This window comes from Barbus barbus, assembly GCF_936440315.1.
Source record: "Barbus barbus genome assembly, chromosome: 15".
In the NCBI taxonomy this organism is placed as follows: domain Eukaryota; kingdom Metazoa; phylum Chordata; class Actinopteri; order Cypriniformes; family Cyprinidae; genus Barbus; species Barbus barbus.
Window position 1 is genome coordinate 9,957,008 of NC_136743.1, and position 132,171 is coordinate 10,089,178.

The window sequence follows — 132,171 nt, forward strand, 5'->3', positions numbered from 1 at the left end:
ACTTTTTAGCGAGATGCGAAATACGCTCCAACAAGTACATATCACTGCAGTTTCCAAAAGAAATGAACACTAGAGGCAGTAAAACTCCGACGCCTTTTATTCCTTTTCACACAAATTTACAGAGTTTCGATTAATAAAGCGTAATTTTCGCACAATTACTTGAAGAATATCATGTTATGACTTCAAAACAATATTAATATGCTGGGAGATTTGAAAACTGATGCTTTGCTTTTGAACATTAGCATCACACATATCCAGCTTCATATGTGTGGGTTTTCATAGACGGTAGGTTTGTTCGGTAGCTCATGGAGTACGGAGACGTATGAGAGTATGGTTCAAATAGTGAAGTGTGAAGTGAAGTGACATTCAGCCAAGTATGGTGACCCGTACTCGGAATTCGTGCTCTGCACTTAACCCATCCAACGTGCACACACACAGCAGTGAATACACACACACCGTGAACATACACCCGGAGCAGTGGGCAGCCATTTTATGCTGCAGCGCCCAGGGAGCAGTTGGGGGTTCGGTGCCTTGCTCAAGGGCACCTCAGTCGTGGTATTGAGGGTGGAGAGAGCGCTGGACATTCACTCCCCCCACCTACAATTCCTGCCGGCCGGAGACTTGAACCCGCAACCTTTGGATCACGAGTCCAACTCTCTAACCATTAGGCCACGACTTCCCCACAAATAGCATGGTTGCATCAACAAATGTGTTTTTATATCGGTTTTGCATGTGTTAACACTAGCGGGAAGGTTTAGGGTTGGGTTTGGTGTAGGGCATATTTCCAACACAATAGAGCATTAATTTTTAGCAACGGTCCCAGGATATTTGAATTCTGAACTGCTGCAATTCGTACCTGAAGCAACATAATAAAAACACAGCAATACGTACCTATATCAACATAATAAAAATGTGCCAGGGTTTACGGAATGAACCGTGTTTTAGCGCCACTCAGTGGACATTTCTCTTTGAAACTGTGGCGAAACGTGCAGTAAGGTACGTAAAAACGGTCTTGCTAAAAAGTGCCCCCAGGTATATTTATGCCATGAGACCAGGTTGAAAAAAAGTACTATAGATGCCAAAATATTAAATTGCGGCCAAACACAAAGTTCACATTTTTTAAATGCCAAATATCAGCCAAGAGATATAAAATAATATATAGACTTATCTTAAGGCTGGAATACACAACACAACTTATAAAATCTGAATAGGTTTAATTGAGGCAAAAATCTGGGTAAAAGTCATGTGCATCCCAGCCTTTAGACACTTTAGATATTAAAATAAAAAATTAAAATAAAATTCAATGTTATGTCAGAGATCTGTAAACTGTGGAAAAGAAATGCAAAATTTGCCGTTCAAAGGAAGCCATACATTCTGATGAAATAAAGAACTGTCATATTATTAACCTATGAAGAAGGAAGAAGACCTGGAAAAATAGAATATAATGCACTATTCATCAAAAGAGCAAAACAATTTATAAAGACCCACTGAGGGGATGTGATTATGCAGGGTTTTTTTTTTTTTTTTTTTACATGATATAGGCATCCAGGTCCTGCTGTGAGGCTTAATGCATTGTAGAAGTGCTTTAGCTCACATCATGTGATTGTGCGCATAGCATCATGGGATTGAAAGAGGGTTAACACCACTCACTCGTGCCAAAAGGATAGATTCAGCACAGCAAGGATTCAGCACAGGGGGAGTTAGCTAACTGTATATGAATACATCAAAAGACTAACTGAAGGAACACCGAAAGTAAGAAGGAGAGGCAGAGATTAAGAAATTGGTATGGCGGCAGTGAGTGAGGACTCAAAGAGAGAGATGCGTGGGAGATGGGCAGTTATCCCGCTCCTCAGAATGAAAGGACTGAAAACGCAGGGGTGCAAAAGCTAACGGGAAGGAAAGAGAAGTCAGACGAGGTGAATTAAAGAACGAGAAAAGGTGAAGACACACACGAGAGAGATAATGTGAGGCCAAACGCTTGTGTGTGGACGTGCATCTGTCTTTCATGCGTATGTGCTGTTGCACGAGATGGAGAAAGTTGAGGTACAAAGGGGGGCGGGAGACGTGTCTGTGGGCAACGATTATGCTGTCAACTGAAGCAGAAAGCGTTGAACTAGATGAAATATTAATAAACAGCAAAAATATGTAGGCAAAGAAAATGAAAAGGATTAAAAGGAGGCTAATATTAACTACGACTATTTTAATTATGCTCTTTGAGGATGTGGAGCTTAATTAGAGAAGGCAATTAATGGAATTATTTCTATTATCGAACTCGTTCAATATTATTTGCATCACTATTTTCTGCCATTTTCTACCAGGGAATTTAATCTGCACTAAATTAGGATGACTTGGCTTGAAACCTCCATTTACACAGCATGCACCAGACTGGTCTAGATCAACTTAATTAACACTGGATGACTCTACAATCACAGGGTAACAGAGAGGCTTTGTCTAAACTTTGCCTGCTATAACCCTGAAACACATTCTAGTTCTCATTCACACTACAGCTAAATATGGTTGTCAAGGAAGGCAAACTGATTAAAAACAACATCTTACTCAGCAAAAACTAACAGGGTAGCACTATTAATTGGTAGGTGATAATATCTTGCCAATATTACACTGAACAAAATATCTACAGTAACAACAGGTTGAACTTAAATGTTTCTACACTACTGTTCAAAAGTTTGGAGTCAGTTTTTTTTAAGAAAAAGAAAAATAAATTCATACTTTTATTCAGCAAGGATTCATTAAATTGATCAAAAGTCACAGTGATAACATTTACAGTGTCACAAAAGATTTATTTTTCAAATGAATCCTATGTGTTTGAACATCCTATTCATCAAAGAATCTTGAAAATAAAATGTAGCATGGTTTCCACAAAAACATTCATTGGCACAACTGTTTTGTGCCAACAAGTATCTTAGGAGAAGAGAAAAAGGACAGAAAATGAGAAAACAGGCTGGGAATGGTGACCGATATTGCTTGAGAAAGAGAATGGCAGGAAAAAGTGGACAGAAAATGAGAAGGAGAAGGGACAGAGATTGTGTTTATGTCGAGACTGAGGAGAAATACAGGTGGTGAAATCAGTGTTGTGTGCTTGCTTCAGGGTGTTAATACCTCCAGAGGACTCTCACTCTATTTCTCTCACAAAGACCACTGGGGCTGTGGGGTAATCAAAACACATCCACACCCTCAGCTCAAAATGACTTTAATATCAACTCCCTCCCTCCGTAATTCCACTTTAATAACAGCGACGATTGTGTCCATGCCTTCTGGTGTATATTGTCAGGCTGCATCTGGCTCTCCCAAGACACCTCGGGTCATCTGACGTGGCCAAGGCAGCATTTAAATCACCCAGGTTTGACTAACGCTCACTCCTTGCTGCAATGCTTCCATACTAACTGCTGGAATTAGATCACCGTATGCTGACCTCCATCAACAATGCCCTCAAAGAGCCCTGGCACACTGTGCCGTGTAACTAAATCCATCCTGTGATTCAACGTGCCCGTAATCTAAAATAGACCTTGCCCAGAGCACCATTTCTTCAAATACTTCACTCTCCAATTACTCACCAACATGTATAGATGGCATGTTAAATAGTGTTAAACAGTGTCCAGAACGCGAATGGCAAAACTTCGAAGAAATAAGCCATGAATTCACTAGTTTATGCAGCCGGAGCTTAGAGTCCGTCTTTCAGTTCTATGCGAGTGCCCACTTCACCTTCTTTTCCTCGTCAAGTGCATGAGAGAGGAAGTTGCAAGTTCGCGGTTTGGTGCGAGACCCCCGTCGCGCTGGCAGTCCGACGGCTGCATTCATCATAGAGACATAGGCGCAGACAGAAAGCCCTGCCGGGTACATTCTCATTAGCATGGAAATCACTTCCCTCTTACCTACCCCCTCCACATCGCTCGTTCTCTGCCTCCATACAAGAAGAATGGCTCTAACTCCTATTATTCTGCGTGATGGCACACTGCCAGGGTAGATGACAAGAAAAGTGAAATCGTTGACCATTTTTCCCACACTCCACTCTCACTGTCGCCAATAGAACAACGGCCAACCTCTTGATTGATTCCATCGCTGACGTTTGGCTCTGGGTTATTCCTCAAAAACTCACACACAATGGACCAACACTCACCTAAAAAGTTTCCCTACAGCTCGTATCGCTGTCCACCTGCTTCGAAGTCAGAGAATAACAGAGTTTTGTCACCCTTGTGTCAGATTCAAAAGTTGGAATTTCTACAATGATGGATTTTCCAAGCAAAAGAACAATGTGTAACATGTCTGGTTTTCTGTTTTCCCCTGTGACCTAGTTTTCCCCATTCAGTTTAATTAGTCATTCATTTCACCTGTGTTTGCAATTATCTCATTAGTCTCCTATGTTTGGTCCATCCTTTATAAGTCTTCAGTTCTCCCTGTGTATTTGTCCGTTCTCGTCTATGTAAGCTTGATTTATTGTCTACCTTTTGATATTCTGATTAAAATACCTTTTGTTTGCATCACCGTCGTCTGCCTGCAGTTGTGCCTCATCAGCCCGTGACAGAAGAACGGACCAATGCATTTTTTTTTTTGCGGCATTTTTTGTTCCCCTATTTTTTCCTCCCCCTTTCCCATGGATAATCCCAACATTGCCCTGCTATGCCTGGAGCAGAGGGACCGCTCCCTAGAAGATTACACCAGGGATTTTGTGGAATTGGCGTGCCTAACGCACTATCCTGACCGCTCGCTTTGTGTATTTTACATCGCCAGCCTTAGCGAGCGGTCTAAGGCACGCCTCCACGGGAGCGGTCCTCGGAACAACTTTGCCGCATGTGTGGAGTGGGTGCTGGAGAACAATGGACTATTCTTCTCCGTCTGCCCCGCTGATGAGGACTTCTCCAGCCTCACTCCCAAACCAGTGACCAGCCAGCCTTTCTCCTACTGCACGGAGATTTCGCCGGAGCCCACTCCAGATGGAGAGCCTGTGCCTGCCGTGACACGTGAGCCAGATCCGAGACCCGTGATCGAGCCTATCGTCACCCCGGAGCCTGAGCCCCAGGAGTGGTCTGACCAAGTGCGTGAGCCGGCAACATCGTCCGTCCCCGAGGGAATCCTAGTGGAGATCGAGGGCTTGGAGGGAAGCCCCGCCCAAGCTGAGGGTGAGCTGCAACTGGCCACTGGCAATTATTCCGAAGAACTTAAGGACATCTTCATGTGGGATCTTATTGACTGGTTTGGGGAGGCATTACCCAGCCCTGTATCTCTTGTGTCTCCGCTGGTTCCGTCCAGCCCTGAATCTCCTGTGCCTCCGCTGGTTCCGTCCAGCCCTGAATCTCCTGTGCCTCCGCTGGTTCCGTCCAGCTCGAATCCTCTTGTGTTCCCTCCCAGCCTCCCTCTCCCGCCTCCTCTCAAGCCAGTCAGTTCCTCTACCCTAGTCCCGCTGGTGCCTGTCAGCCCCTCAGCTCACCCTCAGTCTGCGCCAGCTGGGCGCCCTGAGCCATCGCCTCGGGACTTTCACCTGCCAGCTCTGCCAAGGTGTGAGGATTCCCTGTCTCCACCTTCAGCCTCCGAACCCCGGACTCCATCTCGGCCCTCCGAACCATCGGCTCCACCTTGGCTCATAGCTCCATCACCTCCACCGGGGTCCGTCCTCCCACCTGCTCCACCGGGCTCCCTCGTCCCTCTGGCTCCGCCTTGGTCAGTCGTCGACCATCCGCCGCCTTGGGGCTCCATTCCTGCGGCTACACCTAGTCACTCCTCCCCTTCGGCGCTGTCAGGCTCCTCCTTCCCGTCAGCGTCACCTTCATCCTCCGTCACTCCGGCTCCGCCGCGGCATTCCGGTTGCCCGCCTCCACCTCAGTCGCCTGAGCCTCGGACTCCGCCTTGGCCCTCCGGATCCTTAATGTCACCCTGGCTCTCCATCTGCTCGGTTCCATGCTGGGCTCCCCTTCCATCGGCTCCATCTCCGTCAGTCGTCCCCAGGGTGTCGTCAAGGCCTTCTCCACCCTGGCTCCTCCCTCCCTCGACTCCGCCCTGGGGCCTCTTCCTGGCTGGTCTCTGGATTTTCATCGGACTCCTCCTGCTCCTGGCTTCCCCTTGGCTCCTCCCACCCTCCACTCCCCCATGGACTTCTTTTTTGGACTCTCTTGTTTTTTTTGTTTTTTTTCTGCCACCCTCCTGCTCCACATCCTCCTCCAGAGCCCCCACCCTCCCTCCTCAGTTATTATATGACGGCGTGGGGTCACGCCTTGCCGGGAGGGGGCGAACTGTAACATGTCTGGTTTTCTGTTTTCCCCTGTGACCTAGTTTTCCCCATTCAGTTTAATTAGTCATTCAGTTCACCTGTGTTTGCAATTATCTCATTAGTCTCCTATGTTTGGTCCATCCTTTATAAGTCTTCAGTTCTCCCTGTGTATTCGTCCGTTCTCGTCTATGTAAGCTTGATTTATTGTCTACCTTTTGATATTCTGATTAAAATACCTTTTGTTTGTATCACCGTCGTCTGCCTGCAGTTGTGCCTCATCAGCCCGTGACACAATGCTTAATGCAAATAATAATATGCAAATCACCACATAAACATGCATAATCAAGACAGCAAAATGAATAGGCTTATCAGCTTTAAAAAATGCTTCTCATATCTATGGAAGCCCGTTTCCGCCAATGAATAAAAAATAAAACAAGGTAATTGCAACTTTTTATCTCACAATTCGGACTTTTTTTCTTGCAATTCTGACTTTTTTTCTCAGAATTCTGACTTTTTTTCTCTCAATTGCGAGTTTATATCTCACAACTCTGACTTTCTCGCACCATTAAACCACTCTCCGTGTAAGGCTTTGCAGTGCTTTGTTCGATTTGCTATAGATGAACTATATATTGAACTAGATGAATGTTGCGTCTGAATATGATTTTTGAACAACCATAAAAATGACACATTATTCTTTATTTCTGTGTTTTGCGCTCGCGGTTGGACAGTACCATTACCGCCGGGCTTTCAGACACTACATTCTTCATTTCTTTATAGTTCTGAGTTTGAGGCAGCTTCTATCGCGTTATTTTAATAACAGCTGTCAAGTAAAGAGCGTATTATTATAACACTATTATTGATAGCTCATCGGCAGCTTTATTTCCAGAAATCCCTTTATGTGCTGGTACAGCAGAATCCGGCTGTCCTTCAAGAGCATAATATTTCATTCATACTTCATTTATACTGCAAAGTATAGCATCAACCCAAATACACATGGTTCAGCTATAAATCTGAATAAAAAAAAACACAACAGTGTTTTTGAGCAGGGTTGGAACTAAATTCTGCAGGGCTGTGGTCCTCAAGCAACTGAATTTTGCACCCCTGAATTAGATGGCATTTATCTGGAATATAGGCTTCCTGTGTTTGGACATTTTCATAAACGTTTTTCTGAATATGCTTCTAAGTTTTTACACTAGTTTACAGCCAGAACTGCAACCAGAACGAGACCAACTTATATTATTATTGTCTATAGCAATGATAATTTAAAATAAAGAATAATGTGTCATTTTTATGGTTGTTCAAAAATCATATTCGGACGCAACATTCATCTAGTTCAATATATAGTTCATCTATAGCAAATCGAACAAAGCACTGCAAAGCCTTACACGGAGAGTGGTTTAATGGTGCGAGAAAGTCAGAGTTGTGAGATATAAACTCGCAATTGAGAGAAAAAAGTCAGAATTGCGAGAAAAAAAGTCAGAATTGCAAGAAAAAAAGTCAGAATTGCGAGAAAAAAGTCCGAATTCTGAGAAAAAAAAGTCAGAATTGCGAGAAAAAAGTCAGAATTCTGAGAAAAAAAGTCTGAATTGCGAGTTTATATCTCAGAATTGCGAGTTTATATCTCAGAAATGTGAGTTTATATCTCAGAATTGCGAGTTTATATCTCAGAATTGCGAGTTTATATCTCAGAATTGCGAGAAAAAAAAGTCCAAATTGTGAGATCGCAATTGAAAGTCGCAATTACCTTGTTTTATTTTTTATTCATTGGCGGAAACAGGCTTCCATACATATCCTTTTGTTAAGACATAAAATATTTTTGACATGAGATGTTGCAGACGATGCTATTCCTCAAAAAACCAAACAAAACAAAACTAAACTAAACTTAACTGGCTTTAAAATGCCATGGAACGCAATTATGATTCACTTGGAAGTAAAATATAAAGGGAGTTACTGTATATATTTTCATTTATAAAGACGCACTATACTGTAAAAATACTTAATTAGTATAAACATGAAATGATTCTAAATATTAAATGAAAAATAAAACTACACAAACACACACAAAATAATTTTTCATAACAACGAAAAAAATAAATACAACTAAAATAAAAATGTCCTTAGAAAACAATGTAATTATGTCCTTAGAAAACAATGTAATAATGTCAAATTAAGTTTGTATTTATATTTATTTATCTTTTCTTTTTAAACTGTCTTTCTCTAAACTTTTTTAGCAGGCCTCCTAGCAGCCTAACCCAAACTAAACTTTAAAATCAGTGTCCTGTTGCAAAACCAGCTGAGAACTACTGATGTTGAAAGCTTAGTATTGCACAAGAAAAAAAAGCAAAGATTTTTTCACAAATAATTTGGCCTCTTGAGAAAAGACTGGATAGTCAGCAGGTCTTTTTGATCTGTCGTGTTGCTAGTGATTGAAACCTCAAAAAGGATTTGCAGTGCTACTCTACAATATTTTTCTCTCATTAATGACATTCAAATAGCGTACAGTGACTCGCGGATGTCTTTGACGTTTCACCTCGAATACCCTCTACTTGGACCTACACGTAAAGTGTAAGCGGGAGCCGCAAAGATGCAGTCATCACCACAAATGACCGTAGTGCTACCAGTGCCTCATGTGGAACCGGGGACCATCCAATCCCAGCTCTAATTGGGCATTGTGATATGACGGAGCGATTTACATGCCCCACTGCTATCTATAGCCCCCCTAGGAGACCCAACAGGCAGCCAGCGAGTCAGAAGCGCTTTGCCTGCTTGCCTTATTCATACCAAACCCAATCAGCCGAATCAGTCAACAAATTATCCGATCAGAACACATGGCTGAGCACCTCTCCGGCAAACTGACTGGAGGAAATGGACAAAGACCAGGCCACGAGTCACAGATAAGAAGCCACAAGCTCACCGGTGTACCAAGAAAGCACATCTTCTGTGTTTCTGAGCACAGCGTGAGATGAAAACGAGTCTGTGTAATTACAGCGGACTGATACGGCCAAGATGAGGCTGTTAGTGCTCCTCTCATCCCTTGCTTCCTTCATCCCTCCTTCACGCTCGGAGAAGTCACCCCAGGGACGCATCTTTACGGATTCAGACACGCATTCCGCGTCTTTATCGCTTCATGTGCGGCGAAAACACAGATATATAACCTTGCGGGATTGGATGAGGATTGTGAATACAAATAGCTGGAGACTCTCGCTGCTGGTGGGAGGCCACACTGAATAGAATTAATTGTGAAGGTACTTTCACTTTTAATTGAGTGTTCAGGACCCCGAAAACCCATATCTGACTACCAAGAGAGAAAACGCTTAAAGCACTCCAACACATGTGAATTGATTGGGAAAAGTCACAAGGGATGTGCAAATAACGTCTTGCTTTCAACATCAGACACATTGCTGAGACGCCAAGCAACTAATTCTTTACATTTTACGCATCCTTTACTTTTAAAATGGGTTCCAGCAGAGGCTGAGATGAGTTTACAGGGTGCATCTTAGTTACATCCAAACTGTGGCGTTTTATTGCCATTATACTCAAGAGAATATATGCATCAGTTCTAATCGCCTGTTGAACTTGACACTGCATGATTCCATAATGCATAGCTAGAAGGCTAAATGAGCTTTATGCTTTATGCTAAATGAGCTTTATGCTTTGATTATGCTTGAGAGAGTAAATAAATGGGCTTTATGATCCGCTGAGAGCACACAGTTAGTGTTTTGATGAACAGTATTTTATCATGTGCCGCTGACCACTGCAGAGCCTTTAAAAGCAACCCCAGCTGAGGGCAGAAGGGTGAGGAGGGCTGGAGAGGGTAGAGAAATTCAAATTTCAAGAAATTCACATATCAAGGAGACGCTTTGAAAAGCAAAGAGCAAGAGGGAAGGATGCTGAATGAAAATTAGCGCTTAGGGGTTGATGACAAAGCCTGTCACCTCCGAGTTTCTCCATCTCCAGCCGTCCTCTCGCTTCCCTCAGCCTGATGAACTGTCAAACGCGGCGGGTATGTGACATGAATGTGTATGTGCGTGCGACACAGAAGCTGATGTGTTTTCCTGTGAGCGCGCACGTGAGTTTCCTCTCATGAGCCAGTCGGTGAGTGTGTAAATGGCATGTGTGAGAGATGGAGAGACAGCGGGAGGGAAGACATATGAGAACAGACAGTTGGAATAACACAGTGTCTACACACTGGACACGAGCGGCAAAGCATAATCGCTCTCATTATAATCATTGACAGCGTCGGTTACATCGCCCTGCAAGTTGAAGAACGCCCTTTTCTATTTTTGACTCACTGCAGAGCTACTCTAATCCCATTATTCCTGCTCTGATCTAAAAATATATATATATATATATATATATATATATATATATATTATTGAACTCACAAGTTTAATGTGTGTGAACAGACTACACATTTTTATGGAAAAGTTTTAACAAAACAACAACACTATAACTTCTATCATTTTAATGACTCATTAAATCAGTTATGGTTCCTTTGATTGGTTCACCCCATAACTGGACAAATTTCAGAGCCAATGCATGCAAAAGATTTATCAGGATAAACTGTACATCTTAAGTTTAAGTTGTCATTAAATAAACATGAATTTAATTATTTATATAATAAATATGATTAATGTATTAATTATTTAAAAAATTAATGTAATTTAATTTAAATCTGTGCATTCAAAAATTAAATAGAAATACAAATAAAATCTATTATTTGAAAATATTAATTAAAATATTATACTTCTGTTATGTTGATTCTGCATTAAATCACTGTCAGTGTTAACAGCCTCTTAGTGAACATTCATTCATGTCATGCAGCGCCTACTGTGACGCATCAAAATGAAATAATTCCCATTATAACAAATGAAGTTGACTATACTGCACAGATGCTCCAGTCACTTTATTTTCCCTGTCTGCCTGAAATAAAAAATAAAAAAGTTATTCTATAAATATAATTTAAACATTTAAATAACTTCAGATCATTACTTGTGATCAATGACTTGTGATTTTTGAATTTAAAAAAGGGCCAGATTTAAATCATCTTTAGTTTTTAACCTTATACACTACCATTAAAATGTTTAAGGTAGATTGCTTTAAATGTGTTTCATGAAGTCTCTAATGCTCACCAAGGCTGCATTTATTTGATCAAAAATACAGTAAAACAGTAATATTCTGAAATATAATTACAATAATTATACAGTTATAATATAAATATCTTTACTATCAATTTAATGCATCACATTTGAATAAAAAATCATAATAATGTTAATTATTTCTTTAACAACAACAAAAAATCTTACTAACCCCAAACTTTTAAAAAGTGGTGTAGCTTTTCATTCTTTAGCAACACTACCGTTTAAAAGTTTAGGGTCAGTTAGATTCTCGTTCTTTGTTTTCTTTTTTTTATTGATTTTGCCAAATACAAACAAAACAAATGAATAATGTAATACAATAATTTATTCAACTTTACTGTTGCTTAAGTTAAGCTCACAGCTGATTAGTACTGAACATTATTGACATGCAGCTTCAAAGCTTCCAGTGTAGACAGGATGTAACAGTTGATTTAAAGCTGTGAGTGGGCACACAGACACACACACACACACACTCCCATAAATAAAATTGATTCCATTCTTGGGTCTCAAGAGCAGAGTTAAGCTGTCCCTTTTCTTGTGCCACCATCACCTCTCCTCTCCTTCCCATCTCCATTTCCCTGTCAGCCTTTTTTTTCTTTCTTTGCTTTCTTGCTCTGTCTGTGGACAAATTACGGTGATTATCGTTTAGTTCCTCTATTCTCCCTCGCTTCTTTTGCTATCTTAGCTTTTTTTCGTCTTTCCTCAATCTTCTCGTTTCCCTTCTCCTTTTCGTTTGTACTTTCACTCTTCATCTGTAACCAGCAGACACTCCAGGGAAATAAATTAGTAATATTTATGATGGAATCTTCTCAGTTTCGTTGCTTCTTATCGCGTCGCCTCATAAAAAAGACACTGATCTTAACAGGCGTACCTATGTAGTCATCCGTCAAACAATCTACCCAGCCATCCATCACGTGCATAGTGCACTGCTCTCGGATGCCCAACACGGCAGCCAAGGCTGTTAAAACTACATAAACCAGCTCAACTCCCCCTGCACCTGAGTCTGCATCTATTATACCGAGGGATACATCAGCCTCGGCGCTCCCCGTAACATTCTTCAAGCGTAATTGCAATGGTCAAAACAGCTCCCAAAACGCCTGTAATTTGTTTGCTTTTATCTGAAGCGAACTCTCTGAGAGATTTCTAAATCGGCCTCCAAATACTAGGAGATTTACCCAACCTTGCTCAGTGAACCTGAATGTCTACCTGGGTGAGACTTTGATATATTTTCCCCACACGTCTTCAGATAATCTCACCCCAGCTCACCTCTGTAAAAAAACATGAGAATGTGAAGGGCAGAGCTGATGCTGGGAGAGAAAGGGCCCTGTTTTGACCATACTAATAAAGGGCTGGTATGTAATTGAGCAGAATTGGAGGGAGGCTGCATTTGATAGTGTTACGGCCCCTATGCAGGGACAGTTAAACAGCTGACGGTGAGCACTAGATGAGGCTCTTTTCTATAACCAACCTCTAACTCTAGCTCTCCTGTCTCCCATTTTTGGAAATAGCTGGTTTATATGCCCAAACCAGGTTGTACACACAATTCTCAAACTCATTTAGGAAAACAAAATAATATAAATCAAATGCTCTGGTATTTTGCCCCTCTTATTGATGGAAACAGTAGGGAGGGGACGGGAAAATGGAACAGTGATAAGATTCAAAAGCTACACAAACTCTAGACCAGGGGTCAGAAAACTTTTGGGCATGAAGTGCCTTTTAAATTTTTCTGGTTAACCACTTTGACATTATGTCTAGAGCAAGTTCATTCTTGCATTTTAATAGTATTTATAGCTCCTAACAGGCTGTGTGATGATGAGGAATGATTACCTGAAAATGTACGTCGGTATGCAGATTTCCCTATATTTCTGTTGGCACAAGTGCCATAGATTGCCGACCCCATAGACCATTCTGTGATGCATTTAAATTTACCATGGTAGCCACAGTATCCCTAAAAATACTGAAGTATTAAAAAATCATAATATGGGTTGCACTTGAAAATAGTAATATGTCATTTGGTTCACTAATGGCAAGCTTTTAAGTCATGATAAGTTGAAGGCCAACCAAGAATATTAACCTGCCAATACAGTCTCATGACAAGCTGTGGGAATTCACACAAGGTTTGGAAGAATTCACAGACTCATACATACACAAATAATGGTAACCTAAACCTAACTATAAAACCAAACCTCTACACCTAAAAAAAAATAAACCCAATTTAAAAATCTAAAGAAGATCCATGTTGTAAGATTTCACCATCTCTTATGAATTATTAAAAGCTGTCATGAAAGTGTGATATGATTTGTCATCAGTTTCGACTGAAATTTCTAATGTGTTTATAGAATAGAACTTTTTCAGCAGCATTTTTAACAGTCATTACTCAGTCTTCGTGTCACATGATCCTTCAGAAATCATTCTAAAATGTGGATTTGGTGCTCAAGAAACTTTTTTTTTTAATTGTGCATGCCTTTGTGTAATTTAGGTTGTAGCACAAAATGTGAAAGTTACTTTAGACCTTATTTCACTCCTAAAACAAAATCTATGATTTCAATTTCAATGAAACTCCTCATAATTCCTGTGGGAACACATGGATTAAAAAAAGAAAAACAATTATCTTGTGGCTTTTATGAGATGTACTTCAAAGAGTGCCTTTTTATGAAAGAGGTGGCTTTTATTGTACAAACTATAGGAATTTAACCATGCAGGGTTTGAAATCAAGTTTTTCACTCACCAGCCATTCATGACTTCCTACTAGCCAAAAAAAATAAAAAAATACCTTGAGGCTGTCCACACTGGACACGACAATTAACCACTGCAAATAATTTTGTACTTTGTGTCAGTACGTCATAAATAGAACGAGGCATCAGTTTGCAATCAGGATTTGTCCCGCAGCGCTGCATCCAGTGTAGACAGCATCACTGATTATAATGTTTATAATGATTATGTTGTATTTTGTGTAGACACAGTGTGAGACTTCAGTCGTTTTTCAACTCTTTGCTTTTGCTTAAATGCAAAGAAAACCAGCATCAATAGGATGGGTATGTTCAAGTAAGCTAGATATGTTTGGATGCTGCACAATTAGGATTTATTTAAATATATCATGACTCACTAGTTCAGTATTTGCGCTAAATCTGCGCAGATTTGGCTTACATGAACTTCCCCAAGAAATGAATGATTGAACATAATGTAGGAAAAGTAACATACCAAATCGGCTAGTGTTTGAAAGTGTTATCCACCACAGCTGACTTTTACCTGCATCAAACCCTAAATTTAACTGGTAACCTTCTGCAAGGGATATGCATAGACATGATGTGGAAAGTTACTCACTTTGTATGAAGTGTGGAGGGTTGTCATTGACATCCATCAATCGTACAGTAACCGTTGTCGTTCCTGACAGTCCGCCAAGATGACCGCCCATGTCTTTAGCTTGCAGTACCACTAGATACTGATCCTGTGCTTCTCTATCTAGATCTGGAACTGCAGTACGCAGGATGCCTGAGGGAGAAAGAGCGACAAAGAGAGAAGTACACCACAAATTCAATCATCTCCTTGAATCAAATCATTTCCATGTGTTCTCTGACCGTAAACTTGTAGAAACGCATCCCAGCGGACAAGGTCACCTGCGCGAAACTCTTACCATAGGAGAACAGTCTATGATGGAGGTTTATTGAAAGGTCACAAGGAAGTTTAACTGTGGATACACGCTGTAGATTGAAAGAGACCTTTCAGAGTGCTACGGCTCAGAATGCTAATTCCTGCTAATGAGTAAAAAAAGAATGCCATGCAATGCATATAGGACAGAATTAGGTTAATATCATTGATTGGCATTCACAAACCTCTATGAGAAAAAGCCCTCTCATTCATATCAGCGTGGGGTCCACAAATGTCAACAAACTTAATTAGGTTTCATTAGACGGCCAAATGGAATCAAAACATGAAGAAAGTCCATTATCCGCATAGACAGAGACACAATGCACAGACTTCTACACAAACATTCGCACAATGGATCCGTGAGAGCAATAAAATTCATCTTTCACTCTCTCACTCCTTCTCTCTGCCTCATTCTTTCTGGCCTGTCATACACACAAATACCCATCATTCTCCTCGAAACCCTTACGCTCACACATAGAGATTGGCCACACAGTCCCACTGTGTGTAGAATCGCACTGTGCTCACTTCACTTCTGCCAATTCCACTCTACAGCACAAAGAAGCAGGAGTGATTTTTCAAATGACTACAGCCCCCCTGTAACCCTGAATAAAAGCCTCTCGCAAGCCTCCGGGTCACAAACCAGACCCACCGACAGGCACAGAGGCCGGGCCGTTGTGTCATTTAAGCTTGCCATTTAAAGGAAAAGTTCACCCAGAAATTCTGTCATCATTTACTCAACCTCCCGTCATTCCGAACCCATATGCTGTTATTTTATTCTGTGGAGATATTTTAAGACTCTTTATACAGCTACACTATACCGCTCAAAAGTTTGGGGTCGGTAAGATTTTTTATGTTTTTGAAAGAAGTACTCTTGTGCTCAGCAAGGCTGCATTTATTTTATTAAAACTACATTAAATAATATGAAATATTATTGCAATTTAAAATGACTTTTCTATTTTAAAATACTTTAAAATGTAATACATTCCTGTGATGACAAACTCTAATTTTTCAGCAGCCATTACTCTAGTCTAGTGTCACATGGAATCATTCTACTAGGCTGATTTCCCACTTAAGAAACATTTATCATTATCAAATATAGAAAAAGCATCAGCGCTGCTTAATATTTTTGAGATATAGGATTCTTTGATTTTCATTTTTGTAGCACTGCAATATAAATGTCTTTTTACTGTCACTTGTAAATCAATTTAATGCCACCTTGCTGAATAAAAGTATTAATTACTTGTCACTAACTCTAAACATTTGAATGGTAGTGGATATAATGGCTCCAAAAAGAGCCCTAAAAGTTTCATAAAACTAGCCCATATAACATGAAGCATTATACAATATCTTTGTGTGAAACAGACATTTAAATCAACACATTGCAAGAATGTAGCTTCATACAATCAAATGAAAAACATAATTTGTTCCTAAAGAAGAAAGCCAAATGCTGTACTATTGACAGTACTATTTATCAACAATTAAAAATGTTAAAATCATCATTGAATTTGGAAGCAGATGCAGGCTAGATAGTTTTAGTGGCATAAATACATAATGACTTACAAATCTCTGGCAAAGCTATCGTAGTACTTCAGAAGACTCGGAATAAGATGCACAAGTCATGAACTACTTTTTTTTATGCTGCTCTTATGGTGTTCTTTTTAGAGTTTGCTCACTGAATTGTTATTGTATTGCAAGAACAGACCAGAGATTCTTTAACACATTCGATTGTGTTTTCCACTGGAAATATAACAGCATACAGGTTTGGAATGACAAGATGATGACAGAATTTAACTATTTCTTGAACAGTTCACAAACCTGCGGTGGCGCTCCACTTTGAAGCATTTTTCTGTTTTTCACAGCCTTCAGAAGTGTGATTTGAGTTAGTGTTTGCAGCATTTGTTAGAAGTGCAGCAGCACAAGCGGTATGAATACATTTCTGCCAAGTCAGTCTGGATTAACGAGTGTTGAAGAGAGGGAGGGAAGAACCAGGAAAATAGGAAACAGGAAAGAACCAGAGGGATGACGGGATTACAGAGTAAGGGGGAACTAATAGAAATGATCAGGGCTTTGACGAGAGAGAATGTGGCTCTAATGGCTGACCAGGGACTGAGACTGGCCTAAAGACAGTATAACATGAAACTGAAGGCTCTCTATTTCACAAAAGCATTGTGATGTATTTTTCACTGACTGCACTTAATTCTCACCCAGTCCTTCAGACTTCAGTCAAGAACTTCAAGTGATGTTCTCCATGTTGTCACTGAAACAAACACCTGAAGTGGTTCTTCAAACAGTTTCTCATAAATGTTTTAGATATCATCACGTTAGTGGTATCTCTACTGTTACTGTGTTGCTGTTATTGCAGACTTTGCAGTCAGAGGCCTTTTTGACACTTTTATTGACAGTACAGTAGAGACGAAATGATGGTGAAAAGATGAGGGAATGAGATCGAACTCACACTGGCCACATGAGCACCATGGCATCTGTCAAAAACCTATACAGTTCTGAAAGGATTGTTAGTTTATGGTGGTTTGTGCTGGTTTGAAGTGTTCTATGCTTTGCTAAATAGAGTTAAATAACATTAACACTGTTTTTGCATAACTTGGCAAATTTACTGGCTGTAACTGAAATGAGACATAATAAAATAATTGTGATAATTGATTTTAACAGGTGATAATTAATCTTCTCACATCGCATGTCTCAAATTTCATGTCACGCGTGTTTTTCACTTACACATTTGTCTCCTAAGTAACCAAGTAAAGTCATTTTTGAAACAACCTTAATGAGGCAAAATTGTTGGTCATGGTGGAAATGTTTCTTTCATATAATAAATAAAACATAATAAACCTTTAGTATTTTAATAATGGATTTTCATAGTTTCAAAAATAGTTAACCCAAAAGTGAAAAATGTAAGAAATAGGAAAATAAACACAAATACATGCTTTAATAATATAAAGTACATAAAATGAAATGTTTACAAACACTATAAAAATATATTTTGTTCCCCTTTTAACCAATTTAATGCTATTCCAAACACAACTGGACTGAAACATTTAAGTATAAAACAAACATAAATTATAGTGGCATTCACTATAAACAACATGCATGATAAACACCTAGCTTAAATGAAATTATTTTAAACTGAAAGCTACCAACATGTGGAAAATACCCTATAAAATTGGGCACACATGCCACTCTCAATCGGCGCGGATCCAAATAAATGTGCTTTGCGCATGTTGTGTGTGCTTGATATTAACTGCATTATATAAATCACTTTGGAATTTAATTCGCAGCACATTTCAGTTAATAAAAAAAATCTGAATTATATTCCAAAAAACTACTCAATTCATATGGACTATGATTACCATGTTTTTATGAATTTTTTAAGTGTAAAGGTTTTGGGTAAATGGACATTCAAAGGAGGGGCAGAATTCTATCACGTTTCATTAAAAATGTCTTTATTTGTGTTTTGATGATGAACGAAAGTCTTATGAGTTTGGAATGGCATGAAGGTGAGTAATTGATGACAAAATTTACATTTTTGAGTGAACTAACCCTTTAAGATAGAAAGCTTGGGTCTGAAACAAGTAAATAAAACTTAATATTCATTTAATTAAAAGTATTGAGAAAGTTGAAAAACAGTTTTAATTAATAATTCACTACATTTATATAGCATTTTTCTAGGCACTCAAAGACAGTACTTGAAGTGGAAAAAAATAAGTGCCCCCCCCCCCCATTTATTTATTTATATTAATATTAAAATAAAATATTTTTTATTAAAATATTAATATTTTTAATAATTCACAATGTATGTATAGTGCCACAATCAGTCAATAATTAAATAAAAGTTTTCAATACAAATTAGCACAAGCTGCAATACCAAACAGGACCACAGAGAGACGCCAAAGACCACTAAACCGCCTGCCTTTAATATACGGATCCATTCAGAATCGCTAAATCTCTGACCACCGCATAATCAGCGTTCATTATAAAACACTCTTGCTTTTAAGCCAAATACACACTGAAAATAATCATTTTACTGACATCTAGTTGTAAGTCACTATTCTCTCCATAATCGCTGATGAAATCGGCCGTGTTTTCTCTGCATTAGCGCTGTTTTGAGCTTAATGTTTGAATTTGTTCACTGGATCCTTGGACTTTCCAGGAGTTTACGGTTTAAAATGATGTGAATGCAAAAGCCTGCCTTTTTTCATTTTAAGATATGATTTTCCTTATAAAGTATTAATTCAAATTAATAATCAATAATTAATGATTGTTCTAGCCATAGTGTGCCAGAACACCCACCACACACCAGCTAATTGGTGAAGCCAATCAGAACATATGGGAATGATTAGGAGGCCAATGGGCGAATTTGGCCAGGATGCCGAGGTCACACCTCTACTCTTTTTGAAAGACATACTGGGATTTTTAATGACCACAGAGAGTCAGGACCTCGGTTTAACATCTCATCCGAAAGACGGTGCTTGTTGATAGTATATTGTCCCCATCACTATACTGGGGCGCTAGGACCCACACAGACCACAGGGTGAGCCCCCCCTGCTAACCTCACTTGCACCTCTACCAGCAACAACCTAGTTTTCCCAGGTCTCCCATCCAGGTACTAACCAAGCTCAACCCTGCTTAGCTTAAGTGGGCGACCAGTCCTAGGCTACAGGGTGAAACAGCTGTCGTTTTAATAATAAAACAGTTCATGGGAATAGAAAAACCCACCTGTCTGAGCGTCCACTGAGAAGTGCGGCTGCCCCTGAACAAGTGTGTACACCAGCCGCGCACTGTTTCCATAGGTGGGATCATCTGCGTCTGAAGCCGTCACCTGAATGATGGAGGTCCCTGAGGAAGAGTTTCAAGGAGCGAGAGAGAGACAGTAAGCGAGAGGGCAAAAAAGACAATGATGATCAGTATGGCACATGTGAACACAGGTCAACACAGGACAAGCGCATTACATGAAGAGGGGCGTATAAAGACTGACAGATTCTCCCCTTCTCTCCTCTCTCTCTCCCTCCTGCTGCAGTGTGACAAATACAGTATTCGCTTTCTCTTCTCCCCAGCCGCACACCGTCTTTCATTTGTGCCTCTGTCTGTCTCACTTCATTTCTCTTCATCTCCTTCTCCAATTCCCCATTTGCTCACTCTCTCAATCTCTATGCCTGATTTTGCGGCCACACTCCCCTGTTCCCTCAACTCCCTCATGTCTGGAATCTCTCTTTCGCTCCTGACAGATATGGACTTTTTTCCAACCAAATAAATCAAAGAGCTTCACGCGAAGGACCGAAGCATTTTGAAACTAACATATATATGTACAATGGAAAGAGAACTGTGTTTCCCATGGGGCAACGGCTGACAAGCTCAGAGGGACAGGGGGATTTGTGGGAGCAGCTGTTGCTGTTTTCAGACATCAAAGGCCTGACAGTGTCACCATGAGAGCTTGTGGGTTGAGGGGAGGGTGCCGTCTGATTACAGATCTTTCACAGGTAGTTAAGAAGCAGCAAATAGAAGGCAGTAGGAGAACGAGAGCGAGAGAGAGAGAGAGAGAGAGAGAGAGAGATTGTCACTGTAAACGAACGATCAGATAGGCAGATCAAAAAACAGACGTGACTGCCGGGTTGACGCAACATGCACCGGCTCAGAGAAATCTATTCATATTCAATCTGAGTGGAACTGAAGAAACACGCCACAATTTAGACTGATAACGCATTCACACTGATGTAATATTAGATCTGAATGGCGCTCTGGTTTCGTTTCCCTCAGAAAGTGCTAGATTATTCAGATGCAGCACAGAATATTTCTTGTTTGCGTTTGGGATCCTTTGATATTAATTAAAGTAATTTCAGGCAAAACAAAACAAGCACAACTGTCTAGGGGTAATATTTTGAGCCCGCCTCAAATGGACGTAAAATCGATAAACGTGAGAGGTTATTTCACCGAATGAGCGTCATTAACATTTAAACGCCGCAAATTATAGGGAGCATTTTCCTCGGCTTTTCATTCAATGATTTTTGAATAATGCAGGATTTATGCTGTCCCAAAAATCACTGAATGGAAAGCAGAGGAAAATGACATTCACCAAGAAAACGTGCTAGCGGGGATGAGCATATGTTGTCTTCCGCTACCTATGTTTGCCATCTCGGGTACTGTGGCGCTGTAGGGTCCTTCCTCGAAGACAGGTGGGTTGTCATTGATATCCTGCACTCTAATGATGAACTGGGAGGAGGGCTCCAGGGCACGCTCTGTCTGACTGTCTGTTGCTGTGGCAATCAGCCGGTATTCGTCCTTCTCCTCCCGGTCCAAGGGCTTGGTTACGTGGATGTTACCCGTCTTCTCGTCAATCACGAACACTGACCCCGCCCCCTCACCCCGCAGCACGTACCTAGTGCGTCCATCACCTCTGTCTATGTCAGTGTGAAGCTGATGAGGAGAAAAAGAGAGGGAAAGGTTGAGATTACAAGAGACAGAATGGTTCAAAAAGACTAATATATTGTATACACAGTGCTGGGTAGATTGCAGTCCATCCAAATTACATGACAGAAATTGTAGTTAGTAACGTAATCCATTACATTACACATTTTAGGTTATATAATTTACTTTTTGATTACTTTTAGATTACTTGTGAGCCAACTCGTCTACTACATTGATTTAAAGGTGACATATCTTGAAAATCAAACTTTTTCCATGTTTAAGTGCTATAATCGGGTCCCAGGAGCATCTACAAACCCAGAAAATGTGAAGAAGAACAGCCCAGTACTTTTTTTTGGTAAGCCTTTCTCTGCAAGCTTGTGAACAAACGAGCTGCTCCGATTTCCTTTCCCCTGTAACGGAGAAAGGGGATCTTAATATAATATTACCGCCCCTTAATCTACAAGTTCTCTTTCATGTCTTATTGCGCTTAAACTGTCAAATACACACAAGATTATGTTAAAAACACACGAGTTACAAAAACAGTCGGTTATGTCTGTGAAGGTAAACTACTGTGAAAGAAATTGCATGTTTATATTAGATCTGTGTGGCAGCAGCATAATATACAGTAAAAAAATCAATAAATCCACTGCTCTCGTCTCCTCTGAGGCTGGGACTCTAAATAGTGTTCTATGCTCATCAGTGCAGCCAAATATAGAACAGTTAGCATGCTTTGCCCGAATTTTCACCATGGCGTTAGAACTAGTACACCGTTGTTGCTTGCGAAAACACAATGGCGGTGCTGTGAGTGGAAACTTTAATTTAGCTTATCAGAAGTTTAAACTAATATGGTTTAAAGCGCACGATTTCATCACAATAGACATGACAAAACAAAACAACATAATCAAAACAAAATGTTTTTTAGCAGAGTATCTGAGTACGAGCTGTAAAGCCACAGCCCTATTCTGGAAAGGCGGCAGGGAGCAACAGCTCATTTGTATTTAAAGAGACATGCATAAAAACAGCTTGTTTCTGCTTTCGCTTCCACTCAAAATAGGCATTTTTAAAATTATATAATAAATGATCTGGGGGGTATTTTGAGCTAAAGCTTCACAGACGCATTCTGGGGACACCTGAGACTTATATTACATATTGTAAAAATGGGCATAACAGGTCTCCTTTAAATAGGATAATATTGTACCATACTGATATAAAAATAAAACTAGAATGAAAATATATTCCGTTTGTTGTTGTTCACAACATGAAGTCCATTAAACTTTGCATCAAGGTTTTCTTAAACTGTGGTTCGTGAAGCAACTTCACGGAGGTTGTGAGGTTAATATAAAGCTAATAATTAAATAAATCATTTTAAAATAACAACATTCAAAATAAAACACTTACTAAAAAAGATTTATTCTTTTATTTTTTTTTACCTACATGTAATTTGATCACTAACCAATGCCACAGAACAGTGAACATGCAAACTTATTCTCTTAAAATCTCAGGAGGTACAAGTAAATATATCAGATGAAAGCTGAGCAAAAAAAATTGGGAATCACTGCATTACATGTAAATAAGTATTAACATGAATTTGTGCGTTTGGGTGTATTTTAAAGACAAAAGCCTTACAAAGACTGAATAAAATGTAATCATATCATCAATAAAAAAGTAACTCTAGTCTGATTATGAACATTTTAAAATGTAACAATCAAATGACAAGTACTTATTTTTGGAATATATGCAATCCAGATTACATGTAATCAGTTACTACCAAGCACTGAGTATACAGAGGAGCCTAAAGCAAAAACAGTACAAAACAAAAATTAATCTTGAAATATAGACTCCATTTTGACAGATGAGGACTTCAGGGGCTCATTCCAGACAGTACAGATGGGCAGTGATAATCACAGCGCTTGTACTCTGGGCATTGATTGCGGGTGGAGTCAGGTTACCGGATCAGCGGCAGTCTACAGCTAAGGAGCCTTCATGCAGTGAGCAAAGCCTGGGCTGCATAGGGAGCGCGTGACGCTCAGAGGGAAGAGTGTGGAGAACGCATCAGCATTCATCCTCATTACCGCTTCTACGTGGCCAGAATACAGCTGCTTAAAAAGACCCCATAACAGCACAACTTCAACAAAAAGTGCCACACAGCAAGTTTGGAAGACAAATGGGAGCGTGTCCTATGTTTGCAAGCATTCGAGTGTGGAAAGAGCTGAGTGTGTTCCCTCAATGGAATCAAAATGGAGATTTTTGGAATCAGAATATTCATTGGCTTTTCTAGATTGAATTTTGAGACAAAACATGTGGTTGTGTAGATGTAAATCCCCAAAGAATGTCCTGACACTTGGTGGGCAGTGATGAGGAAAACTGTAAGAAGGCACATTCTGCTCAGTGATACACACATTCCTGTGTACGATAGCCAGGCCAAATGCAACAAGTTGGCAAGCGATAAAGCAGTTTTTCCATGTCAAAGGGTGCTCACATTGAGGTCTCCAGGCCGCTGTACTGTTGGTTGCTAGTAGGCGTTTCTACTCAGCTATCTGCATCACGGAGCTTTTCTCAATATGTTCATATGTAGTATAAGTTCAGCTACAGTCAGACTAAAGCAATAATTTTAAAATGTCATGTAAATGCTTTACAAGTACAATGTTATTGTACTTGGCAGATTTTTGCGGAGTTGGACTGACAGATCAAGATCCAGCATGCATTATATTAAATATTAATAAATAAAAAACTAAAGTAAAATATAATTATTATTTTGTTGTTAGCCTATTAGTTATTGAGTTATTGCATTTTATATTGTTTTATATTTCATTATTATTATTACTTAATTAGTCTTAAGGTCTTTGCACACTGAGTCTGAAAACGTTTTTGCACGTTAAAAAATAAATATGACCTCACGTTGTGTCAATCACTTTTACACACTGCCTCCAAAACTTTTGTCTGTCATAAAAATAAAAATAAAAGATTTTCTGCGTTTTCGCATCCATAACAAGCATTTTGATAGGAAAGGATGACAAATATGAAAAAAAAAAAAAACGTATTCGAAAATTTTAGAATCAGTGTGCAAGGACCTTTAGACTATTTATTTTGCATTTCTTATATGCCTGTGTTGTCTGTCTAAATGTTATTTGCATTCTGTGATCCTTTGTCGTAAGCATTTTAATGTCTTGTGTAAGTTGTGCAAATGACAAATAAACTACTTAAACTTGGACATGCACATTAATTACAATTGTTTTGTTAATTAATATTAAATAAAATATAATTCATAAAATAATTATATTTTCCTGAGGCCAATCATAATTTAAAAAAAAAACAATCTTTTACATTAATATAGCTTTTTACTTAATAATTTTGCTCAAAGCATATTGAACGAGTGGTGTGGTGGGGGTTTCCACAATCAGCCTCTACCTGTATAATGTGGCAGCAGCTTTATTGTGCCAGAACTCCTGCCACACACCAGTTATCAGTGGAGAGGCAACAGTGTGAAGTAGCCAATTATATGGATGATTAGGAGGCCATGATGGAGTGAGGCCAAATTGACCAGGGCACACTGGTTACATACCTACTCTTCAAAAAGCACCCTGTGATTTTTAATGACCAGCAACAGTCAAAACCTCAGCTTAGTCTCTGTATATACCTGGTATTAAATCCGTTCTGGGTTATCTGATGACAACTGGTCAGCTGAGACAAGCCACTGCAGGGTCTTTGATTTCAGGGCTACATATACCACCTATTAAGTCAGGATGACACTACATGTTTGCAAGTGCAAAAAGGCACAAGTCATCACATTATTGCTTACAGCACATTATATTAAATATACTCAAGTATACCAAATCTACTGCAAACATGCTGTTTTGAATGAAATGCTCATTGTTTTTATTGTTATTATTGTTATCATTTTAAGTATTTTTTGGATGAATTCACTTGATCTGCATCATTTAATACTGCATCATTCATTCATTCATTCATTCATTCATTCATTCATAACCGTTTTAACTGAATATATAGTATATATAAAATAGATATATAAAATAACTGAATATATTTTAAATTATACTTTATTCCTGTGATGTCCTGTCAGCAGCAGTAATATGCTCATTTGGTGCTTAGGAAACATGTCTTATAGTTATCCATGTTTAATGTTTTTGTGGAAACCATGATACTTTTTTTCAGGATTCTTTGATGAATAGAAATTTTCAAAGAATGGCATTTATTTAGAACAGAAATGTTTTCTAACATTATGTCTTTAACTTTTCATTGTCATCAATTTAATGCATCCTTGCTGAATAAAAGTATTAATTTCTTAAAAAAAAAATCCTTTTTTTAGTGGATGTATACATGTAAATGAGATCAAGTCACAAAACATTTTAGACCTCACACCATTTAGCGCAGACCACTTGTGATCAGACTACCCAAAACGGATGTTTATACCAGGTGTTAGTCAGTACCTTAGCTACAGTTGGTAATCAGTCGGGAAATCTACGTGACTGCCAGTCCAGGTGTCGTGTGTTGTTGCTAGTGAGAGCAGCAGCCATGAAGCCATTGCTGTGCTGTGGCTCTGGAATTCCTGATTCCATCCATTAATTCTGCCTTGAGCTCTCGGTCAGTCAAGTCTGCCAGCGGTTTGCCGTTCCAAGCCTGGGGTTCTTAACGAAGGGCCTTAATGACCCGCCTTAACGACAGGACTTAACGAGGCCCTTAATGAAGCTGCCGCTATCGTTAAGGCTGGCGATGGTGGGATGATGAAAGACGCTGAGAATCCCCTCTGTGTAGTCATGGAGAATGAGAGGAGCATGTCCTTTTGTCCCTGGCACTGACCTGATCGACGTGACCTCCGTCGATACTCCTTGTGATTTACACGTCCAATAACACCGAAGGAGTGACACGGCTCAAAGCAAACACTCAAACACACACACGGACTCAAGGACAGACACACAGCGTGATGCACAACCCCACACACAATCTGCCAACCAGATGCCTGACCACATTAGCAAAAAAAAACAAGCATGAATTTAAACAGTCGCACCATTATTGGCCCTAGCGAGATTAGAATATCAGCGCTAAATGAGGTCTAATATCTACACAGCTGAACCGGGCCGACACCTTAATAAAGGACTTATCAAAGAGGCAGTTGATTCAAAAACAAGACATTTTGAAAAGCAACTGAATTATACATGAAATCGCATCAGAAAGGTCTAATTTATGCAGTGACATCCAGCTGACCATAATATGCATTCAAATTAGCCATGTAAATTCTTGGCAGACATCCTATTTCAAGGACAGCTTCTCAGCTTCTTTTGTATACATGGGCATTATCATTAGGCCTCTAAATCAACTAAATTACTTATATTATAAAGTAATGTTCTTATACTCATATAGTCAATTTCATATTTTTGCAATAACCATAAATCATGAACTGTGGGAAAAAAAAAAAATCAGTGTCAACCTCTAAATCACTTAAATAACTTATTCGGGTATACTCAATTTCACATTCCTGCAGCACAATAAATCATAAAACATTGGGAGAGGGGAAAAAATGTATTTCGCATCTGTGCATTAACCTAATGAATGTGTTTTCCTGGGCAGATTTATTTAGCGCCCCGCGAGTTGGGAGAAACAGTGTTTGAGAAAATGGCACTTCAGCCATCATGTGAAATGGGTTTTGACTGCTCTAAACAGCAATGTGGTGGCCTGGATACCGAGAGGCCATCTACACACATAACCATTACAGAAACACACACTCCGATACACACAGATCTCAGCGTGTTATGAGTTTCAATCCCCCTTTGCCACCGGGGAATCTTATCAAAGGCTTTAAGGCTGATGGGAGAGAATCCTCGCTCCTTCACGTCTGAGTGAGGAAAATGAAGCTCGTGAGCTTCTCCTCAGAGGAGCTCAGCAACACATGACTCACAAGCGGTATTGAGATGGTACTTTTGCTTTGGCTCCCTCAACTATATGACAAACCTTTATAGATATCACACTAAACATCTTGTGAATTAAAACAGGGTTATGTCCCAGTAATTTTCCTGTCACCTCTCCACTATCTTGTCAAAAAAAGCCAATAAATTAATAGTAGAAATAAATAAATAGTAGTATAATATAATAGTAAGTATAATATAATATAATAGTAAGAGAAATATAATATAATATAATATATAATATTCTAATTTAATTTAATGAAATGTATTAAAAATGATTTAAAAATATTATTATTTTAATCTAAAAAAAGTAAGTAAATATATAGACCAACAAATAAAAACAATAAATTATTTTTCGAATTTGTTAATAACAGATTATATGAGTATGTTTTACAAGAAAATACTATTTCAGTTTTCTAATGAAAAATTGTATGCTTAATAGAAATTTATTAATTGCCGTTTCTTTGTAATTGTTCATACAATTTACTAGCAATTTCTGAGTGAAAACTGTTTATACACAAAACTGTGTGCCCATGAAAAGGAAGGCTGCCAGAAAGCATATCAGTATTGAAAGATTCACTAAAGCAGCTTCATAACAACCATCACTTACAGGCTTCAGGGCATATCTTGCAAAACAAGTCAAATGACAAAACCAGACAATCTATTACACATCTATGTTATTTCTGTTCTGGCACAGTGACAGGTCTCTTTCGCAGGTGCAGTGTGGGAGAATTCCAAATCGGGGTGACCTTGCTTGGCTAACTCTCCACTCTTGGCCCTGCTGGATGACTAAGAGCAGGCGTGACTCTGTCTTCACACCCAGACTGACCTTCCATCTGTCTGGCCCCCAGCTAGAACCAACCTCGCATCCCTCACTGGATCTCCTCTGCTAGGCAGCTCCGCACCTGCAGCCCCAAGGCCCAGCTGAGAGTCCACGACTGTGGGGCCGACACAGAGCTTTAGAGGCGCCCTTATCTATCCACTGACACATAATTAACATCAGCCCTGCCAGCCCAGAAGCACTGACTGCATTATTAAAGCTGTTTACCCTGGCGTAGCCTGACACCGTTACACCCAAGCACCAGACTTGGGGCTCTAAGAATAATGCAAATCAGTCAGAAAAATGGAATTTACAGTATAACAAGGCACATTTTGGACTAATAAATCAAAAGTATCGCTCTAAATCAAATCATGAAAAGGACTACTGTCTCTGAATATTAAAGTGCAAAAAGACTATTTTAAATAAAGTATATTCTGTGTGAATTAACAGCACAGTTTTGTCCACCACATATATCTCAAGCAAACATGACTCTTGTGGTGTTTTCAGTGTCTGTTGTCTCATCATATAAACACATGAACTTCATCTCCAGAGCTGCTCTCAGCTCATATATAAGCATTTCACCATTTCATTATTTGATAAAAACTATCGTCATATCATAGAAACACAGAAACTTAAAGGTCAAGACAACTCATCAAAATAAATATATTTTGTATATTTGAGTATACTTGAGTTTTTTGTGTCAAGAAATTGTGTCAAAAATATATTACTATTGTACAGTAGAATGTACTTCTTAAAGTAATAATAATAATACAAAATTTTTATTATTTATTCTTTAATGAATATTACACAGTTTCCACTTCCATGTTTGAATTCTATTATTAAACCTAAAAGATAAGGTTTGCCAATTAATAATAAAGGAATTGTAAAATTTGATTTCAGTTTACTAGAATAATAAAAATTTTTATGTTTTATGTTTTAATTTGATTACCACCATTTTGGATGATAGATTTGTATTAAATTATAAATAAAACAGATCACAGAATTTCAGATAAAAAACTAAACAAAAAAAAAAAAACATTTCATAGGGCCCAATTATAAAAATTAATAAATGTTTAAATTGTTACATTTCAAATTTTTTAAATCTTATTACAAGCATTAAAAAAGGAAAATCTGGCAAAAACATAAAATAAATAAATAAATAAGGATTTAAAAGGGCGCTAAAAATGCAATTTTTGCTAAACTTTTAATAAACTGATGTTTAATTGTATGTTAAAAGCTTCCTGATTTCAATTTATTTAGACATGCTTTTTAATTTATATATTGCAAATACACTTTTAAAATGGAATGCTGAAAAATGTAACCGAAAAAAAGAAAATAATAATTTGGGGGAAAAAAATTCAAGGGTCATACAGATCCCTCTAAAGTGCAGTGCTCAGAACTAAAGAACAGGAAGATTCAATTTATCCATGCTCAAATCTGTGGGAGGACCGATTTGATTCAAAATGTAAGCACTATGAGAACTAGGTGAGAATGGTATCTTACAGTTGATTTCACAAGTGGGGTTGAGCTGCGGTTGCAGGTCAGTGGAGTCACAGCGCAGCCTGGTTTCACCTACACTCTTACACTAAAGTCTCTTTTAGAAGAAAACAAACACAACCCCAAGTATTTATTTAATACAGTGGCTAAATTAACAAAAAATATAACATCAGCAGGTGCAGACATTACCCAGCAGCACAGTAGTAATGACTTTATGAACTACTTTACGTACTTCCAAGATCAAAACTATTAGAGATAAAATTGTAACCATGCAGCTGTCAGCCACAGTATTGCATCAGATCCCCTGAGGAACAATTCCACTCATTCTCTTCTTTTGGAAATGAAGAATTGTATAAACTTGTTAAATCATCTAAAGCAACAACCAGTATTTTAGACCCTGTTCCGTCTAAGCTCCTAAAAGAGGTGCTTCCAGAAGCAATAGATCCTCTTCTGAACATTATTAACTCATCATTGTCATTAGGATATGTCCCAAAACCCTTCAAACTGGCTGTTATTAAACCGCTCATTAAAAAACCACAACTTGACCCCAAAGAATTTATTAATTACAGACCGATCTCGAATCTCCCTTTTCTGTCAAAGATATTAGAAAAGGTAGTATCATCACAACTATGTTTCTTCTTAGAGAAAAATGATATATGTGAGGATTTTCAGTCAGGTTTTAGACAATATCATAGTACTGAGACTGCTCTCATCAGAGTTACAAACGACCTGCTTTTATCATCTGATCATGGTTGTATCGCTCTATTAGTGCTACTGGATCTTAGCGCCACGTTTGACACTATCGACCACAACATTCTTTTAAATAGACTAGAAAATTATGTTGGCATTAAAGGAAGTGCACTGGCATGGTTCAAATCGTACTTATCTGACCGCCATCAATTTGTGGCAGTAAATGAAGAGGTGTCATACCAATCACAAGTGCAGTATGGAGTACCTCAAGGCTCAGTACTTGGCCCCTTACTTTTCATGCTTTACATGTTACTCTTGGGAGATATCATTAGGAAACATGGTGTTAGCTTTCACTGTTATGTTGATGATACCCAGCTCTATATTTCTTTGTGGCCTGATGAAACTTACCAATTTGCAAAACTAACAGAATGTATAGTTGATATCAAAAACTGGATGACTAGCAATTTCTTACTGCTAAATTCTGAAAAAAACAGAGGTGTTAATTATTGGACCAAAAACTTTTGCATGTAATAACCTAGATCACTGTCTAATACGTCATGGCTGCTCTGTAAATTCTTCGTCATCAGTTAGGAACCAAGGCGTACTTTTTGATTTTCCATCTTAAAAATATATCTAAATTATGACCTATGCTCTCAATGTTAAATGCAGAAACATTAATTCATGCATTCATGACCTCGAGGCTAGATTATTTTAATGCTTTATTGGGTGATTGCTCTGCACGTTTAATAAACAAACTCCAGCTGGTTCAAAATGCAGCAGCTAGAGTTCTTACTAGAACCAGGAAGTATGACCACATTAGCCCGGTTCTGTCAACACTGCACTGGCTCCCTATTAAACATTGTATACATTTTAAGATCTTGGTAATGACCTATAAAGCCCTGAATGGTTTGGCAACTCAGTATTTGAGTGAGCTCTTATCGCATTATAGTCCTTCGCGTCCACTGCGATTTCAAAACTCTGGCCATTTGATAATACCTAGAATATCACAATCAACTTCGGGTGGGAGATCGTTTTCCTACTTAGCACCCAAACTCTGGAACAATCTACCTAACACTGTTCGGGAAGCAGACACACTCTGTCAGTTTAAATCTAGAATAAAGACCGATCTCTTTAACCTGGCTTACACATAATACACTATCGCATTTCTATAATTCAAATCCGTTAAAGGATTGTTAGGCTGCATTAATTAGATCAACCGGAACCGGGAACACTTCCCAAAACACCTGATGATGTACTTGTTACATTGTTAGAAGAATGGCATCTAAGCTAATATTAGCTAATATTAGATGAGCCCCAGAGACTGATCCCCAGTGAAGACCCTGTCTCCAAGACGGCCATCGGGACAAGACCACAGGAACCAGATGAGTCCTTTGCACAATCTGATTCTGCTTTAGTCTAGATTTAAACGGCTGATTTTGTCTGGCCAGAGGAGAATGACACTATTTCGACAATCTATTTCCCCGTCCAAATACTGTAAAGCTGATATAAAGCCACCCAGCTATATATCAAGCCGATGTAAAGCTGCTTTGACACAATTTGCATTGTTAAAAGTGCTATACAAATAATATTGACTTGACTTGACTTAACTAATGCTCCTAGCAAGCTAGTAGGATTGCTGTGGTTAGTTACTGGTGCTGAGTCTGATAAACTGATGTAATGCCATCTGACTCAGCTTGGCCCAACACCCAACAACGTCCATCACCTGCGTGTCACTTATGCCCACGTTTGCCAGTCACATGAGTAGTTGTTTCACATCATCAGCAAGTATTTTTCCAATTTGCTGCTGTTGTTCAGCCTCCTTCATGCATCATTTATGATCAAAACCATCTTTATTTGGCACAAGTTTATGCAAATACCAGCGCTTATTATCATAATCAGCTGAAATATGAAGAAAAAGCATGCGGTTGTTTTATGAATGTGTTTAACTTTAATGGGTTGGCTTTGAAGCCGATGCTATATACTTCAGCTTTATTTACTTTAATAATTTTAACAGGGGAGCATGTAGGGAGGGAAAGGGCACCAATTCTGATGCAAATCTTTTCTGGGCATTTAAAGGGCAGTTTGCTCACTTCTATGCCATTGTCTGACAGTGCCAAGACGAGTGACCCTGTGCCAAATACTATACATCATTTTACTGCAAAAGACGGAGCTTCTTATTTTAATTGTTCAGAGCATGACTTTGAGTAGGCTGTATGAATAAATGTACAAACAATAGTAACTTGGTGCTTTTCCAAACACTTTGCATATAAGTGCTATGCAGTTCAAAAATAGCAAACGCCAATGTCCCTGGAGAAGCGTTAAGCATGTTTATTAACCATTACGGTGCAACCCCTTTGAAAGTGGTCATCTCTATGCCTTATTCCCTGCAAAGAAGAAAACCCTTTGAAGAGGTAACTCTTTAAGGGGTTTGCCGAGAACAGGGATCACAAATCGCAGTGGTCTGGAATTTACATCTAACGTCTCTAGAGCTCAGCGGAAGAAGGGAGGCATTGTACTGTCATGTTGTTCATTCACCCTAAACATGAAAAAATTCAATCATTACATAGCTTAACACACACAAACATATTGTGTGTATATTAGTTCTATCAAACGTATGCATCCAAAATAAAAGTTTTTGTTTACATAATATATATATATATATACAATCAGGTCCATAAATATTGGGACATCGACACAATTCTAATATTTTTGGCTCTATACACCACCACAATGGATTTCAAATGAAACGAACAAGATGTGCTTTAACTGCAGACTGTCAGCTTTAATTTGAGGGTATTTACATCCAAATCAGGTGAACGGTGTAGGAATTACAACAGTTTGCATATGTGCCTCCCACTTGTTAAGGGACCAAAAGTAATGGGACAATTGGCTTCTCAGCTGTTCCATGGCCAGGTGTGTGTTACTCCCTCACTATCCCAATTACAATGAGCAGATAAAAGGTCCAGAGTTCATTTCAAGTGTTATTTGCATTTGGAATCTGTTGCTGTCAACTGTCAAGATGAGATCCAAAGAGCTGTCACTATCAGTGAAGCAAGCCATCATTAGGCTGAAAAAACAAAACAAACCCATCAGAGAGATAGCAAAAACATTAGGCGTGGCCAAAACAACTGTTTGGAACATTCTTAAAAAGAAGGAACGCACCGGTGAGCTCAGCAACACCAAAAGACCCGGAAGACCACGGAGAACAACTGTGGTGGATGACCGAAGAATTCTTTCCCTGGTGAAGAAAACACCCTTCACAACAGTTGGCCAGATCAAGAACACTCTCCAGGAGGTAGGTGTATGTGTGTCAAAGTCAACAATCAAGAGAAGACTTCACCAGAGTGAATACAGAGGGTTCACCACAAGATGTAAACCATTGGTGAGCCTCAAAAACAGGAAGGCCAGATTAGAGTTTGCCAAACGACATCTAAAAAGCCTTCACAGTTCTGGAACAACAGAGACCAAGATCAACTTGTACCAGAGTGATGGGAAGAGAAGAGTATGGAGAAGGAAAGGAACTGCTCATGATCCTAAGCATACCACCTCATCAGTGAAGCATGGTGGTGGTAGTGTCATGGCGTGGGCATGTATGGCTGCCAGTGGAACTGGTTCTCTTGTATTTATTGATGATGTGACTGCTGACAAAAGCAGCTGGATGAATTCTGAAGTGTTTCGGGCAATATTATCTGCTCATATTCAGCCAAATGCTTCAGAACTCATTGGACGGCGCTTCACAGTGCAGATGGACAAAGACCCAAAACATACTGCAAAAGCAACCAAAGAGTTTTTGAAGGGAAAGAAGTGGACTGTTATGCAATGGCCAAGTCAATCACCTGACCTGAATCCGATTGAGCATGCATTTCACTTGCTGAAGACAAAACTGAAGGGAAAATGCCCCAAGAACAAGCAGGAACTGAAGACGGTTGCAGTAGAGGCCTGGCAGAGCATCACCAGGGATGAAACCCAGCGTCTGGTGATGTCTATGCGTTCCAGACTTCAGGTTGTAATTGACTGCAAAGGATTTGCAACCAAGTATTAAAAAGTGAAAGTTTGATTTATGATTATTATTCTGTCCCATTACTTTTGGTTCCTTAACAAGTGGGAGGCACATATGCAAACTGTTGTAATTCCTACACCGTTCACCTGATTTGGATGTATATATATATATATATATATATATATATATACACACTGAACAAAATTATAAACGCAACACTTTTATTTTTGCCCCCATTTTTCATGAGCTGAACTCAAAGATCTAAGACTTTTTCTATGTACATAAAAGGCCTATTTCTCTAAAATATTGTTCACAAATCTGTCTAAATCTGTGTTAGTGAGCACTTCTCCTTTGCCGAGACAATCCATCCACCTCACAGGTGTGGCATATCAAGATGCTGATTAGGCAGAGTGATTATTGCAATAATCTCTTTTAATTATCTTAATTTTCTCAGAAAATACTGATGCAATAAATTAAGTTTATCATGTAATTGATTCATTGATTGACAGCCTTAATATATATATTTTGAAGCTTAGCTCATGCAGTTCAAAGACCTGTTCTGACTGTAGCCTCCGGCTTCACACTATAATATTGATGATGTGCCTTCTGCAGCTCGCAGGCTGTTAGATACACATCTGAAAAATACACATGTAGTCATTCATACCTGAAAAATCTGCATCTGCCTATTCGTGTTTTAACAGTAGAGGCCACAGGTCAATTTCCCTCCCTCAAAGCATCACCCTATTCAGTAATCTCTCTTCACCTCTCTCTCTCTTTCTCTGTGGCATTGCCCTCATTCAGGGGCAGTGGGCATGGTTAAGAAGAGCGGATGGCCAGCCTCAGCTGAGAGGATTCAGAATAAATATTAGCTCAAGGTCATGCACTGTATTCACACTGGACTATACATAATCATGAGTTAACCCTCCACATGAGCATCCCCTGTCTGAGCATGAGCAAAGTCTTACAGTCCTCCAGCTGCAAATCACTGACAGTGAAGTACCTCTAAAGCCTTTATTCTAGAGAACCTGTGTGAGTTACATAATTTCTTCGATGCTGAAACTTGGCTTTACCAGGGTTTCCCAACCTGGGGGTCACCATGTCTATTTGATTTTAGTGGAAATGATTATGATTTTACTCAGAGCCATAATCAAGCAATTTGCTGTTCACACAGAATGTTCTTGAATTCCCTCAGCAGTCTGCGCCAGTATTAGTGACATAAAGCTAAAAATAAAATAAAATAAAATATTAGTTTGACTTAAACTTAAAAACTTAAAGGAATAGTTCACCCAAAATGAAAATTCTGTCACCATTTACTAACCCTCAAGGTGTTCCAAACCTTTCTTCTGTTGAAGATAAAAGAAGATATTTTGAAAAATGTTGGCAATCAAGCACTTGCCGGTAGCCATTGACTTCCATAGTGTGGAGAAAAATACTATGGAAGTCAGTGACTACCGGCAACTGTTTGGTTGGCAACATTCTTCAAAATATTATTTTTGTATTCAGATTCAGATTTAGAACAACATGAGTAAATGATGACAGAATTTTAATTTTTTCTTTAAATACTGAAATAAAAGTTTAGTTGAAGTATTAAAATGACTAAACTGGGAAAAATGCAATTTTTCAAAAATGTTTTAGAAAACTGAGTCGGGGCCGAGTACCAAAACAAACTTGTAGCCAATCAGCAGTAAGGGGAGTGTCTACTCATGATATGGAGGAGAGAGCATTCAGTGAACAGCCGAGCCGAGTGACAGAAAGATAGAGATGGCGGATAAAAAACAAAAGCGGAAAACGTCTGAGGAACGATAAGGCAAGAAGTAGGACCCGTGTAAATATCGGATCAGCTTTCCAGCGCTGGAGAGAACTCAAGGAGCGGAAGGCCTGCGATCGGACGCCGAGGTTGCTTTGGTTCTTCTCGATAGGTTGGTAACACCGTGTCTACACCGGACGCAGCGTGCCGCAACAGCTAAAGTCTGCCTACACTGGACGCGATAAAGGGACCATTGAAAATAATTTGAAATTTGTGTCAGTATGTCATAAATAGAACATGGCAGCAGTTCTCTGTCAGGGATTTGTCGCACCGCGCAGCATCCAGTGTAGACAGCATCACTGATTATCATGACTTCTATAGTATTTTGTCACGCAGCTCGTGTCCAGTGTAGACACGGTGTAACATTGGTTTTGCTTTGTTTCACAGAACTAACCGTTGCCTGGGCTGCGTAGGCTAGGTATGTGTGGGGCGGAGCTATCAAAACAGGGGGCATGTTTGTTTTGGTGATTTCAAATATCAACATTGGCTTCCAGAAATTGCTTACCCCACCTTTAAAGCTAAACTGAAATATAAAAAAATATAAAAATGTATATTACAAAATTACTACTAAAATCAAAAAGATAACTGAACAAAAAAATTAAATAACTTATAATATGAATAAAGAGTGGAATAATACGAAAATAAAGCAGCAGCACTATTTTTATAAAACCCTGCATTCTTTTCCGTCTAGCTCTTTTGTACTGTAGATGCAAGAGCATGTCCTGCGTGAACTGTCTGTTAATTAAAAAGCCATGGGTAAATACCAGACGGAATACAGCTTGGGCCAAAAAAAAAAAAAAAACTTGTTTCTTGTGACGTTCTCAGCATTCAGTGAACAACTTGGCAAGGCATGCAACAGACTGAAAGTGTACAGTGATATTCATAAGGCAAATCACTAAAATCACTCGTGATGTATCTGAAGAAATGTATACGAAAGATGAAATGACAGGTAATTCGGACAGTTTATATTAACTGTTCACAGATGCATGGGGAAAGAGGCTTGTGAAGCATTTCATTTGTAAAAAATAAGAGTGAAAACCAAACTGCTACCCGATGTGACAATCACTATGGAGCGCCAAGTGTGACCTGACTAATTTCATGCACCGTATGAAATGAGTGACACAAAATGCAGTATTTCATAACAAAATGCAGTTACACTTAAATGTGTTTCATATACAGATCGGCAAAAGCTAGCTGCATTTTGTCACCAAAACCTTTCCATTTTGACTGCAAAAGGTGTTATCGACAAATTGAAAAGTTAAGTCAAGTCAATATTATTTGTATAGCGCTTTTAACAATACAAATTGTGTCAAAGCAGGTTTACATCGGCTTGATATAAAGCTGGGTGGCTTTACATCAGGTTTACAGTATTTAGACGGGGAAATAGTTTGTCGAAATAGTGTCATTCTCCTCTGGCCAGACAAAATCAGAAGTTTAAATTTAGGCTAAAGCAGAATCAGATTGTGCAAAGGACTCATCTGGTTCCTGTGGTCTTGTCCCGATGGCCGTCTTGGAGACAGGGTCTTCACTGGGGATCAGTCTCTGGGGCTCATCTAGGTGTCCTAGCTGTAGAGGTCATCTCTAGGTGCTGATCCACCATCTGATCTGGATACAGTCTGGATCTGGGTGGCTACAGTGACCTCGGAATAAGAAAGAAACAGACTAATATTAGCGTAGATGCCATTCTTCTAATAATGTAACAAGTACATCAGGTGTTTTGGGAAGTGTTCCCGGTTCCGGTTGACCTAATTAATGCAGCCTAAAAACCCTTTAACAGATTTGAATTATAGAAATGTGATAGTGTATTATGCGTAAGCCAGGTTAAAGAGATGGTCTTTATTCTAGATTTAAACTGACAGAGTGTGTCTGCTTCCCGAACAGTGTTAGGTAGATTGTTCCAGAGTTTGGGCGCTAAATAGGAAAATGATCTCCCGCCCGAAGTTGATTGTGATATTCTAGGTATTATCAAATGGCCAGAGTTTTGAGATCGCAGTGGACGTGAAAGACTATAATGCGATAAGAGCTCACTCAAATACTGAGGTGCCAAACCATTCAGGGCTTTATAGGTAATTAGCAAGATCTTAAAATGTATACTATGTTTAATAGGGAGCCAGTGCAGTGTTCACAGAAATGGGCTAATGTGGTCATACTACCTGGTTCAAGTAAGAACTCTAGCTGTTGCATTTTGAACCAGCTGGAGTTTGCTTATTAAACGTGCAGAGCAACTACCCAATAAAGCATTACAATAGTCTAGCCTCGAGGTCATGAACGCATGAATGTTTCTGCATTTGACATTGAGAGCATAGGTCGTAATTTAGATATATTTTTAAGACGGAAAAATGCAGTTTTACAAATGCTAGAAACATGTTTTTCGAAGGAAAGATTGCTATCAAAAAGTACGCCTAGGTTCCTAACTGATGATGAAGAATTTACAGAGCAGCCATGACGTATTAGACAGTGATCTAGGTTATTACATGCAAAAGTTTTTGGTCCAATAATTAACACCTCTGTTTTTTCAGAATTTAGCAGTAAGAAATTGCTAGTCATTAAATTTTTGATATCAACTATACATTCCGTTAGTTTTGCAAATTGCAAATTTGTAAGTTTCATCAGGTCGCAAAGAAATATAGAGCTAGGTATCATCAGCATAACAGTGAAAGCTAACACCATGTTTCCTAATGATATCTCCCAAGGGTAACATGTAAAGCGTGAAAAGTAAGGGGCCGAGAGTACTGAGCCTTGAGGTACTCCATACTGAACTTGTGATTGGTATGATACCTCTTCATTTACTGCCACAAATTTATGGCGGTCAGATAAGTACGATTTGAACCATGCCAGTGCACTTCCTCTAATGAAAGGTTATTATAGTTTTGAATTTTTTAATTTGTTTTATTTTAATATCGTTTTCAAATTTGCTAAGAAATTCAGTTTAGTTTTTATTAGTTTCATTAATATTTTTGTTAGTTTAGTTTGTATTTTGTGAACACATTTTTGTTTAGTTTTTATATAGTTTAGTTTCTGTTTTAGTTTCAGTTTTAATTAAAGTTTAGCAGAATCAACATATCACTTCCAGAGCGAAGGCCAAAGAAAGACAGCATAATTTAACCTTGAGTGAGGCAAACGTTTAGTGACAAAATTAACCCATGCTGAGATTGAGAGACGGTAAAAGTATACAAATATACACCAAAGGGAGTAAGCCTTTTTACTACATAAATCTACACAAGTTGCGCTTAATGTCATATCTAATTGTGTGTTGAGATATTTAATATGAAAATAAACGTAGCCTAATTTGGTTATATGTCTTTTTTTTCTTATTTAACCATAATCATGATATTGTAACTGTCTTGTTTTGCGCAGTTTTCCGTGAACATCCGCGCATAAATCATAACTGGGACTAAAGAAATTCAATAATAACGGCAATCGTAGGCCTAATTAAAGGCTCATATTTGAATGTGTTATTTTCTTTATTTATGAAGAACTATAAGCGTGTGTATGATGTGATTTAGCCTATGCATATTTATTTGTTCTAAAGTTTGGTAGTGATCACAAGATGCTTGTTTACAGAAAGGTGTGTTCTCATATTTTTTTTTTTTTCCTTCTGTTAATTATCATGTTGCGTGTCTGTTTTTCTTCAAAGCACCAACTTGCCTAATGTTGGTTTGGTTTGATTGCTTGTGTTACATGAGAAAATAAATAAGTTTGCCTTCCTGATGTTGTAGATTAATGCGGGTCCGGTTCGGGTCGCGACTCTTGGTCTTTCTGTCAAACGGTTCTGGTCTGGTAGGCTACAGAAATAAATATATAGTTCTGCTGTCGGATAGCGGGTCGGTGTTCTGTTAAGTACTGCTGGTGCACGTTTATAAAACAGGACCCGTGCAGGACTCATTTACAGGTATTTCCCTAAACCACCACACAGCTCATATATTTTTCAGCCAAGGGGTGAGAACTTAATGATTATTATTTATTTATTTTCATTATTTATTATTTTAATTTTGTTAATTATTATTTTATTTCAGTTAGTTATTTCAACTGTTGTTAGTTTCGTTTCGTTTTAGTTTTTCAAATATTTTGATATTTTTATTTTATTTCAGTTTACGAAATTGCTTTTTCATCAATTGTTTTCGTCTTAGTTTTAGTTTTTGTTTACGAAAATAACCTTGCTCTAATGCCAACATAATTTTATAGTCTATGTAAAAGAATGTTGTGGTCGATTGTGTCAAACCCGGCGCTTAGATCCAGTCGCACTAATAGAGAGATACAACCACGATCAGATGATAAAAGCAGGTCGTTTGTAGGTTTTTGGGACATATCCTAGTGACAATGATGAGTTAATAATATTCAGAAGAGGATCTATTGCTTCTGGAAGCACCTCTTTTAGGAGCTTAGATGGAATAGGGTCTAAAATACTGGTTGTTGGTTTAGATGATTTAACAAGTTTATACAATTCTTCATTTCCAATAGAAGAGAATGAGTGGAATTGTTCCTTAGGGGATCTATAGTGCAATCTGATGCGATACTGTGGCTGACAGCTGCATGGTTACAATTTTATCTCTAATAGTTTCGATCTTGGAAGTAAAGTTAATCAAGTCAAGTCACCTTTATTTATATAGCGCTTTTAACAATACAGATTGTGTCAAAGCACTTAACAGTATCAAATTGGAGGATAGAGATTAGAAAAAAAGATTAAACACTCAATTTCAACAAGGCATTTCATTATTGAGTTCAGTGATGTCATTGTCTAGATCAGTTTAGTTTTAATAATATCTGCTAAATCAAATTGACGATAATCACTAGAAATTAAGTTTATAGTCTATGTAGTTCATAAAGTCATGACTACTGTGCTGCTGGGTAATGTCTGCACCTGCTAATGTTATTTTTTTTGTTAATTTAGCCACTGTATTAAATAAATACTTGGGGTTGTGTTTGTTTTCTTCTAAAAGAGACGTAAAGTAAGCAGATCTAGCAGTTTTTAATGCTTTTCTGTAGGATAGGGTACTTTCCCGCCAAGCAATACAAAATACCTTTAATTTTGTTTTTCTCCAGCTGCGCTCCATTTTCCGGGCTGCTCTCTTTAGGGCCTGAGTGTGCTCATTATACCACGGTGTTGGACTCTCTTCCTTAATCTTCCTTAAGCGTAAAGAAGCAACCGTATCTAAAGTGCTAGAAAAGTGAGAGTCAATAGTTTCTGTTACATCATCAAGTTGTTCTGAGCTATTGCATATGCTGAGGAATTGAGCATCAGGAAGATTATTAGTAGTCTTTTGTGGTAGAAGTGATGGTTCTACACATTAAGTCATTCATGTGTGTGCAAATTGAAGGAATTTGTGTGAATGTTTTGCATGAAATGAGTGTCTGCTTAGGATTGTGTGTCTGAAAGGATTTGTGAATTTCACATTTAATGGAAAGCCGACTTTCGTCTTTCTGTGCTTTTGTCATGTAATATTGCATTTTCATGTCACATAAATAATCTGGTTTACACTTGGTTCTCCATATATCAGCCTTTCAAAACACATTTGATGTTTAATATACAGTTACACTGCCATTTAAAAGTTTGGGATCTGTAAGATTTTTTAAATGTTTTTGAAAGACGTCTCTTATGCTCACCAAGACTGCATTTATTTGATCAAATATACAGTAAAGACAGCAATATTGTAAAATATTATTACAATTTTAAAAAAAGGACTGATTTCTATTTTAATATATTTTAAAATGCAATTTATTCCTGTGATGTCAAAGCTGAATTTTTAGCAGCCATTACTTCAGTCTTGAGTGTGACATGATCGTTTATAAATCATTCTAATATGCTGGTTTGGTGATCAAGAAATATTTCTTCTTATTATCAATGTTGAAAACAGTTATACTGCTTAATATTTTTGAGCAATTTTGAGTTTTTATTTCAGAATTCTAGATGATAGATGATAACATTATAGATGTATTTACAGTCACTTTTGATGGTTTTAATGCATCCTTTCAAAAAAAGAAGCATTCATTTAAAAAAAAATTAAAATTCTTACTGACCTTAAACTTTTGAACAGTAGTGTACAAGATAGGGATTTTGAACCAATGAGATTTCACAGTGTGCATTGCTAACCAGAGCAACACCACAGAAATAGAAATAAGAGAGATTATCAAAATATCCTGTTGCAAATTGCAGTCGTGACTGGTAGAGGAAAAACTCCACAAAGATTTATATGCAAGAGATGGTTTTATCGCTTGTCACTTTATTGCATCACGTTACGCAGGCATTTTCTCTGTTGTGTGAGAGAAAATAACAGTCAAAGTTAGGAATCAAACAATATCAGAATGCCATGTGATATAGCACCACTTGTTAGAGAAATGAAAATAAATTCACGTTTACATGTGATGAAAGTGTGGGTAAAGGAAGAAAAAAGCACTTGCGTGTGTGGCATTATCTTGATTTGAAAGATACACGGGGAGAGGCAGGGAATAGAATAAAGAGAGAGGAGAGAAGAGCATGGCTTAGACATGTTCTCTTTGAATTTCACTTATAATAGACTCTCCAGATCCTCCCCCTTCCCCCTCTCCTCTACTTCTCTCTTTCAGCTCCCACTCTCAGTCTCTCAGAACAGAAAAACGTTTGAATTTCTTCTTCACAGGGGTTCATAATAAAATGGTATTTAACCACGCTCTCTCTCTTTTAGCCCTGCCTCTCTCCTGCATCCTACTCTCTCCTTGTTTGCTGTGCTTCCTCGCTGTGCTTTTTCTCCTTTTTAAAAAAATAATTTATTTTGGAAGAATCCCTCTCACCGAATTCCAAGGTCACGAGTTTGCATATACAGTGGAAGCCAAAAGTCTGAAGTTACACTGAAAATCTGGGGTTCAAACTCTAATTTAAAGGAGCAGTTCACCCAAAATAAATAAATCATGTACCCTTTCTCACCTTCGTGTCGTTTCAAATCTGAATGAATTTCTCTCTTCTGCAGAACACAAAAGATGTTCTGATATCTTATATATATTTAAACTGTTTTGTCTATACTAACACCATTGGATGCAAATAACTTTCACTGTATGACAAAAAATGAACTTCTTTTGTGTTCTACAGAGGAAAGTCAGGTTATTTTCCATTGTAAATTGTTAGACAGTGGTCACTGACCATTGCACTTGTGTTTTGACACTTTATTCTAAAATGCAATGCTCAAGTTAAAGAGTTCAACTCTTCTGTGTTTTTTCCCACTTTTTGAATGTTTTTCAATGCCAAAACACATTCTTTGTGAATGACCAACATCTGAAAAATATTATGGTCTAAAATTAATGGTAAATATTTAAGATTCTCCACTATTTATTGGACACTAATCAAATACATTTGTGACACTGACCATGGTAGGACACAAACTTGTGGCGTCCATGCAGTTTGCTGTCATTAAAAAAAAAAGCAGACAAACCGAATACTTATCACTCAAATTACTATGCTACTAATATAATTTATAACAAATAATGTTAGAAGCATTCTCACTAATGGTCTCAGACTTCTGGACCCCACTGTTTGTGTTTTCCACATTGACCCTCTCCTCCCCTCTCGTGTGCATTTCCAGCTCATTTGCTCCACGGCATTAACCTTCTGACATTTTCTCATTCCTAGCCCATCTCTCTGTCCATCCGTCATCTCCGCCGCCCACCCCGTCGCTCATCTCGACATCTCAGCATCATTCCCGCAACTTCCTTTATCATTTACCTGTGCGCCCCTCCTTTTCTTCTCTCCCTCTTTCTCCTTGTCAGTCTCTTTCCCTCTCTAATTGCTCTCTCTCTCCTGCTGAGCTCCAGCCCGGAGGCTAAATGATTTTCACTGCAAGAGACAGAGTGAAAGAAAACACAAAGCCGTTCCGAAAGAGACATTCTGCAATTATTACTGATGATCTCTCTCGCAGCATGTGTGTGCTGTAACTGTTGCCCCTGCATGCACTCTTTCTGTCGCTCACCCTCTGTGTCTGATTCTCACTTTATTCTCATTTTTACTCCTCCCCCCCCACCCCCCTCCCTTGCTTTGTAGTGATATTTAATTCTATTTGGATGTGCAGTGTTTTATAACAGCTTGTTGGCAATGCTTTTAGGAACGAAATTAAACAAGCCATGTGTGTGTGTGTGTGTGTGTGTGTGCGGCCAGATCGTGCATGCTATGCCATATTGGCCCCCCAAGAGACACACCCCATTAAAATGCCAGTGACAGCCACCATCTACCCCTGCCAACACCTAACATATTCAAAACGCTCCCCGAGTGCTCGAGAAATGAGAAATATAATAACCCAGCTTGCCAGCACTGCAAATGCGTACACAGCACGAAATTTGCACATGCTCCAAGGTTACTCAATTTCACCAGTTTGGAGCTCCACGGTGGCATCCTAACCTCGTCTTTCCCAAAAATACGCTCCGTGCCTACAAACGTGCTCTTGTTGAATTTGGTTTTAGTTTATATCAACAGATTGTCTCAGATCTTGGTGTGTTTTGTGAGAACCGGCACAGGTGGTCTCACTGATCATCGGTGAGGATCCCTTGTGACAGCCGGGGACCCTGGAGCTTGCGGAAAGAGTGCAGGGGTTCAGGCAGCTGGTTGCTGCTTCAGTGTGTCGTTCCTCCAAGGAACAGCTTGATAGGTGGGCCCATCACATTACAGGTTGCCCGTAGTGTCCACCAGCACCCAAGCATACGGTAGGAGCACAAGGGCATTAACATGCTCATACCCTCACACAACATACTTAACATTAATTCTTGACATGACACACAGGGTGCTTCAGTTCAGGGATGGATTTGAAAGCCAACATTGGACCATCACAACCCATCATGGATAATTTTTCACTATAGTAGCCCATTTCCACTTCAAGGAAAAAGTAAAATGGTAATTGAGATAAAGTTTGAAAAGCATAAAAGACAAGTGTGAGATATAAAGTCACAATTCAAAAAGTCATATTAAGAGATCGCAACAGTGCGAAATTCAGTGCGAAATTCAGATTTAAAGTCACATTCTGTGATATAAAGTCATACTGTGAGTTAATTCACAATATTGGGAAATAAAGTTGCAACAGAGATATAAAGTCACATTGTGAGTCATATTATGAGATATAAATTCAGATATAATGGCACATTTTCAGATATGGTCACATTTATGCTATATAAAGTCATTTTGTTAGATATGAACTGAATTTTATTAAAGACACAATTGGGATATATAAAGTCTATCTATCTATAAACTAATTTTATGTAGTTTACCAAGATTCACATTTTGAGATTGTGTGATATAACTCAAAATTTAATAGGAAATAAAGTTACAATTGTGGGATATACTGTAACACAAACTTGTCTGATGTATTACTAAACTACCTTTCTAGATATTCAATGTGGACATTTAAACCCAATTTATAAAATGAGTTCTAGAGTATATTTAATGACTTATGTTGCCTTTTACATTGCAAAAGCAGCACTAACAAGATACACAATGAATGAAGCATCACTGGTAATGTTGAAAATATGTTCAAACTTGGGGTGTACCTGACTACGGATTAATATAGTCGTGTGTCGGACAACTTGCAGATGCGAACTGGGTAAAAAATGTTTTGTTTTCATTAATAAGTAGTTAACATTGGCCGGCCGCATATCTTGTTGTTTATCAGAACTGATTAAACTGAAGATTTGCTGAAGAAATAAAACCAAATAATCCACACATAAGATGAAATCAACAGATGCAAAAAGTATTCGATGAAGCCCGTGTGCATTAATGCTTACTCTAATTATATAGAGATTTTCACGAAGGAAATTAACAAATATCCTGCTAATTTTTCCAGCTTTGAATAATAGCCTACTGGCCCATAAAACTCCATGTGATCCCCTGAATATGAGCTGCTGTGAAAACACAGCTAGTTTTATCCAGGGCCGGTTCCAGAATTAAATACTGAGGATGCTTTAGAAAGTGTGCTCTAGGCTCAATGCACATAATAATGCATGTATATTTTTGTCCCGTCCATCGTTCTTTCGAATTTAAATCCCGCATAAATATACAGATGTCATTCCCGAAACTTTGCAGCATTGTATATGGCCGAAAAATAAAAGTTTTATAAAAATTCAGAATGGATTATATACGAATAGCCTAGAAAGCACACAAAGAGCACTGCCTTTATAATCACTAAAAAGCTGTCCCCATCGCGCGTTCTCATGAAGTTTTGTTATAATGAGAGGATTCGCAAGCTTGCACTGGACAAAAATGAACCGTTTCATTTTCTCCAGAGCGCAAACACATTGGATAGTTTGCCAGATCTGTTTCACCAAAATTATAGTGAATAGATAATATCTCAAGTTTTTGGGCATCTATGTTCACAGCATTCAAAAATCAAATTAGAACTGGTTGAAATGTTTTGAAATTTTGTACCCTATCTGATAAAAAAAGTCCAGTCTTTCACTGCCTGTGTCAGTTTGAGTCTTGTTAAAGATTTAAATCCCTGCCACTCCTCTGTCCGTCACAGATTATGGAAAATGAAACTTAAATCTGTCACAGGAATGGTTGGTTGGTTGGATTTATTTATTTTATTTTATTTAAAATAAAATTATTTATTTTATTGAGCACCCCCTTATGGCCAAAATGGCTCGATCCTCGTTCGTAACACCTCTGAGAATATTTGACTGTGAGATTGGTAGTCAAATCAGGCTCATCCTATCAAAGCATCGAATCTTTGACTATTCGGGGTCACCACTATTTCAAACATATATTTTTTTCATAAACTAGTAATGGGTGCATCCGATTTGCTTTCATTTTGTGCTTTTACGGACTTTATTAGACTGACCTGTACTGTACAGTGCTATTAATATAACACCATCCCCCACGTTTGGCCTCTAGCAGGTGAGGAGACTCACGGGCAGACAAATAGCAGCAGAAGAGCGATGGAGCAGCCAGCGGCAGGAAAGGAAGTATAGCACCCTGCGGTCAGTCAATGAACGACGCCTGGTGGCATCACCACAGCCTGCTACAAGGTCACTTTCAAAAACCTAACCTACACTCGCAGTCCCTCGATGGTGAAACAAACTCCTAACCCTTATCCAAGATCCATGGCAATCCTCAAAATACATCGGAAAACAAACTGCTCTTAACTGAGTGAATGCATGAAAGAGTAGTAGTGGACAACACCAGTCTAAACTAAGGTCTCACTCAGTGAGACCCGAATCAGAAATATCAAATTGCTATTGGTGGAAGAGGTTTCAAAAGCCACCCAACTGGAGACAACTGAGCTCCCATGAAATTACAGAAATCAAGTGTTTGTAAGTGTTTTAAAATGGATTTCATAAAGAATTTGCAACACATTTAATGGTGTTTTGATTACCTTGCCATGAGAGGATTTGAAAATATGTAGAGAAAAAGAAAGTGAAAAATCAAAGCTCAGAATGTTGTTTAGAGATTATCCTGGACAGAACTGTTTCATAAGTCTGTGAGGAGAGTTCTGAAGACATAACTGAATTTTTTGCTATTTAACAAATCATTTATTAGGACTAATAGCTGTGCTACCTCTCATTTTAGTTAATTCAGTGGGATGAACTACATAACGTCACAGCAGCTTGTGTATTTAACTTACACTGACTGTTTCCAGTCCTCCTCACTTAATATTTCCAGTCAGTACTCAAATGGGAAAATCTAATTTAAAATTGCTTTAAAAAAATGGCACTGCCCCCTAAATATATATCTATCAACCCATCTATCCAATTCAGTATTGAATTGAAAATGAATGAAAGAACAACAGACAGAGACAGAGAACGAAATAATAAAGGACAGACAGACAAAACAAAAGACCAATTGACAGAACAAAAGAACAACAGACAGAATTAAAGAAATACATAAGGAAAGAAAGAATGACAGACAGAACAAAAGAACAACAGACAGAATTAAAGAATGACGGAAAAAATGAAAGAACGACAGACAGAAGGACAGAGACAGACAGAATGAAAGAATGAATGAAAGACAGACAGACAAAATGAAAGAGACTAAATGAAAGAACGACAGACAGAATGAAAGAAAGACAGAATGAAAGAAAGACAGGTAGAACGAAAGTATGAAAAGCAGAATGAAAGAACGACAGACAGAATGAAAGAATGAAGGACAGACGGACAAATGAAAGAATGATGGACAAAATGAAAGAACAACAGACAGAACAAAAGAGAAAATCAGAACGAAAGAATAACAGACCAAACAACAGAGACAGACAGAAAGAAAGAATGAAGGACAGACAGACAAATCGACAAAACGAAAGAACTACAGAAATAATGAAAGAAATACAGACAGAATAAAAGAACAACAGAATGAAATAATGACAGACAAAATGAAAGCAATACGGACAGAATGAAAGAATGAAAGGCAGATGGACAAAACGAAAGAACGATGGACAAAATGAAAGAACAACAGACAGAACAAAATAACAACGGACATACCAAAAGAAGGACAGACAGAACAAAAGAACTACAGACAGAGGAAAAGAACGACAGAAAAACGGCGGACAGAAAGAAAAAATGAAGGACAGACAGGCAAAACTAAAGAAATATGGACAAAACGAAAGAACAACAGACAGAACAAAAAACAAGAATTAAAGAATGACACAGAACAAAGGAACCCCTGACAGAATGAAAGAATGACAGACAGGTGGACAAGACGAAAGACAAATAGAACAACATTTATTTAATTGCAAGTCAGAATTTGGGCTTGCGAAACTATCAGTGTTGAGAATAATTCCTAGTAGAGAAGCACAGTATTGCCAGTACTCTCTACCAGTGTGTACTAGACTGCGTTGAACACTGACTCCCCTGCAACAAAAAATAGTGAAAATGCCTGCCAAACATGTTGCTAACAAAACAACTGTGGAATTATGAATCGGATTTGTAAACCACAACATTTCCAATCAAATCCAATCAAACAAAACCCAGAGGAGGGTAAAGGGCTGGGACACTTAAAGAGATAATCAAGAGACCCCAAGCACCAAAACATCACTTCCACAAACACAAAACCACAGAGGAACGATGGTGTTTTCAAGCACTTCAAGTACCAAATCTCAATCATGCCACTTTTATTTTGTACATCCAAATTACGCCTGTTAGGAACAGTCTAGGGAGGCCTACGGTTTTATGAGGTTGGTATGGTAGTGTGCAAATTTGTTTTCCCTATGCCTCACATTCAAAGCATTGCTTTGAGATGCAAAAGATGTGCTAATTTATGTCCATACATTAAGATCAAGAATAACATTCATTACGGAATACAGAGGAGCATATATTGTTATCATAAAGTCCCTTCATATGCTCTCCAGCAATGAGTCCTCTGACATAAAAATATGGATGCTTGTTATGCCAACCCACCAATTTGATTATCATTTAACATAACTATAATTGCATATAATTGATGTTACCTACTATAAAATATGTTAAAATGCATAATGACCCAGTACGGTATTTATAGACGCCGTAATGAGTATATGAATGCACACTCCAAATGCTGAATCTGTGATTAGCTTCACTCTGTAGATTGAGTGCGCTGTAGCACTTGGCACGTCTGCCGCAGGGCTACATAGTTCACTTCAACCCTTTATTAAATCATAATCATCTCGGTTATAAGGTGCAGCAAAACACTTCCCCAATTGATCCAACAGACAGCAGTGCAGGCGGCTCCGGATAGGGTCGAAGCAGCAAGATTAAACATCTGTAAGAGCATTAAGACACATAAGAACATTAGGTGTGTACGTACACACACAACACATGCTCAGGCTCCGAACGGGTTCAGCAGTGGTATTAGATACCGTGATGGATGCTCCATGAGCAGGGAACTATCAGTGACAGCATTGCCACCTGTTAAGCACACCATATTGGCTCTAATGACATACAGGACTGTCCATCTGTAGTAATGGTCAACAGCACCTAAGGCATTTTTAGTCTCGTAATTCCCCATTCCTTCACTCTGCTGCTTACTCTCACTCCCTCTTACTCATTCTGCTGTCCACTGGGCTCTAATGAAGATCAATGCTTGTCTCCTTACCCACTCTAAACAGCCGTCCCGTTTGAGCTCAGTGATCAAATGTGTCTAAAACTATTGGGTGGATGTGTCTGGATCTAGATTTGGGTATTAACAGCATGGGGGGTTCCATTAAATGCTGCAGGAGCCAACTCACAGACAGGAAGACGGTCCCAGAAGAGAACGCAAGAGTGTTTTTTTTCTATTCCACAGTGCCGTCTGACTGCCTCAGGCAGACACACAGAATCATCATCATTCATTTACTCAACGTATTACCCCACCGCCTTCCCCAGCCACTCAAACTGCAGCTTAGGGAGATGGCAAGAGGAAAAAGAGGAAAAAAAGACAGAAAGAGAGAGGTGGGACGTTTTCTTGTTTTAAAGAAAAACCTAAAAAACTTTAAAAAATGATTTATGCTTAGAAGAAAAAACACTCAGTTAATTTACATTTTTTATTATGCTTAATTACCCTAATTTATTACCTAACACAAACTTTGGAAGACATTTAAATTGCTTTATTTATAGGTATCTGTATTAATTCGTACTGTAATATAAATTCATTTTAATTCATTCTTTAATTCTTTATAATAAAAAAACAAGTATTCAATTAAAATGTACATTTTAAAAAATAATGTATAAAATGAAATATATTTTAAAAATAAATTAAATTGATGGTTGAGAGGTCCACTAAACTGTTATCAATGTAAATGGTGGCAAAAACTAAAATATAAAATAGTTTTGTTTAACATTTTTGGTCACTACATAATTTCCATACATCCATTTGTCATTTCATAATCTTATTCGTAGGCTAAAAAAGAATATGTAGGTATGTCTAAAATTTGACTGGTACTGTAAGTCATGGGCACAGTTCAACACTTTGACAATCCAAATGGGGTCAGCAATGGAGTATGACTCACAGAAGAGAGGTAATGTTATTTTTCACCCTCCACCACCAGACTCTTGATTTTCTGATGAGAAGAGCAATTGTTCATCACAGATCATACTGTAGCTTTAACAGAGTAGAATCAACGGCTGATTAAGAGGCTGATTGAAACATTATTCTGTGACCTGCAGAGCTCGGCTTCCTCGGGATTCAAACAGACAAAGACAGCAAAGAAAAAATACTGGGATAATGTGACTAATGACATTAAGATCAGTGATGTGATAAACATCCAGTCACAATGTTCTGTGGGAGATGTCTTTCAGTCTCAGTGTGAGCTTTTTCCCCCCAATTCACAATGTTGAGGGTCATATTGGTTAGTCATCTTTGATTTTCCTCTGCCAAAGTGATTAAACTCATCTCATTATTCAATTAGAAATGAGTGGTTATTTAGATAAAGGCAAATGTCAATTAATGTCAATTAAACGTTTTTCCAATACAGTGAAAGTCAATGGGGTCCAAAACAACACTGGAACCCACTGTGCAAAAAAACTAAGTTTCACAGAAATAAAGTCATATACTATCATTCAAAGTTTTGGTGTAAGGTTTTTTTTGGGGTTTTTTTACAAGAATTTTTGGTGAGAACTATCATTTTAAGTGAATCATAAGGAGTCCTTACCCTTCCAATGAGCACTGGTTCTGGGCCAGAATACTCCTCAATGACAAAGAACTGGTTCCAGATCCAGCTTCGTCGTTTTCTGGATCGAGAGATTTCCCCTTTTTGTTGATTCCGCCCCTCATCTTCATCCTCATCCATTTCCTGGAAAACAAGACCTCGTCCATCTCTGCCAGGGCGAGAGACCACAGTCATCTCTCTGCTCTCCTCCACCTCCTTCTTTCCCCATTCTGGATCTGGTGGGAGTTTTAGGATGTGACTGCTGTCAATGGGTTCTGAAATTTTAATCAATGGATTCTGAGTGGAACCGAATGGCATACGAACACTCTGATCTGATTCTCTTTTAACGTCAAGACTCCTCTCATTCAGTGAGCTGAAAGCGCCAGGCCGATGTCCCCAGTCAATCTGAGATGGAGTGTGTGATATGCCCATATCACTCTGACCAGCGAAGGGGCTCGTCTCCATGACGGGCATGATCTCACTTTGGGGAGTTGATGCTAAGTGAGTAGTGAAGTGTTTGTACTTCCATGAAGCAGTGCCAGGTGTACCTCTCACCTCCGTTTTTCTGTCCCCCTCACCTTGATCCACAGTGAATGCACTAAACTGTCTAAAGAGAGTGTGAACAGTCTGATCCGGATTTAGGCTGGTATTAGTAAAAATACTTGAATGTAGCTCAGCAGTCAAGTTATCCGAGTTATAAAGTTCAGGATTGCCTATCCTGTCTTGTTTTTTCACTTTGAATGCCTCCACCTGACTGTGATCCATGTTGATCAAATCCCTTTTCCTGCTGTGACTCATTTTACCTGGAATATTTAGACCTGGAACACTCTGAAGCTGGGAATTCACAATTCGTACGAGGTTTTCTTTAGATATCAGTTTTAATAAGCTTCCAGTCAGGTTCAATTTCCTAGGCGAATCTGGAGTGAATACTTTTGTACCCGCTGTAGTGTGAACAGCAGAATTTGAACTTGCTCTGGATCTTGAGGGGATTTTGAATCTGGTTTTGTTGAAGTGTATGCCAGAAGTTGTCCTGTGGTGCATCGGGATCCCTTTGTCAACTCTTCCACCTTTCTTTGTGTTATTTCTGCCCCTTTTAAACTCTAAAATGTCTCTAGAGTCATCATTTGGGGCTTGTACTCTTAAATCAGCTTGATTAGAGTCTTCGTTTATTTGTACAGGTGGTTTGGCATTAAACCCAACAAAGTTTTCCTTGGTGAAGATAGGAGAAGCTCCATGGCTCTGGTGAGCTGTGATCTGCTCTTCAACTTCCTCAGGACCAATCAGTTCTTTGATTCGTGTCATTGTATTGCCATTCCTCTCCAAACTTGTATCCCATTGATCAGTTGCTCCATTTCCTGTATGCTGGGTGTGAATTGAGCTCACTCCCCTTCTCCGAACAATCTTAGTGACACAGGCTCCGCCTACAAAACAGAGGGACACCAATAGGAGCAGCCTCCTGTCAATCATGTCGCACGTTTGTGATGTATTAATTTAAACAACAACTGATGAAAAGGCGTGTTCGCTTTCCAGTTGTCTTCATTCTTTCGTTCTTCTCTGTTTACTCTTCCGCACTTATTCCTCCATTACACCGCCTTCATCCAGTTTACGCACGTTAAGTCACTTGTGTTCACTTTATGTATCTCCCTCTATCTCGCAGAGCTTCTGTGTTTCGGTGCTGGCAAAATGTTTTACTCAGTTTCCCACAGAGGGTTGGATTCCCTAGGAGAAAAGATAAAGTTAATTAAGTTAAAACTTTAATCATTGCAGTATGTTAATTAAAAGTGGAACGACAAGGCAAGGTAGCCGAACACACAGCCAGGCTGATTCATTAACGTATGAGTAACCGCAAGACAGTAACATCAGCAGCATCATTAGAATTCAATATGAGCCAAGGTGGCTGATATTTCCTTGTTCTGTCAGATGTTGCAAGTACCATCAGAAGGCTTATAGGAAAATTGTGTTATGGCATTTAATTTGTGCTCACTGAAGACAGAGGCATGGTGGGTAGTGCATACAGATGCGCTCTGGATCTGGATCATGTGTTGTTTCCTATCTTATATCTCACTCTCCTATCCAATTAAACCCTAGGCCTATTTGAAATGTTACAGTTAAGGTTTTATATGTTACAGTAAGATTCTGTAAATAAATTCAAATGTTTTAATGAGCAACTTTTTCATTACAGTAAAAGTACCAGAAAAGTACCTTCAAATAATGTCTTTGACAATGGGGATGCTTTGGAGTCAAAAAGGTTGAGAACCAACTATTTATTTTATATAGTTTTTGGGGGTGACCTATGTATTTTATTGCAATCAACTGTAGTGGCTTTTAAAGTGTAACACCTCATTCTGAGCCTCCCTTCTGTGTCAACACTTCAAAACCTAGTTCAAGTGTCTGTTCGTTTTTGAGCAAACAAGACAAATATCCGTTAAAATTGATTTTGGTACAAATCTATTCAAGCATGTCCTAACTGAGGACTGAGGGGAAAAAACATAAACCATTTGAGTATATTTTTTGCTGAAATGAATGACAAACTTCTCAAGCATTCAAGCATGCCATCTACTTCTCTAATAGAAGCTCTTTCCAAGTTGGTGATGCATCAATTCACAGGTTGATTTTTGCAATTACCTGGAAATGAAGCTGTTTCTACCACAATACATTAGGAACTGGGCAATTTTACAGTTTAAGTGTGATGTTGAATGAGGCTGTCTGGTTTCTGTAGACATGAACAATGAGGCACTGCTGTGTGAGTTGTGTTTATGAAGAGTAATGAACAGTAAGTTGAATGATGGTAATGGTAAAACTGCATAACACTGCATGATGGTTGTGTATTGTGCACATAGATGCCCTGTAGTACATATAATTGCAATCCAAGAATTGTGGACTACACAGAACTACTTCGAAAGCAGTGTGTTATGAGTCCTGGAAACTGCATAAAGCCAGCCAATCAGACCATAACTGGCTATTTTAACCATTTTTATGAGCAATACGCTTCAGACATTCAGCGAATAAAAAAATACTGTGGATTTAATTACAGAAGGATGGGGCTTCTACGCTACATTTAACTCTTGGTTAATGTATTTTTATACACCAGGTAAAGGCCAGTTGCAACCCATGGGTTAAGCAACAATTGTCATTTTGAAAGGGGGTTAGCACTGATTTGCAAAGTTTAACTCCAAAGAGTTGCCCCAAATGTACTGTATAACATGTGATTCTAGGATGCCATGGTGAGTTGTTTAGCATCAGACAACCAATCATAAACAGCTTCAGTATTTGACTTATTAAATATTCATGAGATTTGCACAGCTGCAGAAAATGTCCATGCACCCATATTTAAGGGAAACAGTGATGACAAATGTGTTAAAGTCAACGTGAAATGAAAGTTCGTGTTAATGATCTTACTGTGAATGATTCATTCATACATAGGTTTTTTTTTTTTAGTTTTTTTATCCAAATGTCATAAATCAATCTTCAGGTGACAATACTGTCACTGCTTCCGTTTCAACACAACTTTTACAGATTTTACAGAATATTTAGTATATTTTTAACCGACACAAGACAAGAGCGACAACACAATGACATTCCCACAGACAGACAAGCACTTATTAAAACAGGTCACATCCTGTCAATCAATGTTAATCACCTCATGAATATGCAAATAAGAACTTTAACCCAGCATTAACAAATGCACAGTGTGAAATCTATGAATTACTAACTATGAATAAAGTATGAACTGTGTGAAACATGGATAAGATAGCAGAGGGTAACATTAACCAAGTGTAAGAAGCCAACTGTGATAATTGCTGAGTAATGCGTCGTGAGTGTTATGTCCACTGTAAATGCTGTGACATGCAAGTACAGTAGTGGCACTCTGGGTCTTGTCAACACCCCAACTGAAGTATAACCGAATGCTGCGCATCCTCACAGGATCCCCCAAACTTGCTTCCCTCTCCCTCCTGATTATTCACACAAGCCTTCATTCCTTAACAAATATTCCTCCTGTCTCCTAAAAGCTTTTCTGTTCATGTTATATTTTCTCTTTCGTCACCTCCTCCCACTCACCACCTGTCTCTATCTCTGCCTGTCCCTTTCCATTTCACAGTATTGTTTTAATATGTTATCCTCTGCTTCTCTCTCCTTTTCTTCGGCTACCTCCACGTCAATCATGATTGTGCTTTAACCTCTCTCACCTTCTGCGCTTTGACTCGCTTCGATCAATCAGCCAATCTCCGCAGTGACATTGGGATTGACGGCTGTCTGGCACCTGCACCGATGCTTAACTAAATGAACCTGAAGCCGAGAGTCTTACCGGTGATTCTTATAGATTATACAAATGAAAAAAAAAAAAACATTACCGTGCTACAATGGGATCCAAGTCTGCCTAGCAGCCGATTTATACAATGAACAAACTAAACAGCTGTTTGCCAGTGCATAGCAGTTAAGGTTCATACAAAAAAGGATTTATTTTTGCTTAAACAACAGATGAATATGCGCCAAACAAATCATTCATGCAGATAGGGTTGATAGGAAACTGCTGATAGATTGTTGTGCTCTCAATTTAACAAGCTTGAAAACTACGAAGAGGCAAAATTGCAGAGGCAGTGAAATCTTCCTGCCAGCAGTGACAGTTTCTTTAGATTAGATCCATTAGATAGGAACTTTTTTTCCACACTGGCTGACTTATTATTGATGGCTAGACAGTCATAACTTGGGTGCAGATTTGTATTTGGACAGTAGAGACAAGTTTCTAGTTAATAGACTGCAGAATAGGGTGTAAGATTATTTGTAGTGGCATTGACTGAGTGTAATGCAAGTACTGAATACAATAAAAGTGTAACACAACAGCTGTTCTTTTTACAAACCTGCTTTTTTACAGCTACAGTACAGATGTTTCACATTTAAAGTCATTCTATGAAGTCAAACTGCCTTTAAATAAAAAGTAAAGATAAAGAATAAACAACAAGAACGGGGATTCTTAAAAAAACAAAAAAGAAAAGAAAAAGAAAAAGAAAAACAAGTGTATTTTTTGGGATATTTTGGATATTTGGGATATTTGGGATAAGTAAGCCTAAGGGTGAGACTTCCGGTTCATTAGCTGCTATAAATAACAAGGAGAATAACAACGTGCAGTAAACGGTAAAACTCCAAAATTCCACTGACATCACTCAGGCCATGAGCTATTAAATATTAACCAAAACTGCTTTAGCTAACATAGATATGGTTTGACTCCATTCTGTTACATAACATTGGATTTTCACAATCCAATCAATTCCCAATGGACAATATTCAAGCCTCATTCAAATATTTTTGCCTCAGTGAAAGCTTTTTCACTCAGAAATGCATCATATTAGGAAGGTAAATAGGTAGTAACTAGCCATTTATTTTGAAAATACAATACATATACATAGAAGATAGTTATTTGGCATTTAAATGCATTTCCAACATGTAAACAGGAAAATTAATCAAAATGGAAAACAAAAATTTCACAATGCAATGAAAAATTTCCATAAAAATTGAACTGTTGGAGATTTCTGTATCTACTGATCTATTATCTATTCTGTATCTATATTTTCTGTATCTATTTGTACAGTTTAACAAGTCAATGTTAAAACCAAACCTGCTTAATTGAGTCATCATCTAAATTAGCTCCAGATATCAAACAAATAAGGTTTTTTATTTAATGTCTGGAGCTACCTCAGATGATCACCCATTCATGTAGTATTGGTTTAATAGTAATTTAATAGTAGATGGGAAAGAAGTTGCAGTCAAGATCCAGGTTGCTAACACAAAGGTCGCTGGTTTATTTCCAGGAATGAGTGTCCCACTGGAGAGGTTCTGTGACAGCACTCTTGCTCTACCACTGTTGTACTCCTGAGTGAGACACTTAACCTCACTCTGCCCCTGACTAAGGCTCTTAACACCAGCTTGTTTAAGTGCCTCTGCTCCAGGCAGACTGTCCCTCCAATTACAGTGTTACTTTAAATAAAGTGTCTGCAAAATGACAAGTAACTATGCTGGATACATTTAAAAGCTGTGTATCTTAATAAAACCATTTTCATGCTCCAGTCCCCAAACTATGCACACAGAGAATTACAAGTGGCACAAATTGTCTTTGCATATTTCGCTCAGCCTATTTACTCACCCAACAGTATACAAATGTATGTGCAAATCTGGACGATGTGGGGAAAGAGCTCCCATCTGTGATTCAAAATTCTGCCCTGAATTAACCTGCATATAGTTCAAGTACAACTAACATGTCTTACTTCAGCAAAAAAAAAGGTTCTGCATTACAATACTTTGCAGGATATTTGGTTTTTTCATTAGGTGTTTTGATGCAGCTCAGCCTACGCTCCACTGATGGAGCCAAGTGACAAAAAAAGAGGAATTTCTTAAGGCTACAAAAAGCTACAAAGAGCCCTTTCTAAGGCAGAAATCAATAAAGCTGTTGACAACTTGAAGAATGAAGAAGAATTAAGCAGTAAAGTAAGCAAAGTCAGCAAAGTAATAGCTGTGCTAAACACTAATCGGACTTTGCATTAAAAGTGGATGGGATGGTGTACCTGAACAAGAAGCCATGCTGGTTGTGAGGTCATGGAGATGATTCATGAATATTAATAATGTTCTATTAAAGTCATGTTAGAAAAATCATATCTATGTGTTCAACGTACATGAACTTACACGTACACCACAAAGTCCTAAGTATTTTAGAAAACTTGGGATTTTCTTTTCTCTACCCTCAGTATCTGAGTTGAGGGTGCGTCAATGAGAAAACATTTCAAACGCAAATGAAGCAGCATCTGTATTAATCGTAAGTTTGTTAAAATGATTTTTTTTCCATTTACAATAAAACTAAGTTGCATATACAAAATACCACAGTATTGTACAGTTTTCATAGATAGTTTTGTACGATACGATAGAATATGATTCTGAATAGCTGCTTCATAAATTGAATAAAAACATTCAAAATCAAAAACACACCACTCAGCCTTTACTAATCATTTTGTAGATGCAGAATTTAAAATCTTGTTGAATTTTATGCAAAAAAGGTCAATCGCCATCTTGCTTTAACCAAAGTTATTTGAACACATTGACGTTGTAATTGCAGACTTCCCTGGAGGACTGCAATTCACCATAAAAATATGCTTAATTATTTTAATATAGAATATTTCTTCGGTTTAAAATTGAAACGTAAACAATTATAGCACTTTGATTAGAAACTAAATTATTTAAACAACAATTCAGTAGCTAAATCATTCTTTTTGACCAATTCAAGTGCTTAAATGAACTTGTGGTTTATATTTTATATGAACACCATGGTAACAGTTTAATTTGCATACAGGGATTTAGGGTTCTGATCCACCCTATCTGCTTCTTTTAATAAACCATTTATATACATATTCAATACCTGACACAGGAACACATTTATTTTATTGCTTTCGATTTAATACATTAAGCTAGTGTTATTAATCATAAAGAAAGTAATGTGAAAAAAAATTCTGCAATTAATCATGCCCCCTGACCTGTATGTAAATTTCATAGAAAAAAATCCATTAGAGCTATTCATGCTTGAAGTACCGTCTTTATGTTTAACAGCAAACCATATTTATAGAAAGCAAACAGGTATATATTGATAATTGACCAATATTAATCAGCATTCAATATAATATAATATAATGTAATAAACAGTCACAGAAAATCAATAATGAAGCAATAAATAAGCATTAAGTGTAGTTATGTGACAAAATTGCTGCTAACCTTGCAAAAACTATGCTTTCACTGAATTAAATCCTGCTGCAATCTATTTCAAAAAGTGATGTGAATGTGTAAAGAATGCCTATGCTTATGCCCATCCAATAATGGCTCGTGTGAGGGGCGTAAAATGCAGGTGGCTGGATTGCTCTGTTGTCATGAACACCAGGGTAACAGCTGAGCGTGTAGAGTAAACCAGCATATCGACATTGTCACATCTGTGGTGGGAGTACCCTTGCTCGACATGAACAGCATATGTGAGTGAGAGACTGAGCACAATGCCTCTGTCACTATGCGGTCTCTCTGACACTGTTAGGGGAATCAATGCAGGGTAAAAGTGTACAGCTGGAGGTGTCATGAGCACTCGCTCCTTAAACTGGAGTGTGTGTATGTGTGTGTGTGTGTGTGTGTGTGTTGAACAGCAGAACGTGACAGCATCAGATCTTTTTCAGACTTGCCTTTCACTTCATGCGACATGCATCCATACGCCCCATGGACAATCAGAGTATCTCACTGAACTGATTAATTGGGGCCATACATATTTTTAATTAATTTTTCTTCTCCCCAGGGCTTCGAAATCTCTTGGTTCGTTAGTATTGGAGGCAGATCTTTTCCATCGATCGCCGGAGCCCATGGTGCAGTGAAGGCTGTCACCAACTTAACGAGACTGAAAATTTTAATTACGATTCCCCTCTGTACTCCGATTTATTTCTCACTCTCACACATATAACACCTACCCACAAAACACTGTTCTCAATCAGAAAGCCAGAAACACATTCATGCAGACAAATGCTACATATATGCTCCGTTCCAAAGCCTAGTGCATTTTGGGCGTGTAAGACATCATAAATAGGCTCTCAACGTCAATGCTGTTCCAAAAAGTTGGCAAATTAATTACGCTGCTTCCTAAAAAAACTTGCTTTAACCAAGTTTTAAGCAGCATCACGTATCTTTCACAATAAGACAATCCCAGTGCACTAAATTCAGTATAAAAAAAGAACCCAAAGATGGTGTATTAAAAAAGGACCGAAAAAAGGGATGCTTTGGGTTTTATTATGACAATAACAATAAGCAGAAAATGATTTTCATGTTTCAGCTATTTTGTCTAAATAAATTATGAAAAATGGATATTCATTTTGAGATTTGCTAAAGATTACAGTGTTATTAAATTCTTACCCACGGTTTCACAGACAAGGCTTATAAGCCTAGTCCTTGAGCCGAAACTTGCACTCACTGATCTTAAAATATATCAGTGCCTTTGTTTTGTCTCAAGATGCACACCAGTAATGTTTTTTCTAAGCATGTTTATAAAAATTACTTAAATGTCCTAATTGAAATATGTCCTAATCCTGGTTTAGTCTAAGCCCTGTCTGTGAAACCGGGCCTTAGTGTTTTTTAAAGATTAACTTTAAGTAGATGCTGGCCAAGATAATCTAAATGTAAATATCAGGGAAATGAGCATGCATAAATAAGCATACAGTGTGAAAATAATAGCTACATAAAAATGTCTAATCACTAAAAATAAATAAATAAAATTCTAATATTGGCCAGTAACTGATCTGTACCGACATTCTGTGCATTACTATTAGAAATGATCTTAATAATTACATTATAAGAAAATTACATAAAATCTACACTTTTTTGAAAACCCAAACTAAACTACATTTTACCCAGAAAATGGCATGTTCATTGCATGTTTATTATAGCATTGCAGAGTGCTGTTTGTATGATGCACAGCTGAGTTGCTTCCTACGTAAAGCATTCCAAATCAGTCCCTTCTGAAGTTGTATTTCAGTTAGTATGTAGGCAGTAAGGCAGCTGTCTAGGTTTTGGAACAGAGCTACTATAATGTTCTACTATAATGTATAATGAAAAATTACATACATTTCATAACATTCCGCAGTTGATTTCAGATCAGAAGCACACTCGTACTCTAGGAAACATTATCCCACACATGGCAGAGAAAATAAATAAAGCTAGCTTTGTTATGTTTTTTCGCCTCTCTTGCCATAGAGTTCCAGGGAACAGCCTTCAGGACCAAAAGGGAAATAAAGAAAAAGAAAAAGCCCAGCATTTGCCTCTATATTGCCCCTGTAAAAAACAAAAAACAAAGCTCTGCCTACAAATATAGGCAAACTAATGCTGTGCAGAGTGTATGGTGACTGCAGGTGCTTCCCGCTGCGAGACTTTCAGCAGCATAGAAGTACAAAAATGACTTTGAAAGAGTCAGTCTTCCCTCCCTCACAAAAGCTTGAGTGTGAAACAAGAGATCTGAGAGCCACAGCAACAGGGGAAATCTGCCAAAGCGCAGAGGGATATTGCACAAGGCATTCTGTTTGCAAAAGAAGATGTATCTACATCTAAATGGATAAAATCCATCGTCCTACAATTGTATTTTACCCGAGGTGAAATTACTAAACTGCTGATCAGTATGCCATGACTACGCCAGCATGGGATGTCGACGGGGGGCCGGTGTTTTTTAAAATGCCGGCTCTCTCGGGACACTCAAGAAACAAGCTGGAAGGTGTAAAAAACAACACGATCATAGACTGAAAGGGACAGAGGGAAAAAATCTAGATGGTTTCCACGTTCTGATAAGTGGTAAGGATAAGTCCACTTCAGGGTGGTTCCCGTCTGGAGGATTAATATAAAAGGATCATTTTAACACAAAAGACAAGAAGGGGCTTAAAAACCGCGCAGGGCCTCAGCACGCTGAGAGCGCTTCCGCCGGGGCGAGCGGAGGAGAGGAAATGAAAACTCAGCAATCTGCAGATGAAACGGGACAAGCACGAGAGAGATAAACAATCTCCGAGCCCTCTGTTACAAAACAGCCTATAAGAGACAATCAATCTGCCTCCCACACCACAAGCCAACTGGAGAAATCTTGCCATCGGTAATCTGATTGTGGCTGATGGTTCTTGGGCGCTAAAAGTACAGTGGGAAAATGACAAACACGGCCTCCCTCTGACCCCACTGTCATAAGCACCCCATTAATAACATAATCAGTATTCACACACATTGCTGAGCTTTTAATAATTCATAAATGGCTACAAGAGATGCAACAGGGTTAGCAAACAGAGCAAGAGATAAGATAAGAAACCATTTGGTATTTGACGTGTTTGCCGTCTAAAATGAACCTTTTGCCAATGGCGAGACATATATACACTACTGATCAAAAGTTTGGAATAATTAAACAGGAAATAGTATTACAATTTAAAATAACGGTTTTCAATTTAAATATATTTAAAACTGTAATTTATTCATGTGATTCATGAATTTTCAGGAGCCATTACTCCAGTTTTCAGTATAAAACAATCCTTCAGAAATCTAATATGCTAATTAAATATTAATGGCCAAAAAACATATTTTCCATTTTTTTTATCATAAAAGTGTCATAACGCAATGAGCCTCAGATCAGTTCCATTAACTCACACTTAAAAAATGTACTAAAGGCCTAAAACCAGCTAAATTAATTTTATTCTTAACATTAAATTACCAATTAAAATATTGTCTTCCAACAAGTAGAATGCTTTCATATCTGTTAACATCTCCAAAAGTAAACCGTTATGAAAAAGCTGTTAGAATCTGCTTTAGAAACAATTGATTTGAATTTCTCATCACTTACATTGAGATTTAACCAAGTATTATATTGCAGTTCCAGTAAACTGGCAAATAACTGCTTTGTTTACTCATCACAGCCCATTTCCATTCACCTCTGTGTTTGTCTTATGATTTAATGATTCTGAGTCATTTGTGATAAATGGTGAGGAGGGTTGCAATTTTATTTTTACGTTGCACTATACACTGGAAAATGGACTTTCAAGCTGTCTAGTTACATCTTATAATGATAACTTCTGCTCAGTCATTGGTTTTAGCAACTCATGTATGCCAGTCTTTCACAGACAGAGAGTTGCCAGAGAAGATTTGCTGGTGAGTCAGAAAGTGCGGAAACATTTGCTGAAATTACACCTGATGCCCATCAAGAGTCTTTCTTCTTCTGCCTCAGTGGCTCTTGACATCAAAAAGCTATCTGATCCCTTCTGAACAGCACCTGACATTTTACGGAATGGCCTCTGCAATCTTTGCCTCTCTCCACTCAGCAAAAGCTCTATGTTTGTGTGGATTCACTACATGCTTACACAAGGTTAATAAGGCAAATATGTCAAGATGTCAAATTGGAGACCAGTGGTGTGGTGTGCCTGTAGTATCAGGTGAAACATGCAAAAACATAAATATAGCACTTAAAATTCAATTGCTCTGGTGTTATATATTTATTATTTTATTTATTATTCTCACTCAATTAACATGTTAAATTGACAAAGCAATTTAAATATGAAAGGCGTTAGTCTCACACACACCTGTCTCTTATAAGATACTTGACGCAGCCTCTCAACAGGATATAAAACTGCTTCAACAGATTAAAGCGCCTTCGTTCTGTTTATTTCTCTCAACACACAAGTACTTTCCAAGAGACCATAAACTGCCTCTTTTACTGTAAACGTTCCTGTAGAAGCTCAGCTGGACAGGCAGAAGACATTTGAAGTTAAAAACATTCAAATAGCCTGAGGTTAACCAAGAAATTTGAACATTTTGAACACTACAATCCATTATAAAAAGACAATGCCTTTGTCATAAAGCCTGAAAGAGAATAATGACCCTTAATAGCTCATTTTACTAATTACTTCTCATTTGTCATTAAGCTGATGGTTTCATCCAGAGCAATTTACAATATGCTTATTATGGAAGGGCCCCTGTGGTGCAACTTGGAGTAAAGTGTCTTGCTCAAGGGCGTGATCCATTGATCAATTCTTACGAGGTTTGAACCTACAGCTTTTTGATTAGAAGCCAAGATCTTTAACCTCAAGCCTTTTTAAAAAATGCTCGAGTAAGTTCATACAACACTTCCATTGTTGCCTATAGACACAGTCTAGTCTCTGAAACATCTATGGAAAGAGAAAAAAGCAGCAGTACAGTAGCTCCACAGGGCACATCCTCTAGCTGAATAGCGATAAAGTGAACTCCTTCAGCAAACACAGATCGATTGGCTTTGTTCCAGCCATCTGCTGGATAGCCTTACGATCAACGCTCAGAACTGACATCTTACGTGAACCCAAATATAACCAAATCACACGCTTTCTAACTATCTCTCAATTTACTTCTGAAGGGTTCTGTAGCCAAGACCGTTTTTTCGATATGTCATTAGAACTACCTTTGCTTAGTTCTAGGCTTTAGGGATTCGCTATAGCTGGAGGTACTGATTAAGCTAACAAACTCAGAGCAGTGCTAGCTGAATGCTAGTGTTGTGGGGTGCTAAAAAAAAATAAGGGTTTAAGTTTGTTTTGGGGTTTTGTGAGATGCCTGAGGCATTTCTGTGACTATACTGCTAACCCACCTTGGCCCCACAAACCACCAGCTCCTGTGTGGCAGGTTGGATGATTATATTTGTTGTTCGAGTTGTGGCTGGAGCAGGCTGTCTGAACAGAAGTCTATGAATAAATTGGGAGTTTGAAAGAAAAGAAAGTTACTTTTTTTAGTAATACATATGAAAAACAGTTTCTCAGCTATGCTGTGTTGGGAAGTCCAATACATTTGAACAAATCAGTTTTGAACTCACAGTTAGATGGAACAAAAATGACTCAGTGATTCTTTGCATGAATGATCATGGCAAGCATTCATAGAGAAGAAAAACAGAATATATAGTATTACTTTTCTGCCATGATTATCCAGTAATTTTATGGACATTTCTTTTAACCCTACAACAGAGTGAAGTTCAGATTTGTTTCAATAAAAAAAATATGTTTTAGATTTAGTTAATAATAGCAACATCAGAACCTCCAAAAGAGTCAAAATCTTTTGTAAACAACACATGGTTTACCAATTGGATGTTCAGATTAATTTCCAAGAAATACTGTTTTCATTACATTTCCAACCTCTGTGTTTACCTACCATATTTGCTTTGGAAATGTAAACCTGAGAGGCATTTTGTGTTTATGGTAGTTAAAGACCACATGCCAACATGTTTTATGCCATTATCAAGAAGAATATACAGCTTTCTGATACCTGGGGAAAAAAATAATGTAAAAAAATGCAAGTTTAAGGAAACAGAACCTAAACAGTGCAGGAGCGGGAAGGTAGGAAGAATACCATTACCGGTCCGGAACGGATGGACACTGAGTAAAAAATTGGAAGTGGATGGGTGTGGAATGAAAATCGCAGGAGCAGGAAGGTAAAATCATTCTCACGCAGACCTCTAGGGTAGCGCTAACGCTCACTGAAATGGAAACTTGCGTGTTGACAATCCTGCAGCGTCAGCTACAGTAGAGTGCAAGCTCCTGAATATCTGCAGTGCTGTCTTCACATCAGATGTTCAAGCTAAAAGTCTGAGCCGAAACGCCTCTTTAGTTCCTTTAAAAGCCTCCATTCAACTGTCAAGTTATGCAAGATGTGGAATTTCAGAATAATACGCTCAATAACAGAGTGAATTAGACTCGTTAAAACGGAAAGTGCAACTTTATGATGTGTCATACTGGTGGTTGCTGATGTACATGGGCCTTTGTACCTACACAAAAGCTTACACAAGCTACGCGATGATATATAACAAGAGAAAGGATGCTAGGATTATGTTATACATTCATAAATGCACAATTGCTACAGTGGCACTCTCTATACTCCACAAAACACTAGGTACACACAGTGCAGCAAAGAACCGCAGCAGCAAGCGGGACTGTAAAACTCATCTGCTTTCGCTTTTTAATCCCCCTGGTTGGAGTCACAGCACGCCCTGCCTCATTAGCATATAGCTCCCTGTACGGGTGACTTTCATTCTCATTGGTCCTCTTGCATTTTAGCAAGCTGTTGACAGTTATTTTTGTAATTCTAATGACTTTGCCCCAATCTCAAATGCATTTCCTGTTTTGTTATTTTCTGTATATGGGTCATTTTCAGGAGGTACATGTTCTCAAGCATGTTCATCTTAATCAGAATTATAATTTTTTGTCTTGTTTTATCTAAACATCCTTAAAACAAGACTAATGTAGTGAACTTGAGAAGCAAAATTGCTTAAGATAACAAAATATATATTTTGCCACTGGCAAACAGTTTTTCTTGCCCTAAGCATTAACCTCACTGATTTATGCAAACAATTGTCAAACAGGGAAAGAAAAAGATAAATAATTCAACAGTATATTCAACTATATATTGGCAAAAAATCAAGTCTTGTTTTTAAAGATAAAGACAAAGATATTTATTTTTTTTGCAATGAAAACCCCAGCTTCAATCAACCAGATTCAATTCGATGAGCACTATTATTTCCAAAAGGACACAGAAAAGCATAGAAAGAAACATAATTGGGAAAAAAGACCAAAAAAGAATTTTGATTAATAAAACCGCACACACAATCAATAATCCCACATTTAAGTAAAAGCTCTTTTGAAGGTAAAAGCTCTCTTGATTTGTTTGCACAGACGTAAGTTCATGGAATGATCTGGCTTTCTCGTTGTTGCTATATTTTGATGTATTAATTTATGTGAATTGAGCCTCAGGGCAGGTTTGGGCAGGCTGTGTGTTACTGCTGATGTACTTTGCAGTGAACTATGTTATGAGTCATTCTAATAGCCTGCTGGTTTTATTTGGATGCTTTTACATCTTTAGTAGTTTTATTTGGGGACACATATAATACATTGTGCAGAGCTTGGCTTGTTCTTTTTTTTAGGTCGAGCTGACACGCATTTGCTTGATGTTGCTCTGCACAACCCGAGTGTACAGCTCAATAAAGTGCCGTTCTGTGTCTTTGGTTAGCGTAGCGGTTTTATTGAGTTATTTTGATAGAGATTTAAAGGCCTATATGGGAGCCGAGCAGCGCTTGCATGGGGTTTTGTGGAGGACAGATTCATTTTTATGTCAAGCTCTGCTATGCACGTTACGCTGATATACTTTCCCACAACCTTCTGCAACAGTAATTCAGCGTTGGGGTTTAGCGATACCATGGCAGCCTTAGTTAGCGCAGCTTTGTGCTCGGTTGTATTTCAGGGTCGTTTTCCAGGAGTCATCTTTGCATCGCCTGGTTCGGCTTCAGCGAGAGGTAGTAACTCTGCCATAGACGTCCAGACAGTGTCCTCCTCCTCATTGTTTTCTCATTTCCTCCCACCCTAGAGCGACTAATTCTGACCACTCAAGGTCTTGTTCAAGAACAAAGGGCAGCGGTTGATAAGAGATATGGAGCAGCCGGCAGTCACGTGGCGGGACGCGTATTGCATATTGCACAACTAAGCGCTCTTTAACGAGGAGATTCCCCACCTTGGGAGCACAGAGATCACGTCCTATTTTCCTGAAATCCCTGTGCTTTGTTTAGCCTTCCTTCGCTTTTTCTTGTTTATAAAGCCACATCCATTACTGCGGAGAAGCTTACCCGATAATCCCGCATAATGGATTGACTCTGCCGTTCCTTTTGATGGTCCCCCTTTAATTTTAATGTGTGTGCTCTCGCCCGCTCGTACAGGTATTCGGCAGGCTTACGGCAATATCTTTTGGACGGGCGACATGAGAGCTTTGTTTAGGCCCCTCTCTCTCCATGCGCATATCAATAAGGGCATTATAGCGAGTAGGGTATTGCTTCTTTTTAGTACAGCACTGCCATTAAGAGTCTTTGGAGTCAGCTTTTCTCTACTTCTCTAGATCCATCCCTCCATCTCTTTATCACTCGTATATTCCATCTCTCTCTCTCACGGGGTATTAGCCATTCAAAGATCTCTCTCTATGGCACACAGTAAAAGTTATCACTCCATCTCTCCCGCCCTTGCTCTATCTCTCTAATCTTCCTTAATCTTCCAGCCCAGAGTGAAGTGAGAATTAGTTTCTCACTCTCTCTCATCAATCTCTCACACCCTTCCTTTCCCTTCCATCCAGCTCTGTACTTCTCTGTCTCTTTCGCCATCTAACTACACCCTCCCTCCCTCATTTGTACTTTTTCGTACCTTTATTGCTTTCTCGGTCTTGGCTCTTTCTCCACCTTTTCAGGTTCTCACTCAGATCAGAGATCTTTCTCTCCTTGAAACATGCATTTTACTTTTTGTCCTTACCTTCACACAAAGTTCTGAAGGAGTATGTTAATCTAATCCTGTCAATCACAATGCAAGGACATATGAGGGTGTTTCTTTAACTATGGTGTACTTTTGGCCTGGTAGACTCAGAAATAAACAAAACGACGCCACTAACATTTCCAACACAGTGTCAGTTCCATCTAATTTCTAAATGTGTGTTGTGTTCAATACATTAAAGACAATTTAAAGTTTATTATTTTCTGTAAACTATATGGGTTTAACTGTACTTGACACTATTGAAAGAGAACACAATAAGCCAATTGAACTGAGGTGAATAATGACACTATAATTTTAACTAATTTTATTGTTTCCTAATTGAAGAATTTTCCAGCATTGACAGCATTGTTTGTTTATTACTGTAAAGCTGCTTTGAAACAATCTGTTTTGTATAAAGCGCTATAAAAACCTTAAGAAAATTAACCATGGTTTTTTGGCATATTGATTTTTGCATATTGTATAACCACAGTTTTACAACAAATACCATGGTTAATCTATGGTTAGTGTAGAAAAACCATGGTTAATTTGTGGTTACCATAGTTTAACAATAGTAACCATGGTTTCATTTGTAGTAAAACCATGGTTAATTTTTGTCAGGGAAATAAATGTTACTTGACTTGACTAGTAAAATTCTGCGGTAAAGTATTCAAATAAACATTTATGGAATAAAATTGTGACACTTCTCTTTCTTCTATATAGCTGATTTCATAGTTAGCACCAAATGCTAGCTAAAGTATGTATCCTAAATGCACACAATTAAAGAATATTTTCCAAACTTTGTATATAATTTAACAAAATTAAAGCTTGATTGTAAATCACACGCAATAAAATTTCAAATCTGGTCACAAATTTAGGAGAGAAGGTTTGAACCTTTTTTACAACAGAATATTTAAGTTAATCACTATTGTGTAATTCTATTTTTATATATATTGGAAGATGTATTTAATTGTAACTTGAGACACATAAAACCCTTTTTGTATAATATAGTATAATATATTTTAAAATAAACTGCCCTCCAAAGTAGTTGAAGGTATAGTGAAGTTTGAAGTTGCTTCCTGAACATCATCTTGCACAATTGGAAAACTTTACAAATTACCCCAGAATTGCCACGAATTACTCTGAATTGCAAATAATGAAATATGACAAAACTTTTGAAACTAAACTACGCAGAAGCTGCTCTCTCCTAAATTGGAAATCTGAAAAATGTCAATGTTTCTACAAAGGAACGACAAACCGATTTTGACTCAACTCAAATGCAGACAAAAAATTCAAAAGCTCCACATCTTTTTTTTTTTTTTTTGTACAATCCAATCTGCACAATCCAACTAAAGGGACTTCAATAAATAACATATCTGGTCTATATCCCAGGAAAGCTATCATATCGCTGTACTTTCTTCTCTCTGTACATTTTTGTTGAGTTTACCATTGTGGGCTGGATTGAAGGTACAGAGGCGACAGACAGCGACTTTGATGTACGCAGACATTTCTTTTACAAATGCCTATGCTGAATGAATGCACAATGTGCTCAGCAGCAGGTACACAGATGGAAACAGACAGAAAAAGAGATAGAGAAAGCCAAAGACAGAGAGATGGGAGCCATTGCATAGAACGGTGCAGGAGAAAGTCACAGAGAAAGTAAGAGAGAGGACAAAATAATCAAGATTGGAGCAAGAAAAGACATTAATGCTATGAGCGGGAGAAAGAAGATGAAGATTAGAGGTTTAAGGATAAACAGATAAGGAGAGCAAGCACGTGGCAGGCGACGAAGCGAAGTAAAAAAAAAAGATAGAGATGAGATGAGCCTGGCAGCTGATAAGACGTAATCCCCCTTTTTCTCTGTCATTCCAAAGAAAACAGAGAGCGTTAGAAGAAGAGAGAGAAAGAAAAACGTGAGGCCACCTCATTTACCTTGGCGCCCACGCGATCCTTCCATTCTCAGAGGTCCGGTGATTAAACACAACTCGCTTCCCGTCACCCAAGAAATCAAGGAAAAATAGCCGCTACGAACTAAAATTCGGAACAATTTATCTTCTCAAGCTCCCCCATGCTGCTTGTACAGACACACACAGCCTTCTGTTCCCACCTTAAAATAAAGATGTGGGGGGAATAAAATAATATGAGAAAGATATTGCACTGTATTGCACCGGGAGTCGTGCGAGTAGAGAGTCTGCTCCCCGAATACTTGTCAGAGCAGAGCTGTGAGGACGTGCACGGGAAGAAGGAACCGAATTGCCACTTTAAATGCTACTGAAAGTGTAACTAAAACTGTGAGCGGTTAACATTATGGACTGTGAGGGGCCCTAGCAGACTGTGTAGGGCCTCTATGAGTACTGAAGACCAGGGCAAGTTGACACAGAGACAGCTAGAAGGTTTTGTGACAAATATCTAATGACACAAAAACATGTTTTATATTTCAATGGTGTTGCAGGTTGGTTTCAAATACCTATTTCAAATCGAAATTCAATAAGAACAATTTATATCAATTTTATCCTCTCAACTAAAATTTCAGTACCATTTTATTTTTGCAACAGCTTTTGGGTTATGTCTTGGGTTTTTTTAAATTTTTGCTGTTCCATTCATTATTTTAGGTTTCATAACCAATTTAGTGTTTAAATTTAGCTGAAAAGCCTGTTTAATGGAAGGTTCCATTGTGACAAATTAAGCATAAAACATTTTTCTCTATTGGTGCATGTTGTCACAAAAGGTCAATGTGTTTTGAATGAACTGTATATTTTAAAAACACTAGATATGTTCAAAAGATATTTTGTAGTCCAGACTTTTGTTTGTGCACAAAAATTACTTTAACAAACAACATACCCTGAGAAATATTCTCTAGAATAAAAAGTGTGACAACTAGCCCCGGTCTGCTTTTATGTGATCCACTGCATTAGACACTGAGAGGTCATTCTAAATTAGCCCATTAGCATTAAGAATATAACTATAAGGCACAATTAATCTCAGAGAAGATAAAACAGCAGTTTTCGGCTCATTATGTTTAAAACAAGGTGAAAGAATTATATAAACATATAATCAAGCCAAAAAGGGGGGGGGGGGGACTCAACGCAAATAAGATAACAAAAACTAATTGCAAAAAAATTTTTAAAAAATCTGGTTGGTGTAAGTAGAGAAGTCAGTATTAGGCTCATGCTGGAGATGCAGATCTGTGATCTGAGCAATTAACCTGAATTTCTCTGGTGAAATCCCCAGCTGTGCAAGCAGGGCACGTGTAAAGATGTAACCTACAAAACGTCTCCATGGCTAAGGGCATCTGCCAACAAAATAAGCAAAGCACTGTAATCAAAATGAGCTAATCACTTCAGCCTAATTTACTACAGCTACAAAAAGCTTCTCCGGAAGAAAACGAGAAGATAGAAAGAGACTGAGGCAGTCTGGCAGAAACTAGGAAGCAGCAGATACATCACAGAGACTGAAAGAGTAGTGCAGAGTTTAAAAGTTAGAGGGAGAATTTATTTTTTCAACATCATTCCAAAATCTTCAATCTTCAAATTTTCAATCTTTTGTGGAACACAAAAGGAAATGTTCAGAAGAATGTGCAAGCTCTCTTCCATGTTCTACAATGAAAATGGACATTTTCAAAATAAATATTTTGATACGTTTTATTTTTTTATTATATATATGAAATATTAGAATATTTACATGTGAGTTTCAATTAATGACCATCCCTACAGTATAAATTCCAGGTATCTCTTGTTCTTTGAAACCACAATAATGGGGAAGACTGCTGACTTGGCAATGATCCAGAAGACGAACATTGATGCCCTCCACAAAGAGGGTAAGTCACAGAGGGTCATTACTGAAAGGTGTGGCTGTTTACAGAGTGCTGTATCAAAGCATATTAAATGCAAAGTTGACTGGAAGGAAGAATTTTGGTAGGAAAAGGTGCACAAGCAACAGAGATGACCGCAAGCTTGAGAATACTGTCAAGAAAAGCTGATTCAAACACTTGGGAGAGCTTCAAAAGGAGTGGACTGAAGCTGGAGTCAATCCATCAAGAGTCACCACGCTCAGACGTCTTCAGGAAAAGGGCTACCAAGCCACTTCTGAAGCAGAGACAACATCAGAAGCGTCTTACCTGGGCTGTGGAGAAAAAGAACTGGATTGATGCTCAGTGGTCCAAAGTCTTCTTTACAGATGAAAGTAAATTTTGCATTTCATTTGGAAATCAAGGTCCCAGAGTCTGGAGGAAGAGTGGAGAGGCACAGAACAGAATGTTGCTTGAAGTCCAGTGTGAAGTTTCCACAGTCAGTGATGATTTGGGCTGCCATTGTCATGACTCCGGTCTGATCAGCAGGTTACGGTGTGTGTGTGTCTTTTTGTACGTGTTTGTTGTTGAGATCATGTGGGTTTTGTTTTGACAGTTTGCCATGTGCTCGTTGTCTTCGTGGTTCCACTCCCCATCGTTATCTCATTAACTACTTTAGCTGCCATCACACCTGTGACTAGTTAATCCATCTATTCTCCTTCTATTTAAGTTCCCCTCGTGTGTAGTCTTGTGTCTGACCATTGTGGTGTGAACATGCTACGCTTCGCGCGTGACCTACTTCTGGTTTAGTCGTGTTTTGTCCTGCTGTGTTTTCCTAGGCTCCAAGTTCAGTTTGGTGTTTTCAGTTTTATTTCTCTTCTGTCCCCTCGCTGCCTCTCGTTCTCCAGTTCTCTGTTCCCCAGTTCCTGTCCCGGAGTTCCCAGAGCTTGTTTTGTGGCTTCTCCACTCCTGCCCCTCTCTGCGCGCTCAACAGGGAACTCTCCACTCTGACGTTCCGTCAGCACTGACGCTGGGACTCTGTGCTCGGTTTTCTCCCCACCCTGACGTTGCGTCAGCACTGACGCTGGGACTCTGTGCGCTGTTCTCTCTACGCCTTGCCCTCTCTGCCTCGTGAAGTGACTGGAGGCTTGATTGGACTGATTCCCTCTTCCTGTCTCCATTCTTTGCCCTGATTTATGGCTCCCGGCCTCCTGTCCTGGCTGAGTTTTGTGTTCTGAGACTTTAATAAATATTTGAGTTGAACCTGCAATTGAATCCGTGTTTTTCCCTGACAAAACGGTCAGACCAGAAATGGATTCAGCAGGAGCAGACCCAGTCAGGGCCGCTGTGACACAACAGGGCATTCTCCTTGGCCAGCATTCCACCCAGTTAACAGCCACCTCAAGGGAAGTTAACCTATTGACAGCCCAGGTAGCTGAACTCAATGTCCAGGTGCAAGAACTCCAGCAGGAGGCCCTGGCCAACCGGTCTGCTGCCTCCCTCGTCCATTCTCCACCCCAGGCTGAGCCAGAACCCCACGCCAACAGTCCTCCGCCCTACGACGGAGAACGAAAAATTTGTGCCGGGCCTTCCTATCCCAGTGCTCCTTGGTCTTTGCATTCCAGCGCTCCTTGGTCTTTGCATTCCAGCCTCGCCGTTAAGTCACGGAGGAGTCCCAGGTGGCATTCGTGATCACTCTCCTGAAAGGGAGGGCCCATGATTGGGCAACTGCTGTGTGGGATGCTCGTGCTTCATTCTGCGCCACATTTCAGGATTTCCGAGCCAAAGTGATTAAGCTGTTTGACCGATCTGCTCAGGGTGACTAGGCAGCCTCCCAGCTGGCACAGTTGAATCAGGATGGCCGCTCAGTCACGGACTATTCCATCCAGTTTAGAACACTGGCGGCTGCCTGCGACTGGAATGAAGCTGCTTTGCGCGCTAGATTTCGGGAGGGGCTGGATGATGAGATCCAGGACGAGATTGTTACTCACAAGCTGCCTCGTGATTTTGACTCCCTCGTGGAACTGGCTCTGCATGTGGAGGGGCGTCTTCAGCGGTGGACTGCTCGACCCTCCTGGACATTGGGCGAGGGAGCTCCCAGTTCTGCCCTAACCTCCTCACCCGCAGTAGCTGACCCGGAGCCCATGCAGGTGGGACGTCTACGTCTCACAGCCAAGGAGAAGCAGGATCGACTGGCTCACGTGGATTGGTCAGGGAACTCTGTTATCTTGGAGTCAGTCCTGTCTTGCTGCTTGTTTAGGTGCTGCCCTGTCTCCTGGCTCTTTGTCTTCTGTGTTTCAGGTAGAGACAGCTGATCTTTCCGGAGTCCCGGCAGAGTACCACGATCTTTGCCGGGTCTTCAGTAAGTCTCGGGCCACGTCCTTACCTCCTCACCGGCCGTACGACTGTGCCATCATTCTCCCAGGCACTTCTCTGCCTAAAGGGCGTTTGTACTCCCTGTCTGGTCCTGAAAGAGAGGCCATGGACAAGTATATTAAAGAATACTTAAATGCCGGCCTCATCCGTCCCTCTTTCTCACCTGTTGGTGCTGGGTTCTTCTTCGTTCACTCTTCTTTGGGCGGTTTAACTTCTCCCTCTCGTATCGGCCGGGTTCCAAGAACACTAAGCCTGACGCCCTTTCTCGTTTGTTCGAGAGTCCTGGGAGGGATGTAGCTCCTGACACCATTCTCCACAAGGGGGTGGTGGTGGGATCCCTCTCTTGGGATGTCGAGCGGCAGGTAAAGAAAGCCATGCGGGAGGGGGAGATCCCGAGGAGGTGTCCATGTCATCTGCTGGTGTTGGTCCACTGTGTTTTCTGAAGTCCACAGTCAACGCAGCCATCTACCAGGAAATTTTACAGCACTTCATGCTTCCTTCTACTGCCAAGCTTCATGGAGACATTTTCATTTCAAAATGTCTCCAAAGCTTCATGCTTTCATTTTCCAGCAGGACTTGGCACCTGCCCACACTGCCAAAGGTACCAAAAGCTGGTTTAATGACCATGGTGTTACTGTTCTTGATTGGCCAGCAAATTCGCCTGACCTGAACCCCATAGAGAATCTATGAGGTATTGTCAAGCGGAAGATGAGACACCAGACCCAACAATGCAGATGACCTGAAGGGCGCTATCAAAGCAACCTGTGCTTCCATTAGACCTGAGCAGTGCCACAGGCTGATTGCCTCCATTCCACACCGCATTGATGCAGTAATTCATGCAAAAGGATGCCCAACGAAGTATTGAGTGCATAGAAATGAACATACTTTTCAGAAGCCTGAAATGTCTGTTTTTAAATATCCTTTTTTTTTTTTATTATTGATCTTATGCAATATTCTCATTTTCTGAGACACTGAATTTGGGGTTTTTGTTATCTGTAAATCATCAATTTCAAGAAATAAAGGCTTGAAATATTTCACTCTGTGTAATGAATCTATATAATATATGGGTTTCACTTTCTGAAATGAGTGACAAAAAATATTGACCTTTTTCACGATATTCTAATTTTTTGAGATGTAACTTTTTATACACACACAAATACTGTGTATATATATATAATACAAATAATTAAAATGTAAATAAATACATTAAGCTTTTCAATTTTAACTTGTGTGTATATATTCAGGGTTGACAGGCATCATGAATCATCATGAAAGTAGTTGTGTGTAAGGACTTTATTCAGAAAAACTTTGAATTAAAAATCTTGCTTGTATGGTAAAGAGCAGCTTGACATTCTGCTGTAAATAACTATTGAGTGTTAAGACAACACAAAAGAAAAAGTCATCCAGGTTTCTAAATTCACAAGAGTGTGAAAATGAAGGCAGAATTTAAATTTTTGGCTGAGAAGTGAAAAGTGAGGAGGAAAGAGAGAGACCTACGAAGGAAATGACAGGGGGAAACCACAGGAGGTGAAGGCAGAGAGAGAGCTGGAGACCGAAAGGAGAAGGGCGATGCTATACGTCTCGTGAAACTCCACTGCTTCTAAGCTCACTAAATTCAATCTCTGCAATCCTGTTGAGTGACTGAACCCTCCGCCCTTCCCTTTCCTCAGTTCCTGCGTTCTAATCCGACGCCTATATCCACTACACAACATAACATGACAGAAACGACAGTCAGGGGAGAGCCAGTAGAAGAAAGCTGAATAGCGGTAAGAAGAAGTGAGTGGAAGGAAAGGATGATTGTGTCACGTGTGAACCAACAGTTACACTAGTCCTAATAAATTCATCTTTAATTAAAACTCTAAATCCCTCATACTTTAAAGCCATTTTTATAATTAACACTCTGATCTTCTCCTCCTAAATATAAAACAAGAAAACAATTAAAAACTTTTATGATTTTTACTTCAAAACCCACTAATTAAAAAATGCAAACGAACAATGGAAAGATTTTGATACGGACCCCTCTTTGCTCATTAACGCGTGGCTAATTGATCCAAACCGGAATGTTTACCATAGGGAAGGCGAAGAATAAAATGCTCTCATTTTATTCACTTAATTGCATTTTTTATTTCTCAGTTTTTGAAGATTGGATGCAATAACATGAAACGGTTTTCTTTTAATCCCAATGCTCACTTAGGCTCTCTAATATTTTGCCCAGGTTGATGAAGGGATGAAGGATAAGTGTTTTTGTTGAAAAAAGCAGATTCTTCGAGTGTTGGCTGTAAGTGGCTTTCGGCACTTGAACAAATGGTCGTGCCCTTCACTGTGACCCTGATAAAGAAATGATGGGACTCATCCATCAAAACTACAATACCCAAGATTCATCACTGCAAGTATGGATCGCAAACAGACATTGCCTTAAGACACACGCCATTGCAGTGGCAAATAAGCCTCCCACTCCTCCTTTGCATGCACTTCATTTCTTCTCTCTCCTCAAGGCAAGAGGAACTTTTAATAAAAAAAAGCATTTTAGCAGAGAACATGGGTGTTATAAAAATGAGCGAGAGAAGGCCATCTCGCTGTAACATGGTTGTGAATAATTTAACGACAGAGATGCTACGTGCCAACCTGCCAAAAGCCTAGGATTTTTTTTTTCACCATCATTTAAATAATTCTTTCATCCAACAGTATCCAGTCCAAAGTAATGGCTAGTCCTCTTCTTTTTTTTCTCTCAACCGCACTTAAACAACACGCATTATCACATTCTCATCAATATTCAACAGTCTGTCCCTATTTCTGTATCACCTGACCTTTTCCACAAACTCTTTTAACATCTCCATCTTCCTCATAATAGTCGGACTCCTCCATAAAGCTTTTACTTTTCAGCTTTGTCACCTCACCAACACCTTGCTTTCCTCCCTCTTTTTCTCTCATCTGCTCAGAGCACATATGGATTTCTGGCAATATGATGCCGTTTTTATTACGATAGATGTCCCCTAATCAAAAACAAGTATGCAAGCTATATTTCACATATTATATACCCATATTTTGGTTTATTAAAAAAAAGAGTATCAGTTAAACAGATTCCCAATACACTATTCTGTTTACTTTGCTTAGTGAATTTCTAAACTTATATGATTGAATGCAATTTTATGCCGAACCACTTTTTAAATGTATGCATCTTTCAGACAATCAGATTCAAGGACCTGAAGTAATTGTTCTATCTGTCTAGGTAAAAGTTTTAATATTTTGAATAAGTCTCTTATGCTCACCAATTATGAATTTATTTGATTAAAGCAAGTAAAAATATATTTATAAAAAATATACTAACAATTTAAAATACTTCTTTTCTATATTGATATATTTTACAATGTAATTTATTCCTGTGGTGGCAAGTCTAAATTTCCAGAAACCATTACTCCAGTTTTCAGTGTCACGTGATTTTTTAAAATAAAGGATCCATGGTCACGTCACATGATAAATTATTAATTATTCCAAATTTGTGACTGGTGAATATATATTAATAAATCATGATTTCCATGTTAAAATATTCCCAAACCAAAAGTGATGGTTTCAGAAGTTCTGTGCACATAAATCTAGAAAAATTAAGAAATAAATCAAAATAAAGAAATAAATCAAACTATGACACAGCTTAGAGTCCAATGCAACCGGTTTGAGGTGCAATTAGTTATAGTTGACTTAAAATTCACCCCCCGGTTGATATCATAAAACATCCTTTCCATCCTGTCTGTCTTTTGATTTAACACTTTCTGCTATTTCCCTCCCCCCAAACGGTGTCTGCTTTTCCTCAAATCCCACTCACAAAACCAATTCTAACAATTTTGTCTGCCACTCTTCATCTCTCCTTCACACTCAGACACACCAATCACTTTTTTAATGTTTACGAGCCAGACTAATTATAAATGTCCTATTTTCCTGAGCCTTTCCACCATCGCCCCAAAAGGTCAGATCTTGTCCCCTCAAAGCCGCATTCGGTTTTGCACGCATTTGATCTCTCAGTCCCTGTAATCAGGTCGCATTGCCGCGGGTGCTTCTCATTCAATTACAGCTTCCACTGTTGTTGTTATTGTCCTCACTAATAATAGAGCACCTCTGTCTTTGCTGTCACGCAAGGAGCCATCAATAGTGCCAGTCCTTATCTCCATCTCAGCAGTCAGCCATAGCAGTGCCACCCTAGTCTAGAGGAAAGATGGAGGGGGAGGGCTGGGAATGGACAGACAAACAGCGGAACCGTCATAAATGAGAGAGGGAAGAGATGAATGGAGACCCTGGAGTCCTGGAGAGACAGACGAGGGTGGGCTAGCGTATATGAGTGTTGGTTTTTGTGTGCTATTGTGGACTCTGTGTATGTGTTTGTTTACAAGACTTAGACGATAGAGGCAGAGGAAATGGAGGAGAAGTGGAAGAAGCAGGGTAGGCACATAGACAGAGATTCAGAGATGAATAAGGGGGTGACAGACAGAAGTGCCCCGAAGGCTCCGGCTACATTTGGAATTGAGGACGCACAGTGACATGGATGTAATTGGTGGAAACTAGCTTAAGAAGAGGGAAACGGCCATTCGCGAATGAAGGCCAAAGAGGCCCCTCTATTGCATCACTGCCAATACCAGCTCTCTTCCTTTTTAATCTCTCAGGTTTAGTCATATTTTCACCCTGTCAACACAAATCCACATGTATTTGCTCATTTGACCTCTATGTTCAGTGCTGTAATCACGCTTTAGCTCCACTCCAGCTCATTAACTAGGGATGAGCAACAGCACTAATTTTCTTTTCAATCTAATATCTAATCTAATATAAGCACCATCAAGGTATATATATATATATATATAATATAAGACACTAATTAAATGCTAATTAAAAAATACTAATGAAGACAATATTACAGGATTTTTGAGATTTCTGAGTGAAAAGGTCAATATTTTTAATACCACTAAAGACAACAACACAATAAACCCATTAAAATGTAATTAACATAAATCCAAGGTAGATAGATAGACGCGTTATAATTTCTCAGATCACAATCATACATCAACATCCTATGAATCGACGGAACAAATCTTGGAGCATACTAAACAGCATTATAAACATTTATACATGAAGAGAGAGCCCCATTTCATCTAACATATACTCACCTGTACTCAGAAGCACCACATCCTCAACTCCTTTATTAAGGCAAATTTACATATAGCACTGTCTTTCAGTCCTTCGATAACTTTGATTTCATCGCCACAAGCGTGTTTGATGAAATACTAATGTAATACTGAAAGCTGATTGGTTTGAATGGTTACCTCTTCATAATGATTGGCCATATATGCAGAAAGAGGGAAATGTAGCTTCACTTGCGCTTTTCATAATTAATATTTGAGTATAATTTTAAATGATTTAATTTGTATAAATTATATTTACTTATGAATTTTAAGTCTCTAGTCTAAATTGAATGTGATGATTTTGAGGGAAGAATTAGCCTTCATCAAGAATTAGTGAGTATATTACTATTAGATATAAACGTATGGGTTGTCCAAATAGTAGTCAACAAAAAGGATTTTTGTATGGAAACATGACACTAAAAAAAAATACAGATATATAGAACAGTATTTTTAATACTTAGTAATAAAGCTGAGTTTTAGAAGATGAATGCATTAAAACAAACAAAAAGTTATCTTTATTAAATCATTTTAAAGAAAAGTTAACGTTATTATTCATTATCACAAATTTTGGGCACAAAGTATAGCACATTTACTAAATTGCAAAAAAAGAATTTGGAGGTTTCATGCTATGTAAACTCCATCACCACACCAGCCATCATATATTGTGCCCAAGATCGAGTGGTACTGAGTGATCTTGAATTGTAAGAAAACACAGTCGACAAACTTCCCAAAAACCCACTACTTGCTCCAAGCGGGACCACTCACCTCCTCTCCGCTCCATTTGCCCTCATATGACATTTTCAGACATCTCAGTATTACACGATCGTGGTGAGCTCTGTAATTGTAGTGGAGCCTTTATAATATCTGATAGACAGATGGCCAGCAGGGCTGCTGAGATTAATCTGTACAAAAGCAAAAGCTTTCACACCATGTGGTCACAGCAAGAAACTGGATTTCACTGACACCCGGTAATAACATTTCTAAATCTTTCAGAGTTAACTAATAAGTTCGAGGCCAAAGCCCAAAGTCAGCGTGAGTGTGAACCTTCGGCCTTGCACTGGCAGCACATGGCTGGCCAAAGGTATTCTTCTTTACCTTAGGGAGCACAGGAACTCAGACTCCGAATATAAGGCGTTAATGCCTGAAGTTGGCAACAATTTGCGAATTTTACATTCAATTACCTTTGTTTAAAAGGTCCCCTCTGCCTCGCAACAGCCTCGCGGCCAATGCCATCCAAAGTGTAAGCCTTGCATACCAAGGAATTTCTGAATCTGTGATAAAAGAAAACATTTTTGGGTGGAGATGCACAAAGTAGCTGTCAGGGTCTTTTTTTTTGCCACAAGGGAAAAAAAGAGGGTAATTTACACTCAAATGCCTATCTGTGAGGAAGTTTGTGGTTAAGTAGATTGATTGAGTAGGAATTTTAATTCATGAAACTGCAAGAACTCTTAAATTATAAAAAGGGAAGGGAGAGAAAGTGTGTAATTCGAGAGCAGAGCTCTCGACCAGACCAAAGTCACGGGTGAAAATTAGAAGGTCTCTGTGTGCTACGTTATTTGACTACTTAATACATAAGACTACTAAATTTGAAGCACACAGACAGGAAAATAATGGACTAAAGAACCCACAGAGCTCCAAAGTAGTACAATTGTTTTATTCTGTGGAACACAAAAGAATAAATTCAGAAGAAAATTCCTTACAATGAAAGTCAATGGCGTCTAGTGTTGTTTTGAGCCTTGCTGATTTTCAAACAGTTAAAACATTCATCTCCACTTACATGAACCTTTTTCCTTGGTGCCAAAGAGAGAACCAATTGTGTGATACTACCGAGCACACCCTGCAAACACAAAACAATTTCTCTGCCCCATATGCACACCTACTCACTCTTCATCATCAGCTGTGCACGTATAATATAAACCTGAGCCCGCGCACACAACCCCCGAAACCTCTGCTGTAATGGAGTAGGTTTGTGCGGGAGAGAGTTCGCTGTCTGCATTGAAATGAAACCGGCGTTAAAAATATACACAGGCACTTGGGTAAAGTGGAAAAAAGAAGGAAGCTAAAAAAGCAGCATTTTTCATTTAACTTTTCCCCTTTCCCCTATGGTCCTTGGAGGCCTGGTGGATTAAACCTTTTTGTAAGTCAAGGAAGTTGGTGCCGCCAAGATTTCTAAATGAATGGGGCGTCTTAATTGGAAAAGGCTTTAGATATTCCTGAGTCTGATTAAACAGCTCTGCACAACAGAGATGGATGGAGGGAGCGAAGGATGGATAAGAAGAGAGGGGAATGGAGAGAGACAAAGGAGTGGAGTAAAGAAGGAGATGTAGCAGAAAAAGAGCGAGTGAAGTAGGATGTAAAGGACTGCGTGTTCATTGAAGTAGGGGAAATAGATGTGAGCGGAAGCTGATGAGTTATCCTGCAGGCTTTAAGTGGCCAGAGTGGAGCTGAGCTCTGCACAACACTCTAAAAAAATAAAGGTTATAGATTAAGCTATTTTAAGCTCAATTCTCTAGAACCTGGTGCTTTAAAAACTCACAAACTAATACACTAATCCGAATAACCTATATCATGTAACTTTAAGATTTTCACAGAACTTTCCACCTTATTTTTGAATTAAGTGCGGACGCCACTATTTGTAATCTGAATGTAAGGCTTCTTGTGTCATTGGTTATTTTACCTATGCAAAAACTATTATGCTGCTTGATATTGCAAACTGGTAATTCATTATCATAAACACAATGGTTCGTAAAGCAAGTTAAGTTTTACTGTTTACTGAACTTTCTTACTCTAGTTATACTGGCTAATGAATCAGATGTCTTACACATTCACGGTAAATAGCTTACTTGCACATTACAAAATAAGGTCAACATGGGAATAGGAGATCCAACCTAGATAACCTAGTGGCCATCATTCTTATTGTATGAAACAAAATCTAGTTATAGTTCTTTACAATACAATGCAACAGCGCCTTTTTTGGCATAGCATAGCATAAAATAAAATAAAATATTAGATGAAAAACTTGAATAAAATTGAATTAAAATTGAAATATAAAATGTTATTGCACATAATAAATAAAATAAGATTTTTAAAAAAAGTACACTCTAAAAAATGCTGGGTTGAATACAACCCAGTGCTGGGTAAATATTGGACAGAACACATGCTGGTTTGTTTTCAACTGACAGTCGGTTTAAATGTTTAACCCAACCTTCTGGGCAGTAACCCAACCGCTGGGTCTAAACAACCCAATCGCTGGGTTCGTCCATATTTTACCCAGCACTGGGTTGTATTTAACCCTGCATTTTTTTAAGAGTGTACAAGTACTACAATTACTAAAATTGAAATAAAAAGTTCATGTAAGTTCAATTTAAATCAAAACAGAAGCAAAACCTAATAAAAGTGACAAAACCACATAAAATATTACTAAACCTAAACTAAATGAAAATTAAAAATTTCAAATAGAAACTGATTTAAATATTAGCAAATACAACATTAAATACTAAAATAGCACTGCAATGCAAGTGTGGTCAACTCAAACAAACAAAAAAAAAAAACAAAAAAAAAAGTTCATACAAGTGATATTTTATAGTCCAAGTCTTTTGAAGCTATACAATACCTTTGTTTGATAGACACATGGTGAATCTTACTATCCGCAGAGCTCTGGAATAAATAAAAGTCATATGGACTATAAAAATGGCAAGCCAACAGTACTGAAGCCAAACATCATTGTTTTTTGTTTGTCTTATCTTTGCGTAATTCACTCAATAATATCATATGACTTCAAAAGAATCAGAATATTGGGCATGAATCATATGGTCAACTTTTTACGATGCTTTTTGAAATTTTAAAGCTTGGTGTTAGAAATCACCAGTCACACAGAGTTTGAGGCTAAGTAAATGATGACAGAATTGTCTTTTTGTATATTTTAAATTGAAGAATGTTTACATTGCAGAATAAACAGCATAAAGGGATCTGCACCACTTTGGGAAAATATGATCTCACTACATCACCTCCCTGAGGACCCCTTCACGACGTCTCCACAGGTACATGAGTACACGCAGACCAAAAAGAACATCATATGCTGCCTGTGACTCAAAAATATTAATCATACCTTTCCACTGTGTTGAGTGTGTGTGTGTTGACACGATACACATGTGGATACACAGTGAAGGAGATTTGGCCGTGCTCCTCCTCACCTCCAGGCCCGATTAGCCTCCCCTCTCCTTCTTTTCCAAAGGGCCCTTAGGTGGGCTTTAGTAGCAGCAGATTATTCACCCTTCCTTCGCTTCCCCCTGGGCTGGCTGGCTGGATGACTGGCTGGCTGGATGAGCATGAGGGCCAGGCCATGGCGGCTGGAGGGTGAGGGGGCCGATCTATTCTGTGGAGGTCTGCTGGAGCACCATCCAGCTGGTGTGGATAGATCAGCGATCACCTCAGGCGGAAGGTTAACACAAAACTAACATGCAGAGACTCGGCAGGGAATGACTACAACTGTATCTGGCAGCATCATTTTCACAAAGTACACAATGCAGAATAAACCTTTAAGATAGAGGCCTGGGACTAAAAATGTTTTAAAAGTTTTTATTAACTGGAAAAAATTTAAAAATTAATTAAATTTAATTTAATTAAATTAAAAAAATTAACTTAAAATAAAAATGTCAACAAATAAAAAAAATTGTGCTGTGAAATGTAATATCATTAAACATTTTAAAATTTTACCATTTAAAAAAAAAAAACAACGCTGAAATCAGACAATTCTAGTGTTATTTTAGTATCATCGAAATATTATAATAGTTTTTATTAATATTTTGAATTTGTTTTTATTTTAAGGTTTTAATAATGTTGATGATGAGTTTTTGTCATTTTTATTTATTTATTTTTTTCATAATTTTTTTATTCAGTTATAGTAACCTCAAAACAACTAAACGAGAATGAGAATTTTTGGATCTTTGTTTGTTTGCATTTAAAGTTTATTTTAAGTAATTTTATATTATATTATATTATATTATATTATATTATATTATATTTTATTAGATTATTATATTATATTATTTTATACAATTAAAAATTATAGTGTGAAAACTAATAAAAATGCAAATAATTTGTAACACAAACATAAATAAATAAGTAATACTAACCCTGTCTTGAGCAAGCTGTAGTGTCTTTCTCAAGGGCATAAAGGTGATAGTTCATGGCTCATTCCTTGGGATCAGACTGGAAACAGTTATAATCCCAGATCTTTAACCAATAGGCCACCCAACCTTCATGTACTAATATTTAGGATCAGAGGCTCAGTACATGCAGAAACAGGCCTTTACAGCAATTTTTAACGAAGCGTAACCTGATAAAGCGACAAGCGATAAATCCTTTCTCATCCATGTCAGTCTCTCAGTTTTGTTCTAACCAGCAATGATTCCAGCATGAGACGCTCGATGAGACATTCTCTCCATCACTTGGTTTTTGTTTTTGCTGACTAGCTCCATCCAAAGCTAATGAAATCTATTGACTCAAAGTCCCGCTCCACATAGCTGTACATCAAATATTTACTGATTGGCTGTTATTTTGTCGTTTCACACCGTATGTCACATTCAATGAGGAAAGAGTGACTGCTATCTCCTGTTTGGGACAATTTGTTTGAAAAGGGAGCATGTGCAGTACCAATTTGGGTACACCTGAATGAATGTTTCTCACTTTAAAGACCTTTTGATCATCCTACAGGCTTAAGATAAATGCCAGAAGTGAGTGTTGAAGACATTTACAAGTTATTCCTGTTTAAGAATTTTGTACAAGACTATATATATTTTTTTTAAATGTACGAGGAGAGAAATTAAAGGAAAAGCATCTCAAAAGTCTCCAGCAGGCATGTGAACTTTAGTACTATTCAATGCACCTGATGAAGTAAAAAAACATTCATCTTCATTTACTGAAATAAAAACGAAAACTAAAATAACCTGGAAAAACTGAAACTAAACTAAAATACATTTTCATGACTTAAAGAAAAGAAAAGAAAATGGCCACAAACTAATTTAATAAATAATAATAATATATATTTTTTTAAATTATACTAGTCAGTGCATTAACTTAGGCATCCTTAACATACTAAAAACAATAAAATAAAATAAAAATGACAGTGAAAACTAACAAAAAAAACTACAGTGAAAAGACACATTTACAATGTTTTTATAGAAATTAAAACTAAATATAGATCATGTAGTGCTTGGGTCCTAACCGACACACACACCTAACTCCCAGACAGCCTGACTCTTCTGGAATTAACTTCCTTATCTCCTGAGACTATAAACTCGGGATATATGGGACAGTCACATCTGGATGTCTTTCAAGAATAACATTTTAAGCGCCTGGTTGGTTTTTATCATAAATAAAGACTTCGGCGACTGAAGGAAAAAAAGGTTCTAACGTGGACTCTCTCGATACTCCCTGACGTTCACGCCGTAATTCAAAAACGTAATCGCTGAAGAAGACTTTTTACGAGTAACTCTGACAACTGACAAATCCCAGATCTCCAAAAGAAGTGACATTATGACCTCGCGTTTCGCCCAAGAAAGGAATGCGCCCTTTTCTGTGGCGTTCTCTAAAACAGACAAAGAGAGAGCCACAGCTTTGCTTAAAGACATTTTTAAACGGGAACGAGTTATACTAAGTTTCTGCTACTGAAACAAATTATACTCGAAAACAAAACCACTATAGACAATATAGGTATAACCTCTATTGAAGAATGTTTTTGTTTGTGACATTTATAAGCTCGTTGTGTTATTTTGAATTTATGATAATCTTTTACCAGAATGTATAATATTCCTGATCACTAGTTGTTAATTTTCACATGCTCGATGTGATTATTTAGAATTCAGGATCGTTTAATCAATGCATTTAACCGAGTAATATCATTTGTATTCATATGTATTTTTGGCTATGCAAAGTTACATGGTGTTTGGTTTCGTCAGAAAGCTAATCTCATGAATAATATTATGGTGAATGAGAATGATCTTTTCTCTGCAAGGTATGATCATAATATGAATAGGAATCTGCTGTCGATAAGTTCTTAATGTGATAAAATAAATGAATGGACAATGTATGCATAGAAAAACACGCAGCTGTGCAGGGCGGGGCTCCGCCCCACAGAAACACTTGCGATTGGATCAAACGCCCCACAGGAAGAATCCGATTGGATCAGGCGCCCATGGGCAGATCCCAAATCGGCCCGTTAAAAACAGATGCACAACTGAAAAGTTTGGGTTGGAGTTGAAAACTGAAAAGGAAGGGCTCACGCACGCCTCGCTCGTCTCTCGTTCTGCTCACGCGCTGCAGAGCGCTTCTGGCCACTAACATCACGGCGGAGCATTGCAACTGAGACCAAGACTCTGTTAAACTTTGAGAGAAACTAACATCTGAAGCTAAGAACTAGAAAGACTTCCTGAGAGCGTCATTCAGTCAGCACGAAGCCAACCAACCACTGAAGAGTACCCCCGTGACGACGACCTACGAGAGCCAGGTTTTCAGCAAAGACGTCTTCAACCGAAAAGACTGAGTTCGATCGGAAACAACTGAAGAAACAGTAAGGCAAGCAGAATCTCTTAAATTGGCTGAAACTGGTGATATCTATCTGTTAAGAGTACGGATAAAGAATTCTGTGCCTATGATTTCCCTCAGGTTGAAACGAGCATTAGAACTTAAGACTCTCTTCAGATCAAAACAACTCATTACCTGTATGTATGTCTGTTTAAATCGTCTGTTTTGTGTTGTCTAGTTAGTATTGTGTTAGAGTAGTGAATAAACTTTGATTTTATTAAGAAATCTCTTGTCTGTGCTATGTGATTTTGCAGATCATAATTATTTGCCAAAAGACCGCGTTACCTACGCTCCTGAGCTTGATCACTAAAGTTAACTATTTGGTTTATTTTATCGTTGGCCACGAATGAGATAAATACAATGGTTAAAAGATAAACGTGCTGATTTTAATACTTGCTGGACAAGTCGTTAATAAGGTATCGTTAACCTGGTATAAGTTGGACATTCTGATTAATAGCAATGAATCATATGACCATCGACTCGTAAGAGTGATTCCCTAAAAGCTAAAATAAATAATAAATAATAATGTGGGGTTTAAAACACTACAATCATCTCAATCTCATTACTATTTAATTCACTTAGATTTGTGTTTTTTCATTCTTTTGATGACTCTTATTCTGAAATGTGAAAACAGGTGTTGTATTACCTATGTATGCATGTTTGTTTTTGATCCAATTTCAATCATAACCCGCTAGTCTGTAACAGCTTGTGCCAATTCCCATCATAGTTTCACGCTAGTCTAGCAAGAGCGAAGCTAAGAAGAGAAAAAATAAAAGAATCATATTTCAAAGAAGCACACTGGTATACCACAGTACCGCAGCCGACGTCGCTTATTAAAAGGCCTCTCATGGCAAGGCCTCAATGTTCAGAACTTCTTCAAAGTGCGTTAATGGAAGGTCAGGCCATTATTCTACACAGAAAACCACTGTGCGCCGGGGTAAGAGGAACCAGTGGGGCCTTGACTCTCACAAGCACGCAGTCAGGGAAATTATAAGAGATACAGATAAAGGGAAGCCGAGCCTGAGAGAGGAAGAGGTGGAGGGGGTGGAAATAAATAGGGGAAGCGAGTGAAAGTGAGGGCGATGGAAACGAACAAAGAGAACTAGCGAGAGTAGGAAGGGAAGAGAAGAAAAGTGTCACAGATCAGCAAACGAGAAAAGAGCATACAGGCAGATTGATTCACGAACGGTTTGATTTCAGAGACAGTCGGCGGCTGAATTACACCTTAAGCGGAACCAAGAGGATTGACGGGGCGAGAAAGGGAGAAAAATCGAAGGAAATTATAAATTATAAAGAGTTATGGAAGTACAACTTTGAACACAACGAGCCAGGAAGAGAAGAGGGGATTAGAAAGAGGAACAAATTAAGGCCAGGGAAGTTAAAGAGAGCAAAAGCTTGAGCGAGAGCTACCGGTAGAGAGCGGAGAGAGAGAGAGATGATGATGATGGCGGCTGATTCGCCGATGTTATCTCAGTGCAGGGAGATGTGTGTGACACAATCTCAAATTGGAAATCGCTGTTTCAATCTCTCCTCACTCTTTGCTCGCCGCTTCACTGATAACTAGACGAGCTTAATTCTATTAAAAATAGCCCGGTACGTGTGGCAGGAACAGAACCGTCCCGGGCTGCTAAAAAATGCAGGCCCCCTTTCACTGACAGCCAGCATTATAGCCCACTTTAACAATCCCCCCTACCAGAGCCCCCGCTAGACTAACTTTCATCTCGATCTTGGCATCGCCATCTCTCAGCGTTCATCTATCTATCTAATTATCCATCTGTCCCTCTATCACTCTCACCCATCTGCCGCGCTCTATCTCTCTCTTCCAGACTATAAGACCAGCTCTAGGGATCCTTTCGTTTTTCTTTTTTTGTTCTCTCGCTTCTGCAATTCTTTGCTTTGCTTTGCTGAGCCTAGTGTTTTCTTTAAACCTCTCTTCCTTGGTCTCGCTTTCTCGCTCTGTCTTCCAGGCCGTTCTAATCTCTGCACGCTTCAGCTCCTCTTTTTTTCCTCCTTCAGGGCAGGCGGTGCGTTTCCGTCATATCATCCCGCACTAAGAGTCGTCCCTCCGTTAGGAAGCTTGAGTGACATTTGGTGTACTCCCTCACCCCTCAACTTCTGACCCTGGCGACACAGCCAAGCGACTCTCGTGCATGCTAATGCCTCCAACCAATCATGAGTCAGCAGGTAGCCAAATGGCCAATCAGATCACGGTGCTCTGTCTCACAGCAGGAAGGTGAAATGAGGCTCATTAAATTAGCGAGGGATGTTTTTTTTAGAACTATCAGAGAAACCAGCTCTCTTCAGTGAACTTTCCCAGCTGGAAAATAAATAACACATGAAATCATAATGAGCCTTGATATTAGATTCGTACCAAGATTCATAACTTGACAGAGAAGAGGTGAGGGGGAAATCAAATGAAGACTGTACTTTTTTCTAAAAGTTTACTATTAAGAATACCTCTGTGTGAATAGTTGAAAGCCTCATACAAACAAAATGATTGTTTTGTAGTTTATGTCTGTTAGCTTTAGTGCTAATGCTAGTGTACTGCTAAAGCATTGGAAAAAGAAAAACCTTAATAAATCTAGATAAATGAATTTGAAAACTTCCTGGAAAATGGACCAAAAATATTGATGACTCATCCTTCACTACACATTTTTTTGTCCATGTTTTTTACTCTCAAAATAAGTCCCTCCCTCTCGTATGACCTGCAGCCAGCTAGCATGTAGCAAATAATTCATGGCTGAAAAAAGATTATTATAAAATGGATAGTTACGGTCCTTGATTCTGATTGGTTGAGCCACGTTCGAAGCTATTATAAATTTCTCTACAAAAAAACACCTCTTTATTTCTGTTGTTGCTTGGCAACTACTTTGTTGCAATCATAGAAATATATACATAGATTCCTCATTAGCGACTGTTTCTATGGGCCGAGATATGTAAGCCATCTGCCATTTTTGGAATGGTCTGCGAGTGCAAGTTGACTGTGTGCATCTACAACAGCAAGTTATACGCATATGAATCTTCGAATATTCATTGATTATTATGGTGAATGACGTCAAGTTGACCATTCCAAAATGGCGGATGCGTCAACGTATCTGGAGGGGTCAAATAGGTAATCTATACATATCTATGGTTGCAACATCAGCCGTTTCTGAGGAACTACATTGTTTGGCGGAAGAATAATGCTTTTATTAATATCATTACATTTTATATGCTTTGTTTTATTTTGTGAAAATTTGCTACATATATGGAATAACCATACAAGTGAATTTATAACAGCTAAATTCGCTGTAAACCATGGCTTCTTGGGGCTTATTGCTTATTGCATTTCTGCTAAATGATATTGTGTTCTCGCTTGCGAGTTTTTCTAAAAAAAAGTCAATCTAAAAGAGAGAAAAACAAATAAACGTCATTGTGTTTTACTGCCACTGGTCATTTCAGCTAGAAACAGCAGAGAATGTATAATTACATATGTGTATAGGTATGTTTTTGGAGTTTTACAGAAATCAGAGATTGCTGATGATTATTTTTGGTTTTTAAAAAAGCCCTTCCATTGGTTTCAACAGGAAAAACTTCAACAAATGAAACAAAACTGCACTCTTTAAGCAATTTCATAGAGAGAAGGCTATTTTTCGCAGAACGCCCTTCTTAGGTAGTGATGGGTAAATGGGTTTGCCCACATGAAAGAGTAAGGAGAGTGTCAGGCTAATGAATTAATCAGACGGTCATTAGTTTATATCTACTGCAGCCGCGCAGAGCCCTTTTTTTCCACATAGAAGGAACAGAGCAGAGAGAACGAAGAAGGCAAATCATTCAGGCGTGAGAGTGAGGTTTTCTGCAGTATGTGTGTGTCTGGAAGGGACACGGAGAGACCAAAAAGAAAGAGATTGATAGAATGAAAGAGTTACGAGTGTGTGTAAAAGCGTGCTCTTTCATTCCCCTTAGCTAACTGTGTTCATTTCCCATCATGCCAATAAAGCCGAACTTGATTTGAAATTAAATCAGGTGAAGGGATGTATGACTTTAGCAAGGGCAGACTGATAAAGAGTTCGAAGGAGGCTGAAGAAAGAAGAACGCTGTCTGAATGAAGGAGAGGGGCATGGACAAGTGTAGAGGACAGGGGAGGTTACGCATTCATAAATTAAAGCCCTCGCTTTGCATAGTCGTACAAGTTGGATGCTCCAGGTACTGTAGAAATACAATGCAAATTAAGTTCAATACAAGATAAGCTTTCGGAATGTCTGGCATAAATGCCAATTACCATAGAATATCGTTTCAACTTTTTTTATTATTATTATTTGAAAAATTCAAAAACTGTTATGTTCCTGAAATTCATCCTCAAACAAACTCACATACAACTGTTATGGTTTGGTTTCGGTTTGGTTCCTGTCTGCCCATGTTTTGGTTTTGTTCCGGTTCTTCTCATTAGTTCATTATTAGTCTATCATCGTTAAGTCTTCTCACCTGTGTTCATCTCGTTTGCTCATTAGTTTCTTTGTCTTTATAAGCCTTTAGTTTCTTGAGTTTCAAGGTCCAGTCTTAAAGTAATGTAATATCATTTTTAACCTTTGTTGGAAACATTTGTTCTCTGCTCTTCATCATTAAAACTTCAATTCGTTGAATTCCTTAGTCCTGTGTTCTCTTTGGACAGACGTACCGTTACAACAACATGCAGTATCAATATGTTATTATTATTATTATTATTATTTATAACAACAACAATATTAATAATAAATGTTACTTTAATATTTATAATAATAATTATTATAATGATATATTGTTAACAATGTCAATTTTGACAAACTAATAATCATAATAATAATGCATTATGTTAATAATTATTATTATTATTATTATTGTTATCATGATAATATAATGTTTAATTTATTACTTGTTAACAATCAATTATGACAAAAAGTGATATTATGAAGATGATTTTAATCGTAATGATAATTATTATGTGCTATTTTAATGATGATTGATATTATTGGTGTTATTTTATTGTCAAAAAAATCTATTATGACAAAAAGAAACATGCTTATAATAATCATAATAATAAAGTTATTTTAATAATAAAACAATAATAATTATTATTAATAACAATGTTATTATATTTTGTTGACAATCAAATATGACAAAAAGTGATATTATCAAGATTAATTTAATCGTAAAGATAATTATGTGCTACTTTATTAATGATTATTACTGGTGTTATTTTACTGTTGACAAATCAAATATGACAAAGTAATTTTAGAAACATGATAATAATAATAATAAGTTATTTTAATAACAAAAACTATAATCATTATTAATAATACTATTATATTTTGTATACAAACAATTATGACAAAAAGTGATATTATGAAGATAATGTCAATCGTAATGATAATAATTATGTGATTTTGATACTGATTGTTATTATTGGTGTTATTTTATTGTTGACAAATTAATAATGACAAAAGCAATTAAGAAATATGCTTATAATAATTTTAATAATAATAATAATGTTTTGTTTTGGGGGTTTTGGGGGGTTTTTTGGTCAGTAATAAGTGGAGGCAATGAATTAATAATCTACTAGTAGAAAAGCATGAACATCTCTGCTTAAAACATCAAAGGACAGCAAGTCTTGTAGTAGTGTACACTTTACTTAACTTTGTTGAAACCAGTACACTCCTTTAGCCAGTTGGAGTTTACTATTTGGTTGGCATGTACATGCTCATATACACACAAACATTTGTTTTCTCACTCTCTCTGTCTCAACTCTTCAGTCAGAAGTGCCAGAGGTGACAGTTGAAGCGTGAAAATCCTCCACTGGCTCCAGGTTCCCTCCAGGTGCACATCCTCAGGTCCCAGAAAGTAAACTGATCGATGCTTTGAAGGTTTCTCAAATGAACAACTACCCTGTTCCTTAGGGGAGATACTAGAAATCAGGCTTAGATCAGCATGTTCAGGCCAAGAGCTAAACTGTATCAACCCCAGAACTCCTGCAGTCAGGGATGTGCTCCAAATAGAAGGCACCCTAAACACACACAACTTTGCCAGAGATGGTGACCTTAAAGCTCCCGAAATAGTGTTCCATTCTTTCTGGACAGACAGCTACCCTGTAATCGTGTCTAAGGGAAAGTGGCGAGATGCCCACTGAATGAGTTGGCTGCTGCACTAAAGAGCTCACTCTGAGAGAAGATAAGGCTCTGTTTTAGAGAAAAGTGGTGCATAAAAGATTATCGGAGAAACACTCGCATGCACTAGGTGTCAAGATTTGTCACCACCTGTGCAAGATCAAAATATTTTGATGCCGCATAGCAAGCCACCACGCTTCTGGGTTTTAGTGATAGATATAAGCAACACAACCAACATTAAGTGTAGTTTAGTTTGTGACTTCAGGGCTTGTGCAATGCATCATAGAAATGCAAATCTACTGATATCAGCTGAGGCAGTGAGGGGCAATCGGGTCTGACTGGAGACGGTCATGATGACCAGAACCCATGAATTATCATAACTTATGTCAAATCTCATGTTCTTTCTGATCCAATAATGATGAAAATAGAACTGAAAAATGAAATGGCATAAAAATGCATTTGCATTCCAGACAACATGCCACATTCTGGTAAAACTGTACAAAAGTCCAAATCTCTAACAATGTTTTAGAAAAATCAGTGTTGGGCAAGCTACAGTTACTCTTCATTATATGAAGCTTCACTACACTAAAGCTACAGCCCTGGGAAATGTAGCAAGCTAAGCTACAGCAACATGGCAAAAGTAGTCTACTACATCTAAGCTATTTATAAAAAATCATTTTTATATTGAACCAACATCATACCAAGTCAATACTCTCTCAGTGATCAATAAAACTGTCAGTAAAGCAGATATGCATAATAGTTCAGGTTAATTGTTTATTCAACAGCGGTTCCAAACCAATTTGTCAACAAAAATTTGTATCATGTACAGGGCCAGATTTACCTTATATTGTGACATAAGCAAAATAAATGTTTGCTGTAGGCCGGAAAGTAAACCTCCTATTGGTAGTTGGTATTGTGGCTTTATTATATACAGATACATTTATACAAAGGGTAACACTTAACAATAAGGTTCATTAGTTAACTAATGTAGTTAACATGAACCAAGAATGAACAATACTTCTGCAGCATTTATCTTAATGTTAATTTCAACATTTACTAATGCATTATTAAAATCAAAAGTTGCGTTTGTTAACATTAGTTAATGCCCTGTGAACTAATGTGAGCTGCCAACGAACAACTGTATTTTCCTTAACTAACATTAACAAAGATTAATAAATAAGCTACTGTAATAAATGTATTGTTCGTTGTTCGCTCATGTTAGTTAATATTAATGAAATCTTAGAGTATAGTGTTACCATATAAATGTATAGGCCTACAGATAGGCTACTATTCACACCGTTGCATGTGTTATTATATTAAAATCAAGTTCAAATACAAAGTTTTTGACCAGCAAATGGTTTTTTCCCGTCATTAACACCACATCAGAGGCAGTACGTGCATCGCATTTATGTTTTCATGAGCTTGCAGGTTATACAGTTTTCTGTCGCTATGTGGGTGCTCAGTTTTTTTCTGTTATTTGGCTAAAATATCATATTATAAAAGATTCAGCACTTCGCATAAGCTATTAGGCTGTGACTCTACGAAAAAATAATTATTCTCTGCTCCTTAAAAACAAAAAAACTGATCTAAACTGATTCTTTATTTACCTTCAGACAGCAAACAAGCTGAGATGCTCTAAACTGCGCGCCCCACTTCATTGACTAGAGAGGCGGGAGGAATAATGAGGTTTGACTGACAGTTTGAGGAGCCAATGGCGTTACGAGCTTTAGTGGCGGTGGCGACACTTACTGATCCAGGATCAGTGATCCTTAGCAGTTATATTTCTGATTTGAGCTTGAGTTTCAGAAATGTTTTGGAAAATGTAATGTTAGCTTTTGTTGACGCTACCACGCAACTTGATAAAAAAAAAAAGAGCTTCGCTACTGAAAAGCTATTTGATTCAGAAAGCAGCAACGCTACCACCACGCTACTGAGAACAGCTTTTTCCCCCAGGCTGTGAAAGCCCTGAACTCAAATCACCCCGTCCCTCTCTGAAACCCCATGCAAACCCCTACCTCCTGAAACATGGACCACCCCCCACCCCAAACCTTACCACACCAAAGAAAAAAACTGTATGGAACTTTTTTGTGCAATTCGAAGTGTGCTACACACAGGTGAGTGGGCCTGTACAAACCACCTGTAGTAACACACTCTCCTCTATGTGCACTAGACACTTTACACACACTGCTGCGTGTACACAATCCCACAAAAGACTCAATATATGTATGTTTACATGCTCATGCACTACAAATCATCCTGCACTGTTCCCCAACCAGCTACTGGACTCAAAATGTTTCTCTGCACATGTACAGTATTTATGTGAAGCATTCGTATAGTTTGTATTTTTATCTTTTATTTTTTTAGTTTGTATATAGGGTAAATATTTATGTGACGCATTCGTATAGTTTGTATTTTTTATCTTTTTTTTTTTTAGTTTGTATAGGGTAAATATTTATATATAGTATACTTATAGCTAAAATCTAGTAGGTTAGTTGTGTATAGGTGTTACAGAAGTAGGACAGAGACAGAGAGATGGGTTAATGAATAGAGATTTATTGTCAACAGGTGAGCGTTTGAGTGAGATGTCAGGTGAGTAGCAAACTTGGAAGTCTTCTCAGATAAGCTGGATGAATAACTTGCGTATCTTCTTTTCTGCAGAGTGGTGAACTGGAGGAGACACACACCGCACACTGGGAGCTGACTCATCCAGCTTCACCTCCAGAATAAGTAAGTCTCACACTTTATATTTTTTATGATTATTTGCAAATCGCCTTTGCTCTTCCACAGAAGAGAGGGGTGGGGTGAGCAGAACTCATTAGCATGTAAAGAGATATGCAGCGAAACAAGTTGCTGTAAACAGAGCTGTTTTTGACAAGGTAAAAAGGGTGTTGTTTTTCACGACCACTGAGACCATTTCGAGAAGACCCTAAAGAATCATACCAACTTGTGGAAAATGGGCATCCGATGTCCCCTTCGAAGCACACCACCACAAAATCAGACTTATTTAAACTCATTATGACATTAAATACAGATTTAAAATCATAAGATATAATTTAATAGCTATGATACTGTTTTTGAAATCAAATCTTTTCATAGCTATGACAGGAAACACTGGAATCTAACATTGCCTTAGGAAAAAAAAACTGTTAATCTTAAACAAAATAAAGCAAATACACAAACCCATATAGGAATTTAGATGTTAATATGGCAACACTTTACTATAAGGTTTATTAGTTAACATTAGTTAATTACATTAGTTAACATTAAATAAGAATGAACAATACTTCCACAGCATTTATTAATCTTAGTTCATGTTAATTTCAGCATTTAATAATGCATTATTAAAATCACAAGTTGTGTTTGTAAACATTAATGCACTGTGAACTAACATGAACAATGAACGACTGTATTTTTATCAACATTAACAAAGATTAATAAATTGTATAATAAGTGTATTGTTAGTTAGTACATTAATTTTAACAAATTACATCTTATTGTAAAGTGTTGCCATTAATATTTATTCATCATACTGTTGAACTTGACAGTATTTTCTCTCGTTATTTCATAGGAGCTCCAAAGAAGTCGAAGAAAGCCAGAGTCTTGTGCCCTGCATTTATCAGTATCCTTATGTTCGTTGGGTGAAAAAGAAAAACTCAATAAACAAAGTAAAAAAATTATTTGACTGATCTGACAAACACCATTTCAATGCATACAAATTTGGTTTGATCTCCACTTGGTCCAAAAACCTGCAAATTTCGGTCAGGAACAATTCTGAACGCCAGTCTGAAAATGATTAACTGTCAGGCACCGAAAAGCTTACCTCAACCCCGGCCCTCAAGTACAGCAGACATCTCTGGAGTTATACCGCTGTCTATAACGAATCACTCTGGCCGCAGAGTATTGAACCCCAACAGATGCTGTCCGATACAGGCAGAACAGCTTTGCTGAAATGAGAGCCATAAAGTCTTGAGCTTTGATCAGTGGGTTAACTAAAAAACTATGACTGATCGACATTTGCCAAGTGTCTGATTTATCAGGTTTAACCTGCATGTGTGTGTTCACGGTGTGATGAAAAGAAAACCCCGATCAATGAGGTGATCGATCGTCCAAGGCCCCTTTCGCTCTCCGTCAAGTGACATTAGATCAAGTGCGGCGTGCAACTCGGAACATGTGAACTTTAGACTACTCGTGACAAAAAGCATTCATACGCGAACTTGTGTTTGCCTGGCTGTATGTTTGTTGAAGGTTAGAGACAAGGACAGGAAGACGTCCCACTGTGACGAAGAAAGAAGCTCGGAGCTGAAGTGTGGGAAAGCATCAGCGTTTTAAGGGGGAAGATAAGCAGAGGTGCATCGACAGGAAGTGGTGACAGAGTGGCTATGGTAAAAAGTCAATGGGCATAAAGCTGAGAGGGCAAAGTTGAAGCGACATCAAACAGCGAAGCTGAATGCCGCTTTTGGCACGAGCTACAGATAGTCGTATTTTTCACCACACGGGTCGGCTTTATGCCGCTGACAGAGACATGAATAGATGTGTGTAAAGACCCGAGAGATTTGCCAGTGGATTAATCCTTTCATTAAGGAAAGCGAGAAGTTAATTGCAGCGACAGCTGCGTTTCTCAGAGTTTACTCGATTGACATTTTAACGCCATCCTTTTAAACGGAAAAAAGCAATTATCAATAAATGCAGGGCAATCTTCACATGATGAATCAGGCAGAAATTAGCTTTTATTTCTCTTTTCTTTGGCCTTGAGGCGTGTTGGCAGCACAGGCCTGGAGTGAGTTTTCGTGAGAACCGATACGCAAACGAAAATAAACCACTTGATAGCGCTGTGATGAAACGACAGACACAGTTTAAGCAGCAGATCGAAGGTTACGATAGAGCGCCATGCTGAAGCCTGATGAAAAAGAGTGAAAGATAGATGGAGATGGTCCTGGGTAATTACTCTTGAGTACCGGTATTGAACTACTGAAAGGAATATTACGCAGAAAAAGGAAAGTTAGGCTTTTAGGCTATTCAGAAATGATGCCGATAATAAGATGAATGTGAATGAGTGTCCAGAGACCAGTTATGAAAGGAGATGCAGCACTGGTGACAATCCAAGAAAGAGACAAAAAAAGAAGAAACCAGTAACTAAAAAGAAAAGAGTGAAAGGGAAAAGGTAGCACCGGGAAAAAGAGACACCGTAAGAGCTGTTAGTCTTGATCAATCCCCTGTTGCTCAATAATGGCTATGAATGGGGTCGAGGGTGGATAATCAGACATACCTTTCTAACCTCTAGACAATCCAGGGTTTTACACATGAACTGTCAGACCTTGAAATCAAATCATATACAGTTTAAAAATTGAAAAATATGCATACTTAAATTATTAGCGCTGTGAATATATTTCATGGGGGAAAAAAAAATGTAAACCTTAAAAAACTAATTTGTTAAAACACATTATAAATGGTGTTATAAAATAATTAAAAAATCCTAATTGTTTAAAGTTTTTAATTAATAGTTGTTAAAAAAAATCATAAAGCATTAAAAAATAACATTCTAAGAACAGTTTTAAAATGGTCATTGTTTTAATAATGAAAAAAAAATACTGAATATAATAAATAATAAAATATTATAAAATCAATATGCCATTACTGTACATAATCCCATTGCAGTAATTTAAGATTCTATATATTTTTGTTTTCCAAAAATCACTTTTCTCATCAAAAACTGATATTGTATATGTGCTGTAAAAAAATCTGTGAAATCTACAGTACAACTAGGCAGCGGTGGTTGCCAGACCTGAGCATAAAATATGATAGCAACATATGGATTGAACCAGAATTTACATTTAAAAACTGTATATTTCGTTAACAGATATATTGTTAATATACCAACCACCAACCTAAAATATACCAAGCACTAAACTCTGTTTTGTACATTTATAATTCAAGATTCAAGATTTTTATTTGTCACATACACAATTATACAGAGTATAACCAGCAGTGAAATGTAAGTCAGGTCCGCTCCAAGGACAGTGCAATTATATAGAATACAAATATTAAGAAAAAGAAAAGTAGAAAAAATGAAAGAATAAAATAAAATAAAAGATAAAAAATATAGATATAAATATAAATATAAATATACACCCCTAATATACAGCATAGACACAATATACTCAAAGTAGTAAACATCAAGTAGTCTGTTCACAAACAGCTGTCTCACGCACATTTATATTGTCACACCCGTCTGGCTCTTAACCAAAACTCACACAACAATGTGTCATGAAATCTCAGCTGCTCTTTCTCCTTCCCTCACTTCCATCTCTTGTCCTCTCTTTCTCCATGCTCTGATTCATTCTATTTTCCTGGTGATGACAGCTATGGCCTGGTGTCACTCGTGCTTTTAACAGTACAGCTGTAGGTGCAGCAGCCAACATGTGAAAAAACGGCAGATGACGGGACATGAAAGCATCTCAAGACTCTTTACCCAGATCTGTCAGAACCACACACCTACCAACCCACATCTGCCACACAAATGTCTCCTCCACATGTACACAGATGTACACATGTGCAATGTAAAATGCATGGACGTGTGCAGGTGTTATTCATAAAACTTCCTGTCATGTTAAAGGAACAAGTTTTGGCACTCAGCTTTGACTAGAATATTGGTTATTGGCGGACGGAGGTTGGAGAGAGGAGTCTAGTGATTTCACATCTGACTGGACAGGTGGAAAGGTCTATTTCTCTATTTCAGGACAAATATGTGACTGCGGCTCTGAGTGATCTAAACTAACCCAACTCCACAGGCAGTTCTAACCAAATCAGGCTACAGCTATCATGTTAAAAATACAGTTTGCTCACAATCACGATTACATTTACATATTACATTTAGTCATTCAGCAGACGCTTTTTACCCAAAGCGACTTAGAAATGAGAAACATCACAATCAAGAGCCAATGATACTCACGTTAGTTTTGTGCCAAAAATATAATATGTGAATGCTAATTTTAACCCATTCACATGTGGGATGGGTTTATTTCTGGCTCTAAGTATCTGCAAAACTTGCAATAAAGAACATTTACTGTACAGTGAGCCTGAGGTCTGCTATGCAATTGCCAAATCCTCAGTGCTTGAACTTTAGTATGTAGCCATTGGGTGCATTTTCAGAGTCGAGAGTCATAGTGTTAGGCTGCTTCCAAATAAGAGAACAGCTGAAGGCGAGATGTTACACTGTCTGCCTTTAAAATATGAGAGCATCTAAATGATCAATTTCTAGATGACGAGTGTTGACCTCTGGACTCTTTTATGGTGGGGGCTAATGGCCAGTCAAGAAAATTACAGAGGTCTTGCAGTACTATAATCTTAATCCACGAATATTTATACTAATCAAAAAATGTGTCATTATAATAAAAATCTATTTTTAAGATATCTAAATGTGCCCAGTATGAGCAAAAATGGTTAATCTCAGCCTGAAACAGCATCCCAATTGGCCACAGAATGCCCACTGAACATTCATGACCCAGCTAATGCATACTGCACACAAAAAGGGAAAGACCTGGCAGAAATCCATTCTGATTGGCTTGATGCTAAAGGGTTTGAAAACTAAAATAAATAAAATTAGATTTAGATACACTAATATTATATTGATATATAACATTTTATTACTATATTCACAATTCTTTATATATACATTTATAGTTCAGGAATCACAAGAATAAATCATATTTTCAAATATATTCAAATAGAAAAAAGCTCTTTGAAACTGCAATAATATTTCATAACATTACTGTTTTTACTGTATTTTTTTATCAAATAAATGCAGCCTTGATACGCATAAGAGACTTCATTTAAAAAAAAATCACAATTTTGACCAGTAGTGACAAATAATGAAAAAAATACATATATATACATACACATATACAGTATATATATACAACAGTATATATATACACTTAACAAAATTATAAACGCAACACTTTTGTTTTTGCCCCCATTTTTCATGAGCTGAACTCAAAGATCTAAGACTTTTTCTATGTACACAAAATGCCTATTTCTCTCAAATATTGTTCACAAATCTGTCTAAATCTGTGTTAGTGAACACTTCTCCTTTGCCGAGATAATCCATCCACCTCACAGGTGTGGCATATCAAGATGCTGATTAGACACCATGATTATTGCACAGGTGTGCCTTAGGCTGGCCACAATAAAAGGCCACTCTAAAATGTGCTGTTTTATCACACAGCACAATGCCACAGATGTCCCAAGTTTTGAGGGAGCGTGCAGTTGGCATGCTGACTGCAGGAATGTCCACCAGAGTTGTTGCCCGTCAATTGAATGTTCATTTCTCTACCATAAGCCATCTCCAAAGGTGTTTCAGAGAATTTGGCAGTACATCCAACCGGCCTTACAACCGCAGACCATGTGTAACCACACCAGCCCAGGACCTCCACATCCAGCATCTTCACCTCCAAGATCGTCTGAGACCAGCCACCTGGACAGCTGCTGCAACAATCGGTTTGCATAACCAAAGAATTTCTGCACAAACTGTCAGAAACCATCTCAGGGAAGCTCATCTGCATGCTCGTCGTCCTCATCGGGGTCTTGACCTGACTGCAGTTCATCGTCGTAACCGACTTGAGTGGGCAAATGCTCCCATTCGATGGTGTCTGGCACTTTAGAGAGGTGTTCTCTTCACGGATATATCCCGGTTTTCACTGTACAGGGCAGATGGCAGACAGCGTGTATGGCGTCGTGTGGGTGAGTGGTTTGCTGATGACAACGTTGTGGATCGAGTGGCCCATGGTGGCGGTGGGGTTATGGTATGGGCAGGCGTATGTTATGGACAACGAACACAGGTGCATCTTATTGATGGCATTTTGAATGCACAGAGATACCGTGACGCGATCCTGAGGCCCATTGTTGTGCCATTCATCCACGACCATCACCTCATGTTGCAGCAAGATAATGCACGGCCCCATATTGCAAGGATCTGTACACAATTACTGGAAGCTGAAAACATCCTAGTTCTTGCATGGCCAGCATACTCACTGGACAAGTCACCCATTGAGCATGTTTGGGATGCTCTGGATCGGCATATACGACAACGTGTTCCAGTTCCTGCCAATATCCAGCAACTTCGCATAGCCATTGAAGAGGAGTGGACCAACATTCCACAGGCCTCAATCAACAATCTGATCAACTCTATGCGAAGGAGATGGCAAATGGTGGTCACACCAGATACTGACTGGTTTTTGGACCCCCCCCCCCCCCCCCCCCCGCCAGCCTAAGGCACACCTGTGCAATAATCATGCTGTCTAATCAGCATCTTGATATGCCACACCTGTGAGGTGGATGGATTACCTCGGCAAAGGAGAAGTGCTCACTAACACAGATTTAGACAGATTTGTGAACAATATTTGAGAGAAATAGGCCTTTTGTGTACATACAAAAAGTCTTAGATCTTTGAGTTCAGCTCATGAAAAATGGGGGCAAAAACAAAAGTGTTGCGTTTATAATTTTGTTCAGTGTATATACACATATATATATATATACACACACACATGCACATTAATTAGAAGAGGTTTTCAAACATACTTTTGGCCTTGTAGTGTATTTGTTATAAGAGTCAATAGCATTCTCTACAATACGTGTTTATTCAAATAGCTCATACATGGGCCCCAGGGAGCTGTTTAAATAGTCCTTTCAACATGTAGCTTGTGGCAGTATGTGTATCGCATTGCATTTAGCAGCTTTTATTGCACTGATGAAATCGATAAGAGTTTTCCGATCTCAAATGGGAAAAGAATTCCAATGAGCGTGCATTTGTGTGGAATTAGACATGATGGAAATTATATGGAAACTCTCTGTGATGTATTACTTCTTGAGCAAATTTCACCCTCGAGTGATTTGGACTGAGTTTTCTGTGTACGCAACTGTGTACATAACCGTTGGTATTCTCTGATTCTGATGTTATGTTCTGGTTGCATATAAATAGTGGAGAATCAGATGGCTATGTACTAAGGAAAGCAATGCTTTGCGATTACTAGATCTTTGAGTCAACAAGCACAAGATTTTCTCTCAACATGAAGTCATTCAAACTCAGCTTCCAGGAAATTGACTGTAGATGATGATGGTGAAAAAAGGACAACGAAGCACTCAAAATTCAAGACCTCCCCCAGATTAAGGTCACTGCCGAGCTCTACGCTTATGACCCGTCATAAAAAAACGTGATCCGGAGGCAAGAAAATATGCAATCAAAAAAATTCAATCAAAAATGGTTTCAGTGTTGTGTAGTTGCTTTACTTTTGCCTTTGTAGGACAAGATGGTCCACACAATTAAAAAAAACATGGCTATCCTCCTGCTTTCACCACAATAAAACAATTGTAATTACTGTAGGTGAGTTCTTCCAGCACCTATTACTGGCCCCATCACCACAGCAGCAGCAGCAGCAAAGCCTGAAATGGCATTACTGAGTGAATTACTGAGCATGGCAGATAGAAACATTTTCTGATCCTTGTACGTGAGGATGCCTTACGTGAGCATGCCATTCGACCGTATTGTGATGCCTTTTTCAAGTTCAAACAACACTTTTGCTCTCTGTTTGAATCAGTCCCTGTCTCTGTGGAACGTATACAGAAACGCAAGCAGATCTTCTTTGAACATTTAGGGGGGGCTGTTTATTGCGTTCCTCTTTTCCAAGCGGGATCATCAATTATGTATAATATAAGACTTTTATGATTAACGCGTAAAAAAAAAGAAGAAGAAGAAGAAGAAGCAAGAAACAAGATTTAAGCCTGCCATTGAAAATCAAACCCACATCCCCCCTCTCTAATTGAAGTGCGTGATGAGCCTTTTTAATAAGAATCAATCTGAGAAAAAAGGAAAATGCGGGATTGCGAGACAGGATTAATGCATCAGAAAAAGAAAAAAAGACTCAATTAAGACTCTGCCAAACTTTGGCAAGCGATAACACATTAGCAATAAACACAGCAACCTAGAGACATCAACATTGAATCAGAACCAAGAATTTTTCAGGTATAAGAATTCAAAACGCATATTTATTGATGGCTTCAGAAAATACACTGCAAATGTAATCAAGGGGCACACACACACGCATATATATCCCAGCAGTTCGTGTCACCCTATTACAATTAAAATCACAGGCTCAGCATTCCCTGGACCCAGGTATTGATGATTCATTTTGCATTTTATCAGAGAAACAGAAACGCTGTTAAAAGGAGATCAGTCAGGCAGCAGACATAAGGGGGCTCTCTCTAATTGCCTATTCATCAAAAGAGTTCCTCAAGTATATCCAGAGCTGAAATATCACGCATGACAACTGAACCGCACTCCATTAATTATGCTCCCAATGAACCAGGTTCACAACACTCCTCTTCTGGTTATTAGAATCTCAGTCTCTCTCTTCACTGGAGACTCACATAATCAGAGTCATACTTTAACAAACGAGGATAATCATTCACACTGGTAAACAGAGCTGCAGGAATAAATCCTCAGACACACACACCAACTGATGAAGCACATTTTCTACATCAAATTGAAAAAAGTGGTTAAGGAGGGGGTGGTTGTTACTTCAAAACACTGTTAAACAATAGCGTGGGTGACGCATCGTGGTTTTGTACACACTGACAAACAAAAGACCTTATAATAGCACAGAAACTCTGTTGTACTAATGCTCACTACTAATGTTGGAAAACAAATTAACCATCACTGACTTGGGTCTTTGAGCTTTTAAATTACCTTTGTCAACTTTTTACATAATTGAATGTAGAGTGATGTGCCTGCTTCAAGTCAACATGAATTTTTTTTTATTTTATTTGTTCATGCTCCTGGTCATATTGTGAACAATTCATCATTGCACCTTATTAAAAACTGTAGTTTATTTAATCTTTTACCAAAATGTTATAACTTTTCTTTCCAGATTATGCAGCTACCTGTCATATTCATCGGTTTTGGTTTCAGTCACAGCTGCCATATTTATGATCATGGGTGAGAAAAAGCAATGGCATAGAATTCCAAAACACTCAAGCGAACAATATCAAGAAAAAATGCAGATCATTGGTTTTAATCTGTACCAAACCCTAGGAATTATTTATATGGATCTGTAGTCAGCCAAGAATTTTAAGATTAATGCAAATGAATTTTCTGTTGCATTTTACTGAAGTTGTTATTAATTTAAAAAGTATATATTTGGGGATTGAAGTTATATATAATATACCTAATATATTTGAAATGCATTTAAAAATATATATTTTAAATAAAAAATATAAAATATTTTTTAACATTTTGACAAATACATGTTTTAAATAAAACAAAAACATTTTTTGCAAAACTTACAAGTCAAAAATCATTGATGAAAGGAAACTAAAAAATAAACATTAAAAAATGTAATGTCAACTTTGGTCAGGTAAGTAAAACTACAGTATCACACATGAACAGGATTGGGCACCGCTGCTCTACAGCATCCACTGTATAATCTATTGCCCCTTTATCAAGTTCAAGTTCAAGTTGAGCTTTATTTAGGACATACAGTGGAACGAAATGTTGTGTCTCGCAGGACCACGGTGCTACATAAATACAGACATACAACAATGAAGTAAAAAAACACTATAAACCTATACACAACTAACCTACTGACAGCTTTTAACTATAAGTATACTATATATAAATATTTACCCTATAAAAACTAAAAAAAAATAAAAGATAAAAAATACAAACTATATGAATGCTTCACATAAATACTGTACATGTGCAAAGAGAAACATTTTGAGTCCAGTAGCTGGTTGGGGAACAGTGCAGGATGATTTGTAGTGCATGAGCATGTAAACATACATATATTGCTGAGTCTTTTGTGGGATTGTGTACACGCAGCAGTGTGTGTAAAGTGTCTAGTGCACATAGAGGAGAGTGTGTTACTACAGGTGGTTTGTACAGGCCCACTCACCTGTGTGTAGCATACTTCGAATTGCACAAAAAAAAAAGTTCCATACGTTTTTTTCTTTGGTGTGGTAAGGTTTGGGGTGGGGGGTGGTCCATATTTCAGGAGGTAGGGGTTTGCATGGGGTTTCAGAGGGGGGCGGGTGGTTTGAGTTCAGGGCTCTCACAGCCTGGGGGAAAAAGCTGTTGAGCAGTCTGGCGGAGCGGGCTCTGATGCTCCGGTACCGTCTTCCTGATGGTAGGAGCTGGAAGAGACTGTGGGAGGGATGGGTGGAGTCCTTCAGGATGCTGTTGGTTTTACTGGAGCATCGTGTAAGGAAAATATCCAGGATGGAGAGGACAGGGGCACCAATGATCTTTGCAGCTGTGTTCACTGTCCGCTGGAGTGTCTTACGGTCAGCAGCACTGCAGTTCCCGTACCAGACAGTGATGCAGCTGGTCAACACACTCTTAATGGTGCCCCTGTAGAATGTGGTGAGGATAGGTGGAGGGAGACTTGCTCTTTTCAGCCAGAAGAGAACGTGTAGGTGCTGTTGTGCCTTTTTGGAGAGTGACATGGTGTTGGTGGTCCAGGTGAGATCCTCTGTGATGTGCACCCCCAGGAATTTAGTGCCGCTGACTCTCTCCACAGTCGAGCTGTCGATGGTCAGTGGGGGGTGGTCAACGGAGTTTCTCCTGAAGTCCATCACAACCTCCTTTGTCTTCCCGACATTGAGAGACAGATTGTTAGTGCCACACCATTCAGCCAGCTGTGCCACTTCCTCTCTATAGTGCGTTTCATCGTTGTTGCTGATGAGACCTACCACTGTTGTGTCATCAGCAAACTTGATGATGTGGTTGGAGCTGAACTTGGCAGTACAGTCGTGGGTCAGCAGCGTGAAGAGCAGCGGGCTGAGCACACAGCCTTGTGGGGCACCTGTGCTCAGTGTGGTAGGGCTCGAGGTGTTGTGGCCGACACGGACTGACTGAGGTCTTCCGGTTAGAAAGTCCAGGATCCAATTACACAGGGAATTGTTAAGGCCCAGCAGGTTTAGTTTATTTATGAGCTGTTGTGGGATTATTGTGTTGAATGCCAAGCTGAAGTCAATGAACTTCATTGAACAGCATTCTAACATAGGAAATCTGCTAAATATTTCACACTTGTCCTACTTGTCCTCGACGTGTCTGTGGAAATCAGACATGACGTTTAAAGCAAACATCACAGATTTCTTTGCACCAAAATTAATTTTGCATTGAGGAATTTTATTTTAATACTCAGCTTCTCTATTTTTGTTTACGCAACTCTTGCATTCATAAACGCTGTTGTCTAATTCTATCCCTGCAAGCAGCTGTAACTGCTGACAAACTCATCTGTCATGTGCCAGTGTAAGTGTGTACACGGGATACATTGTGCCTCAGGGTTCTTAATGTTAACTCTTTAGGCTCAGGCCTCATTTTTTATTTGGCTTTCACCGCATTTAAAGAAATATTCTTGGTTTACTACAAGTTGAGCTCAGTTGACAGCGTTTTCAGAGTAATGTTGATTACCACAAAAATTCCTTCTTTTTTTTTAAAAAAAAAGAAAAAATCTAGGTTATGGTGTGGCATTTACAATGGAATTAAATGGGGCCAATTTTTGAAGGAATTGAAAGCTTTTAATTTTAGAAAAGCACTTACATTAATTCTTCTGTTAAAACCTGCATTGTCTGAGTTGATCATTTTTATGGTTGCTTTAGGCTTTTAGGTGTTATGTTGCTGTGGCAAAGAAGTTGTAAAATTAGATATAACTTTACACAGAAAATATTAGAAAACAATAATTTCATGCTAAGTCATGTTAACACATATGGCTATACTATTAAAACAGCATGTATTTTAACGCTTACAGATAGTCACCATTCACTTCAAGTGCCTCACTATAACCCAGATTTTTGCTTTTTTCTAAAATGGGGCAGGGGATATGTGTGAAAAATTATTTTTGTGTGAATCAAAATCATTCTACTCGTGTTGTCAATAGAGCTTAACTTGTATTGAACCTGGAATATTCATGTAAAGGGTTAACGTGTGCTCAAGAACACACACACTTATCTAGCGGTTCCTTGAGGCACAAGACTGATGAGAAAAAATCTTCAAAGCCGTAAACTGAGGCCTGCTCTGTTCATTTGATTTAGAGATAATTATTAAGGTACGTAGCAAGAAAACATTTCCATCTGACGGCAAATTGGAAAGAGTTGGAGATGGAGGTCTGAAACTCAAGACCAGGTGACGAAAGATGATTGTCAGGGTCACTGGAAGTTTGGCTCCTAGAGTCAAATGTGACATAATTGGGACTTCAGGCACTGGATAAGGCTGGTTGTCTAGGTTATTATATGCTTTGTTTGGAAAATCGGATTTGAAAAGCTCAAGCTGTAGCTAGCGTACGTGTAGCTACCGTACAATCACAGCTAAGGGAAAAAATGCAACAGACATTTTTTCTATTTTCTTATAAGACCAGGTAAATTGGTGGCAGCTTGGTCGTGTTCACCATTGGCATGGGTTTCTGTAGGAGGACAGCAAGCAACTGACAGCAAGTAAACAAGATGAAGTTCAACCGTCCTTCAATATGAGCCAAAATGGCACCCAAAAATGACAGTTCACATTTAAAATTCGCCACAGCCAGCCAGCCACACATCTCGCTGGTGCATGACTTTGTGAGGGGGAATACATCTGTCTGTCTGTCTGTCTGATAAAGTGGATGCCATTCCATGTGCCATAGCACGTTCTTCCTCTGCTTCAGGCCCTCCACAGCTATCAGTCCATCATTGTCATACAATAATTCTGCGTGTAATACCCGTCTGAGTCCCACAGAAACTGACATACTGTGTCTGCAGTGAGAGCGTGTTAAACCCACTCAACATCCTGTAGAACAGGCCAATTTAACACAGGAATAAGCCAATTATATTCTAAGAGTAGGCAAATTTACAATAGGATTTTCACAATTCCTGTCGGACGTCCGTGTCAGGGGTTGGGCTCCAACACATTAGTCTCTTTCATGACCACACACATTTTCCTAGACAAAAATCTCACTTTCACACACTCATAGAGAGAGGCTTCAGCCTAATGCAAACATCACATGCTCACATTCATAGTCTAGCTCAGATTACACGCCACTAAAGAGATACTGTTAATACAAACGATGGTGGAAAAATGGACAGCATCTGATGAAGCTTCTGTGATGTCTATATCTCTCTTGGCATGAAAACTCTGCCATATTCTGGGTTAAAGGGATATTTAAAACACGGTGCAATGTTAAAACAACTGACAGAATGTGTAACAATGTTGATTGCTAAAAAATGAATTTCCGCACTTTAAAAGAATCGCAATCTGGAGGTAGGGGTTTGTTCATAATTTATGCTTTTTTTTTTAAGAAGAAAAATACATTTTTTGGTAATCAACAGTTTGCTACAACTGCTGCCACTTGATCTTAACTTGTACTGAACTCAGGATATTCTTTTGAAATCTGAGATGCCTTAGTGTCAAAGATACTGTAAAATCAATTGGATTATAATACACTACCAAAAGAGACTATACTTTCCGCTTGGTAGAACAGCTGATGTTTGAGAGCTGTATTACAGAGTGGCACTAATCATAGTGTAGGATTTATAGTTGTCATTCAAATGTTTGTCTGACTGCTAGAATGGCACAAACCAATCAACCAAATCATTCTCATTCTCATTCTCAGCCCCAGTAAGATTAGGCTACATAGCAGACAGCGTAAGGAATAAGAGATGGACCACTTGTAGAAAAATCCATCCATCTTCCATAGCCACTTTTTCCTATGTTGGTCACAGAGGAGTGCTGGAGACTACTTGTAGATAAATAAATAGAAGAAACCACAGCACTCAATATTTGAGCTAAAGACATCAAATGTATGATACTGTTGTTGCCAGATTTTATGATATTGAGTTACAAACAATTTTGGAGTTTTCAGTCTTTCCCCATTTAGGCAGACATAAGTTGTACTAATCACTGAAAATAGCTACCTGGGGCCATTGCCAAGATGGCTGCCGAGTGAACTGACTTGCACTGAAAAGGATTTGGCTACATTAAGATGATACCTGGGAACCAAAACTAATATTTGAAATAGAGAAATTCTTCCATGATCAGACACCACAGTTATGCCCATTCCAATCAAAATAGAGAGTGCCTTTTAAATTCGAATTACTACATTTGAACTGAATTTCACATTTGAATTACTACATTTGTACTGCCCAGGGGCAGTCGTGGCCTAACGGTTAAAGAGTCAGACTCGTAATCCAAAGGTTGCGAGTTTGAGTCTCAGGTCTGGCAGGGATTGTAGGTGGGGGGAGATGAATGTACAGCGCTCTCAATACCACAACTGAGGTGCCCTTGAGCAAGGCACCAAACCCTCAGCTGCTCCCCGGGCGCCGCAACATAAAATGGCTGCCTATTTTTTTTTGATAAGAAACAAAAAATCATAAACTTTGAATGTTGGCTTGAAATTTGAAGATGTAGGCATTACAGGCAGACAATAGATGATAGAGATGGATGGATAGACAGACAGACAGACAGATTGATTGATGTTGCACAATCCAAAGACTGTCTTCTTGGTCAGTGAGTCTTCTTTAGAAAACAAAGGCAGAAAAAACCTACAACATGAAAAAAATCTCTCAGTTTGTCAATGGACACATTTCATTCCCCGGTGTGATTAGGTCCATGGGAATAAATTGTTTCAGTTTAATTTGTAGTGGCAAATATTCTCTCTCAGTGCCAATAGCTCTTAAAGCAGTATTTTATTTCTCACTTTAACAGCATATAACAAGTCCCACTTACTGCCTATCAGTAGAGACCACTTCCTGCCTTTGGCACAAAAAGCTCCACTGCCTCCCACAATATATTCAGAAAAACATTCAAATAACCAAATAAGAAAACTGTGTGAAGTACATCAAAATAATAAGCATATTGTCGCTCTACTAGTACATGGCTTTTTACTTTTCACCTCAGCGAGCTCTCTAAACACAGAGAGATCGAAGGTATAACCTCATTTGCTCACTTCACCTGATTCTTTCTCATGGAGAGCCAAGAACATTATTTTCCTGACTCACATTAACAAATTACAGAGGCACAGTGTTTCTTTCAGTGAAGGTTTTAAACATCTGCTAAAAGGTTTCTGTGTTTGGTCAGCTGGTTATGTTCCACTTATGAACACAAAAAACAAGCTATTGCATATCCTTGACACTAAATGCCATGTCAGAAAGATGCAAAGCAATCTGTTAGTTTCCAAAGAGACAAATTGCATGATACTAATCTGATTCAGCATGGTAAAGAGGGCCCAATGTTAGCTTTAAAACTCACTTTAACTTGGTCTCTGAGGGCCTCTCATCTTATAAAGCTTGTCGATTTCATTTTACACAACAGCCTGCTATAGATGGCATCTCTGTAGAGGAACAACTCGCCCTTTTCTGTGGAAACAGAAACTCTTGCTTTCTAATTTGCTAAGGTTGTGTAGCTATTGCATAATGGGCCTTTTTCTCAAATTGCAGCAAATGTTTCAGGTTTGGATCTACAACACAAACACCTGTACACTCATTTACATTCCTCACTTCTTCTTATCCTTTTCCTTGTTCTCCTTGCATGTGCTCATCGTTGCATCTATTGTAAATTAAAGAATTGCCAAGGGCTGTGAGTCAGACAGTCTTGCCAGTTACAATACCAGCATTTCTCTATTGCTGTTTTCTTGCAAGCAAAGCTTTTGTCCAACATAAGTCGTTGAGCCAATGTCTTGTGTCTATTTCAACATGGATGCCTCCTCATTTTCTCCTCACGCTATTTCTCCTTCTCGATTTCTCCCTTGGTAAATGCAAGAGCTCCTTGGGTGTAAACAATTACAAGCTTATTGCTGACACAGATTGCTGGAGTCGTGTTAAATAAAATCAGAGGAGTGTTCACCCAAACTGCAAGCTGCCTCCTGCCTGGCCCATTTTGTAACAGTGAACCTCCCCTTGCTGAAGCTTAGCCAAGCTGAAAGGGATTTTGTGCATCACAAAAAAAAAAAAAATTCTGCATATATTTGCACTAAAAACAACAAAAACAAACCCTAAAAAATCCATTTGTATCTGGGTCCCTTTGATAGTGCAAAATCATCAAAGGAGCCAAATGCATTTCATTTTCAAGACACACACAGACAAATTACTGTACAAGAAAGGACCAAATGGGGGGGGGGGTTAAGAAAGGTGTGTATATGGACATCATAACCCATAATATGAAATACATGTAGTTGGAATGCATTTTTTTTCTTCTTTAAACTTCTTTTCTGTTCCTCGAGTGTGTTTTTATAAGTGTTTCTGAAGAATTCCTTCCTCTGCTTATTATTTTTCTTTACCCAGCATGTGACAAGGGACAAAGCCCTTTCAGCTCTTCTAGTGTTCCAAGTAATGATGAAGAAGCTTGAAAGTTGATTTGAGAGGTCTGGCGGTATTGCAATACTCCCCAAACCTCTATTCTCACATATATCCAATGCTACAAGCTATTATCTAGTATACCCTCAGCATGTAACACAAGCTAACCACACAAGACTTGTGCTATCTGCTTCATTCAGAGAGAAAAAAAAAACGGGCTGTCGTTGCGCTGTTGGAACCATAGCCGTGTGAGTAAGATTTCCAACATATGGTGAGGCTGCACTTTGGGCGACCTGAGTTTGAGTCCTGGCTCGAGGTCCTTTTCTGGTCCAATCCCCTCTCCCTTCTACCATGATTTGCTGTCTGTCCTCCTACTGTGCTATCTAAATAAAGGCAAAAAGCTCAAAGATAGAAAAAAAAAAATCAGTGCTATGCAAAAACATCTCTCCACAGTGACATCCATGATTTAAAGATGCCTAAAGTTTGCCTTTTCTGCCTCTTGCGACAACAAACAGAATTGCACTCCCTCCAACTGCCACTGGTTGGACTAAAAGTCTAGTCCTGCCCTCAATTCACTCCATTGGTTGGGTGGTCTTGTGTTCAGCTGCTTAGGATGCTCAAACAGTGTAAAGCCATAAGCTTTTCTGGTAAATAAACGAATAATTACTTACAGGACTTGTCATAAGTATGTAGGACTTTCTATAGTCTAAGTATAGATTATTTATAAACAGTATTTAAAGCACGTTATAGGACAGACACTCAACAAATACTGGGAATACTAGCCTGCAAAATATGCAATGACTTCAGTCAGAGTTATAGACAAACAAATAAAAATGTAACATTTTTGTGGCATATAATATCTATGTAACGTACAATATGCTAAAGAAAAACTATCCAACATGCTGTTGCAATGGTTACATCCCCAGCCGTTTGCATAAGTCTATTTTGTAAGTTCTGACTAACTTGTAATCTAATTTTTGTGGTTGAAATATATAGTGAACCGTAACAATATACACAGTTATATAAAAAGAAATACGTAGACCTTCGAGACCACTCACAGCCTTTTGTTTTGACCCTCTTTTGTGAGAGGGGTAAAGATTTAGGCAGGTCAGACCTTGAGAGCTCGGTCAAATCCAAACATCATAGGTTTTCACTCAAAAAAAACGTGTGATGAAAGCAGCTGCACATCTGCCTACTTCCATCAGTAATCATTATTACAAATAAACATAGCAAAAACAACGCCTGTCCTACTAAAAGGGCATTCGCGCTATTAATATATTTTGGGGAAACACACATGGCACGAGCAGCAGAGCATACGATCCAGCCCTGCCGTCGCGCGCTCGCTCACGCGCAACCAGACTCACTTTGCGCCTAAAAACATTATTAGCGGTTCAACTGAGTGTTATCAGCGAAGCCGTCGTTAGGGAAGGGACTAACCGTTTAATATTTGCCCCGCGAACACCGGGGTGTCGGTGAACGTGTCTGGTACTGCCCCGCGAATCCCTGAACGGCGACAGACAGAAGCGCGCGCGCCATCTGCTCCAACTCTGCGCGCGCTCAGTCATGTGGAAGGTCCGCGTTTCCCAAGAGTGAGTCCCGTATTTAATAACTCATATACTCATACATCATAAAACCACCGCTTATGTAGGAAGGACAGGACGCGTGCATTACAGAGTAGCCTATGAGTACAGAGTTTCTTTGACATTGTCAATGGGGAGCTTCGGCACTTTGTGTTGACTGTGTTGAATTATCTATACGTTGATAAAAACAATCATACAGCGGACTTTAGATGGATGTTAATATAAATGCAAGCGGACACAAACTGAACAAAATAGGATGATGTTTCTTCTTATTCACATGGGTTTACAGCCAAAACAGTCAATTAAGAAGAAGAAGAACACACACACACACACACACAACAAAATATATTCAATTTGAAATGAACACATTTCAGATATATCCTTCGGTGCAAGCGAGAGCTTATTCCTTCATCCAACATTTAAAAAAAGACTAAAATATGAAGGAGACGCTGCCTTTGATAGCTCGCGGTAAATTCATCCTGTGTGATCATAGAAAATATGAATATTTTACCTTGTAATGTCGATCTTAAAGCAAGGACTTTTTTTCCTGCGCTGAGTGAGTCTGTCGGTGTTCAATGACAAGCACTGAGTCAAATATGAACAGGGCAAACGCTGTTATCGCATCTCTCTCTCTCTCTCTCTCCCATAATAAAACGACTGTTTTAAAATCCCTCATCACGTACTCACTCTCCCTCGCTCTCAGCAGTCTGCAGCCTATCAAAACAATCATGACAACTATCTCTTACAGAAATCCCATGCATAATAGAAAATAAATTCCGATTATTTTGCAGTCATCACAATTCACAACATCATTACGCCCTTATTATGGTAATATTCTATCGGGTGAGTGCAGTTCTTTGCATTTCCCCCTACATTTCAATAATTTATCTTAAGCAAGAGAGCACAACAGAAACACTATGTGAGTCCAATTTTAAAAAGACTATCTATCCCTCCTCCATCATAGAAGCAGAACAGAGTCAGTCAAAGCATAAATGGACGTATTTATCCACCGGGAATGACTGTTTTCTTTCTGTTTGGTGTTGCTGCCAAGGCTTCCTTTGTGTGTGTATGTGTGTCTGTGTATGTGATGGCCTTTGAAGGGCACTGCTTTTAAAAAGTGAAGGAGTCTCTGACCCACGTCGTCCTTCAGTTTCAATATCACCTTGTTTATGCATGACAATCTTTTAAAAATAACTTATGACAACAGCACAGAAAATGCATTTCAATGTTAACAGACACTTCTGCTTAAACGAATAGTTCACCCAAAAATTCTGTCGTTTTCCCTCATGTGGTTTTAAAATTGTATTTTTGAAGAATCGTTCAAATGTTTTTGTCGTTATGAAAGTCAAAGTGGTCCAAAACAACATTGCACCACTCTGGTCACACTTCAGACAACCAGAGTTTGAGTCCTGGCTTGAGGGTCAGTTCCCCTCTTTCCTCTCCCAAGATTTCTTGTCTGTCCCAGTGTGATATCTAAATAAAGGTGGTATAAAAAAAATTATAATAATAAATAAAAAAATAAGTGTGACCATGTACCCATACTCTGAATTTTTGCTCCAAGTGTGCACACACACAGTGAACACAACATGAACACTCAGAACAGTGCTCAGCCAGACCTGAGACTCAAACCCGTAGCCTAGGATAACAAGTCCGACTCTCTAACCATTAGGCCACGACTGCCCCGAAATGTGAACGCATCTTAAGACTTTTTTTTTTTAAATATCATCTTTTGTGTTCTGCAGAAGAAAGAAATTCATACCGGTTATACAGCAATGCACTCAAAAATAACACTTTGGCTGAACATGATTCAATCATGGACAGTGGTTCCACCCAACTAAATTAAGTTAATTGGACATATATCATTTTAGTTGAATTTACAACTCAGTTCACTTTAATTCATCCTGTATGAAGTATTTGAGTAGAGGTAACATGTTGTCATTGTGCCGAAGCACTGTCCATGATTAAAGCTCAGACAGAGAGTTATAATAACATACTATCAAGCTAAAAATTATTTTTCTTTACACACGTTATGTTAGGTGTTGGCAGTCTAAAGATGGGATTACATCCCTTGCACACCCATTGGAGTTGATTTTTTTCATTAAAGCAACTTAACTATTGTTAGGAGGGGGAAGTCGTGGCCTAATGGTTAGAGAGTTGGACTCGTGATCCAAAGGTTGCGGGTTCGAGTCTCCGGCCGGCAGGAATTGTAGGTGGGGGGAGTGAATGTCCAGCGCTCTCTCCACCCTCAATACCACGACTGAGGTGCCCTGGAGCAAGCCACCGAACCCCCAACTGCTCCCCGGGCGCTGCAGCATAAAATGGCTGCCCAGTGCTCCGGGTGGATGTTCACGGTGTGTGTGTGTTCACTGCTGTGTGTGTGCACGTTGGATGGGTTAAATGCAGAGCACGAATTCCGAGTATGGGTCACCATACTTGGCTGAATGTCGCTTCACTTCACTTCACCCAAGCATAGGCTCGATGCTTCACCACAATGGTAACTCACCCAAAAGCACCAACATAACAAGTGTTTTGAAATAACAACATAATAGAACATTAAATATTAAAAAGTCTCCCTATTTTCTCATCTTGCTAAATACATAAATAGTACTTCATTTCATCATTTTCTCTCCCTATCTTTACCCTATGGGACATGGAAAATTTATTTTAAATTATTTGATTGAAACATTATTGTCAGAACCCAAAGAATGATCTAGGTGAGAAGATATTACAGATGCTTTGCTAAATATATGAAGACAGATGGAAAGTGGAAACCATGAAACATTAATCAAGTCACCTTTATTTTTATATTTTTATATTTATACAATAGAGATTGTTTCATAGAAGCTTCACAGTATTAAACAGGAAAATAACAGAATCAATGATGCAAACTTCAAAACTTCTAAACAAATTCAAATTCTGCTGTAAAGCAGCTGTAACAAGACAGTCATTTCAGTGCTGGTTCAGTTCAATAACTGTCTAAAGTTCATTTATTATGAAACAAGTTGAATTTAGCTATAAGCAGCTCTGCTTCAGTCAATAGTGTTGTTATTCAACTCAAGTCAGTTCAATGTTGATTCAATGCAGTTCAATAAATTTAAATGTTGCAAAATTAATCCATTTTGAACAAATTTGATTCAGCTATAAAGAAGCAGACAGCAGTAACATTATTTAGCACAATTCATTAAAGCTAACACAGAAGTCACTTCCAAACTAAGTTTTCTTTTGGTCATTGGGGCAAATTTGCATGACCAACCTGAACCTGCTGTGGAATGTGTGTAGGGAATTCATTCGGCCTCAGTCTACATTCTCAATTGCATTCCCTATTTGAAATAACCCGATTTTTCCAGACAAAATTTGCAGAACCCTGATAAATTTGACCGCACCTTGAGCTATTCTTCTAAATAACTTCTTTTGTGTTCCACACAAGAAAGAAAGTCATACAGGTGTGTAACAAAATGAGGGAAAGTAAATGATGACAGCATTTTCATTTTGGGGTGAACTATCCCCTCAAGTATGGAAAGCAATGACAGTGGAAAAAATCAGCCAAGCCAGTTATTTTCAAGAATTTTCAGACAACACAGACTTACAGCTAATAAAACAGGCGGCAAAATTGCTGATATCTTCCATCCTCTGTCTGCAACAAGCATGTTGTCTCTCTCCACCAGTCTACCTGTCAATGACAATACTGAGGCTTCGCCCATAAGGCCTCGTTGCCTTGATCTCCTGCTGACATTTACCATTTGAAGTCCTGTCCTAAGCAGCAGACAATATCACAAACACACTGACTCCCTCCGCATTTGTGCCAGCGTGTGGGTGTGTGGATGTGTTTCATCCGGAGACAGTTTGTTGTTGAGAGGGCGATGCATTCAAAAAGTTTCAAGCTAGCAAGGGGTGAAGAGGAATATTTGCGTTCGAGTGGTGGGTCGTAAATAATAAATATGCTGGTGCGGACCCCTGTGAAATATTTTCCACCTGTTTTCATTATTTTCTAGCAGCTATCATGCCCTCATCGGATCTGTTATTCCACCAACCGCTGTTCTAATATTGAACAGTCAGATAATCCACTGGGAGGAGTTCTCATCAAATCAGACACACTTAAACATGCTGACCCGTCTCTGGACTCTTTGCAGCTCACGAATGGGACCAGGGCCCACCAATGGCAGCAGAGCCAGAGGTCAAGGGGTCCAATTCCCTCAGATTGTGAAAAAAAAATTCCACCTACTTCAATTTAAAAACTTAAGTTCAGCTGCAGCCTTATATTTTTAAGCATAATCAAGTTTGGCTGTATAGATCATTGCGGCCTTGTACACACTAATAAGTTTTCGTTTGAAAACACATCTTTTTCTCTACGTTTTGGCCTTCCATCCAGGTTTGGATGCTTTGGTTTGGATGCCGGTTTGGTGCCTGTTGTGTGCTATTCACTTTCACACTATTGCTACAGATGTGTTACTTTGTACACTCTTCATATCACAGTCCTGCAAAGACGACTCGCGATTGCTGTTTGCGGCAAAACATGAGGGCAGTTGATCTCACCAAACACGTCAGTGATTGGTGAGATATTTTTCTTAATAAAATGATCCTGCCAGAAGAATTGCATGAAAACGTATCATGTCTTCCGTCTGTATCATCTCAGTGAGCTTTTTTGAGGATTTACTCATGCGTAGTAAAGCGAATTTAACGTTTTCTGATGTTTCAGTGTGAATTGGAAACTTTAAAAAAAAAAAGTTTGAAAACACTAATGTGGACGGAGAGCGTTTTAGAACAGAAATGCCATTTTTAAATGTATCCGGAATAATGTAGATGTAGCCTGCGCCCTAAATTATATTAAACTGACATAAAGGGTTACTCCACCCCAAAATGAAATTTTGTCATTAATCACTTACCCCCATGTGTTATTTACTTGGCAGTCAATGGGACAGTCACAAGCCTCCCAGTTTTCATCCAAAATATCTTAAATTGTGTTCCGAAGACGAACAAAGCTTTTACGGGTTTGGAACAACATGGTACGTGATTAATGACAAAATTTTCATTTTAGGGTGGAGTAACCCTTTAAAAAGTAGTGTTGAAATTGGCTCAATTATTTTTGATGAGTTATAGTAACGGAAAAACTTGTTGAATATAATGGTGCTCTTGTATTCATATTAAATTGTTCATTTTTAAAATTTCTTTTTCTTTTAGGAATGGGAAAAAAACTTTGTTGAGAATAGAACGCTTAAAGTAATACAAGCAATTTTCCATAGCTATAATTTTTTTTTACATATTATCTGCCACACAGTTTATGGTAATGAACAGCACTAGTAATCATCATTAACTGAGCCAAGAGAATAATGTAGATGAGATGATACAGTTGTTTGGCTAAATATTTATAGATGGAGACAGATGGAAATTGCAAACCATTAAACTTAAAAATGCTGATAAATGTTATATGCTCTAGACGTCATGTCTTGTAGTGAGACAGTCTTGATCTCTTGTTCTCACCACGTGAGAACATTCTACACAAATTAGCTGCTAAAGCCACGGCGTATGTATAGCTGTCCTCAAAAGAGGCTCTGTGTTTACGGGTTGCCTTGCTAATATGCTCTATCGTGCACTGCTGGCAGGTCAAGAGGGGTGCAATTTAAGGTGTATTCAAGATTTTGGCTGCCTTATCTATTTTCCTGACATCTGGTCTTTTAGAAAGATCATTACTTTGATCTTTTTAGACTTTACCACAAAAGTAGCTTCTGAGACTTGTTACTTCGCACTCTGCCGTTTCATTCCCTGTAGCATAACATATCTTCTCACTCCTCTACTTTCTCCATCTGGCCCTTCTCTCTGCTTATCCATTTGTAAACCCACATTTTCTGCAAAAAATACATCAAAGGGAATTAAAGGAATAGTTCAGACGAAAAATAACATCGATTACTCACCCTTGTGTCATGTCAAACCCATATGAGTTTCTTTCTTTTGCAGAACACTGAGGTCAGACTGCTCACAGTTCATGAGATTGTTTATTATTGTTGATTATATAAGAGTTTTGTTGTATCTTTCTAGGGAGATTCACCTTGCCAGTAAACTTTAGTTTGCTCACTGAACGTTTAATGGTAATATTTTCAGTAAAAATATATATGCTTCTTATTTATGATAAACAAATACATGTACATTTAAATTTGTATGTCTGTGTGTGTATGTGTGTGGGTAAATGATGACTGTTGATGATTTTTCTTCAACTCTGTCATTCAGGTAGCATTACATGAATCATGCATTTAGGACTTTGCATGTTTTTAAATAACAGCTTGGCTGCCAGATTGAATGCAGACATAAATGCAATTCTGTGCAATTTTACAAACTACATGCAGCACATCTCACCATGGTTACCAAACGCACACCTGAGTCTCAATATCTAACACAAACATCTAACTCTCACATACACAAAAGCCAATCTGATGTTTTTATTCCTTCTTATATATATTTCCCATGGATCTCTCTCTCTTTCTCTGGCTCTCTCCAGCGCTCCCCCCTCTTTTCATCTCCCTTCCTTTTCTCCTTCTACCAGATGGCTGACCCATCTGCTCTTTCTCTCTCGCTATCCCTGCCTTTACCTCCATCTCCATCTCTCCTGATACCCCTTGGCTTTTAGAGTGTAGGTCCAAACCACATAGTTCATACATTTCAGAAATGTCAAAGTCACACCAAATTAACCCCAAGGTTACACATAGACACCACAGCCTCAAGGATGGGAGAAAAACCGAGAGAATAATCTGTGTTTTCTATCTCTTTAGCTTTATCTCAAGCGCCTCTTGCGCTGGGTCATGCTGCATATCTCAAGCGGCGTGTTTGGTTATAAACTGATCTGATCGCAGTGAGGCTTTTCCATCTCTGCCAAAATGTCTCTCTCTCCCTCCATGTGCAAATCTAGCCTTTATAATCTGTCTGTGCAAGTAGATTTATATGGTATCCACCAAAGTTGTTCCAGATGTAAAAAGTTATACATGTTTTAAAGGAACAGTTAAAACAAAAATTCTGTAATTTATTTACTCCTGTCATTCAAAATGCATGAAAACCTTTTTTTCTATGCAGTTACAATGAAGACTGAGACTTTCAAATTATAAAAAGGGCATAAAAGCAGTGAGTTGACAAAGAAGATTTTCAGTGAATCATAGCTTAAATTTCAGTATGTTCTTCACACAAAGCTATTATGTGAACTCAGATGAATTAGAATGTAGTCTGTGAACCCTATTTATGATACTTTTATGGTGCTTTTGTTTCCTTTTTAAAGCTTGGAAGTCTCAGTGGCTATGAGGGCTTATTGCATGGGGGGAAAGTAGGTATACTTAATTCAACAATTCTGTGTTTGATGCAAGAAAGAAAGTCATACAGGTTTGGAATGACATGAGGTTAATTATTTTTAGGTGAACAAGTCCACTAATTATTTCCCTTAGGTCCATTTATCACATAAGTATAAAGGTATTTTGGGCTAAAAAGAACCATAATTTAGTTTTTCACTGACATTTTCCACCCTCTACTTACAAAAACTGCTTTACATTGTTACAAAAAATCCACTAAACGGATGATCATGGATCTCGCTGAATATAATTCTTGCAAAGACCATGATTCAAATCCTGTGAGATTACACTTAACTTTTCAATAAGCTATTTTATTGTGTTTGTCTTGTGATTTTACTGGCCTGACACTCCATCCATGTGCAGGTTCTGAAAGACGAGAAGACTCATGTGCAGGCAGATAGTGGTAGAAGTGAGATGAGATGGTTAATCTTCTTTTTCCAACCTGCTTGGAAGAAGTTACCTGTTCAAACACATATCACCATCAGTCAAAATTCTATAAAACTGCAATGAATCTGCAATAGATAAGTGAACACTGTGGAGGCCAGGAAGCTCCCTATATGGCTAGTCCATATCCTTGTAATCATTTAGTGCTGATGTATTCATCTGTGTGAAATCAGAAAGCTGTATAAATCCAGAACTTAAAACTTAAGTCTTAAATCGCTAGGGTATATTTGTGGCAATAGCCAAAAATTATTATGCCAAAAATCATTAGGACATTAAGTAAAGATCATGTTCCATAAAGATATTTTGCAAATGTTCTACCATAAATATATCAAACATTAATTTTTAATATGTAATAGCATTGCTAAGGACTTTATTTGGATAACTTTAAAGGCGATTTTCTCAATATTTTGATTTATATTTAGATTTTTTGCACCCTCATATTTCAGATTTTCAAATAGTTGTATCTCGGCCAAATATTGTCCTATCCTAACAATCCATACTCCAGGGTCACATGTATATACCTATCTTTGCACTATAGAGTATGTAACAAAATATCACAACAATAGATATGTTGTTAAAAATGAAGACAATAACTCTTAGGACACTTTCTGCTTCTAGTAAAAAGTAGGCTATTAATTTCTTCCAAAAAATAAAAAGTGTACTGACCCCAAACTTTTGAACGGAATGATAGTGAAGGTTATTTATATTTTCTGGACTGGTGGAAGGTCATCTAAAGGTCATCTAAAGGGTAATAAAGAGCAAAAAGTTTCTGTGCGTGTCACATCTGCGTCACAAGTCATATGTCAGAACAATTACCCACTTCCAGGTCAATTTAAACCCATTTACACCAGTGGTGATAATGAAACTAGATGGACAGTGACAACATCTATCCCTTCGAGGCACAATTTCCAAAGCATTCAGCATGGAGTCTGAGACACCTGCGCACCGCCTTGCAACCATCTCCAGTATCTGCCTTTGCTTATGAGTGTTGCTCCAGCTGTCTCGAACATATTGGGGGAGGAGGAGGATGAGGAGCATGATGAAGCAGGGGACGTCTGCCCCTTCATCTCATTTCCCATGCTGACGCATCAGTTAGGCATCCGGAGGCATTCAGCTCGAGGCTTGGTATCCAGCCCAGGCCTTATGGTGTTCCTAAGAGCTCCCAGCGCAGCACAGATTTGCCAATTAATAAAATGAAAGCCAAGTCTACACGGCACGATCACAGCAAAGAATTACCGAAGTCAGGTGATGCAAACAAACAAACCGTTGAAATTAGAAAGGAAGCAGACATTGAGCCGTAAGTGGATGTGCGGCAGGTCGTAAGGGAGAGAACAATTGTGCGCGTCTTAAGCAGACACCGGAACTTAGTAAAACTAATTAAAGCTGCTAATGGGAATGAAGACAGAAGCGGCAAGGGTGAGAAGCAGTGGTAAACAGCCGATTAGGAGTCATTCTGTCTTTATTAAACCTTGTCTCTCAGAAAGGGGCACTCTAGTCTTCACATACACACACCGATAAGTACTACACACACTGTGATTGTACAACACAATTAATTATGGCACAGATGCACTAGCAGACACTTAATATCTACTAATAAGGTAAATAAATCTGAGAGCTGAAGGAAGACACCGTGTATGATTCCTCTCAAAAACCCACTGGGTGCGACAGTCCAGATCTTCTCCAAAGCTACAGAGACACACACACATACAAGACGCTACAAGTAATAAACCTGTCCTTGATTTACTGGATCAGATAATTCACCTTTGGCTAAAATAAATCCTCTCAAGGTAAGGCTGGATCAGCTACTTGATTGGGGGACTCTGCCTTAAAGGGCACCTATCATGCAAAATTCACTTTTACATGTTGTTTGAACGTGTGTTGGTACACAACCACTATATATAATTATAAAAAAGATTTAATCCCCATAAATCATAAGCAGTGTCTCACCGATCACAGAATCCATAAAGTGTGAAGACCCACCCACCACTGTTGACGGACAATGAGTGAGCCGCACATAATCCGCCATGTTCATCTTCACACTAGAGCATTTAAAAGCAGCATTCAAGTAAGAAATGTCTTCTTATTACAGCTATTGAAGTTGTTCAGTCCAGAGCAGTGAGTGATTTTCTGCTTCTATTTTATTTTTTGGGTCATATTACAGCATTATTTACCTTTTTTTTTTCTTTTTTTTTTTATTAAGAAGAAAATATGTGTTCCATCACACAAAAGCACAAGGCAAACATAGGGCAACGTTGCACATCTCAAAGCATGCAAAACAGAACAACAACAAAAAACACAAAATTAACACAAATATATATATATATATATATATATATATATATTTATAAAAATAAAAGAAAAAATACCAGGATAAAAAAAGTTCCATACAATAGTATTTACTGTATATTATGCTGCTGTCACATAATACACATATCTAATATAAACATGCGATTTCTTTCCCAGCTGTTTAACTTAAAAGAAATAACCGAGTGTCTTTTTGTAACTTGTGTGACAGCCACTTTCTATGCGTCTGCATCATATGTGTGCACTCAGAAAACCAACGGAAGTTTAAACTGATATGGCTTTAAAACTCATGATTTCAGTGCGATAGACATAATAATCAAAATCAAACAGATGTTTTTGGGGGGGTTTTTGTCAGAGATCTGAGGAAGGAGCTGAAATGGCACAGCCCTGTTCTGGAAAAGAGGGCGGGGAGCAACAGATCATTTGCATTTAAAGAGATATGCACGAAAACAGCCTGTTTTTGTTTCCACTCAAAACAGGCATTTTTAAAATGATATAATAAATGATCTGTGGTATTTTGAGCTGAAACTTCACAGGCACGTGCTGGGGACACCTGAGACTTCACAGGATATTACATCTTGTAAAAAGGAGAATAATAGGTGCCCTTTAAGTACTTTTACAGTGCAAAACAAAGACATAAAAATCATATTTGGCGGGGGGGGGGTTAAGTCTTGCCTACTTAAAACATATATAAAGCATTATAAACATTATCAGCCACAACATTAAAAGCACTCACAGGTGAAGTGAATAACATTGATTATATGGTAACAATGCCACCTGTCAAGGAATGGGATATACAGCATGTGAACAGTCCAACCTGGTCTCATAAAAATACGTACCGTTTTACGTACCTTACTGCGCGTTTCACCGAAGTTTCAAAGAGAAATGTCCACTGAGTGGAGCTAAAACACAGGTTAAATACGTGAACCCTGGCACGTTTTTATTATGTTAATATAGGTACATATTGCTGTGTTTTTATTATGTTGCTGCAGGTGTTGTAGCCTACTGCGGCGGTTCAGAATTCAAATATCCGGGGTCTGTCCCTAAAAGTTAATGCTCTATCGTGTTGGAAATATGCCCTACACCAAACCCAACCCTAAACCTACCCGATAGTGTTAACAAATGCAAAACTGGTATAAAAACGTATTTGTTGATGCAACCGTGCCATTTCAACTTCCTTTTATGCAGATTTGTATGGAATGATATTCCGGACATTATTCAAACGGAATTGAAAATTGTATTTGCAATTGCGTTTTCAATTTGTGGACACATAAAATGTGACATAATCCAAACGCAAATGCAAATCGCGCTTTACCGTTTGCATTTTCGTTTAAGCGAATGCACAGTGACTGCCAAATTTAAAATGGAAATGCAAAGTCCGTTTGCATCTGTGTTTCCCATATCTTACGAGTATTGACCCAGTCATATTTAAATAGCAATTTCAATTACCACGTCTGCTTTTTCACTTTCTCAGCGTCGCGTATGTAGCCAGCCAAAACTCAAATGGAATCGCAATTCCCTTTGTATTTCCATTTCCGATGCCTTACACGGAAACCTTTTTTTTTATTTTTATTTTTTATTATGCCTTACATCAGAACAATACAACGAGAAACATTCAAACGTAAAATAAACATAGAAAAAGATGAACAACATTAATATAATGAAACAGTACCAGAGGACAGTAACAAAATATAATAGACAAATAAATAAATAAAATTACAAACTTTTTCTTTTTTTGGGGGGGGGGGGGCTCAATTTATACAATAGCATACCTGCTTATAATATTATGAGTTCTAATAGCCTTTTTATTTGTGCAATTACACAGGACTTTATAATACAGCTTGAAATCGTTTATAAAATTAGAAAAGTTTGGTTTGGAGCCTGGCCACTTCATTTTATGAATATGAAACTTCCCCATTAAAATTAACAATTGTATGAAGTATGCTTTATCTTTATCACTTTACACCGAAACCTGTCAATCAGTGTCAAGGGTGGGATTATGCTATGGGGCGTGTTCGTGTTGGGACGTGACGTCACTCACAGTCGACCGCATTTGGCGGGCCATGCGTTCAATGGGTTTACGTAAAATGTGTTGATCAGAAGATCGGGCAGTTTTTTTATGTACAATTTTCATTTAATCTCGTAATGGAGAAGTCCACATGAAGAATGCCCAGATCCTGGTTCCGAACCAGCCCTGAATCCTTGCTGGTCTTGAACAAGGGAACCTATGATGTCAGTATGTGATGCTTCCAACAAACTGCAGTTTGAAAGGTGCCATTTTTAAAAGTCGTTGGAGTTCAGGTAAAGAAGGCAGAAGAAAGCAGGCTGGTGCTGGCAGTGTTATGCTCTAGGCAGTGATCTGCTGGGAAATCTTGGGTGCTGGCATTTATGTGGACGTTACTTTGAAATGTATCACTTGCCACTTAAAGTTGAGGCTGATTGGTGTAAGTGATCCCAGAAAGTATTTTGGCATTAAGTCACAATTAAAAATTAATCAATGTCACTGCATTAACAAAATATGAAACTAATCTGGTATAAATATAGCACAAGCACACAAAAAGTTTGTTATTAAGTTAATATATACAGCTGTTCTCACAAGATTAAATACCACTTGCAGAATATGCAAATATTTTAATAATTTTAACTAAATAAGAGGGATTATGAAAATTGTATTTTATTTTTATTTAGTTCTCTCCTGGATAAGCAATTTCACATAATAGATGTTTATTTATTCTCCACAAGACAAAGTAATAACTGAATTCATAAAAAATGTCCAACAGTGACTTGTAAGGGAAACAGGTCAATTTAGCCCAAAGGGAATTATTTTTGATTTTATAAGGAATTTGGACAGAATAACTGTCCGAATAACCATCGAGTCGGCCAGCGATTCACTGAATGAGCCATATAACATAAACTTTGCACTGGATATTAAAATCCAAAATATAGGGAAAACACTATTACATAGCACAGTAACAAGATCGGCAGTTTAAGACATTAACTTGTAAGCACAAAATACAAGATACTTCTCTTTTCAATATAAATAAGACTTTATTGGATAAATATCAGCTAATTTAACACAATCACATGCACTCACACATTCACACAAGTTGAAAGAAGAGAGAAAGTGAGGAAAGCTTGAGCTTAAGAGAATGAAAATGTGAAATCCCAAGTTTATAGCAATATAAACTAAAGCTGCTCGTCGGACAAAGTGATATGCGTCGTTTATCGCTGTGTAACAGTGATCCAATATATTACTGTCTCTGGTGGGACATGCAATGTGCTGTCTGTATTTTGGCAGTTTGCAGGAGAGATTTGCTTTATTAAAATCCCCGAGAATTATTAAAACAGAGTCAGGGTGTTTTTGTTCTGTGTCAGAACAAAAACATTATTCCAAAATATGCAGAAAATGTTGGAAAAACTAAGAATGTGGAGGATTTTTTTCTGAAGAAAAGCAGACAGTTGAACTGTTCAGGACCAACAAGGGACTCATGAACAACTATCACAAAAGAGAAAGACAGTCGTGGATCATCCAGGAAACGACACACAGTATTTAAGATTCAAGGGTATGTAAACTTTTGAAGGGGGTCATTTTTATAAATTCAGTTATTATTTTGTCTTGTGGAGAATATATAAACATATGTTATGTGAAATAGCTTATTCAGGACAGTATTAAATAAACAATAACATGCTATTTTCGTGATCCCTCCTATTTTGTTAAAATTATTAACATTTTGCATATTCTGCAAAGGGCATGTAAATTTATGAGCACAACTGTATATACATATAACAATTGTGGGCCACATACAAAATCTGTGAACTTTTTCACATATTGTGTACTCATTTTAGAGTGGTTTCAAACATGGTAAAAAGTGCTAAATCAGTTGTCATTAGCTGAAAACATTTTCAAATTAGTTCATATATTTTAATAAAGAAACTTGAAAGGGACAGGCAATGTAAGACTGTGCTGTGTGTGAATGATGGATGTACTAAATTCGCAAGGGGCACATATTCTGTGTGGGCATGAACACTGAAGTTAGAAAACATTACTTTAGTTTGATGTTTTGTTATTTGCTGCAATGACATACATTTTAAGTGTGGTTTAAGTGTCCAAATACTTTTTAGGGACACTGTATAATAGTCGTTGCCAGAGGCATTTTCTCCAAAGAGACAGCAACAAATCTGGATGAGAAAATAATGGATACTGCAAAAATAAAACAAAATTAATATTACAAAAGATGAGATGAAATATTGCATACAGTAAATGTGCAACAATCTGTGCAACACCAACTCAAGTTTCACAGGGGAAACAACATCTCCTTAACAGCAAGAGACAGGTGAAAAGTCAAGTGAGAGGAGGCAGTGTCTCAGTCGTACTTTGATTGTAATATGTGCCTATTATTTTCTCTTCATCACTGATTGGCTTATTACCCTGTCAGTGCAATAAAGGCCACATTCATGTTGACATTCAGTCTACAAATAGGCCTTGAATAGGTCCACTTTTAGAAAAAATCTGTCACTGGGGCAATACCCTTTGAAAAGGCACACCTTTGTACCTTAATCACCTCTATAGGGTGCATATTAATACCTTAAAGGTATACATATTATTATTTAAAGTGTACATATTAATACCTAAAGGGTATGTATTAGTACATTTTGAAAGGGAACTGCCTCAAGCTTTTGTATTTTTCTGAGATGGTGAAAATGGACAGACTAATTAAAGTAAACAACTCACCCACTCAGATATTGCCATGTTAAATGACTTGAAAAGATGATCTGAGAGTGAGGCGGTTTTTAAGGAGAACTCAGCTTCACCTCTGTGCCTGCAATCAACATGACACCTGCCATGTTTTCCAAGGACTTATTTGACTAATGGTCTGAAAAGAGGATGACAATTAATAATAATAACCAAACAAACAATCTCTACAAGAAATATGTATAATACAATAAATAAAATAAATTAAAATATAAATAAATGAAAAAATTAAAAATTAAATTTATACATTACCATTCAGAGGTGAAACTGACGAAAGTGACGTGACGTGTGGCCAAGTATGGTAACCCATACTTGGAATTTGTGCTCTGTATTTCACCCATCCAAGTGCATACACACACACACACACACACACACACCGTGAACACACACCCAGAGCAGTGGTCAGCCATTTTTGCTGTGGCTCCCGGGGTGCTGTTGTGGGTTTGGTGCCTTGCTCAAGGTTCTCACCTAAGTTGTGGTATTGAGAGTGGAAGAGAGTGCTGGTCATTTAATCCACCCACCTACAATCCCTGCCGGTACCAAGACGCGAACCCGCAACCTTTGGGTTACAAGTCCAACTCTAACCATTAGGCCACGAAAAAAAATTTGGAGTCAGTACGTTTTTTTTTCATTTAGATGTATACATCAAAATTATCAAATGTGGCAATAAAGACTTTTACATTGTTATAAAAGATTTCTATGTCAAATAAAAGCTGTCCTTTGAACTTTTTATTGATCAAAGAAGCCTGAAAAAAATGTATTATGGTCTCGATGAAGATATATGCGGCACAACTGTTTTCAACACTGATAATAATAATAAATGTTTTTTAGCACTAAAAATCAAGTAAATGCAGCCTTGGTAAGATATATCCTTCAAAAACGTTTTCAAAAAATCTTGCCGAGTCCAAAGTTTTAAATGGTAGTGTGTTTTATGTATAACATCTACTAACTAACTAACTAACTAACAAACAAACTAAATAAATAAATAAATATTTACTTATTTTAGTTATTCAAACTATCAAAAAAATAAAGCATACATTTTAATTTGAAAATACAAAAATACAGTGTCAGTTGCCTGTTGATAGATGCATTTCATTAGCCCACAAACTGTGTAAAACCTCAGAACTACTTTATATACATATATAGAGTGGAAAATATCTGAGCTAAATGACATAAATGTAGGTCAAAACCTTTAAGTGGCCCCCTTAAGAATTTTAAATCACTTTCAAGGTGACTGGAATGTGGAGATACGGCCCTAAAACTACATTTCCATGGCAACGATACTCTTGCCAACAACTCAAAAGGGAAAACTAAGGCCAAAGTTCACGGTAAAGTGCGAAGTGTATGATCCAAAACCTCACATCAAGGTCAGATGTCATTGTTTAGTAAGACACTAGACACCACAGGTCACGGAATCAAAGTGTATCTTTAGCGCGTGTAGGTGTGTACATAAGCAAATTTGCAGGCCGAGGCATCACAATGTGCCCTTGAACAGACAAACAGTTCATGAGCAGACTGCTGAAAAAGGCCTTGGAGAGGCACTAGGGAAAGAACACCAGTGAACTGAATCATCACCATCACCATAATGAGAGGAGATCTCTCCTCTCTGAGAACGAGAGAGATCATAAAACGAGAAAGGGTGGGAAGAGAAGCGAGAGCACGATAAAAGAGAGAGATCCTAGGGAGAATAACCAAAAGGATTCAAATAGAGACAAACACTGAGGTAGATAGAGGAGAAGCAAGGCAGAAGATAAGGACGGTATATGTAGTTATTAAGGGATTCTGCTTCAGCGCTGACAAGCTGACATTATAGGCTAGATAGCAACTGGCAAGATTTTAACACAGCTAGATATTCGAGCTAGTACTCGGTTACGCACAAAGAAAGGAAGAGAAAAGCAAACGGAAAACAAGAGAAGCCAGGTAAACAGGATGTGCAAAGGACAGCGACATGGGCTTTCAAGGTAAAGGACGAGCCAAAAATACGCCTGAAATTTGCATAACACATTCCCGTACCTGAGCCCATTGTGTCCCATACAAAGTCAGTTGATTTCCATAACATGATCTATTCATTTCCACACCAGCCGACATGGAATAAGAACGATAGGAATCTCATCTTCTCACCCGTGATCCGCTGACCTTGTCATTCTTTCCAAATCCTTCACCCATACCATCCCGTCACACAATCCCCTACTAAATCCGTCAATTATACCCAATCCTGTCCAGCGGCTGTCAATCACTTCCTTGACGTCCTGCCCACTAGATCATCCATCAGTGGTGGCAGGCCGAACGCATCCCTTCTCATTACCCTCATGTCGTGGGCCAGGAGAATTACAAGTTCGGCGACGGTGGAGAGGCCTGCAGCGGAGGGGAATGGCTTGAGTAACGAGCTAGAGGGCCTTAATTAAGCTAGTCCTCCACCGCCATGAGGAGGGTTGAGGCATTGATTTGCCTGAACAGGAGTGCAGGGGAGATGGCCGATGAGACAGGGTGCTCGGGGGAGATTAAGTAGGAAACTACAGGAAAGGAGAGGACTTCACGCCTCGGAGACTCGGGCCTTAGGTGAGCAGGAGGCTGCTTCTGCATATCTAACATTGCTGTCACAGCAGCCACAAAGATGTTAAACTATCCAAACTGGTGGAAGAAATGCACTCTGTGCAAGTACACAGATGTGAATGATGAACATGTAGCTACAACAAACCTCAGTATTTCACACTATCATATTTGATACGCAAACATCTAAGGCCTCTAAGTTATCAACATGATCAAAACATTGCTCAAAAACCTGTTTCCACAATCTACTACTTGCCTTCTGTTGTCTGCTTGATAATTTATACTTTTTTGCAAGTAAAAGACTTTTAGAATAATTATAAAAACACCCTCTTTCAAATCATGGTACATGTGCTTTTTTCTGT

The 132,171-nt window shown here is 38.3% G+C and overlaps 1 protein-coding gene across 1 annotated transcript; it reads right to left on the reverse strand.

The window, feature by feature from the left end:
- Positions 1-9,957: 9,957 nt before the first annotated feature.
- cdh24b (cadherin 24, type 2b) lies at positions 9,958-115,025 on the reverse strand (the record flags this gene model as incomplete). The annotated part of the gene is made up of 6 exons (XM_079434765.1): positions 114,945-115,025; positions 51,698-53,413; positions 21,135-21,429; positions 19,735-19,854; positions 14,683-14,850; positions 9,958-10,025 (listed from the first exon to the last, which is right to left on the reverse strand). Exons 2-6 carry the CDS (start codon positions 53,159-53,161, stop codon positions 9,958-9,960), a joined length of 2,115 nt encoding a protein of 704 aa, XP_079290891.1. The 5' UTR covers positions 53,162-53,413; positions 114,945-115,025.
- Positions 115,026-132,171: the final 17,146 nt, after the last annotated feature.